A 144179-nucleotide genomic window follows, 5' to 3' on the forward strand; every position below is an offset into this window, starting at 1 on the left:
CCAGGGTATACTTTATACTCACTCTCTGCCATAAGCCTCATTTCCCTCTAGAGATGACCACATCGTATTAAATCCTTGTGCAAAACCCACCAAGATTTCTTGCAGCCCCACACTCCTTATCGATCTCCCTATCTTTGTCTTTAATTTTAGCTGTGTGTTTGTTTCTTCCCAGATTTCTTGTTTATAGTGCAGGCTGAAAACCAAAGGCTGCACTTTGCTGAGCCTCAGTGCTACAGAGACTCAGCCTGTCACAACACCTCAGTGTCAGGATCGCTGGCACCACTTTTACCCTGTCCACCTTTTAGGTCATGGTATCCCTGACTGGCAAAGCTAGGTAATCCTCTCATTTTTCAGTTCATGGCAGACAGTAGCTCCCACATCCTTCAGTTTAAGCCTGTAGCTCAACGTACAGAAATACTGTACTGTCACATCTGGGACTTACCCAAGTCAGTCTGTGCTACAGGGTGAGATGGCAGTCGTCAAAGTGGTACGGCCTTTTTCCAATACCTGATGCTCTGAAGTACATCTGTCACGTTACGTGCCCCTTCCTGGAGCAGGAGTTTCCTCTAAGGCTCTGGGAAGAGACCAGTTTGGGATTGTTTCTTTGTTTCTCCATGCCATCATTTATGGAAAGGCTGTAAATCAGTTTCTAGGTAGGTTGAACATGGTTACAATAAGTCTCTAGCTGTGTTGCTAATTCACTGGAGTGTTCTTTCCCTTAGGCGCTTCTCCCCTCTGGCTCACTGGCTTTACCCCGATGACCTTTTTTCTGCGGAAAAACTGGCCACTGATCCATCTCTCTATGATGATTCTCATCTGAGTTTAAGGGCCAGACCGGCCTCTGAATAGGCTGAGTAGAGATGTGAACTCTTTGCCTCCTGTAGCTGGTGGAGATGTGGGTGCTCCTCTTCCCACTCTTTGCCAACTCTTATGATCCGTCGCCGGATGGAGGAATCAAATGGCTTAAGTTCACTGAAGGGTGAAACCACAGTGTAGGAGGACTTTCTACAAGCTCCCTGCAGCTGGGGTGGAAGAGCTGGTGGGAGGCTTCAGTGCTGTACTTCACATCATCAGGGCACTGGGGAAAAGGTAAATGAGGGTTTGGACTCCTTAGCATCTTCCTCTTGCATTCCTCGGTTTTTTTCCCCCTAGGTCTACCCATAGCAGACTACACTCAAAACAGCAGAGCTCTCTGAGCGTCTGAGCTGTTCCCAAACTCAAGACAGTCTCAGAGCAAGGTCTGCTAACATGCTCCTCAGCAAACAAGCATGCTTGGTGTCATTGCCCTCTTCCCTCTGCTTGGTCTCATCTCAGATTTCCATACAACACCTGGATTTTAAGTCGTGTGGGGCAGGGATTTCTTCACTAAATGATATCTCAAAGTGTCTAATACCTGGATTTTTTTAAAACATCTTCCACTGCAATGTTGTTTCTCCGGTTCTTCCAGGGCAGGGCTTTGGCTTGTGTTAGGTGGCACCCTCCCACCCGGTAACCAGGCACAGCTTGGGTGTGGGATGCCCCAAGCATGGTCCAGAGACTGTTCTAAATGCACAGGGTGGACGAGGCAACCTTATTTTGGGATAGATGTGATTTTAGACACATGGATGCTCTCACAGGTGGGCTGTGCCACTTTTCCCATTTTATTTAGCAGTGTAGGTAGAGCCTAAGAGTTGGCTCTAGGAACAGGTAAAGCTGCCTCTGGTGGCAAAGTGCTGGAGACAGCAAAACCCCAGAAACTAAGAGAGGGTATGTACTCCTACTGCTGGGACAAATGATAGCTGCCATTTCTCTTCTCCTTTTCTTCTGGTGGTATCTGGAGCAACAAAGCCAGGTATTGAGGATATCGAGTGCTTTTCATTCCATCTCCTTGTCCAAACTGGGCTTATTCCTCTTGTGTAGCAGGAGCCAGAAGGCTTCTGGCTGGCTTCAGCCTCAAAGTAGTATAATAGAATTTTATCTCCTCTTCTCAGAAGCCCGGAGCTGGCTCAGAGGGATGTACCACCAGCTGAAGGAGGTTTTTCTTCTGATTTGTGCTTTCTTCTTTCTGATTGTGGAATGGAATTTTTTTGTATCTCCATCTTTGTGCTTCCAGGTCCCCTTGCCTGCAGGTGATTGTTATCTCTGCTGGCTGTAGAGTGAGGGTTACATTAAGATTATGCCATTGATGGAAGATAGATGCCATCTCTCATCTTAAGATCATATCACAGAATAACTGGCAACTCTGAGCCCTCTGATCTTGGATGCTGTGGTGAGACCTGGAGAAGTAGATGGCCCCAAACCCAAATGATTCAGCCATGAAAATCTGCAGTACTCGGAGCCTTTTAGAACCTCACGTTCCTGCCTCTGATGGAGAGGTCTAATGGTCATAGCTGGTATTGCTGAAAGAGTAAGGGCCTAATCTAGCTCGTATGATAAAAACACATATAACCATTAAATATGAGTGTCTAACTTTCTGCTTTTCAAAGAATATGCTGCTTTGGGGCATCTGTAACTGTGATGATACTGAAGGGTGGTGGTTCTGGACCATGTCATTTACACTAAGCTGCATTAGTTTCTTAGTTACATGGTTAAATATTTTACTGGACGTTCAAGTGATATTTATGGATGTAAGCTGGTACAGCCAGAAAACCCTGAAGTAAATTAAAGGGAGAGTTAAGAAATGTCATGTGAATAGCTATGAGATGCTCTTATGGGCAGTGCTAGCTGGCACTTTTCATTACTTATTTATACCTTTTATCCAAAGGATGTATAAGCATGTAATGTATTTATATATAAAATGAACTAATATACATACATGGCAATGAAGGCACTGGGCAGTGAAAGGTGCAACATGGTAACATGTGAGCTGAATGCTGCATTATTATATAGTAATTCATAGGATGAAAATCTCTATGTTCAATGAAAATTAAAGAAGGCATCCTGCATGTGATGAATGTCAATTACAGCAAATAAAAACTAATTTTTTAAAAATACATATTTTTAAATGACTGCTTGTTTATAGTCTCTTCAGAATGTGGCTTATTATATTAGAGAAATAAACAGCTCCTGCCAGGAATGTCTGTTATGTTTGCATGGGTAGTGCAGCAGCAGACAGATTGTCTGTTTGCAGCAGACAGATGCTATCAATAGTGACTAATATTAAGAGTTAATAAGTAATAATAACTATGTAGTAAATAGATTAAGACTTTTCTAAAAATCTCTCTTGTCTTGAAGGATTACATTTGGACGCTTCTCTGAACTCCACGGCTTCGTTCAAGCCAATACTCTAAGCTGTCCTGCCAAAACAGCATCAGCACATTGCTAATTTGTAAGAGTCAGAGAACTTCTGCCTCACAACAATTTTCTAATAATCTGAAAACCTGATAATCTTTCCCCACAATTCCACGCAGAAGTCAGTTCTGGTGGAGAAAAACCAGAGCAGTAAAAAAACAATGTGGAAATGATTGGGATGTTTGCATGGCAATGAAGAATTTGATTTACAGTTTTGTTTTCAGACTTTTTTTAGTACTCTCTTAGTTTTGCCTTTGAAAGGATTTCTTTCCAAAGAAACTAAAGAGCTCTGTACGTGCCATCATTGAATTCATATGAGAGGATTTACATAACATATTTTGATTTTAAATTAGGCTTTCAAAAGGTACTACTTGAGGATATAAAATAGCAAATGTCCTGAATTAGTTTTTGCTTTTAAACATATTTTATGGGAGAATTGTTGCTCCAGAGAGATTTTAACAAGTAGCAGTGTGGTTTCACTAGATATTCTAGAACTGATGTCTATTGGCAGCATCACACTGGGGACACTGGGCCAAAGTACTTGCAAGGGAAACACACTCCAACTTTTGCCACTAGATAATGGAAACGTGATAACGAAAACATGGCCCTTGTCCACAGCTTTTTTATAAAGGTAGACATTTGCTTCAAATGCATTACATCTCCATTTGTGATAGAATGCCTGCATAGCTTGTGTAAAACGTATGTATGAAGTTTCCTTCAGCTTCTCATGGCACAGAATGGTATGTGAATGTACCTGCATCTTTACACAACAAAGCAAGAGAGCCCATTGCTTTAGGAAGCAAAAAGAAAACAATTAATTAAATCAAACCATTTATTGTATAAGAAGTTTGAAGAGACCTACCCGACCACATTCAAAATTGATGTCGTCTGTATTATAAGAAAACATAATTCAATGCAATTACTTTTTGCTGACAGAGGTTTTACATATAATGAGATGCCAGATCCTTTGGGCCATGTTCATGTTGGAACTGATTGAGTTCAGTGGAGATGTATTAATTTATAACAACAGAGGTGTTCTGCTAGTTTACACTGACCTAAAAGGGGCTTATCCAAGTGCTAGAGAAGTCTTTGATAATATACTCTTTCATCTAAATGATACAGTTGGAAAAAACAGGCAAGCTCTCACAGATGAAGAGCTTTTTCAGGTCTGCAATGAAACTGGAACTTATAAACGCTTGAGATATAGATACCTCTTTTGCCTATCGATTTGCCTAACAAAGCAACGATCTCTCCCTGCAAACTTGGCCTTACTTATGCCCCTGGCTTATCAGAGCTATTCCAAACTTCTGTAGGGCTGTCTGCCTTGCAGGAAATGCTGGTGGATCCCTGTGTCCTCTTTGGTTTATACATGGCTAAAAACCCTACTGATAGTCTATCTCTACCTTTCAGATGCTCCCTGAGGCTATAAAGTTAGTGATCAAAAAGGCGGACATCTAGTTCAAGCTCATTGCCTAGACTTCTGCAGACATTGGTGAGAGATGGGCACCTCCAGTGGGTGAATCATCCTGTTGACCGATGTGATGTGGATCTTTGCCTGGCATTGAAAAAAGCATACTTTTTTTCTTAGAAACCTTTCTTCTGAACAGAAAGGAAATGAACCTCGGGTTACCTGTACCATAAGCTTCTTTAAAATAAAAGTTCACGTGTGTGTGTATAAACACACATACATACAGACACCTTACAGTATAACAAATGGGAAACTTATCCAGGTCGTTTTAAGAGGTCTTCATAACAAAGCAAAAGGAGTATGAATAGTTAGTTATAAGGGACTCTTTGAAATAACGTACAATATTAATCTAAAACAAGTTTGAAGTTATAAAAAATTACAAAAGATCAGCAACAAACTCAGCTCAGAATTCGGAGTCCTCACAGCTGCTGACTTGATTTATTTCCTTTAAAAAAAAAAAAAAAGCAACTTTCCTATTTGGTAACTGTATTGTTTGAAATGTCGATTCCGAATAATTGTCATGCTCCTAAAATCCCTGAAGCGTAAATAACAATTAGCAGAACACCCGTGTTTCAGGCAAAGCTGTTCTTAAGGAGATTCTCATCCTTTTTCAAGCTCTGATTGCCCAGAAAACATCACAAAAATAATTCACCTTAGATGAATCCCAGCATCCACGGTGCTGTTGTAGATTCCCAGCAAAGCGAATAGATGGAGAGATTTGTTTTAAGCACTGGATCTTGAGAAGGCAAAAGCCTCCCCTTGCTACCTGTCAACAGCATTGCTTTATGGCAGAGGCTTGTGGACCTGCTTCAAGAGCTACTTAAAACCCCCACAGGGGGTTTCCCAGCACATCATTAAAACTTTGACTCAGTAATAAACACAAAGGTTGTATGGGGTATTTCTGGTTTAGAAGAAGCAGTAATGAGCAGCTAGCTGTTAGGAGTTTGATGAAAGGCCACATAGAGGAAGGAAGCAGTCTCATCTGTGCCAGCCATTAGACCCGGCTCAAGGAGCGGGGAAGATAACCCACTGGTTGCAAGTGGAAGGTTGAGAAACGCTGTTGTGGATCCACAAGCAGCTGCGTTGGCAGCAAGGGATCTTACTCCTGTTTTGCTGCTTCTGTCACAGAAACAGCAGAAAAAGAAATGCAGGTGAGATGAGAAGCATAATTTAGGACCTCTCACAGAGATGATTTTCCTCCGTCCATAGTTAAAAGAAATGTACACGTGGCCAGTGTTTGCATTCAAAGCACCTTTGTAAAAGGAAGAACTTAATAATTCTAGGGCATAACATTGCAATAATGAAAGCTTGTTTAGTTTAATGCTTGGAAAAAAACCACCAACCCCAAAACATGGTGACACTAGAGTAAACGTCCCCCTGAAGAGGAGGCGTGTTATGATAGAAAGCTAGAAAAAGCCGGGGGAGAGGAGAGCGAGTGCAGAGCTGTGTCAGAGAAGAAATAGAGCAGAGGGTACGGAGCTAAATCAGGAAGGAGTGGGAGGCCACAGGCGGAATAAGGAGCATTCAGGGATACAAGCATGAGCCTCAAAGAGGGTATGATATAATGAGATGGTGAAGAAAAAGAAGCAAGAAGGCTGTGGCAAGAGAATAAGGGCTGACCAGCAGAAGGGGAGTGTGACAAGAGTCAAAGCAGCAAAATCTCCAGGCTGGCGTTTCCTTTACCACGTATGTGCCACAGCCTAAGGAAACTGCTCCTAAAGGGGACACATTTAAGACCTTTATGTGAAATTAAGAGAAATTTGCTTCAAAGACTTCGTCCCTTCCGCACCCTTCTTAGTAACAAAACAGCTGTGCAACTGTTGGGAACACCCTCCTCCATTAGAGGAAAACACAGAAAAGCAAAGTTCAGCCCAAGCCCTTGGTGAGATACAACATCACAGTGGCTATAATGCGAGGAGATCTGGTATGTCTACAGCAGTTGGTTTATGTTTGCTGTCTCTCTTGGGATTTGTGTATATTGAATAGGATTAATTGCTTCAGGAATCAGATTGTGCTTTTAAACATGCTAGGCAGCTGTGGGATACGCTGCAGCAATTGTCAAACACTTTGACCATGGTTAACATAATACTAGGGCCAATATTTCTGCACGCTTCCACCAAAATGAATGAAGCATGCTGGTAGGTTTTTCTCAGCCCATAATATATTTTCTTTTCTGCATGTTTCAACAGCAGTGTTAAGTTCTACAGCTCTGGAGGGATGGATGAGCAAAGAAGGTGCTTCTTATGCCTGTAATGGCTCTGGGACACATGTAAGAGGAAAGAGGTACTAATTATTGGCCCCTCTTAAGTACTACAAGATACCTGACACAATCCCAGGCCCATGGCAGCCATTTAATGTAGTGGGAACCAGGATCTCACTGAACTAGTTGGCACCAGTTGAACTAAATCAGGATTGCATCGTCATCAAAGATACACAGATAAACAAAGTTATGTGTACTTCATCTTCATACTGAGTGAGCCGGACAGCAATGAATCCAATTAGCTTTTCACTGAAGACAATGAAATTAAAACAAGAATGATTTTGGCCTTTTGGCTCTGAAATCTGTGTAACAACATGCACTTCCACTGTAAACATCTGCTTTATTTTTTTATTTTCTTTGTATGACAAAGTTCAACACAGGGAATTAATCCAGAAGAGAGCAAAAACTTTTCACAGCAGTAGACGGGGAAATCACAGAAGTACTTCCCCTCATAAAATGTTCAAGACTGAGGTTTTTTGTTTAGTTGTGTCGCACAGCTTTTATTTCCAATAGGTAAGATGGAAAAAAAAAAGATAAACCACTGTATCATTTTTACACTACTAGACTAAATGTAATCCCAATTTTAAGTCCTACAACTTCTCCAAAATTCATAGCATTTTTTTTTTGCCAAGTACTGTGCCTTCTGTTCTTTTCATCACACTAGAAATAGGCTTAAGTGCATCTCGTGTTCCTCCTAAATCTTACAACAACAGATAAATAAGAATCACATCGAACACTACCAGTGAAGCTGATGGCTCAAGCTCTGCCTTTGAAAGTGTCTGTGAAACTCCTTCTGGAGGTTTAGTGCCCATTGTGCAGTTGTCATGGCTCAGAATCTAGCTATCTGCATTAGTCAAGTGCAGGCAACCTTTTGAAAGCTGTATGATGTAAATATGTATCTAAATTCACGTAAATTCTTGAAGATACAGAAATAATTTGGAAATCATACCTTCTTGGACTAGATCTGATTTAGAGATATGCCAGAAATGCGTAAAGGAAAAGAAAGATTGTCCCAGGATAAAAAATAATGTGAAGGGCTAAAGACATACAAAACAATTAGCGGTTGGCTAATTACGTGCCATTTTAAGTAGAATATTTTAGTGGACATGTTTAAAAGATTGGCTAATATCAAGTTTATAAATTCAGATTATTTTTAATACAAAGTCTTAAGATACTGTACAAAACTCTTCTATAAGCCTATCAAAGCATGTATAATTATAGGATGATTTGCATCTTTGAAGAAACTCTGCAGAACGAATATGGTTTTAGGAACTGGCTTTACAGATAAGTCATCATTGCACTGAAAAATAGTACTGTGCCAACAGTCATGTGGAAAATAAAGTGAAGGACAGGAAGAACTTCCTTATTTCTAATGAAATTCCTTTCCCTCATTCACTGCTCCTCCACTACAACTTAAAGAGCAAAGTTTATGCTTTTGGAATGCAGCAGGTTGCCCCAAATGTTACGGGTTTGGATTTGGTTTTTTATTATTATTTTTTCTCCTCTGGGGACACAATACTTCTGGGGATGTCTCATTTCCTTGACAAACTGCACGATTTGATTGCCGGTTCCAGCATAGCATATGCAGGTTGTAAGAGCAGTGCATTCTTTTGCTTTCTATAAAAGAAAATAAAGTCACTAAAAAGTCTAAGGAAAATGCCAGATTCCCAGGAAATAAAAACTTCTGCCTTCTGTGTGTGTGAAGTTTAATAGCTTTTGATTGAAGTGACATTTTTATTGCTTTGAGGCATACATGTATTGCAATAGGTTTTATTATTTTGGAAGATGGAAGTGTGAAGAAAGACGCTCTAAAAAAGAAGATAAAAGTGATATTACATTGAATAGAAAATATTTGCATTTCATCTGTTTAAAAATAAGCTATTAAAATGCATCATGCAATTCTTCACATGTCAGCCCGGACAAATGAAGCAAAGATGCCGTCTTCTTGAGAAAGTAGGTTCTCAGGCGTATCATATTCTAAAATGTTCCCTCGCTTCATGACGATGACCACGTCTGCCGTTAGGATGGTGTGAACCCGATGCTGCCGTAAAGAAAAGCATACAGAAGTTTGCGTTATGATAATTCGCACTGCAGTTCATTAATAGGTCTAGTGAAAGGCATACCAAGTTGGTGAAAAGCTATCCTTGTTAACAGTGGTATTTGGAGTAGGTCCTTGTACTATATCTTTAATCTGAACGGATCTCCAATTACTTTACAGCCCCTGGCACCGAGCATGAAAATACTTAAGCACGCACTTCACTTTTGGTCCGCTAATTGCCATTATGGACAGCACAGCTGTTGGAATAAATCCTACGGCGTCACTGAAATACATCTTCCCCTTTAGGAGGTACGGGCGAGAAACATCCTGGGTATGCCTGCACTGTCAGGTGGCTTAGCGTCCTGCTCCGCTCCTTGGTCTCTGTAGCCTGACTGCTCTGCATCTATCGTAGGGCACTCCTGGGCTGTCTCCTTCTGTAAATCAATTAGCTCAGGCAATAGTTTCAACCCATAGGCAACAGGAATGAAACCAGCCTTAGTTTGATTTCAATGCCATATGAATACAGCCAGTCAGGTATAGACAGGATGAACTCTAAAAGTTCACACTGTAGTTTTCAACTATAAAGGCCGAAGGTCAGGGATTACTTTATGGAGTGGATTCCTCTAACATTATAGATTAAAAGTTAGCTGCCTGTCTAATCTTTAGTTAAGTATGATTAGCATAAATAGTCATGAAATTAAACAAACCCGGGAACCATACAATAAACACCTTCTTGCACTGTCATCTCAGAAGTTGTGCAGTAGAAAGGAAGCAGAGTGAAAGGAAACTGAAGAGGTAAAAATAACTACCAAAGAGCCAGAAGTCTCGTGAACAGTGTGGACTGAGAGAGTCTACTTGTGAGTCTTCACCAAAGTGGTGAACAGGCCGTCCTCTTTGAGGAGTAAGTTTGAGGCAGTGTCACATTCAACTAGAAAGCCCTCAGAAAGGACTAGGACAATATTGGCGTCCAAGATGTGAGATACACGATGCTGGAAAAAAGAAAAGAAAAACAGGTGGGTGAAGGAAGGATCAGCCGTGAATGAAGAGGGAGAGGAAACGAAGCCAACTCTGTGAGGAAAGCTAAACATTAACGTGTGCCATTTTGCTTGAGACACCACCTTTGGAAAGGCAAAGCAAAAGAAAAGCGAGATTTCAGTCAGAAGGACAATACTGAAAATTTGAATGGCATGTAACTGAAGAAGAATATGCTTACTGCTAATATCTTCAGCACTTACACATTCAAGAACCTTAGAGCCTATTGTAAAGGAGCTAGGTTAAGTGGCTTGCTTGACACAAACTAGTCCAGGAGGCATAACTCTAATCTCTAACCGCAGGACTGGATTCCAGACAAAGCAAATGAAACAGCTGTTGAAACATGTATTTATCTCGTGGATGAAACATCTGTTTATTGAGTAAGCCTGCCATCACAAGGTGGAACACTGTGTATGTGTGTACGTGCAGATGCATGTATATGTATGCACATGCACTTGCATACCTGCACAGATATATGGAACTTTTGGGCACTAGAAATGGCAGGAAAACAGGAAAAAATATCAAACCCTTAGTTGAACAGATATTAATTTTTGAGCAATTCCCATTGATTCCAGTTTTTAAAACCTTTATCATAAACCCAACTTTTTATTCTGAAAGAAAAGATAAACTTGAGAAACCACACCAACAAGCTTTTGAAATCTTGGCTCCTTTTATAAATTCATGCCATGGCTGTAGACACTATATGTGCATAGACTTCAGAGGCAAAATTCAAATCTAGGTTTTGACACAACTTTCAATAATGGTTTAACCCATGTGTTTGGTGTCAATATTTTAGTGAGAATGACTTCAAATTTTCTTGGAGACAGTGTAGATGCTGAAGTTCCCTGTAAAGTCCTTCTTCAGATCTAAATGTTTTAGTTTGGCCCACTTGCAAGATATCATTTACTGCAAAATTTCAGGTTGATAGTATGTGTCTTGACTTGTTCTAGTATCTGGGAATATTCTGACCTTGTGTTTTAGTTTTAATTTTTGATGTTTTTGTTTAATATGGTGATGTTTAACTGGTGAAAGGCAAGATTAACTGCCTGAGGAATGAGGAAAGAGAGCATTTGCTGGCATCAATACTTACTGCTATTGTTACAACTGTGCGGTCTGCAAAGGCAGTCATCACAACCTTCTGCAAAATGTTTTCCTATCAAAGGAAAAGGCTTACTTCAGTTACTTCATCCTTTCACATTTTAATTCATGGGTCTTCAAGCACATAAGAGAGAGGATCATATTCCGTACTATCTCTGATCTGTGCACCAGATTCTCAGTAATGAAATGCCACACAGGGGACTTTCTAAAACATTTCATTTTGTCTTTTTTCCCCTCACCATAGGCATCAATCCCCAAAACACATCAACAGCAACAGCTGAAACCAAACACAAGAGAAAGGCAAAAAAGCTGTCAGTTTTTTCTGCTAAAGAGATCTCATGGCTGACATTTAGGGAAGATGATGCCTCCACTCCTAGCAGATCCATGCATCGATGGTGCTAATTGCTATACTCACTGTGGCCATGTCAATAGATGCTGTGGCTTCATCCATGATGAGAATGCTACTCTTGCGGACAAAGGCTCGGGCCAGACAGAAGAGCTGCCTTTGCCCTACACTGAAGTTCTCTCCTCCTTCTGTTACCATTGCATCTGTAATAAAATCAGTTACTTTGAATGTCGCACCACTGAAATGCTGTACGTTCATATAGTCAGGACCCAGTGATTTTGAATAAGCACCGTGAAAGCTCTGGCTGTGCACTATTCCAGGCTCAAGCAAAATCCCTGTAAAAGCCAATAAGCATAATCTTGACTGAACACTGTAATACAGTGATACCAAGGAAAGTGACCACACCTTCTTGGGAAAGGAGCAATATATCATTAAGCAAATAGTTGGCACAAATAGTTAGCAAATCTGGTAGGCTGCGGGATAATATCTTAGTAATACAAAATACACTTAATATGGAAGGAAATATGTGAGTTTCCTTTGTGAACCAGATCTGAAATGATAAGGAAAATGCTCTGTCAGTGTTCTAGACAAGAGCTACAGCTCTGCTGGGAGACCCAGATTCTGCTGAAGGAGTGGAGGTAAACCAGTTCTTTTTTAACTCTTTGCTGACTAGTCACCCCACTATGATGTTGAGGTGCTGCAGGATTTTTCTGCAATGAGTGGAAAACCAGACTTCTCTTCAGCTTTTTAGTAAGAATGTTCTCTCTAGCGTAGAGACGGAATATTCATTAGGTGCCTGTCAACTTCTATATGATGGTTCAGAGTGTAAGATCCCATGTATCTGTTTATATGTGTGCATGCTCATGCATTCATAATTTCATTATTAGCCTATGCTCCCAGAGACTTGGTTCAGACATACCAAGGCCTCCTGGCAATGACTTGACCATGTTCTTCAGCTGAGCAATCTCCAAAGCTTCCCAGAGTCTATCATCGGTACACTTACATTCTGGATCCAAATTAAAGCTGCAAAGAAAACCATAACAGAAGTCTTGTCACTGCAATTACGGTTCATTCAGGTCTTCTGCAAAGGAACATTTTGTCATTGTTTATGTCACTTGACTTCACTTGGAGAGACTGTGTAGACAGATTGGACTGAGCTAGGAAGGTTCCTTCCCTTCTACATCTCTTCCCGTTCCACAGCACCCATCACAAACACACCATGCAATGCTGCTTGTCACCCCCTGATGGCATGCACCTACCGGATGGAGCCACTGAACAATATTGGATCCTGGAGAATAATGGAGAGTCGGGAGCGGAGAGTATGAAGAGGCAATTTGCTGATGTCTATTCCATCAATCACTATCCTCCCTGTTTAAAACAACATGCAGAAGACGTGTGAGGGAATTGCACAAAGCATGTGATCTGCAGGTAGCAACAGAAAGAGAAAACAGGGAGTTTGGACTGGACTCCAGACGACGAGGCAGTGTGCCTCTGCGTTCTCTCAGCACCGTTATATAAACATGGGGAAGGTAAATGTATGTAGTAACACAAGCCAGAGGGAACCAAGCTTATTAGTGACACTGTTGCCTTGCTCCCTTTCTTTTTTTTCCCCCCACCTTCCCTTAAAGGAAATATGTGGCTTCCATGCTATGTGATTAATGATAGCACCAGAAGGATAGTTTATTATGGGACAACCTGAGCTTTACAGCCAAACAGAGCTGGAACAAGAGCAACTCATGTAATTAGCCACGTCCTGTGCCTTTGCCCTTGACTTTAACAATTGCAGAAGATATTTAATTTGCGATTGTGCACAATTTCTTTTGTATAATATATGTATGTATCTGCAATCAATACATCAGGAGCCAAAACTATCCTTTGAACTCTAGAAGAAATGGGGTAGCATTAACTTTTTAACAAGAGGCAGATCAGAAAAACCAAAAGGATGTCCTACTCCAAGGCATTTTAATACCATTCATGCTAGTTCCTACAGCTCAGTTTTATATGAGTATTTGTTTGTGAGTTAGCCACATACTGTTCTGCTAGCGTAAGATTACTGGAAGCAGTCACATTAATCACTCCTTAACCTAGTAGTTCATTCCCCCACAACAAGGTGCTGCAATAGCTGGGATACTTGGTAAAGTAAGAGGATTTTTCCTTTCCTAGGCACTACTTCAGGTCAATGAGCATATGGATCTCATCTGAAAATCTGATTTATGATGTGCTGGATGTGGCAACTGCTGATAGTCAGGCGAGGGAGATGGGGGAAACAGACAAGAGAAACTGGTTGGCTGCTCTGTAAGTAGAAGAAGGTGAGAAGGGCAGAAGGAATCTCTTCCCTTGAATCCTCAAACCTCCACTGATTTTCCCTGAACACAGAAACTTCCTCTGGGTTATGGGGAAGGGATGGGCCAGGGCGAACTGAATGAGGATACGGTAAGGGGTATTTTCATCAGGCTCACTTCTGCAGTTTCCCTGTGGATTACCTCACCAGGCAGCTGCACTCAGCCCTGGAAAGTACCTAACATTAAGTTCATCAGTTCTCTCTCCCAACAGTGAGAACCTAAGTGTGAACTGGCATATACATGGATATTCAAAGTTGTGCACGTACGCCTCTTCTGTCATTCCCAATTGTCATGATACTGCATTTTGTAGGTTACTCTATGTGGCTCTAGTCCGATGAAAGACTTAGTCTCCACCTAGTTGGACTACCATTAGTCTTATGCTTTTATTAGAAGTTCAGAGGAACCAAGATTTCATCTGTAGGGTGCAAAGTCCGATTGTTTTCAGACTTTCAGAAAGTCTGAATCAGGTCATAAGACCTCAGCATGAGACATCAGTGGTTGCGTAAACTTATGCAATACCTTTTCTTCACAAGTGAGGACGTGAGAGAAGGTTAGCAGAAGATGACGTGGACTAATGAGAGAAAAATTAATATGGCATGCATTGGGAATAGGGGAATGCATTTTCAATAGAAGCCAGGGTGTTCAAGGAAAAGAGAAGAGCAGATGAGGAGGCCTAAGGGAAAAAGTGAATTAGAGAGGAGTTGGGAAACCAGAAAAGTAATGAGGCACAGCCAAGCAAGAGAGAAGAGAAATGAGAGGTGGTTTGAACAGAGGGCAAGAAAAGGGAAACACAAAAGAACAAAGAAGAAAGTGAGAGTAGGGGAATATCATGGAACACATATAAATTCAAAGAAATAACAGAGCCATAAGGATGGACAACATGAATGAAGACATCTGGAGGAAGGTGAATGTTACCCCTATCTACAAGAAGGGCTCAAGGGAGGATCTGGGTAATTATAGGCCCATCAGTCTTACTTCAGTCCCTGGGAAAGTTATGGAACAAATCCTCCTGGGGGCCATCACAAGTCAAATGGAGCACGTGATTGGGAAAAGCCAACACGGCTTCACTAAGGGCAGATTGTACCTGACAAATCTGGTGGCCTTCTACGATAAAGTGAGCTGCTCGGTTGACATGGGCGAGCGGTGGACGTTGTCTACCTGGACTTCTCCAAGGCTTTCGATACGGTTACCCACAGCATCCTCCTGGAGAAATTGATGCGTTACAGCCTAGACAAGTAGTCTGTGCAGTGGGTGGGGAACTGGCTGACAGGCCGCACCCAAAGGGTGGTGGTAAATAGCTCTTTTTCAAACTGGCAACCCATCACAAGTGGGGTCCCCCAGGGATTGATATTGGGCCCAACATTATTCAATATCTTCATAAGTGATCTGGATAACGGGATCAAGCGTAGCCTGATGAAGTTTGCAGATGATACCAAACTGAATGGGGAAGCAGACACTCTGGAAGGGAGAGCCACACTGCAGGAAGATCTGGATAGGCTGGAAGAGTGGGCTAACAAGAACCTTATGAAGTTTAACAAAGGGAAGTGTAAGGTCTTGCACCTGGGAAAACATAATCCAGGAGTTCAGCACAGACTGGGATCTACCTGGCTGGGAAGCAGCTCTGTGGAAAGGGACCTGGGGGTCCTGGTGGACAGGAAGCTCAATATGAGTGAACAGTGAGCTGCTGCAGCCAAGGAGGCCAATAGGATGCTGGGTTGCATCAAAAAGGGCATCACCAGCAGAGATACAGAGGTCATTATCCCACTCTACTCAGCGCTTGTCAGGCCACACCTGGAATATTGTGTTCAGTTCTGGTCCCCACTATACAAAAAAGATGTGGACAGGCTGGAGGGGGTCCAGAGAAGGGCCACCAAGATGATAAAGGTCTGGGAAGCCTGCCATATGAGGACAGGCTGAGAGAACTGGGTTTGTTCAGCCTTGAGAAAAGGAGGCTTAGGGGTGATCTCATCACCATGCACCAGTACTTAAAAGGTACAAACAAAGATGGAGACTCCCTTTTTACAAGGGGTCACGTGGTGAGGGGTAATGGGTACAAGTTACCCTTAGGGAGATTTGACTGGACATGAGAGGAAAATTTTTCACAATGAGAACAGTCAGTCATTGGAATAATCTGCCCAGGGAAGTGGTTGACTCCGCTACACTGGACGCTTTTAAGACTCAGCTGGACAGGGTGCTGGGCCATCTCGTCTAGATTGTGCTCTTGCCTAGAAAGGTTGGACCAGATGATCCTTGAGGTCCCTTCCAACCTGGTATTCTATGATTCTATGATTCTATGAATGAAATCTGACTCCAGTAAAGTTACTCGAAATCTTGTTATGTAACTTTTATTAGAGCCAGGACTCCACCCAGAAGTGGACCAGCATGGAGGCCAAATATGGGTCTAGCTGAGAGAGAGAGATGGATATGCCTAAAGGATAAACAGAGTTTGATTAGAAAAGACTTAGGCATTCCCACTGGGAAAAATCAGGGATACAGAAGGAACAGACAAAGAAAAGATACACGAAGAAGATTAAAGTAGAAGGAAACTTGGCCATAAATATAACTATTATTTGTTTGCACTATTTATATATCCAGGAACCCTGGTCATGAATCAGAAGCCTATTACCATAGATACATATAGGCACAGAACCACCACAAAAGCAAGTATTAGCTGCATTATATTTACTTATTCTCCCTTATCATACTGGGGTTTCCCTAGCAAACGTTCCACGTGCAATGGCTAAATTAGAAACATGGAAATCTTTGAAACAAGGTGACTTTCCAGTAGGTTTCCATATTCCTGCAACAGTACACATGTATATGTATTATAAATGCCAGGGTGCATATTGCTGCATACCAGTTCATTCTAATTAGCTGGGAGAGTGATATGCTGCAGGAGTGAAAACATAGCAAAATGTTTCCAAAACCTTTAGTCAGTTTCTGCTGTAGTTGTGGGAAACCACAATAAAATAAAAAATAAATATCAAGGGAAGGGACTTGTTAAGTTCCAGTTTCTATTCCTCTAAAATTTTGACAGCTATCATAAGTTAATGCAGTTATTCTTTAGGGAGAAATTTAGAGGCTCCAGAGAGTTGCATATTTTTTCCTCCTATCTCAAAAATGGCATATTGTTTTGTCAGAGAATACGCAAAAAAAATTAAAAAAAATAGAAGTATAATCTGTGCGTAACATTTCCTGGAAGAACCAAGCGCTAATCATGATAGGACACTTTGTACTTTGAAGGATCAGGCACAACAAGCCCCATTCTAATCAAGTATCTTCTGAGTCAGAGAGCCAGGATATAAACTACCAAAAAGTCTCCTTGCTTATTCTGAAGAAATAATGGGGGACCAGATCAGGAGTGACAACATACTCCAGTGAAAACTAACCATCAAATATGTCCACCATTCTGAAGAACGCCAAAGACAAGGATGACTTGCCGCTGCCAGTACGACCACAGATCCCAACCTGCAAAAGAAAGCAAGATGTTACTTATTTATAGAGGGAAGCTGTAAATCAGACTTGCAGTCCTTCTGGGAAAGCTGGACTGGACTGCCCTACTGGTGAGAAGAAAGATCCTTCCCAGTGGCCAGTGGCAGACACCAGGGAAAAAACAAAAGAGCATGGCAAGTCAAACTTCTCTTTTCTGTCTCTCAGCATCATGAGGACTTGTCCCAGGAAAATTTTTGAAACTTCAGCATTTTGACCTGGACTCCAGTGACACTATACGCTGAAATGTGAGATATTCTTGCATTTTTACTCAATTCCAGTCTGGTGTTCATCTAATCTCATCTGGCTACCTAGGCTCACTCTATGTGAGGGCGATGGACTTGGAAAGAACTGGGACTCTCAGAAGGAAACCTGATCCCAGCCAAAAATAAGATGTCATCAGTGTAAGTTTCTTGACCTGTGCTCAGGGACCTCAGAGCAGGCCATCAATGTATATAGCTGTCACTGCAAATTGTTGTTATTCTTGCTCTCCTGTCACCTTAGAAAAGAAAACACAATAAGGAAGGATCTGCTCCAGAATGAGGATGATTGATAGGTAATTGCTTGACATGGTACCTTTTGTCCTGGTTTGATATACGCCTTAACGTGCTTAAGAACAGGCTTCAGGTTGTTCTCATATCGAACGCACAAATTTTCAATCTTGATTTCCCCTTCTTGGGGCCAGTCTTTTGGGACTTGAGAGGGATCTGAAACAGTTAACAGTAAAACAAACCAAAACAAATGCTATCAGAGGCTCACCTTTTATGAAATTCCCCTTTGCGCCTCTCTCCCGCATGGGCACCTTCCTGAAGCCACTTGAGAAATGGAGGCCCACTTCCCTGCTGAGGGGAAGCTGGAAACTGCCTGGTGGGCATGTTAGCACTTAGCTCCAGATCTCAGCACACAAGATGAGAGGGCAGATGTTAAAGTGGCTCTTGGCAATGAAACGGGGAGAAGCCAAATAAGCAGAGAAGAATGTAGTGTCAGTGCAGTGTTAACATGTTCTTCGGTCAGTAACCGGCACAGGAAGGGCAGTGCAAGGAAGGATGCTGTTACTGCCGTACAACAAGAGCTTTTGACATTGTCACAGCCCATATTTCATCCTGATTTGCAAATAAACAGGCAGGTTTTGTCTCCAGACTAAGGGGCTTGACTTTCCAGGGAAGCTTGCTGACCTGCGAGCATTTTGGCCTTGCACTTCAAGAACTTCAAGCACTTCTAAAATACCAGTCAAAGCTAATTTGAAATATGTGGAGTACAAACAGCAAGGTGCAGTTCAGGGAAGAGTTGCTGAGGTCTGATTGCCAATGTGCCCCTGTCCTGTAGACCCCATTTGCTGCAAAGCATATGACTGTTACTGCATTTCTAATTTTTATCCATATTTTTGTTTTCTGAATAGCTACATGGATGTTTTGTTCATCCCATCTATAACTGTGCCCTTGTACTTTCTGATTGTACTACAGGGCCATGCTCTGTCTCCCTGGCATTTGATAGGGTTTTTTTTATGTTGAGTAGCATGGCCTACATATCTCATAGCTGCTTTTGGCTATCCTCGTCACTCAGATCAGTGGGAGTTCCTACATGTCAATGAGAACAGGTTTTGGCCAAAGAGGCATATGCATTTTGCATGTATGCAAAGTCTATCGTGCTTTCACATTGCCACATTAAAAACAAAAAAGATTGGAGTGCAATACCCAAGTAGCCATCATAGTTCTCCGACTCCATGTTCAGGAAGCTGTGCACTTTTTTTACTGCACCCATCTGCACCTCCAGATCAGCGAGATTCCTCACCACCCAGTTCAAATAGTTGGTTATCTGCATCACAAAATGAAAACAAGGACAGGGTTCAGACTTCTGTCTGTTCATCTACCTGTTTGCGAATAAAGGTTGGGTAAATTTGTAACAGTCTTTGGCCTGAATCAGCACAGTGGGTCTCTCATTGACATTACAACAGTTCTAGACTCAGTGCAACAGCATCAAATACATAATAAGCCAGTCATACTCCAACACAAACAACCCTGATATAGTAATTTAGTGCTCGGTATTCTCATCCTTGTTTTTTGAAGGAGAAATATGGAAAGGATGTACCTACAATCTGAAGATGTGACTGATTGGCAATCTCTATTTCTCAGCATCTAGTCAGTACTAAAAGGCATATTCTTTAAACACACACACGCAGAAAAAATCAAAATTGGAAGCACTGGAAATATTTAATTTTCTAATCTTTCAAAGACTGCAACTAAAGATTAAGAAATTTTACTATTTGCAAATATATTGAAGAGATTTGACAAGCATTTAATTTTTGTTTCCTTCTATGCATATTTAGACAATTCATTTCTCTCTGTGGAAAATGTGAGGGTTTTCAGCACAGAAATATATGAGAAAAAATGTATTATCAGCTCAATGGTATTTCCTTCTTGGTTTTTATTCCCATTTGTAATCAAAAGGATTTGATCAATAGTAAAGGTATTACTTGTAGTAGATAATAGTTGATAATTAGTTGTCTAACAATACTCAGTAGCTTAGATAAACTGATCTCTAGTCAGGACTGACTATTTAAGGCTGAAAATTGTAAAGCAATTTCCTAAACATTTCCTAAATGTTCCTAAGTCTGTATTTAGGTGCTCATATAAAAAAGAAAAACTGATCTTATTAGAAACAGCCAATTGCCAAGCACCTTTAAAAACTGAGATACTTTAAATACCTGAGTAAAGGTTTAGAAACTTAACTTAGACAGTGAAAACATCTTATAAATTGACATACTCCGAGAAAGATTTAGTCATTTATTTGTAGGACATTGCTGAATAAGACAAATAAGTTTATTCTGAATAAATCGCCTAGCTCCACTTCTTTTCCACTTGCCTAATACTGATGCAATAGGCATACAGTAAATAATTTTCACTGAGAATAAATTTCACTGTTTCAATAACATTTGTTGTCAATTTAGAGGATTTAGTTGCTTGCTTTATCCTTAAGATGGAGTTATTCTAGGGGGTAATGTGAAGTATTTTCTTTGTTATTCAGAAACCCACTCATTCTGTGTCCAGCTTTTGAGTCAGGAAGTTATGGAAATGGGTACCTTTGCAGGTAAGCTAAACATTCTGCAGGACTGCTGCTTGCAGAGTAGCAGGCTGCAATCATAGATCCGGCAGATTTGATAACAGAGCCTGCCATCTGAAAGGCTCTACCCATTATTTCAACCTTTATCACAGTTGTGCAAGGGGGTTGGCAGTGTTTATACAAGGGGAGAGAATAAGCTTATGGATGTCTACTGTAAACACAATGTTGGTACGGTTTGCTCTCATCCAGGTCCAAACATCAGCCCTCTCTTAGCTCCAAAGAGAAATGATACAATAACCTATGTCAAGGATCACAAGTAATGATCCAACTGCATTCAAAGTTTCATCAGTGTTATTGTGGGGCAGGAGAGAGACAGGTAATCAGTTGGTGACTACAGCATTTTTTCCTCCGCTATGCCAGACTTTAGCACATGGCTAATTTACACTAATGATCTGTTTGCAAATACAGACTAAATACAAAGAAGCCAAAGATGATGTAGACATCTTGGCGCTTCCAGATCTCTGCTAATGAAGAAGGATTACCAGGAATGTTTTCAGAGTGAAGCTGAAGCACTGGGACTGATTCTCAGTTGCTGGCAGATTCTCACACTGCTGCAACAGCGGCACGAAGGGGATCTAAGGTCACCCTAAGGCAGCTGCCGAGAACTTTCTGTTGTAACCATGGGCTCACCAGCATTTACATGCAAAGCCAAATCTCAGTGTTAGACCCATACTCATACCCCTCTCTCACACCAGTGCCATAAAGCAGCCAGCTTTTTGCCATGCCAGCCATGATTTCAAAAATTCTTCCTGCCATTATCCTCATCCTGCTTTTGTCCCCACTCTCATGGTTAATTCAGTGATACTTCTGCTGTCTACGGTGATCATACTCACTCTATGCTCATGATGCACTCTCTGCCTCCCTGACAGCCTACTACACTAAAAAACTGTTCCTTCTCCATGACTCAGCTCAAATAGCTCAGTGCTAATGATAGAGTTAAAATGAATCAGCTAGCATCCCACCAAGATCTCATTGTTCCTAACCGCATCTCCTCCATTTTCCTACCGTAACCTGTCATGATGAACCATGCCTACCAGCCCCAAAGGTCCCAATCCCCAAATTCATTCAGAATTTTGTGGACAATATTGGGCATCTGAGTAGTTTCCTTCCAAAGGCAGAACTGGCATTTCTGGTTCTTCAGCAATTATTTTATTTGGTCTTTGGTTAAACATTACCCAGGTTATGACAGTCTGTGGGACAGTATTTTCTGGCAGGTTTTGCCATATACAGGCAGAACCAACACTGTGTTGTGCAAAACAGAACGCACAGCAGGTCCTCTTACGCATTTTTAATTTTCCTGCTCTTCTTGGGAGCACACAGGGCCTGGGAATGGTTGTGTTTTTTTAATTGGCTCATAAAACCTGAAGCAAGTCCAAGTTGCCCTGAACTCTCAACTTTGGCTCACATCCATTATTTGCAAGATTGCTTTTTTCAAGATTAAGAAAGCTGGAAGATGATAACCATGTATATGTATTTTCAAAAATATCACAAAATTAATACGTTGGTCTGAAAATTCTTATGCTTTGCCTTAGTACATACCGTCAGAGCATACAGGAGACCTAGCCCCACAAACCCTGAGTGAGGCCCTTCAGTGATGGAAGTGACAGCCGCAGTCAGAACTATGCAAGCACCAAGGTAATCCTGGAATGAGAGAGAGGGAGAGAAAGATTCTAGATAACATTAAAATGCAGCAACAAGAAAATTTCTTCAGATACAGAGCACATTTGCTTTACTAAGGATTATTTCTATAATGACACCTAGTCCTTAATTTTGGGTTGTTTTTCCTGGAAAAGGTCAGGGATTTTTGTGCCCAACCTGACATACTCTAAAGGAACTTGCTGAACACAAGTGAAACAGGCCAGTATTTTCTGCAAATCCAGTTTGGGCTAGGGTATCTCGTTGTGGCCACACCAAAAGTAGCAGGTCTCAAAAAATCTAATAAGCACATAAAAAAAAAAAAATCATAAGAATGGCATAATACTGACACCCCTAATTGCTACCATTAAAACAAATCAATTCCACTCTCCTTCAGGTCTTCTCAAACATGGGTTTGCCTCCCCGAAAAAAGAGAAGTATCAGTGACTTCACAAAGTCCATGAAGAATTTTGGTAGAATTTATACAGGTAATGCACATATTTTATGGGCACAAGTGGGCAGAATGACATAAAGTGTCTACATCATGCAATGGGACACTGTGCATGGTGAAGGCATCCCCAAGCCTGCTATACACTCACAGCCTGCAGTGAAACACCATGTGGGTGTTGGTAGTATGGACTCTGAAAGCAGTATAGCTGTGGTGTAGTTGTGGTGCTGCAAACGAGCTACTAAGCCTTGCTTCTGCCACAGCACTTGAGTTTCAGAGTGACTTTGTGGTAGGTACCTGAAGGATCTCAGCTCTGTTGCATGGTGATGACTTGATTTACAGAAATTGTGTGTAGGCTCTATTAGAAAGATCTGACTTCTCACAAGCTTTGCAGGAGGTTGAACCCATCTTCTTGATGTGTACCTCAGTTTTGAAGTGAATGCCACATGTGATCTCATGTAGTTGTCAAGGTGCCTGATTCATGAGGCTGCTGATATTCCCACTCTCCCACTGCTCCCTGCATTATATTTACTTTGGATTACAGGGTTAGCATTTTCCATCCATTTTTTTCCTCCTGTCTGATAATATCCTGCCTGGAATCTTTCCCTCTGAGATTTGAAATGAGGGCTGCCTAGTTCGTCCATCTGTAAGAAGTGTTGATGAGCAGATGACAGATTCAAACTTAATATCTACAGGGAAGTAGAAACACAATGGTCTCGAGTCTCCATCAGCCGTTGGACTTCACAGTTGCTATTAAACCCTACAAAATTTTGAGCGATATTAGTACCACTGTGCCATTAGGCAGAGCTAAATAAACTATTCCTTGGCGTGACCACATTATTTCTAATGCTATGATGAAGTGATGCGTATTCTTGGATCAAATTCATTCCACATGTAAGCAAGTCTAAGACTGTGAAACATTAGCAGGCATTGCCACAGTTTATTCCAGGATTGGTTGTTGCTCTGTTACTTATCTGTCTTTGATTTGGAAGCAAGTTCAGCTTGATCTTGGATGCTGTAGGAAGCTGAAAGCTTCATGCACGAGGGAAAGCTGTGCCATCATGAGAAATGGAGCACAACTTTTGTTGCTCTGCCAGCATACCAGGAAATGAAGGTAAGGATACAGCCTTTGAAGTGAGGATTAATCACGCCTGTTACTATTGGTGTCTAGCAGAATCAGGTCACTGCTCTGTTTATTCACTGCTCTTTTAGTGTCAGATGAATAAGGAAATCACAGTGATTTTGCTTGTCTCTTCTTGCCTTGCAAATCAGGGAATCTCCTCATATGCTGTCCCTGGAAAGCCCCCATAAAAGCCAGGAGCCTGTCTCACTGGCACTGGCTGCACTGTGCCCTACTGTCATTTGTTTTTCAGTTGGAGTCCAGTTCTGCCATCTTTTGTGATATTAAACAGTACTGTAAATTGCACAGTCTGGGCTCACAGCTGCAGTAAGGACACTGCAAATGGGGGCTCTAAATTACAGCTGTGGAATAAAACCTGTTTCTGGAGAGATACCTCAGGACCTGGAAGCTCAATGGTGCCTAAAACAGCCCTGGCAGAATGACAGCACAGTTCACAAAACTACTTAAAAGCCATGCTCTGCTTTGAAAGTAGTTCCTGCTGCGGCAGGTCTGCAGATGCTGCACAGTAGTAGAGAAGCCTTATTTCAAGTTACGTAAATGTTTGTTCTTGCACTCTCTTCAGACACTAGACATCACAACAGCAAAAGATGAGGGAGACTTGTATTTTCTTACTCCTGGCCAATAAATCTGAAAAAACCCTATGGGTTTAACATAAACAATCCCGATCTATTTTAAGAAACAGTGTGTATAATCTCATTGCAAGATTAATTTTCGTTATTATCTTCTCTGCATCAGGGAAAGTCTCTGTTTGCTTCCAAGGTTTCAAAACCATGGCTGGGACTAAACTGAACGTACCGTCCTGACCTCCAGCCATCTGTTGGCAGCAGATAGAAATAAGTAGGCAATGTTGTTCGTGTCCGTTAGTTCCAGCATACGTTGTTTAAATCTGGCTTCGTGCCTGCCAAGAGCAAAGTTGTTATATTACAACACATTACACACTCATACACAAAAGGATGAAGCATTAAAATCTTTTCTCCCTCCTCTCCCCCCAAACCAAAACTTTTGGCCCTTCTGCCTTTGCCAAACTTTGGGTTAAAAACTCTTCCCTAAGGACCCGTACCTGCTGCCAGGGCTCTCCTTCACCAGGCAGAGTTACACATACAATGGGGAGCAATTTGTTCAACAGGCAATTACTTTGGACTAGATTTTGGATCAGAGCCTGTCCCCTCAAAGACACTGCAATGCCAGGGTACTAGGGACAGGTTTTACTTCCTAGAACATATCCGCTTCTATAGCTGTGGACTGTGGCTACTGCTGCCCTCCAGTTCTCTCACAGGTAGGTGCTGCCGTGGCCCATTTCTTCTTCTTCTTCACAAGCCACTAGCAAGAGCAGAGGGCTCACCTGTCAGCTTAAAATTTGATTTCAGAGGTTACCTGGCCAGCTGCAGGAGTCTTCAACAGGAGTGACATCTCTAAGGCTTCAACTAATGTAGACTGTAGATTGATCAGTAGATCAATACCTTTCAGCTACTCAGCTCAGCTGTTTTCTCAGCAGTCGCACATTGCCTAGGCAACTCAGACAGCTACAAGGGAGAGCTATCAATCATTTCTGAATTACAGAAACAAGCGGTGTTACCTCCACTGTCACTTGTTTCTCTCTCCCTCATGTAATTCCTGTCATTTAAAAAACAGTGCAAGGATGTCAGCACTTAAGAGCAGAGATACACTTTGGGGAGGGAGGGGGAAATCTCTGTTGGTGTAAGTGTATTAAATTCATGGCGCCTTGCAGTACTTTAGGTATGACCTGCAGTCAGATGGAAACCATTTTGTTGTTTCGTATTCTACTGTCTATTAAATACCCTCACTTGAATAAACTAGCCAAACTTCATTCAGCAGCTTATTGTCTGTTTTATCATGGCAAGCTCTTCCATTTCAAAGTCTCAGGGCCCTGCTGTGAAGCACCTGTAACCCCTGTTCTGCCAGAAATATCTTTTTTTTTTTTTTTTTGCCTTTTCCCACTGATACTTTATTTCCCTCTGCACAGCTTGTAAATATGGCAAACAACCTCCCCAAAACAACAACTGGTAACAGTAATGACGTGGGGAGGAGCAAAGATGCACTGAATATTCTGCTCGTCTGCCTTTCTGGCAGCAAAACTCCTGTTTTCCTAATGGAAAATCTGACACGCTCGATCTGTATCTTTTCATCCACGTCCAGCTCATCCTCTGGGCAGCTTTAGACTTTTATCCTATCAGATGACAAACAGCAAAGGTCACTGAAATTGCTTTCTGATCCAACTGTGCTACTTTGTGGTAAGTTACATGAGGGGCTGCTCTGTTTTATCCTGGAACATACTGAACTCAAACTGCAGAGAATGACTAACAGGACTATTAGTAAATACGAGCTTGCTGACAAAAAATGCTGGAGACTTCAGGTTTGGTTGACAGTGGAGCACCAACAGGGAAATGAAATGGCTTTGATTAGCACCAGAGATCCTGGAAAACTCAAGTGATGGTTACGATGCCTAGTCCTTCCCTAGGGTTGCCTTTTGCTCTCTGCCATCCAAGCCCACATTGCCATTTTGTGAGGTAAAGGAGAGTTGAACAACTCCCAAGAAGTGCTAACCTCCTTCATCTTTCTCAGGACATAACGTGATGAAAGGCCACTCTGAACCTCTCAAGAAGCACTCAGCATACATCAGCATTGGGTCTTAATTATGACTTACTGTTTCAATATATCATTCTGATTGATAAAGCTTGTTACAACATTTCTTGTTGACCGCTGGCTCACATCTCTTCAACACAGCAACATTTTTGCTTGTCCTGCCACAGTCCTTACCGCAGCACTCTGAACTAATAGCCTAGGACCTAAAGCTAGCTTGAAGTGATGAAGCAGTCGTAAGCTGATGACATACATGTGTAAATAGCAGTGCAGTGTGATCCACACCAGTTTGAAATTCTACAGTGTACAGAATGAGTGTAAGTTATGCTTACTGGGGGACAACATCAAGCTGGAGCTTTGACAGAGTCATGCCAGCTATAATGCAGTGAACATACAAGGAGAATTTGGCTTATATTTCATGTAGTAAGTAGAGAAAAAAAATATGTGCATGGAAAGTTGGAAAAATTCTCTGAATCTTCTGGAATTTATTTTTCAGTTTTGATTGACAAGGCTAAGTTTTACAATATTAAGAACAAGTTCTGTTCTGCCATAGTTTTCTTGTAAAGTCCCTCTAGTTGCATACTGACTTTCAGTTGGAGAGTACTGTAATGATGTTTCCCTGTCTGAGGAGTGGGTTAAATACAGAAATGATTCGGGGGCACTTGGGTAGCACAGCTTGTAGGATATAGCAGAGGGGTGTGAAGGAGTGATGCCTGTGCCTGCCTGGCAAAGAAGAGGTCCCTGCTGTCCAAGTAAGGCATGGCTAAACTAAGCACCTTAAAAGTTTAAATACTGTGTCCTAAAAAAGTCATCATATTTAATTCAGTGGAAACCCAATACAGATAAATTAGTGTGTTACTGAAAATATGCACAAGCGTTTAGAGATGTGGCAAAGCAACAGAAAACAAAATTTCTTCCCTATTTTGAGATAGCTTAATTAAAGTCTACCAAATCCAATACTTTGCCCTCAGACATGGTCCAACAAGCTGCACAGGCCAGAGCAGAACCCAAGCCTCTCTCTAATCATTTGTTTTATGAACCTGAATGCTCTGATGGTGGTAAGGCCTTCAGCTGTCTCAGAGAAGTGACAGAGTAAAGGCAACTGGGTGCTGTCATCAAGTTCCTGGAGGTCCCTGGGAGTACAAAAAACAACAGGGAGCCATTACAATCTAATCATCTCTGTCTGTAGAAGTTTTACTGTGTAACACACAAGAATAGACATTTTATGTATTGCACATATTCTTTTCAGGATCACAAAACATAGTATTTCTATAGTATAGAAAGACACTGACATGGGAATATCACATTTCTCTTTTGCCATAGGAGCCTTTGAATCACCTCCCAGCCACCTCCACAGATCTAGCTTTTGGTCACAGCTAAGCTTCTCTTTGTCCCACAGCAATAATGACATTATCACATCTCTCCTGGATAAAAACCTGCTGTCTATTTTAGCCAGATCCTAATTACCTTTTATTGTCAAACATTGTAATTTATTAATATAGTTAATATAATTAACTTAAATTCAGAACGGTTGATTTTCAACTTTATAGCATGTTATTTGTGGCTCTTAGATCAGGTATAAAATAGAGTTTGTGTATCTGCAAGTTTATCTATTTTATTGCAGCTGTATCAGCTGGCCTAACAAAAAGGGTGCCTTTCTATATAAACTTTGCCTCATTTTGAGTATCTGTAAGTACCACAACATGTTAAACATAAAATATAACAGACTATTGCAGACCTTCTATTTGTAGTGTTAACGTTATCACATATTGGTTGAAATAGAGACAGCACTGACAGAGAAATAATATGAACGAGAAATTTCCTCAATTATTCAGCAATGGTATTTTCAAGACCTGCATGGAGCAATGATATTTAAGTTTAAAAAGTTCCAGTCTCCTGAAACAGGAATGTTTTGCAAACCACAGAGATAAATACATCTTTCTGTAACACTCTGCCATTGGCATAAGCCAGTTGTATAAACAGAAGAGAGGCCAGTTCATTGGAGATTTAAACTCTTTATTAAAATCCTACTATGTTTGCATACTATATTAGATAGGCCAGGAGAAATAACTGCTCCATGATCCTGAATGTTACAGTATACAGAACTGAATTTGCTGCTTATGTTTTGATGATAAATATGCTCTCTTTCAAATTTATGATGGAAAAAACACAAAAGTTTTTGAGAGATGTAATGGAAAATACAACAAAGAGTCAAAGTGCTGCAAGAAATACTGTAAATATTTGCATTTCTAAAAATTAGTGAAGCTTATATGCCTGGAAAGTACTGCATGCAAGTAGCACTACTATGCAATAAATACTGGCTGAAGCTATTCCTTCACCCTACATTTCCCAAGACTATTTTTTCTAGAAATAAATTGGATTTATTAATTTCTATTGTGGATTGAAAGAACACAAGTCAACCCTGGATGCTTCACAAGTTATTTAAAAGAGTTTAATTTAAACAGATTTAAAAAAAAAGCACTTGCTGACACAGATTTTCCCAGAAGGAAATAGAATGAATGAGGTAGTTATGGGCTTGCAGAAGATCAGCAATTGCAGAGCCAATGGGTGCATATGTGTGTGTGTGCTGACCTACAGGGGTGATCAACTTCTCGCTAGCTTGCATAGTATGGCTATCGGTACAGCATGTGGGAAAACCAGGTTTGGAGATAGATGGAGATTCTACTCTCACATATAAAATCACAGAGAGAAACTGTAGTATTTCCCTGGGGTCTAATATATCAGGTTTTGCCTGCTCTTGTATATTTTAAGTAAGAAGCTTAAACAGTGTGCACTGCTATGTGTAGCAGGACAGGGTGACACTCAGAAGGCCATAATGCATTTAAGAATGAAAACTAGGTCTCCTGATTTCTTAGCCACATTGAGACCTGGTGTACTACCACGTACAGCATTAGTTTGGACACCTGGTGGGGAAAGAACAAGATGTCTGAAAAATCTCTGAGAATTTAAGCAAATTATTTCAGAATTAAACATTTTTGTTTTGTGAATTCTGATTATAGAGTTTTCTTATGAATAAAACTCCTTGGAAATTCTGAGGAAAGCTGATGAAAAGTAGGCTAAAATGAAGCCAAATCATAGATGTGTTGCTCTGTGCCCCTCCTGATCCATTGATTTAAGGGGAATAACTGACACAATTCTTTCTCAGGCTACCTAAATAAGAGTATTGTCCATGAAGCCAACTGTACTGGAATGTTCAGTTGAATATCACCGTGTCTCTTAACTAGATGCTACCAAGCAGCAGTTAATGTTTTACCATGTGCATACTGCAAAGACAGGGCCAGAAGTTACAGTTGCTAATGATGGTAGGTTATTTTGGCCTCCCTGCTGGTCAGCAGGCACCTTGACGGGTGCCTGTCAGTATCAGAAAGTGGCATAAGTCCAGTCAGAAATCTGGCTGATAAAAAAAAAGAAGCATGACTGATTGAATTTAAGAAAAAACTTTGAATGGCTTGTTTAAGATATTTTACTAAATTATATAATGGATTTAGCACTAGAAGCATGGCTCTAAGAAATCATGACACTCTTTCTGCTCAAAAAATGTACTCTTTACAGCCAGCAAACCATTCTGAATGTGAAACACTACTGTACAGTGGAAATGACTTTCTGTGGAGTTTTTTTCCCAATATGAAGAAGAAGCCATGACTGACGTTAATCCAGAAGTTATTTTCCATTCTCTACTAACCCTCAAAAGGTCAAAGAGGAGCTTTGACCAGATGCGAGCTGGCTCAGTTGATTAACAAACTTCATGCTCATCTGATTCTATAGCCAACACTCTACAAAAGTGCTCTAACTAGTGTTAATTCCCCAAATACTCCATTTGTAGGCAGGTCAGCTGGAAACATCCTCCAATGTATGTCTCAAACTCATACCTCAGGATCAAAAGCAGGATGCCGTGGCCATTTTCTATACTATAGCTCTATACTAACCCTCTATACTAGCTCCTATAACATCACATTCCATCACAATTCTTATGTACAAATTTTTTAAAAGACATTTTCAGGATAGTTTTTTAATACATACTTGGAAGCAACTCTGAAGTATTTCTGGATGAAATAAAACGCTATCCCGAGAGGCACAAGGGCGACAAGGAACCATGGAGTGGCATAGGAGATCATTCCGATGGCTGACAGGCAGAGTAAGGTGGACCGGGTTAGAGACTCCAGGGTAGGAGGAATGTGCTAGAGCAAAACAAAAAACAAACATAAGGCAAAAGTCACCGGTAGTACCATGATACGCCTTTTCCTATAGAGGACCATAGGGAAAGTGGAATGATATCACTGTGCACTCATTGATATTCTCCCTACATCAGGAGCCTTTATGTTTCTGTGGGTCTACTACTCAAATGTGCAGAGGTTAAAAAAATGAGTCAGTAGGGTTTTTCCTAAAGATCAGTGTTTCAAAGAAGCCATTTCCACTTTGTTTATATAAGAAGCAAGAAAGAGAAAATAGTTCTTGATGTCCCAAATATTTAGAGAAACAGCATGCTCTTTCTCAGAGCCTCTTAATTTTCCTTCCATGTTTCCATCACCCTTACATTCAGGATTATTACTCACCCAAACATTTTAATTCACAGCCATAGTGAAAGCATCCCTTCCTCTCCCTGAATGCTCTAAATTCACGTGCTACAGCCAGGATGGAACATGTATTTGTTACGTGTACTCCCACATAGTTAAAGTTATTATATTCTACCGTTTCCTGTTTTGAGTTCAAAATCTTATGTTTTGCTAATCCAGGTCTTCCAACAGAAGCAACCAGTCTGCATATGAAGACATTAAGAGCCACCATTTCCCACCATGTTTATTCTAACTGTTACCTGCCCTCACTACTACAAATGTGTGTGTACTTTCTATTTTGAATTTGTCTGTTATCATTCCCAGAGCCTGTTTTTGCTATGCATTTCTCTACTGAATATTTTAATACATCATCTTATTCAGTAGCTAAGTGAAAATTTACAAAGCCAAGATGTAATAAAACAGAATATATTGATACGTCTACCTGATCAATGATATTTGTATCAGCAGAGAAGCGATTAAGAATTAGCCCCAACGGAGTCGTATCAAAAAACCTGTTGAACAAATTAAAAACAAAAAAAAGTTACATGAAAAGGAATTCCAGTTTTGGATAAAAAGCCCGGTCAGACAGAACACAGAGCTGTGTCCAGACATTTTCTAAAACCAAACAGTAAATATGAATAACATAACACATCATTATGTCTGCGTCCTGACTATCCAAATGCTTCTCTTGGGATTCCCCCCGCCACCCCAAACTTTTAAGCCTCCTCTTCCAAAAATCTACTGTCTTGCCCCCTGCTCTTTCATCCACGCTCCCTCAAGATCTAAGATCCCTTCCAAAGATCACAGCCTGTCCCTGACTGCTACTCAACCTCCTGCATAGTACTGGGCACCAGGACTCAGTTGTTTCACAGAAGAACCGTGATAACTGTATTCATTATGCAGGCATCCTTTTTGCCATCCTACTGCCTGTGAGAGACTGTGGTTATCATGCACAGAACCTGTCCCTGGCCATCAGAAGAAACTTGGTGTCCACATTGCTTGACCCCATGCCCATTCCTCAGGGTTGGAGCTGGGTGCCCTGGAGCTAGAACTGCACTCAAAGCTTTCCTTGACACCCCAGCCTTGAAGGGGGTGCCAGCTATCCGACACATTTCAGCCAGATAAAAAAAGAGGGCAGAATGTCACATGTTCTGACATGGAATTTCCCCCCCCGCTCACTTTCACTGGTTATTTTCACTTTTTGAGGCCTTGAAGAAATCAGGGCAATTGCAAGAGATTTTCACAGGAGTATCCTCCTAGTTACAAAATCCAGACAGGTTTTGGCCATGTAGGTTTTCAGGAAGAACATTAGTTAGTTTTGCTGTACCTAATTGGTCCAAGGATGATCTTGTTGAGAAGATTATGGTGTAGGTTCTTGGCTGCTGTGAGGCCCATCCACTCCACAGTCAGAGATGTGATGAGGCAAAGGACAATCCCTGCTCCAGAGAGGATGCTGAAGACAGCTACATGATAAGTCTAATAAAATGACAAATACATCAATCCTAGAAATAAACACACATTTCTCTTTTCTACTAGGAAGTTCCCAAGGCGCCTGGTACCAAACAGCTAATATGTCACATCACTTATATTACATAATTATATTAATATAATCTTTAGGAAATAAAAGAACTATGATGGAACTGCAGTTCATGAAGTTCACATAATTAGAAGATCTGACAGTTCTAAGATCCCTCAACCTACTGTTGAGTACCCTTCAAGACCCTGAAGTGATAGTACTTAGAACTATGAAGACAGACTAACTGGACAAACACAAAAGTACTAAAATTGTTAGCCAAGAAACTCAGACAACAAAAGTAGAACCTCTGAAGAATTAAAGCATTTGAGAGATGTTGGAAAGTTCTACTTCATTAAGTTCAAGTACCACTAAGATTCCCAGAGCAAATCCTAAACTAATCTGCCAGGCCTATAACACATTTAAGCCTTCTGAAAGTTTACTGTGTGGATTCCAGGGAGATATTTGTATATGAGTCAAATTTATGGCTATAAGCAGATTGTATCTAAGTAGCACATTTGAAGACTTTTTTTTTCTGGCAGGATGTTACTGGACAGCCAGTACTTAGGAAAATGGGGTCATTGACTTAGGTGTTAAAAAAAACAGATTGAAAAGCTTAGTATGAGATTCCTTCCTTTGAAAAGTCAATCATTTTTCTAATCACAAACATGCTTCTGTTTCCTGTTTGAAAAGATAGATAAAATTTGAATTGTCTTATGTTTTATCATAAACAATTCATCCATCCTATGTAATAATCAACCTTACTATATATATATATCTGTCTTTCCAATCTAGCTGGCTTCTAGATGAGCAGCAAATAATTACTTTAGCACATTTTTTCTTTTTTTTTTTTTCTCTGTCAAGCTCCAAGATGTGGCCCACCTTATTTGTGCTCTTAACATCATCAACGTTCCTGAATTCGTTTGCATTGTCCATGGATGTCCACGTAGCAAGCCAATAGTCTATGGCCACTATAACTGAGTGTTTCAACAACTTTGAGAAAATCATCAGAAAGAGCAAGAAAAATCCTCCAGAGGTTAGATATCTCCAGCAGGTTCTCCACGGCATCTTTGTTCTGAGCCTCAAGACAGTTGACATATTATCATCTTCATCTTCTTCCTCTTCTTCCTCTGTGACTCAGACATTTGATCAAGTTAGCTTGGATTCAGTACTAAGAATTATACCTGGTTTTACTGGATTTGATTAACTTTTTTGTTTTGAATTTTAATTTTAATGGCAAAATTAAACTTGTCATTTAATACCAGCAAGCACTTCAGACATATTTTCAAAAGACTTCCCCTGTGCTCTTTGAGCAGCTCCATAGACCGTCAGTCTTTGACCAGTTACAGTTTTGGTAATAAATATTTTTGTAAGTCAGGTCTTCAGTACTGACTATTGATAGTAGAGACTATGCCTTTCCCAACCTGTTCAGTTGCTTTTATTATACAGTCAGCAGAGCACTTTGGGTCACACGGAAGATTCTAGGAAGCTCTCCAAAGCCTTCCATCCAGATGCTCTGTCATATGTTGCATGAAAGAACTCCATTTTTACTTTATTCCTGAGTACTAAAGTTTTGTCTATATAAAAGGGCACAGCTGTGGGATTTAACATTTCTTCTAGTCCTACCTTTGACTATACGATAATTGTTCACATTATACTGAAATACAATTGGTGGAAGACTTCTGCTATGGGAAATATATATTTCATAGATGCATAATATTACACTTAAAAATAATTTTTTTTCCAGGTAATAAAAATATACATGGCAGCCTTGCAGGCTGCACTTGGGGAAGAAAAATGTTGACCTGCTCTTCACAGCCTTGAACTGACAGCATTTCCACCCATTTCTGATTTTGAACATTAAAAGTGAATTAGTAAGTGATTTCTTGAAAGTTGAAATTCAACACTTTTTGGGACACAGAGACTTTGTGTATGTTCCCTAGTTCACATAATAAGTGTGGATGACCTGGAATGCAATGTCAGGTTATATTTCTGCCCTGAAGTTACTGATATGTGTTTTATGATCTTAATGATGCTTTTTTGCAGGCACTCTGTGGACTATATGGACATGTCTTTTTTTCCCTGTGTTTTCTATCTCACCTCACAAAGAAGATACAGGTTTTTGGCAAGGCTTTCTTGCACAGACCAAAAGGAGGAGCTTGGGAATTACCTCAATTTAAACTCCTCCAAGAATTTAACTGATAAAGTGGACTGATGACTGAACATAGTAAGAGGTGTTCTGCTCAGCTCTGCCAAAGAAATATGAAGCCAACATAATATTTCCATCTCAGGGTCTTTGGGGTCCAGCTCTGCCTATTGTGCAATGATTGGAAATCTCTTCAAAATGAAGCAATCCAGGACCTACAGACCTATGACTTAAGATGACAATCCCTCATGAGCACTGCCAGGTGAAACACAAGGCAGCAGTAAAGAGCCTGCTAACAGCCAGTGTGCATTTTGTGATTACTCCAGTCAACATCACTATGATAATCCCTGCAATTAGTGCTCCTGTTGAGTTAAGGTGAAGCCTACAGTTCACCTCTTCTCTTCCCTGGCACAAATTTACTGCTTGCCAAGACTGACTACTGCATTTAGGCATGGTCTAGCATCCCAGGGATATTCTTGATGGGTCTTGTTGCCAGCTGCCAATATCGAACCGTGTGTCCCCTCCACCCCCTACCCCACTTTAAAAGTGACGTGAATCTGAATCTGCAGCCTCTAAAACCACCAAGACTTGGAGGGGAACAAGAAGCTAATATTGAGAACAAAGCCTAAAACTTCTTCCATAAATACTCTCAGCTACAAAAATAGCAGATGATTAACTCGATATCCAAAAAGAAATTGAAAATAGCTACAAGTTTGATCACATGGTGATATATCAAGATCCCAGAACAGATATTTCATGAGGGACAGGGCTACAGATGATCTAACATTATTGTGCCAATGACTAGGCAGAGCTACCTCAATTTGCATTAATAACAATTCTTACCGTTGTTTTACTTCTATCTTACCCCTCGCTACCTCCAGGCAATATGAGTTAGCAAAGAAATTAACTTGTTTTGGTACACCTTATTCTTGCACAATGTTTAGATAAACCTACGGAGAATCCCTTAAACAAGCTGTATTCTAAACAGGTAGAAGTATTGGACTTCCCACTGTTATTACCAAGTGTCATCAACATCTTCATACTTCATTGCTAAGAACTGCCAGCTGTTCAAGTGGAAAGACAATGATACATGGCAATGGAATAAACAAAGAGAAATGATAAAACATACCTTCATCTTCATCTTCCAGTTGTGATTTGGATTCTCTGGGGTACATGGCCCTTCTAAGAGTTTTTCTCTCAAGAGTAGTCTGGTCAGCTTCCATATCCTGTAATAAGAAAACTTATTTATTAATTTGAGAGCTTAGCTGTCTGCCATTGTGATGGGACCAACAGTAACCTCAAAGAGACTATTTGAATGATTTAGCTCACAGAATGCAAAAGCATAGTATTTTAGGATTTATCTTTCGGAAAATCCCACCTTGTCCACTTTCTTCTCTCCCTCTTTCTTCCATTCTTTCATTCCCTCTCTTCTGGAGTGATAAAAACTTCAAAAATAGTCTTTAGAGAATCCTAAACGCTCACAGCAATAGCAGAATAAAAAGCTGAGAGATACTTTAGGAAGTGTCTTAGTCTGCCCCTTGCCTCAGCAAAGGATGAGTTGTGCACCACATTTCAAAAGGATGTTTGCCTAATGTATCCTTACAAACCACCCATGATGGGTAAACCACACACTTCCTAGACAATCTATTCCAGTTCTTAAAGTTCCTTACAGTTCATGCTTTTTTTCCCTAATGTCTAGTTTAAAACTTGCTTTCTGACATGGTTTGGTTTTTTTTAGAAATTAACTGAAAAATATCTCTTTTCAGAAAGGTCATCCTTGCCCAAATGCTCCTATTTACCTTTTCCAATTCTTGATCTTGGCGATTCATCAAAGTTTTCCAGTGTTCATATAGCTCAATATCCTTGTTTTGGATATCCTTTAGTGTCCCTTCTCTAAGCACCATTCCATCCTTCATTGCTATGATCTAGGGGAGAAAGCATACAATAGGCCTACTCAGCAACATAGATACCATAATCACTGACCTGGATCCTACAAGGCATGTCTCAGTATTGGTGAGATTACCATTATGCAAAGTCCTGTGTTCATTTTATTCAATATTTTATTAATAACTTCTTAAGTTTGTTGACACAGCTCATCATAAACTCAAACTTCTATAAGCCATGCTTACATGTACTTGTAAAAATCATGGACAAGACATAATAAGTAATAGTCATAGTTGCAATTAAGTCATAATTATCTGATGGCTTTCAATCGAAAAAAACCTACACAAATAATGTAAAAATAAAATTGCTCCTTCTACTATAAAAGCTGTATTATATAAAGTGGCAGTTAGCCACATGACATGGAATTAAGAAGGAGGGACTCTGTTACAGAGAAAAGTAGTGATCTCATCAAGCATTATGGTGCTAACTGCAAGTGTATGTTCATCATCAGATCTGCATCATAGCATCTCTTCTCTTACCCAGTCAGCATGTGGTAGATATTGTAACTTATGTGTCACCAGAACAAGAGTCCTCTTGTCTTCTTGCAGAAATTTCAAAATCCCTTCCTGCATTAAATGATCACTTAAGTGAATGTCCAGTGCAGAGAATGGGTCATCCTGCAATCAAATCAAATTTAAAAATATTAGAACAGAATACAAAAATTAGTCTTATTTCTTTCAAGAGTTTTTAAAAAATAGAAAGCATCTGGCATTACTAATGTTTCATCTCTCTCTAATGACTAAGACCTAGTCAGAGGGCTGCACTATGAAACAGTGAGCTAGAATACATTGCTCTTCAATTCATAGCAATGGACTCAGTTATTTCTTTTGTGTCTAGATGTGTGCAGTGCTGGTGCCACACTGACAGTGTGGAGTAATCCTCATCAGGAACACCAGAACTGAAATTTCCCATCCAAATTCAAAAATGCCAGGATCCAGAGCCAAGCTTGGACCTAATTTTGATGGGAAACTGGCACAGGAAATATAGAGTTAGAAACTCTTCTAATTTCCTCCAAACTAAACTGCAGATGTGCTTGGTCTTCACTTTGGGTGAGCGTGGCTAGCAACAAGACAACATTCAGATAAGGATATTAATATGCAAACATTTTTTCTCTAAGAACGGAAGTCCCTAGTTAATTTTGAAGATGCTCAAACAGCCCCTTCATGAGTAGTAGCCTCCTGAAATTCCTGATATGCCTTGAAATTAGTAACAGAGAAGGGAGTTTGTCCAAATCCACAGCACTCTGTAGGAGAGTGCTGAACTCTCAGTCTGTTCATTGCTCACAAGTAGTTGCATTATGGTGCTTTTCCTTGTCAGAAATCCTGCTGATTTCAGTGGGACTATGTTGATAGTAGGTCACTACTGAGAGTGAGCAGAAGTTAGACAATCTGTTCTACTCTTCCAGTGTTAATCTCTGTAGGAAATCCCACCTTCATCAGTCTCCCAGTATGTTTTGATGCTGCCTCTGGTGGATGTTTATTTCCTATCTCTATAATTTGGATTTGGAGTTGAATACAAGTCCCTACAGTTTTCTAAAACTAACATAAATTTTTCTAAAACTAAATATAAGGAATGACAGTTTTATTACTAACTTTCCATGCTCCATGTGAAAAAAAAAATTCTTACCAAGAAGACAATGTTGGTGTTCTGATAGAGTGCTCGAGCTACACAGATTCTCTGTCGTTGTCCGCCACTTAAATTAATCCCCTAATGAGTAAAATGGACCAGAAATATGCATCTTTGAATAAACATTATGATAGGACTTTGGAAATGCGATTTTTTACAATTACACAGAGTTCCAACAAAAATAAAAAGCTTCGTTAAAATACTAATCCTGTTGATAAACAAGCATAATCCTCAAATACTATCAGAAGAAAAATGATTATTCAGCAACTAATCATGGGTAAGTGTAAATTATGAAGAGCTGCTCTAAGCACAGTATGCTGCTTAGATTGAAAAATGCAACCAATACTAGCATCAAATTCTGCAAGCAAAATATAGGAGACTGATCAAAAAATCCCATCTGAGAAACAGCTGAAAAAGGAAAAAAGTTTTCAACTTTTTTTTGCAGTAACCCCTGGTGAATGACTATTATTTAGCAGGATGGCAGCCCAATATAGACTAGATCTGTCTGAGTAACATCAGAGAGCGCCTTCTTAATACATAGGCTAAGCAGACATAAAAGCATTCATATTATTTACCCTTTCTCCAATTTCTGTCTGATCACCAAATGGTAGTAAGTCAATGTCAGGCTGCAAAGAGCATGCATCTGTAACAGCTTTGTACCTGTAAAAACAATACAGTCATTGCAATTATTTAGCCAGCCACTTACTTTGCTAACACAAAACCCTGCAGCTCAAATTCACTGCTAAGCTATTATGGCTCTATGATGGCTGGATAATTGCAGAAATAAGTAGGGCAAAAAGATTATTCAGCAAGTAATCATGGAGCGTTGTAAACTAAGCATTGTAAAAAAATGACATATTTATTAGACATCTTTATTGGCAAGCCTACTTTGTAAAGATTCAATTACGTAAATTATTGAGTACGTTCCTCCCTATCACGGAGCTGTTTTGCTGGACTCTGGAGTATGTGAAGCCATTTCCCGATGAGTTATTATTCTTCCCCCTATAGGTGCCTCTTCATTTACTTCATTGTGACATTACAGGACAAAAGATCCTTACAGTGTTTCTGATCTTGCCAGAATCAGGAAACCACTTGCAAAAACTTGAAATTTGTTGTGAGATTTCTAGGTCTGTGGGGTATCGGAGATGATCTGCTAATAAGCAGCTGGGATCAGACTATTTGAGTGGTGTAAGCCTTGCTCTTTTGATATGAGTGAAGTTAGGCTGATGGATGCACTGGCTGAAGAATCTGGTCCCTGAAATTTTAGATGTTTATCTGGATTTTGAGATATTTGGTCATTGTGAAGTTTTATTAAGTGGGAATGGAGTCATACATCTTAACAAAGCAGACACTGAGAGGAATGGGATGTATTTTTAATAACTTAAAACAAAAAGAGTGTTGCCTTTGAAAACATCAGCAATTTGTTTTCCTTAAGTCAAGTCACTTTTTCCACTGCATTTGTTAGCTGACCTTTCAGAAGGACACATGAAACAAGTGCTGGATAGGCACAACAGAAGCTGTGCAACTCAGCTTTCACACTCCCTTCTCCTATATTTCTAAAGTAAGAATTCAGGTTAGTTTGTTGCGGCACCCCATCTTCATAGGTGCAGTGTTTTTGTAAAGTGGCTGCTCCAGTAACTTGATCACAGCAGGATTAGCACATAAACTCGGTGGAAACATGCCTAGTATCCCTATTTCCAGAGTCCTCTGGCAACCTCCAGCTCCATTAAACAAAACAAAAACAAAAACATGTCAGTAGTCTCCAAAGATGGGATTCATCTCACCTAACCTTAGCTGCTTGAAAAATACACATATGGCTTCCGCTATATTCCATGGAGACCGCCGTTGCTGCGTGATTTCTCACAAACTTCTTAGACATGCACTCTGGTTAGAGGGGGAGCCTTGAAAGACTAATTTAAAACAGAAACCTTCCTTTGAGAGGACTGAAGTCAGGTTAGCTAAATCCACCCCAGGGTTAATGTGCATTGATATTTTTCAGAATCTACAAACTTCGTCCAGAAGGAGAAGCCAAAAACCTCTTTAAAAGAAGCTGCCAGGTGTTTTTGCAAGGGAAAATAAATTGTTTGATCAGAAAACAATTATTTACCTCTGTTTATTAAATGGGCTCCCAAAGATAATGTTCTCCTCCACGGTTGCATTCAGCAGCCACGGCTTCTGAGCTGCGTAAGCTACTGAGTATCTGTTCCTACTGTAGACAGATAAAGAGCATTAGTAAAAAGCAAAGCACTCACATTATGAAATGTCTGAAAATCAGTTTTTTTAAAATTAATTTTATGAAGGTGCATTCATAAAAATACAGGGAAACACATAGGCAAAGCAACTGTTACAAAAGTGAAGGGAAGAATTTTAAATTAGATGCTTTTGTTAGAACAGCACCCACTCTCTCCCCGATGGCTAAATCTACACTCTCGGTTGTATTCTATTCTACTATAAATGATTGGTACCTACCTCAATTTAGTAACTGCAATTTCAATCCAAAGGCAAATTATAAATAATCAAAATTGTTAAATTCTCACAAGAATAGTTATTTGGTATTTTTTTTCTCGAATTTCAACACAGGCAGCGAAAAGACACTGTTCAAATGGCATCAGGACACTTGACTTGCTGCTTTCTGAAGTTTTAGGTTATTTTATGTGGCCATGCACATGAAATAAATACTTTTTTTCTCAGTGAATGTTTTTTTTCCTTTAATTCTATTAGATCCTCAGTGGACTGACATGATATTGGAAAAGAGTTCAATACAGATTGGGAAGGAATCACTACAGTCTCCCAAGTACTTATTAGATGTACTTTAAATGTGCCTAAACACCTAATGAAATGTGTACAATAGGGGTATGAATGTTCGTTACTTCTGGCTGTTTTGCCTATGTATGGCAAAAAAGGTCATGTAATTTCAGACATTTTTCTGAGATGCCCAAGATCTGTGAGGAAGGAGGTGTGAACTGGTACTGGCTTGTGGATCTGAACACTTATCTTCCTTCTCAATCTCTTTGATGTTATTGCTTCAAACCAAACGTTTGATATAGCTTTGTATGTAAGCATCTAGGATTTGCTATTAAGAGAGAGGGTGCTAGGTAGGGTATGGAAAAAGCTGGTTAGAAGCAGTCAGTAGTATCCCAAAAATTTTAGGAGTTTTAGCAGTTCAGTATGCACTAGTATGAAATATGTCCTCAGGATTATCAGGTAGCAAATCATGGTGTGGCTCCCAACCACAGCTATGTGTGCCACTACTTCTCTACCGTTTATGATGTGTTGTTAGTTTAGCTTGTCCTTCTTTTAAACCTGCAGGCCCTTTCATGGAAGCCAGGGGTGGAGCCACTGCTTGACTTCAGCTGGAGCACAGCTGGTTCCCTTCGCATGCTATGTACCCTGCTCCATCACACAGCCGTTGAGCTGGGTTACAAGCAACACAAAACCCAGTGCTGATCAGAAAACAAGCAAACACATGGGAGAGTATACGTAATGATGTCTTGCATCTAGAGGCCTTGTCTTGCAAGATAGGGAGCACACTAAACTCCCAGTGATGTCAAATGGGAGCTGGGAGCACTGAACATCGTTCAGGTAAGACTGAGGTAGTGGTACAATGGCTGGAGAAGATTGGGATCCACTGGATTTAACACAATCTGTCAGTTAATCCTATGGTAAATGATTAACGACATGGTAAGAAAATGCAGAGATGCCTAAAGGGTACAAAGATGAAGGTTTGAGGAAATTCTGAAGAAATGAAGGAGTGTATCATGATACACTGAAAACAGAAATAATACCTTCTGGATGCTTCAAAAGAAGGTTCAGTTTCATTTACACTGTAAGTTATGGTAAATGACATTTAATAAGCAGGAAATACAGAGAATAACATTTTGTGCAAGTTTTCTATACAGGGAAACTGGAGTTAAGTACATGTTTTAAGAACTCAACATCACTTTGGGTTTTTTCGTTCTTAAAGGGAAAATAAACAAGGTCTAATTAAAAGTATATAACTTTTCTAAACGCAACGGTTTCATATCTATAGTGCGTAGTGGCTAAATAGGCAAGTCATGTTGTTAGAAAATGTATTCAAAATGAAAAGTGTATTGTAAAACCTATTAAAAATTAAATTCTTAATATTGCCTGGGCATATAAAAGGTTGACAAGCAATAAGTTAGCTTCTCCACACAGTTCTGCCAATGACCTGCAAAAGTTGTTAACTAATGTCAAATTTCTCCTGGAGCAAAGATAAGCTTTGCAAGGTACAAATGCACTTTTGCATCAGAACAGATTTTGAACCTGTTTATAGCAGTAAGGCTGCATCAAGCCATGCACTACAACACCTAGGCTTTTCTTGTCAACCTCTACTTCATAAGGATCATATCCATGAAATACATTTTGAAGAACATGCAATGGCAGTAATGACATGAATGATTTTGTGGCTCCCTCTGTTTGTTAATTGACTTATTAACAGTGTTGAGGGCATGGAACAGCAGTCAAAGCAGTTCTGGACCAGCGATGGTGCTTGTGTCCAGGCATGGCGACACATCACTGCAAAGTGCAAAACCTAAAAGAGTAAGTTTATGCCAGGTAAATGGAAACAGACATTAGAAGGGATTAGAAAAATGATATTAATGTGCTATTTGACTGACTTAATAAAAAACCAAACAAACAAATCCTCCCCTCCCAAGCCTACGAATCCTCCAGATGTAATAAGTTACTGCTGAGACAGAAATGTCTGCTTGCCCGCTGGGATATCAGTAACTGCAGCTGCACTCATGACCGGAGAATCCAAGTCTGGCAAAGGGCATAAAAATTCTAATAGCAGAGCCTTCATAATGCCAGACTTATGTATTAAGCATCTTCCTGAAATGCCAGAACTGAAGAATGTTGCTTTCTGTGCTTCACATCAGCTCTCTAAGAACTTTGATAATTCATGCCTCCAAAAGTGCACAATCAGTATGTTTCCTTTGTGCACCAATCGCCAGAGAAGATATTACATCAGAGGTGAATAAGCCCTGTTGGTTATCTCAGAAGGATCAGAAAGCCATAAATTGAGGCTCAAAACAGACATTGCTTCACCAAAATTCATCCTTTATTCAGCAGAAGCTTCCAGTCTTCTCTACAATGGAAAAAAAAGTTACAAGAAAGCAAAAGATGGAGTCTAATGAGAGATTAAAAAGAGGTCAGAAATTAGGTCAAACCAAACAAAAAGGAAGAAAACCTAAATTTCCTCTCTTAAAAAAAACAAACTTCCATCAGCAGAGCATTGCAATGGTAGAAAAAGGGATAAAACGTTCATGTATATGTTTGGGAGTGCCCTCTGAAGTACAATTTAGCAAAAACTGGGCAGAAGCCTTGCAAGACCCCTTGCAATTCCATACCAGATTTAATATGCTTGCCATTATAATCAAATAGATTATCTGAATGAGCAAGGACCAATTTTAAGATCTGTTTCTTAGATATTTCACTCCATGTTTAGCTTGACAAATACACTTTAATTCTCGCAAATTATGAGTGAGATTTCTGTGAGAACCCACGTTCATTAATAATCTCATGAATAAATACATATAAGACCTTTGCTGAGCTGAGGCCTTCACAAATAAGGGGATTAAATATTTGGTCTTGTACTTTATTACCCTACCGAATCTGAAAGAGTGATGCGATTGCAGGGCATGGGAGTAGGCTGAAACTGAAGCTCCTGAGGTTTCTAAAAAGAGTATTTTATTTGCATGCTGGGATTAGTAATCTTTGCTCTAATTTCTTTATTTATTTAGATGTGGCTATTTATACTGATTTTTATTCTGCACCATAAAATATACATATTCCCCAAAATGGGGAGTGGTAGGTTCAAGTCTGAAATGGTAGGAAAGACCAAACTGATTAGATTGATTATTTATTCTTATAAGATTTTAAATACATAAGCTGAAATAATACAGAAATGAATTTAAATCAAGGTTTTAAGGAAAAGCCAAAAAGACACCTTGTTGAAGTCTGGACAACGTTTATGCTAGCTCTGGACGTTTTAAAATAGACTAATGCATCTCTAACCAGGCCCAGATTCCCTCTGCTTACAAAATGAAAATGGAGGAGAAAAAAGGCATACAAGATCTCTAGGATACCACTGTAACGACAGAATGAACCATTTCCTCTGCGAATATATGCAAGAGATTTGATGCAAGAGAAGGACTGATCATCTACACAAACACTGTCCTGCAGTTTGGAGGCATTTATTCCTGTCCCTGCAACCAGCCATAGCAGCAGAGCAGGCTAGCAGGTATGCTGACTTTGGCTACTGACATTTATCTGGCTGACCATTAATCCATCCGTGGTTAATGCCCTTTGGTGTTTTCTATGAGTTACTGTGGTTGCAACCTTTTGGTAAGTAGTTGTACTTGTAATCTTTCTGAGGGAAGCACTGACTTCTAATTTTTCTTGAAGCTTTCCACAGCTTGAGGGCAGAACAGGCCATTTAGGAGGACTGATTTTATAATTCTTGTGTTTCCCATGCCTTTCACTTAGTACACAACAACCTGTTGGCACAGACACCAGTTCAATATACAGAAAAGGTATACCAAGTGAAGGGCTTCCACTTAGGCACTCCTCTTTCCTTGGCAGTCTGAGAAGATGGTTCTGACTGTTTGGCTTGCTGTGGATGAGGGGAATACATGTGTCTGCATATTCCTCACATCTCTCCCTGTATAGACTTAATAATTAATAACTTGGATCTGAAACGGGCTCAGCTGAATCACTGCATCTGGCTAGCCTCATGCTTCAGTGTTTAATAAATCTCTCTAGCTGCTTGCTCACTGGGAAAACAAAAAGCCAGTTCCTTCTCCAAGGTTTTTAATGTAGCTGAGGCATGTCTCATGTAACTGGGAGAAACTGAGATCTGGCCCATAAGATTTGCCCTGGCCAAGATCTCTTACAGAAAGATACACTAACATGCTTTCTTTCCGTAAGATCCCAAACCAGTGACAACCCTGGCAGTAGGACAGACAGCTCTCATTGCAGTCAACCACAACAGCAACAAGATATTCAAGCCCCATGATGGGCTTTCACAATGATGCATTGCAGGATTACCCCAATATAACTGGGGCTGAAATTTGATCCATCATTACTATTACTGTGTTGTTATACCTGAATTTGTTGGGGAATTCACTTAGCCTGCATTTCATCCCTGGATCAGTAGCTGCATTAGTCATGCATGTGGAATCACATGGAAAGGGATTTAAGAGGGTAAATAGGACCTTTATTATGGTTTTGTAAAGTATAGGATCCACTTAGTTAAATACCTGAAGTATCCTTCTGTATTCATCTGTCTGTCAGGCAGTCTGAAATTATCAGCAAAACATAACCATGTTTGCATCAGCTATATCACAGTATGCAATGAAAAAAAGTCACTCGGTAAGGCCTGAGATGCTTGCTAAAACCTGAGTTACCTGTTTGGTTATGTACAGACTGCTAATAAACTGACAATATGATCTTAATTCCTCTTGAACGATGTGAAACTTAAATAGTATTTCATAATCTTTCTCTAGTATCTTTCTAAGATTTCTCTTTTTGTCTAATGTTCGTAAGATTCCATATCTTTCTCTAGGACAATTTGATTCTTTCTCAAATATATCTTTGAAAACAATTGTGAGAATAATTTCAAGGTAGACTCTGCTCACTCCTTGTATTTTCTTAAACTACTCAGAAAAAAAATGACTGATTGTGAAGTCAAAATCTCCATTATATGTCTCAAAGAAATTAACCATGCTAAGTCACACATTCTTCTTCCTTCAAAGTTTAAACTCACATATAATTAAACTAAAGTTAATCTTGCCTTGGCTTCAACTGTACCTGCTACTCCAGTGAGATCATATGTTTAGAATAGCAGACAGTGAAATATGTCTGGGGAACAAAAAAGGCCACACATACTAACACAGGAAAAGCAAAAATATCCAGCCTGCAACATTGCTGTAAGAAAAACATGACAAAGGAGGTTACTATTCAAGTGACAGAGTGACAAAGTATTGGTCACTGTGACAAAATTCACCCTTTCTCCTCAAAAAGCTAATTAAGAAGAGTTTGGCTTGGTAGTTTTAAGGAAATAGAACTGATCTTTAAAGTCAAAGAACAAGTCTTGGGGTTACAGCACATCCCTTCCACAGCCTCTGCCCTGCCTAGGCTGGAAGAGTGGTTGCTGCCCCACCTAGTCTCCATAGGAAGTTCTCATTCACTGGGTCTGAATCCATGTGGATCCCGAGGCCTGACCTCACTAGCAGTTCCCTCTTCAGCAACACCTTCTTCAGAGCCTTTAGTCTTTAGGTATTCGGTGTCTTCAGGCTGCTTTCTGAACGTATTACTGTGAAGAGTAACACTGACTTCCATAAGCAAGGCTTGGGCAGTTACCAGGGAAGGGGAAAAGCATTGCTCTCGTGTTATTATATCAACTTTTTTTTCTGCTAGCAGCAGCATCGTTGAATGGGAAAGATGATAGCCTTTTCTGCATGCTGGTACCCCACACATACCACTCGACTGAAGAAGCTCCAGCCTGTCATGCTTTCACAGGTATGTACAGTAGCAGCATAGCAGTGCTGACTTCAGTTATAGTAAGTACCATAAATCCAGAGCTGACTCCCACCACTGAAGACTACTGGATAACAGGAATAGTATATGCTTTCTATTCAAGTCATTTGCTAGGGCTAATATATTAGATATTAATCACCAGACTATCCTCTTTCCCATCCTGAGGCGGTCTGCTCTGAACCATGAACAGAACAGCAATGAAAATCTTTCATAAGTTTGCAGGTGATGTCTTTCAGAGATCTGGGTGATAATAATCATTTAACATGCAGTTCTGAGACATGAAGTTTACATTTCTCATAGCAAAACCCAACTACCTCCTTCTTAAATTAATACAGCAATTAATAGCTATATGAGACATACTTGCTCCAGTGAACTTTTCCTTCCAGCGTCTGCATCTCTCCCAATATAGCAAGGAGAAGTGATGACTTGCCACAGCCAACTTGACCAACAATCATTGTCATCTGACCTATGATAATAAAAATAACAAACACATTTTCAAAAAAGAAAAAAAAACAATTCTACTCAAGTCTACAAGGCCTAACTAGGTCCAGTTCTAGAGCACTTGAAATAGTTGGTTACATTTGTTAGCATCCACTACGTAAACAGGCAATATTGCATGTATTCATCTATGAAAAACTACATTAATGGACAGTACAAGTACACACTAATCTCCGAAGGAATGAGATTACTGCTTTGACAGGTATTATCATCCATTGTATGGGAGGGTGTTACTTTACGGAAGTTATTTAGGGTAAAATGATATAAAGTGGGAAGTGATTATTCCGTCTCTGGTTCTGTGACAATCAGTCAATCTAAAAAGTGACTACAACTGAAAGAAGATCCATTATTCTTTTCTGCTTTGCTGTACTCCTCCTTCCCCACTGCCACTTTACTACCTTCAGTCCTACTCTGCAGTGGCAACGGTGCTTCTCAGATCTTCCCATTAACTAATTGAACTCATTAACTGTGACAGCTGGTGCATTTGCCAGGTAAGCTTCTCACCAGCTGGGGAGTTAGTAGTGGTCTCATTCCTTCTAAAGGAGGTAAAATCTTAGACTGGCTCACTCAGCTTGTAAACCCATGGCCTTAGGTTGTAAACTCCTTGGAGCAAAGACCTTCTGCTGGTGTTGTATGTTGCACTGGGCTAGCACAAAGAAGTGTTGTTTCTCCATGTATAGGACACCTAATGCTACCGTGAAACAAATGATATAGACTTTGGGATTGTGTATAGTACTTTGGAATTACTTAATAACTATGTGATATTGAAGATGTGTCAACCTAATGTAATAAGCTATTTTAAAACTATGCACTTGATAGGATATAGAAATAAAATATAAGACTACTTAATAACATGAAATACCAACAGACAGTGCTAGGAATTTTACAGTGATACTATTACTACTGCTACTACTAATCTGCCACTTTTTGCACTTGCTGTGTAAGTCTTCCAAAACAAATCAATGTTTTGTAAACCTGTGAAACTCCTAGACAAAAGACACTGAGGATGCAAGAAATGACAGGAGCTCAGCTGGACAAAGAGAAAGTTATTGAAAGAGAAATTCATTGAGGATTTCTTGACAGACAAACTGTGTGAGGCTCAAGGAATCTGCTGAGATGACAATAGTTGTGAACTGGGAGACTGTAATGTTGAAGAATGGTAGGAGAAGTATAATATATTACTGCTGTGTCCCTGTGCACCCACTGGTAGCTACTGCTGGAAATAAAATACTGAATTAGATGGACTCTTGGTTTAAACGAGTCTGGAGTTCTCCCTCTTTCTTTTTTTAATTTGTCTATTAAAAATAATAATGAATTTTTTTGCAGCCATCTTTTTCATATTTATTCTTACCTTTGACGTTGTTCCTGCTATTATAAAAACTATATAAACTATATAGGTATATAAAAACAATGCAATTTTTTGTTTATTTATAGTATTTCAGGTTAATGATGTAGCTATATGACCAATATAGTTCATGACCTTGTATACATGTTTAACCTTAATTTTTTCTCATAAAAATCTAAATGTGTGGGTCTGTGCTTATCACAAAATCAAGAAATGGAATTAGTAGCAATCTCATATTACATATTTCATGTTTAAGGTGTGCATTTATCCTACCTGTTGGGATTCTGATGTTTATGTTGGACAATGTAGCTAAACCACTTCCCCATGAAAAGTATCCATTGGTCACCTACAAAACAATTACTGCATGTCAGATATATAAACACATGAGGGGAAAAAAAATAGAATGCCTAGTTCGGACTTATATGTTACTAAAATAAATCTGTGATTAATAGACATGGTGAGGTATGCTCATACACAAAAAAACAAGTTAGGTTAGTAAAGATTGCCAAACTCAGAAAAGTTTGTGAATAAGAAAAGCTATGTACACAAATATATATACTGTATGAAATGTGATAAAGGGATGATCTTGAGTTGAATGCTATTTACCAAATACTTTCATTCTGTCAAGTATAAGATTAAAGACTAAGAATAATGATCACAAAACCTCACAGGTGACAATCTAAATAGCATAGCTTATCAAGGAATGAATCATTCTGCATATTGTGATATATGGCCCCTTGTGAATGTGTTCCCAAAGTCCAAATTGAATATTCAGAAGGTTTATGCTGGACATAAGAAAAAAGTTCCCCAGTGGATCCTAGCCTTTTTGTGCATACTTCCTTTGCACAGAGCACACATGTGGGGAAAAGTTGGCCAACATGACTTAAAATAATGTCATAATAAATGACACGTTATAATAAATGTCAAAACATGACTCAAAAGTTTTTATCTTGGTTCTAAGAGTGAAAGAGAAGTGCATGAAGGGAAAGTCTAAAAAATTTATATTAATTTCTGTACATCAGATTATCTAGGTTTTGTTCCTTTAGACTCATGATGCCTCTGTTTCCTGAGAAGACAGGGAACCACTATAAAGAGCTGGTGTGAAGCAAATTTTTCTCACTTTATTTTTGGCTAAAGTGAGAATTTATTTAAGGGCTTGTTCTTGCAATGGACAATTTGCCTTTGGAAGAACAGCAGCCATTGGGCACTATCTGATGCTGTTGCAGGAAGACCTGCTCCTCGTAAAGAATGAGACAGTGTTTTCAAACCACCTTGATTGCGATATCATCTATCTCCACAGGACGTGTTTGCTTCCTTGTTGGCTGTTCATAGTTTTCAAGCTGATACCTCAAGGGCTGCCTCCTGTTGATGGCCTTGGTGTGCTACATAGTGAAATGAAGAAAGGAAAAAAGTTGGAATTCTCAAGAGAGGACAGCATTTGGTTCCCTATAAAATAGACAATCCATTCCCTTTCCTTCCACCATTGTAGGTCACAAGAAGAAACCAGAAATATGTATGATAATACAGACACACTACTGTGATGCACATATTGTAATATTTTAAACACCCTTAACTGAAGCACAGGAAATTTCTGATTTTTGTTTTCGCATAACCATCCCAAATTTCAGCTCTGTCATCCTCCATAAACCACTCGGTAAGTCTGCCCTGCCTGAGGTAGCTCCAAACAAAGCTGTGTCAGTAAAAGTGTAATGACATGCAGAGTTACCAGTTTGGTTCCTGGAAGCAGAACAGCTGCAGGAGCGAGAAGCATATCAGATTAGCTTGTGCAGAGTACTTCACTAATGCATAATAGCGACTCTGGAGCTAGGTCATTCAGAGCTACCTGTGGTATTTGTAAGCGCCACTGTATTGAGCTGAATCAGCATAATCTTAGTGATTCCTTAGAGCTGGGCTGTCTACAGTGAATGATTTAACTTTTACAGATACTACCTTTATTTTTCCCTCTCCCCATCATCTAGACTGTCTGTTTCTCTCTGCAGGGCTGGGCAAAAGGTGGACAAAAGAAGCAAAATAAATGCCGAAACAATTTCATTTTTGTTTCCTTTATTATAGCTGTTAAGCCAGAAAAACAAGAAAAATGTTGTTTCAGGTTGACAAACTAATTTAATTCAGCTCAAAATAAAGCTTATTTTGTGCTAATCCTTTCTTTCTGTTGCTGTCTTCAAGTTTCAGTCACATTTCAAATGATATATAATCAGTTTGAAACAGTTGAAAAACGTCAAAATGAAAAAAATGTCTTTTCCCAAATCATCTCCCTTGGGATTTTTGCCCTTAAATTTTTCTGAAATTCATTATATGTTTAGCACTCCAGAAACACCGCTTTGGAATTAATTCCTATTTCACAAAGTTTGGTGTTGTTTTTCCCACCTCCAATTCTGAATTTCCCAGAGCAGGAATTGGTCCTTCCTAAAGATGCCAAACGTACTATGGGTTGCACTGGAAATATACAGTACAAACCCCATAACGACCGGAAATGCACCTCAGCCTTTTATAAAAACTGAGAAGGATGAATTTGAACCATGTGTAAATGTGTTGGTGTGTTATGGGGCTTCTATTACTACTGGCACTCCAGCAATGCTTAAATGTGTTTGGGGACCCTTTGTGTCATAGAAACACAGAAATCCTGACATAGAAGAGGCAAAACTGGGCAATGTTAGGGTCAGGCTAGAAGTCAAAACTCCTGAGCCCTATCAGCTAGTCCATTTGCTTTGTACAGGGCTATATGGCCTCTCTGCTTTGAAACTCAGTGTCATAAACCAGAACTTACAAGTCCTGTGTGCTTCTTACAGGATTCGTAAGCTACAGAGCTGTCCCCACCTCTCCAGCTGTCATCTCCAATCTCATCACTCAGAAGAAACTCATTCAGCTTCTGTACACTTGAAAGAAAACAGGACAGTGAGTTAAATAAACCCAGGTTTCCATGAGTACGTTTCCATTTTTGTACAGTCCAGCCAGCAGGATGTATCAGAAGTGTTCCAAAAGAAGTTAATGGGATACTTTTGGTTTCCTATTGGACTGCCTGCTGCCCTGAAGGCCAGTGAAAAAATATTTATGTGGAAGAATGACAGATGAAAATAATTAAACATCATACTGGTAGCTGGGAATGAAGAAGAGAGCTAGTCATGTGAGTGCCACTAGAGCTCTGTGGGAATGGTTTCCATCTTGGCAGGCTTCTCTCTTCTGTGCCTTTCTCATGCCTACACACAGTCAGGATGCATAAATGAGTCTTTCACCCACCTACATCCTCTGAAAATGCCAATGCACTAGGTGCATCCTGAACACAGCTTTTGCATCCACTGCATGCAAACAGGACTGAATACTGCACAAATCAGCACAGCCATGGCCAGCCTTGGAGAAATACAGCAAGAGCTCTCTTTGCCTACTTCTTAAAACTGTCCCCTGGGAAATACAGTGCACAGGTTCAATTTATTCTTTGTCACAGAAGGATTTGATCCTCTTTCTGCCCTGCTTCCTTTCAGAGTGCTGTAAGCACCTGGCTCTTTATCGTTCTGGGGAAGGGATGAATAAAAGCACCACCTGGTCATGGTGAAGCTATATTACTTTGCAAAAACTAAAATCAAGGTGCATTGACCCAGAGCCTGAGAAAGCAGAAGGACATATGACTTCAGATCAGTGATTTGAACATTAACCTGCAAATGGGAAAGAAGTCCTGTTTCAAGGCCTGTCTGAGCATTTCGTATGAAATTATCAATACATGTTCAAGCCAGAGAGATACTGATTAGCAAGAAAACACTGCTGTTGTCATTGTTTCCTCCTGCCAGTATACCTGTTCCTACCTTCTCTTTTAAAAGGAAAATTTATGTCTGCAACTCCCATATCGGAATTTCAGTCTTACATTAGTGCATCAAGCAAGAATTTATCTTCTTGTAGAAGATAAGCGACCTCATTCTGATCATCTGCCTAAGAAGACATCAACCATTACTTTGCATTTGAATAAGGACAGGTATGCTCAAAAGCTTTCATGGTACTAGAACTACTTTTTACAATAAAATGGAGATTCTGACCAAAGTATAAGCACTTAATCATAAGACAAATGAGTGCATACTCATATATATGTATTTGATTGATGACAGAGCCCTGGAATGGCCAAGCACACATTCTTCATTCTTCACTTGGGGGACATGATGTTCATGGGAGAAAGATGTTAGGAAATAAGTTTGCCAAAGGGCAAAGCTTGTTTTGGCAAATACGGTCTTTAAATAATGTCCTAAGGGGTGGCCAACAGTGCTAAGGAAAATGTACACACCATTTTGATATTAGGGGTATGCTAAACATAGTGCAGAGATGTAGAGGCTGGGATGATTTATAAAGGAGACTTGAGATTTTCCACTAGTCAGAAATAATTTTCAACGTAGGGAAAATCTCTCATGTGGCCCTGCTGCTGCTTCGATAAAAATAAACCCTATTTAATTTTTTTTTTCTTAAAGCGAATGTGGCAAATGACAGCTGTGGAGCCTGAAGTCCCTTTGACTGCTATTTGTTATTATTGTTACCCACCAAAAAGAGACAGTGGCAGCAGCAATGCGATACCTTGCCAATGTGCCTCAGTCTTGGCAAGAAGGAACTATGTTTCTGGATGGAAAGGTTAGTTCGGTCTTCACATGCTGCTAGTGCTGGGCATCTGACATGTTACTGCCAGTCAGGTGTCAGTTTGTGCCTCTTGGGACATCTTGGCAGTGTGTATGTCTATGTAACTGCCCCATGACCATGACTCTTTCCATACAGACCACTGACGCAACAGCCAAAAGTCTGAAATTTAACTTACTACCGATCAGCTCCCTTGAGATTAAGTGCTCTATAGCCCAGCACGAAGGAAGTTGTTTTGTCGGGCTATTTGTAGAAATAAATGCCTGGAACATATAAGTTTCTGATGAAGCAACACATTTTATGAATACCTTCTCCTTTTTTTTTAAATCTTTTCCACTTCATGCCAACTTCCTCACTGTCCTGCCATGCAGATCCCTAACCTTCACACGTCTGCCTTGCTATGCTTCCTCTCCTGCATCTCTTTACTGCCATTCAGGGGAACAACATTTCCTCTATAAGAGAAGTCCTGTAGGGCTCAGTTTCCCTTAAGCAACTAATCCTTCAGTGTCCAAGGTTCCTCCATCCACTCTCTTTCCTAAGAGAGTCCCTGCTAGTGCTAGACAATGAGAGGCAGGACAATAATAAATTCTCACTTAAAGCACAATGCACCCTCTGTGGAGGCAGAGTGTAGCCAGTTGCTCTTCCTTGCATCAGCAGCGCCAGTCCGGCTAGATAGCTTCATACCAGTCTCTCATCTCCCTCTGTGTTGACAAGAGCCCAGAAAACTGCTAGGTGAGAGCGGTGGTGGGTGGTCACACTGTGAGAAGAGGCGCATATACCACGGAAGGACAGTCCGACTCTGAATCTGGACTGCCAAACTCGGTGAAATTATAAAACGAATGGAACATTTCTTTGTCACTGTATCATGCAGTAAAAAGACATGGTTACTCTGATTTCTCTCACATTTTTGAACATGAGAGTCCCACCTTTAAATCCTCTTCCACATGAGCAGGTAAAACCAACCTTTTTCTCCAGCACCTTCCCTGTTGTATTACTGAACATAGGTGTTCGGGAGTTGGAGAAACTAGAAAGGCCACTTACCTTATGATAGCCTTGACTGCAAAACGAACCACAGTGGAGAGCAGGAACAGTGGTGTGACCAGGATGTGAAACAATGACAGTGATGCAAAGGCCTGGGCGGGCTGCAGCGGCTTCTCGTTGGTATACGCATAAGTTACAAAGGTCTGTCACATCAGGAGAAGGGCATGTCAGGATAAAGACTCTTGAAAAAGATTGACAAGGACAGCAAGCAAAATATTTTGCTCAACTAAGGCCAATAACTATATACCTCAATTTACTGGAAATCCCAGTAAACTGAACAGAAAGGTGTCTTCTATTAAAGTGAAAAAAATTTTTTAAAAATTGCCAGTGATTTCAAGAGATTTACACATTTAAGAATGAAAAAAATTTCTTTGCAAAATCAAAGCACTTAGTTTTGTAAAGTTTTGTAATTGGCTTCAGGATTTAGAGGAAACACACAACCCAGAAAAATCAGTAAGAATCTAATAAATCCTATAGGTTTTTTTCACAGATGCAGAACTATGGTCATATTTCATCCAATTCTGGTACACACTGTCAGCATACTCTGAGTAATGCCCTCAGAATTTGGTCTATGAAGACTCCTTACTGACCGGCATGCTATCATTCCTCTAGTGCATTAGGCTGAGATTTAAACCCGGCCAGAGGACAAGCAAAATTTATCTCTCCTTAAACTGCAGAACAACCTTTCTTGAAAACTGAAGTGGTGGCTTATAATGCATTTTGAAACAGGAACGATTTTCGCTGCTAGACCACAGAAAAGCAAAGCCACCCAAAACCCCTTCAAAATGAGAGCTTCTCAGAATGGGTCTTCTTTCAAGTTGCAACGATTTTTTTCTTTCTTTCTTAGATTAAAAATTTATATTTCTTTTTGTTTTTACCAATCCAAACCACAGCTGGTGAAATACCAGCTCTGGGAATGGGCACTTCCAGTGTCATGCTATCCTACAGTTAGCAGGGGCACATTAACTCATCTGCCGGTTTTATGAGAAATACGTCCTACCATAACAATGGTGTCCTTTCTTTCTTTCTCCCCCTCTCTTTTTCTCTCCCTTTTTATAAGGAAAAGTGAAAAAAACATATCTTACTGCAAGAACAGCCGCTATTGGTATGGCCGCATTCATAAAAACTGTGAAAGAGAAATAAAACAGGCATCAGATTTTACGAAACTGAAGAGTTTTACAGTTAGTTGTATGGCACTAGAAGAATCCAGTTATTTCCAATTCAAGTAATTAAAACTCCCAAAGGAAAATTTCTCTGCAGGAAGAAATTTCCTTCCATGACAGAGAGAGATCTTAAACACACAAACAAATAAGCCAAGGAATTATCTCATTTATATACTATAGTGAATTGGGATAAAAAGTTTTATGTGCACAATTATTATGCAATACAACTAAAACATTACCCTCTCAGCTCTTCGACATTACAGAGAATACAATTTCTTTCAGACACTAATTTATCTTCGCTGTAATCAGAGCTGCTAATATTATCTGCAGCCTCCTTACTATGAAGCAATGCAGTGTCATAATGAAGGTGACAGAAAACTTACTACAAAAAAAAATCAACAAGACATGCTCTATATTTTTGACTTTCTGTGTTATATATTTGTCATGCCTTTTTATTTTAATCACATTCCACACACACAAAAAAAAAAGTGTCATAGGCACAGCTGTATCTCGCTTTAGCTGAAGTCAGGAGGAATGCTGACATAAACAGGATCCATTTCTGAGAGCTAAAAACATAGTTACTTACTGGAAAGAGATGTATGAAGTGCAAAGGTTTTGAGACTGGTGAGTTCCTTCATTCTTGTTTCTTCCACGCTAGTACAAAATATGTGCTCCCAGGCATACAGCTTTAATAACTTAATGCCTTTTAGTATCTCATTGGTTTTCTTTAATCTTTCAGTAGAATAGTCCTTCATTTCAAAAGAAAACAATGGTAAGAAATTGATAATTATTTGTAGTTTTAATGAGAATGTTCTTTTCCCTTCAATTCTGTTGTAAAATTCATTAAAGATTTATAATTTTTTTGTTCGGGATTTTGTACTGGCTTTCAGTGGTCATACTGAGTAAAACAATATACAATTTCATGGGTTTTGGAGATATTAAAGTGCTTACAATCATGAGGGGAAATTAAGCGACCCTGCTCTGAGAAGAAAAATAAAACAAAACATCCAAATCCTTCAAATAGAGGGTGAAAGTCAGGGAGGTGGATTACTAGGTCAATGGTGTCCGTAAGAATAGACAGATGACTATATGTGTGTAATTGCTGATACAAGATTAATTCTGGGATTCATACATAATGGTCATGAAAATAGGTGAGATGTTTATTGATATATTTAACTAATTGCCCCTCACCTGAAAACAGTAATAACAAGTTTTAGTAAAATCATACTCGAAAAGATGTTATAAGTCAAAAGAACTCAGAAAGGAGCAAAAAGAAAGATTCAGACAATTTCTGAAATTATGCAAGGCAATTCCTCTGTTGATGTAAACTGGCACAACTCAACAGGATTGAACTCTGCTGAAGATTAGATCCACGTATGTATAATTTGCTTCCTGAATATTAAGGTAACAAGGATCTTTAAATATTTGAAGACGCAAACATGAAAGATTGACTAAAAAAGTTCAAGAATCATGAGAATAAAGTTAAAAGTTAGACAAAGTATCAGAAAACATTTCTAATTGGTGAACTAAATTAGACATCAAAATAAACAGCACTGAAGAACGTAAAATAGATATTAATCCAGCAATGCCAGCTGACTTTTAGGGAATACCAAAGCTTTGGGTGAGAGCAAAGTCTCTAGCCATTTCAGAGGGGGGTTGTACACATTCTTTAATACTGTCCTCCTATAATTTATCAGTTGTTTGTACTGTTTGCTAACATCCCATGAAATACAATATCTGAATGTAGGAATAAGACCTTTTCATAGGACTGAACTCAGAGGAAACCGTGCTAGCTGGGTAAAAAATACTCTCTGCAGAGAAGGCAGGTCAAGGCCCACATACTTTTTTTCAGATTCTTGTCTGACAAATGTTAGGAAGGAAGAGATACTGAGACACAGAAAAACAGAAAGGGAGGGACAACGGAATTAAGGAACAGCTTGCCCAAACCTCTGCAATGAATGCTCACTAACATCAAGAACCCCTGGTTCCCTGTTCTCATTTCTGGATCACAAATGTCACTGAAATAATTTACTTACGAGAGTGCTCTTCTGAGCCTCAGCCAGCTTCGTAGCTATGAAGTACTGTATCGGAGCTAACAGTACAATGACAGCAGCACCGACCAAGGCACTCACTCCGAGTAAATTATAAAGTAGGATCACACCCATTATTATCTATGAAGAAAAAAGCAACATAGAAAAAGAAATAGATTTCAATATGCCAGAATGATAGCAAGAAAAAAATACTTGTTCTTATAATAAGCAGTTAAATGGTTTGTAGGAATCAGCTGAGCCTGTACTTTGAAGGTCATGTTTGGAAAGTGTGGGATATGAACCCAGAAGCCTTTATTTTTGACATTAACTGCATAGTTTGTGTTAGTGCCTGGTAGTCCTAATTCCAGATGAGGTTTCCAAAGAACTAAAGGGGCATTAAAATGATGGTGCTTATCCCAAGGCATTTTACAGAATCACTGGCCTCATGTTTTATTTACACTAGAGCTCCTTACCTCACTCTGGAATTATTCAAAGGTCTTAGCATGGTCATGAATCACAATTGTATTCTGTCATAGTGGTCCTCTTGCAACTGCAGACAGAGGCACGTCTGAGACAGGCACTGAAGCACGACGCACATGTGCTGGGAGTGACACAAACCTGAGCTTGTGCATCAATACTATGTAGCTCTGTAGAAAAGTACCAAGATGCTACCTTACCACCACAAAGAGTTTGGGAACACTTCCCACAAAAATTTACATGGGAATGGCTCTGATGCAACTACCGTGATTCTGTTTCCCGTGTTAATACAAGCTCTACTACATAAGTATTTTTATAAAAAGTTCCACTTTATAATACAGAGATGTCCTCAATAACAGGACATACAGAACTAGTTCCCTACTTTGTATTTTTGCTATCATCTCTTCAATGAGTCAGTTCTGTCTTTAAATCTGCCTTCTTATTATACAGTATCAGAAATAAGAATCAGTGGAGTTCAACATTTTGAAAGTGTTATTTAGCTTTTCAGGCTTCTATAATGTAAATTAGCATACCTACATGCCATTTTCTTAGCAGAATAATACAAGGTTACAGGTAGCAATTTGTACTTGGGGCAAACTGAAGCCCTTACTGGGTGCCTGATCCTGCAATGAGTTTTTGTTCTTGATAACAGGCCATAATTGGTGGATATACAATCTATTTTCTAAGATTCACTGCAATCTTCAGCAGGCTATGGCTATATTAGCTCACACTGGAAAGATATAAGTTCAGTATTTGCTACAAACTCTTCTGCTTGAGGAGGGGGCAGCCTTGACAATTGCTGTTTCCTGGGACATCCCTTGAAGCTCAAGTCCTTTGCATAAGGCAAGACAGGACAGTCCCATCACCTTTTCCAGAGTGGTATAGTTATAATCCAGCTCATAGTTACCAAGGGTTAGTTTCTTCTGAATAATATAATTATTCACTAGCCACAGGAATCAGACCACCTGTTCATTTAATAACATTCAAAGTATTAACAGCAACACTTCCGAATAAACCTGGATATGAAACAGTGATTTAAAATGAAACGCTCTGTACTATTTCTAACTTCAGTTACCATGCAAACTTTTTTGTCTTTTTCTCCATAAATTATTTTATGACTCTCTAAACCCTACCTGACCCTAAAATAGACACATAAAACCAATATTTGTTTCCATTAGTAGTAGTAGTATTGCTGACTATTATAATAGATTACTGATATAGTTCCAGGAATTTCAGCAAAACTGATCTACTCTAAGAGTGGCTTCTATCCTTTTTTAAACTTGTTTAATGTCGGCAGGATCACCTATAGGTAAGGAACATGACAATCCCACCCCAAGCTAAAATTTTGAAGGTGCTAGAGGAGTCCAAGCTTCATAGAAAATCAGTGTGGCTTAGGTCATTAAGTCGTTCAGCACTTTTAAAGATTTCTTTCAGGCTAATAATTTTTACCTTTCCTTCTTACAGATTTGCCTACAGATCTTTCCCAGCCTTGTTAAGAACCAGATGTTTACAGTAACTAAGCTTGTTTAGATGAAAGCTCCTCTGAGCATTTCCTGCAGTGCGCTGTTGGTGCTGCTGTCAGTCACTGAGCAGGATTCAATTCCTTTTTGCTCCTGCCACAAAGCGCAGTTACAAGTGGACACTGCAAATGCAATACTTGGCGCTGGTGCCTGTGCTGCTGCCATGTGGCAGAAGTAAAAGCAATGACTTGTGTCAGTAGTGGAAGAAATATGAGCTGGCAAAGGATGACAGGTCATCATTCTTAAAGTCACAGACCATATCCATGACATGGAAATCCTGCTCAAAAAAAAAACCCTTTCTCTTTACTGGCCCTCGGAGAGACAGCCTCCCAGCCCTTGGAGGAGATGATGGGCCACGTTTCTGCTTGTTAGTCCTCCTGGCAAATGAGTGTGAAGTCCAGGTTCCCCTCTGGATTTTGTAGTAGTCTCATAGACATATACTCTTTTCAACCAGGCTGGAGGATCTCTGAAATCAGGCCCTTACTTTGATGCTCTACCTGAACAGGCATTGCCCACAGATTGGGGCACAGGAACAAGAACCACATTAATTGATTTGTTTCTATGGCAACCAAGTTATTGATTTGTCCCAGCGTCATCTCTCCCATGGACAAGTTGGATGTGGAAAGCCTCAGGATCTTATTATATATCATTGCCTGTGAGAAAGGAATAAAATGAAAGATATGAAAATGATATCATTATAAATAACAACAGCAGCAGGACGTTTCGAACGGCAGTATCAGCCTTTACCTAAGACAGCCCTTCTCCCAGTCTCTCACCTGAGACAGAGAGAGAGATGGAGACAGAGTGAGAGAAAGCACAAGAGAGAGAACTGACTTTAAAAAACTCCAGTTCCTCTTAAAAGGTTTTTTGCTTGATGCAGATCTAAAATAGAATTAAATGACAAGAAAACATCAACATTTAGGAGATTGGGCAGAGACCTTTTTTAACAAACATTTAGTGAGCCTGCTTTTCTGTGACACTGTCTGTCAAAGAGATCCTTGTTTCTAAGAAGATTGTTAAACTCATGCTACGAAGTTTTGATCAGGGTGGGTATGTGTTTCTTTGGGTTTCTCTTCTTTACCTGGACATCTATTTCCATAAACTTTGTAGGAGCTTAACAGGGTTTAAAATTAATCAGGGCTTATATCTACCAGAATTTTAAAGACAAATATTGTAAGCCCAGTTCGCAGTTATGACCAAATATCAAGCACTGCAGCTTCAAGGAAGTTTTTAAAATAATTTGTGCTCTTTGCCCTGTTTTGTCCATGAGCAAGGTAGATCCTGTAGAATTAATCAGAAGTGCCTACAGACCATGATGAATTACATCAGCTGCATATGGTCCTAAGAGTCCCCATTTTCGCAGGTGGGAGTCACAAAAGCACAAGGAAATAATCAGGTACTCTTTCTTCACCAAGTCTGTACCATCTATCCTGGGAGAAGGCAGGAAATGTTTGAAACGGCTACATCAGTCACAGTGCGCGCAAAAACCAGAAGCTTCCACACTGAGATGACATTCCTATGGTTAGTTACACCTGGCAAAACATCAGTTACAGCTTCTGTTTTGCACACAGTGCTACTGCTGTCTGTGGAGTTTGGTCTGTGGAGATCCCTGCTCCAACCCACCCACATTCTGAGCTGGAGCTGTTGGCTCCAGTTCATAAGCACGACCTTCACAGAGGGTTAATGGATGCCGGTTTTAGAGGCACAGTTTTGGAGATGAATCACTCCTGTCCCATCCCACAGGGCTCTGCGCAAAAGGGCATAAATATTCAGGATCACCGCTCACGATACATGGACAATGTTCCCATAAAACATAGCTCTGCAGATGACTGTTCACAGTCAGCAGAAGTAACCTCATAAGCAAATGAACAAAGCAGATGCAGAGCCAAAACAACACTTCTTATCTTCCTATACCTAACATCATCTGCAAAGATATGTTCTTATATGCACAGAGTGAGTGTTAAACTTCTACATGTTAGCATGATGGTTTTAGTTTTCAGCAAAAGGAATTGCTGCCATCAGTTTGGCTGTGTCAGTGATATTACTTTTTCCAGTTTTCTGTACAAAAATACACTGCGTATCTTCTCGCAAACAATTGTTAACTGAGTCTTCAGATAGAGACCAAGACAAATGAAAGTATGAAGCTGGAGCTATTATTAGTGAATTTCTTGGCAGATCATGGGAACATCTTTGCTCACCAATAAAGCACCTCGTAGGTTGATGCCAGTTTCTGTAGTCACATAGTAGGATGCCTGCAGGAATGTCCTCTGCAAGATAAGGGCCAGGAAAAGAAGAACTGCCAAAACATAAACATTCCTGAGGAATTCCTCTGAGGAAAGATATGAATTTGATGGATCCTTCATCTGAAAAGAAAAGAAAAAATGATGAAAGTGGCATAGGAGGGATTGTATATTCTACAGATACTGGAAAAAAGGAAATTCAGTCATTGCGTTAGAATAAAAAATATTGATGTTAGTGTGGGAAAGTTATGGAAATCAGATTTCTCACTGTCCTATGTATCAAAATCATTTGGATACAAATTAAATACTCTGCTCATGTTCCAAAGACTAAGGATCTTAACTTCCAGCAGTTCTAAAATGGATTGGTTTTAGCAGGAAAGGGACAATGAGATCACCATGTTTGCCTTAGTTTTAGTTTCTCCATGAAATTCTGATGATTTGTAGGATAGAAATGCTACTCAGTAGAAAATAAAGCTCATTCCACCTGCACCACAAAGAAGCTGCAAGAAAATATTTTTTATTATATGGGATTAGTTACTGGTGTTGCATTTGTATATTATGGAAACAATTCCTTCCAGATGTATAGTCTGTGATACCTGTGAATTCTGAATAGAATAAGAGTATATATGCCAGTATCCCCCACAAAATGAGGTTTAAATGCCTCAACGGGGGGGGGGGGGGGGGGGGGGCGGGGGGAATAATCTTGTTTAAATCACTTCATTTGTTTTCATTTTCTAGTTTTTATGTTCACTGTGCTGCTCTATTTCAGGCAGAAATGGAAACAAATGTACCAAAATACTGCAAGGAAGGCTGTTCCTTTGGTATTTCCGATCCAGCTGGAAGCAGGATGTACCGAAATTCTTACAAAAAAACAAAAGAAGAAGGAAAAAGCCTGTTCTACTGAAATACCCATCCCAATTCTGAGATGAAAGGTTTGGGAAATATTGGAAAGTAAGCCACGTACCTACCCTCTTGAAGATTCTTTCATCACTCTGGATTACTGTCATCCATCGTGACACTGCACACAGGAGAGAGGTGCTCCAAGCCATCCAGGCTCACCTCAGTGCAGTGACCCCAGCCTCTCCATACCACATACTCATCCCTCTGCCACAGGCAGCTGACACCCAAAAGGTGTCTATAAGCACCTAACAGTGTTTTCAAAAGGTCCAATGTCTATAAGACACCTAAATCCCTCTTTGAAACGAGGGTTGCTTAAGTGCGCAATTGGTCAGATAAATGTATTTGAAAACTCTTCTCTTAACATTCTGCTGCATCTAACTTCCCCACGTTTACATAGTGGGGATATCAATAATAAAATAACAGCTGTAGATACCTTTATCAATCTACATAGAGTCCTCAGGAATTAAGGGGGGAATAAGCATAAAGTTCAATTAATTCACATTACTTGAAACTAGAGAGAATTTAAAGGAGAAACACATAATAACAAGAACAACCAAGAGAAAGTTTATCAAAACCCATAAATCAAAAGCAAATGTATTCTGAAATGTATCCAAGAGAAATAGTGACTGTCACCAAGCCAGGCTCTTGGAGTGGTTTCAAGTTCTCCAGTGATTTTAATCTTTTCTTCAGCCAGTGTTGATTAAAACTTAAAAAACGCAACAACTAAAACCACTACACTGAAGAGTACAAAAGATAAAGGGAGCGGACAAGGTACAGATTCCTAAATTTGCGATCCAGAAATGATCATTTTCAAGCTAAAATACTTTGTTTGTTCAACATGCAAAAAAACCCCATTTTTGCGGCAAAATATGCACTTTGCCTTTTAACTCTGTGGCTTGAATCCAACACACAGAGGTTCAAGGATGATGAAGAGCTTTATTTGATAAGCTGCACAATTAAACTCTCCTTCTTCAGTGCAATGGCTGAATGAGAGTCTAAAGCGAAATTCAGACCATCAGCCAAGAAAATGAATGTCATGAGCGAGCAGCCAAGGAGATGTTTGGATAGTGATGATAGTCAAATGCTTTATCTGGAGGGGAAAATGTTATTCCATTACATACCTATCTGCTCATTCAAATACAAAACACTCACTGCATGAAGTGTATGGAGATGTGTCTGTGTCAGAAGACAGATGTAGGAAAATTTCTTCATCATGTCTTCTGTGCTGTCAGCTAGTAAAATCATTTTACCTGTATCTTTTTACTAGTTACTAATAAATTCCTTTTCTTATGATAGAAAATGTTCTGTATCAGAGGCTTGCTCAGTGCTTAGAGGTGGTCTCTGAAAGTTTGGTCTCAGTGAAACTTGAAATAGGCTGTGAACTAGCATCTTTTGTGCATCTCTAGTAACAAGAATGCCTTTGAATAAAGTGGATGCTTTTCAACTTCTCACATGTGCCAATGCATTTCATCACAGCAACAAGCAGGATAATAACAGGGAGTGACTACTCTCAGCTTCCCAGTGGAAAACAGATTTCAGAGAGCTCAAATCTGTCAGCGAACTACAAATGGACAAATGAACTGTAATTAAGCAAAATTCCCAGACTCATCCTTGCTGGATGCATCACTGAGGCACCACCAGTGCATGTCCTGCCTGAAACGAGGAAGCACAGTTGAAGAGGAGCAGAAAAGCTGTTCGTTCTCCCCAGCACTGCAGGAATGACTCCACCAAGAGGCAGACAGCTGGGCAACTGGGGGAAGCCTGCGCTACCTGTGTTGCATTCATACCAAAGACTTCCACTACTCAGGTTTATAACTTGACCATCTCTCACAAAAAAAACCTCAATTTGCTTGAAAGAAACAAGGAAATAATACAATGGTGATCATAGACATATAAAAGCATGCAGCCAGATGTATTAAATACCTGATAGGAATCTAGAAATAACACCAAACAAAGTTTTTCAATCCATGTTGTCAGGTTACCTTTTCTGTTGTATTTGTATTATTGGTTGTATTCTGGAAGCCCTGGACAATGCCAGAAATGCATAATGGCCCAGCAAAACCCAGCAAGTCAGCCAAGTAACGGAATGTGCTGCTGAGAAGAATTGGTCGTCCAAAAGCACTGTACATGGCTAACCATATGGAGGGACTCCGATTGGGCTGGTCTGCTACCTTTTTCTGGAAAAAAGAGAAACAGGTATCAATGCACCAAGAAGAGGCCTCCCTGGCTGTATACAGCAACTTCCATTTCGTTCCTGTCTGGATGATCAAATGGTTCCTGAAGGGTGTTTTGGAGCAGATGAGGTAGCAAACATGCTGTAGATGTAAACAGAGTTCAGACATTCTTCACAGCAAATTCAAATTCTGCCTCCTCTTGGTAACTCTGGTTCCTTACCTCTAAATCCTAACACTTTTCTGAACCTGTGAACACAGGAACGCAAACACAGATTAATCGTGCTGGCATGTAGCCATTGCTCCTTGTCACATGTGTGCTCAGGAAAAGGTCTGACCTTTCAAGCCCTTGCTCGTATGCATTATCTTGACTTTCACAGTAGCTGTGAAACCACTTGATCCAGTAAAGGCTTTTGATGTGAGAAAGAGTTTGAAGGAAAACATATGGACAGACACCTACAAGAATATAGTTTAATTTAATTTATCTGGATTTTTTCTATCTCTTGGATGCCTTCCAGGAAGATACTTCAGCCAATCACTAATTAATGGGCTCAAAAAGGTGAAAATAACAGACTATGTTGAGAGGTAAGATTAAATCAGCTAAGCATCCTTTCTAGCCTTCAGTTCTGTGAATCTATGCAGTATCACAACTCTTGCCCTAAAACAGCAACCAGCGGACATCTCTGTATCTAGTCAGAGGAGTTCTGATATTTCTGAGGTCCTTTCAGTCTAAAGAAGAGAGAGTTTTACTTAACAGATCCATGGCCTGCAGAGTGCTTCCTTGCACTTCAGGGAGCAGCTTTTGACACTTTAAAAAAGCATCTGTCATTTTTCAAGCAGCACAGATGCCTGCAAGTTGTAACCCAAGCCAAGCCCTCTTGAGTGTTCTCAGAGACGTTTTAAGTATAGCCCAGTTATAACAACTCCCTGCCCCAGCAAATCAGCCAGAGAAAAGCAAGTATGCCCGTATCCTGCCTGGCTGCCTCATGTCTTTTCTCCTCTTTTCTCAGTTTTTCCTTTTATGCCACTTCAACAGTGAGATAGAATATGTGCATGGTGCCAAAAATGTACAAGTGTACATGAGGGCCAGATAGCTGCTTACTGGCTTCTAGAGATTAGGCCAGGCTGGTCATACCCAATGCCAAGAAGCTAAGTACAGAGAAATAAGCAGCACGGGAACAAATTAGAGCTAACATTTCAGAAAGTGGTAGGAATGAAACTGCTTCTTCTGATGAGGGAAAGAGCACAAGGGCCTCATGCGAGTTTCCCAGACAAAAGGTTCTGAATTTGTTGCCTAATGGGTTTTGAGCTAGACTGCACTACAGGCTACTGCCATCCTCCTCAAATAAATGATCTGCAATTTAACTGCTTGATAGGACCTAAGCTAACTTATTAGGAAAACACATCTGCTGCCTTTTGGAGAAAAATTGCACATACTATTCTGGGCATTCAGTTAATGGTAAATTTGGTAAATGGCAATGGTAAATCCTTATTTCTTTAATAAGATTTTACTATTTCAATAGCCATTTTCACTACTACTACAATTCACATAATTGTCATCGCTACATGAAATCTGTTTACTTTTCACTGGAAAAAATACTAATTAAAGTAAATTAAATTAAATTAAATTAAATTATCTAATAACCTCTATTCCTAAACACTGTTGTTTCTTCTTTTTTAATCAGGACTTCAAATTAGCTGAAGTATCTAATAGGGATGGGGGAGAAAGATGAGTGGATTTTTCTACTTGTCTTAAGCTCTTTTCCAGAATGGTTCTTGAGGCCCAGTGTTATGGGCTTGCAGTATAGTGTGTTGTATGTGCCAACCCTATCCTTTATTTAGGTGCTGAAGGATGATCTGTCAATCACCACTCATTATAGCTCTCTGACGACCACTGACATGTTTCAGTAAATCCACAATTGAAAGTTTGGCCAATGTCATAAGAATTAAATAAAAAGCTCTGTCTGGGCTTTCTGCATCAGAAAAATGTTATTACCATGATGATTATCTTCTGCAATTTCCCAGTCCCTTTAAGCCTCTGTGGCTTGGGAAGCCATCTGAAACCAAGAGCTTCTCCTCCTAAGCACAGGAGGCTGGAAGGACATACTTTCCTTTTAGAAGGTGAGAAAAAGAATCTTAAAACATAATGTTAAAAATGATCCAGTTACAGAAAAGGAGGGGAGCTGTACTAAAGACGGGGAAGAGTTGCAGCAACAAAAATGTGAGCTTAATCAGTTTACAAAACTATGCATCTCAGTGCCTTGTTTAAATTTGCAAGGATTATTTTTGTTGGTAAGGTTGGTAACATTTGTTGTTGTGTGAATTAACAGGCTGGACCGCTGTTCTCACCTGTGGCGCTTGCCTAGTTTTTTCCTGTCTTTGTCACCTGCCTTTTAAATCACTGTAATTTCTTTACCTTGGGCACTCAACAGTTGAAGTAAGGGCAGTGAGACAGCACTTGCTGATAAATCAAGCCACCTGTAAGCTATGCCTCCATCAATATGGAAATCTGACTGTTCCCTTAGTGCTGCAGCTGACAGTGTCAGCCTGATGCTGAAGGGCAATGCTCTGTCCCCGTGGTTTCTAGCTAACACAGCTTCCTTCATCCTCTTTTTGCCGTAACAGGTAAGACCCGCAGTGGCACATCAATAGCAGGTATAGGAAATTCTCCTGGTCCTTGACTTTAAAAATTGCATTTTCTATTATACCATCCCAAAAGTAAAACTTTCTATTGACTGTCAGAGCAAATTACATGGGATTTTGGTTGATGGGGTAAACCAAATGTAATATCAATGTGCTAAATCCATTTTGGGAGGTATGATGCATTAGTATGTGGTTTGAAATATCTAGACCACTTGTATAGAAACCAAAACAAAAATGTATGATAAAAATACTGTAAGATGAGGTATTTCTGTTTCTATAGGAGACTGTCTAGAAAAGCAAGAAAATACAGCATGTCCATCTTTTAGAATATTTACTGATGGCAGGAAATAATGAGATAAGGAAAGCCAACTGCAATGTGTTTTTTTGGCAACACTTGTTTAGGAAAAAACTCAAACAGCATATTCAAGTAAGCTTAATTATCAAAAGAGCTTGTTTTACCTGTGGTTTTATAGTATCTTCTAATTGAAAGAACATATGCTATTTTTTTTGCTTATGATATGCTGTGTTATGCTAACTATCTACAAAACCAGTAACAAATGACCTGTATCTTATTGTAAGAGTTGGAATGCCTTTTGCAGTAGCAACTACCAGACTAATAGCCAATTAGAATGTTGATCACCAGTTTTTTAGCCTTGTATTGTGTTGGTTTACATTACTTAAGATTATAATAAAATTACTGATAACTGACTTTATAATTCTATAAAATACCATGTAGCATGAAAGTGATATTAAAATTAAATTACTTGATGCTTTGAAAAAAATACTTATAACTAAAGAATTTTGAGTAGTGAATGTATTCATAATGCTAAGAACTGCTTGATGAAAATTTGAAAATGTAAAGAAATACAGAACAGAATAATGAATTCAGATTTGTCACTGAGAAGTGTTAGCTTAGGTCTCATGTGCCAGTGGGCAAACCTTCATATGAAGACAGAAGAATTCTGTATAAATATTTGAATATGGATTTCAGGAGTTCTCCACCGATATCAAACAAAACAAGAAAACGTTCCACCCAGTGTTCACAGACTTCATGGTTATTCAAGTAGCAATATGTTGTTTTAGCAGAATATAGCAGCCATAAAAAGTTAATCTCAGACCCTCTAGTTTACTCTCCTGTATGCTTGGACAGGTTTGGAAAACAGTGAATTTGAGAAAACAGTCATAAAAATTTAACCTGACTCGTTTCCTTTGTGATATTATTTGGTAGAGAAGCTCAGCTGGTTTCAATTTTCATAGCATGCAGAAGGGAATAGCAAGACAAGGTCATGTGAGCTATCTCAAAGGAATTTTACAATACAGAATATATTCATGGTCATGTTCAGCATCTTTCATCAAGGTGTGATAAGAAGGGTTTGGAAAGGAACAGAAGCCTTCTTTCTGCAGGGCCACAGAGCACAGCTGAGATCAGCTATCTCCAGGCACAAGCAGGGGTAATCCCTTTTAATCCAGAGGATGCTGGGGGGTTCCCCTCGCCAGCTGTGGAAGATTAGTGTAAAATACACCCTGGCAACAGAGACAGTGACATATCATCTCTACCAGATTGCAGACCATGCTTCAACCTGAAGAATTTTCCTAACTCTGTGGCTGTTTTCTGGCCCAACCATGCACAAACCAACACATTTTTCCATGAGAGTGAACTGCAGCGAGTTCCACTGCCTGGCTTTTTGGATTGGTTTTAGCCCTTTGGTTTACTTTAACTTTATCTATGAAGTATCAGTTTACTTTAGGGTTACGGTTTGTTTTCAAATATTAGCACAAATGTGCCGGAGGCTGTAGTCATCTCAAGACTTTAAACAATTATGGCAACAAAAAATCTGATGTAAGCCAGCTTTATAAATGTAGGTACACGTACATTTATGCAAAGTCTTCATACATGCATGATGCACACCGAGGGAAGCTACACACTGAATGTTTGTGTTCATGCACATGAGCAATAGCACACTTAAATTGCCTTTTGGCATCTGAACCGCATATTTTTGCAGGCACACACAGTATCTGCAGATGTAAATGAGCTAAAGACAAATGCTTGCACCCAGTCATCACACCTGTCATTAAAAATGGCACAAAGACTCAGATCCTCGGGGCATGTAGGTGCCTAAGACTCTTTGGTCTCTTTAAGTAAGATTTAGGCACCAAATGCTTCTTTAAGGAGCTGGCCTAAGGAATGCATTTCTCCTTTGCTATGAAAAGCTCAGTTCGAATGACTCAGTAGTTTTCTGCTTAAAGCAGAAGGGTCTTGGTCTCTAGTATTGTAAGCATAGACTACAAAAGGAAAGAGAAGCAATGTAAATCTATTAAAATAGAAACAATTGCACTGATTATGGTTTCATTTCAGAGGGCACAGAAAGGAGTCTGTGGCTCCATCAGTTGCTGGGAGCAGAGAGCTGCTCCTCCCGGCTTCCCCACGCATTGCAGTTCTAAATCATGCACTGCTTGGAAACAAGTTTATCTGGTGTGTGCAGGAATGGGATTTACATGCTTTTGTCCTACATGCCACATTTTTGAAAGTGGCCTCTGAATGACTGTATTCTCTGTTTATGCTTGAGAATTGATATGTCTGTACAAATCAGGGAGGCAGGCTCTCAAATCCTCCCTCCTTTCTGCAAAACAAAATATTTCTTTTTTTGGCAGAAATCATCAGCTTTAAGCACAAATGAAATGCCACAGTTTTGCCTAAATGCATCCAGAAGTTTCTCTGGAAACTCCTGCCCTACCCAGTGAGTTCGCCCAACCATGGGCTTTGTACTGGGCCTGGCTGGGATGGAGTTAATTTTCTTCATAGCAGCCTGTATGGTTCTGTGTTTTGCATTGGTGGCTAAAACACTGTTGACAAGACACCAGTGTTTTGGCTATTCTTGATACATGTTTTTGGCTAGTTCTCTTTCCGGAGAAAAAAGTGAAGATGAGTGTTTCCAGCTGAAACTATGGACAGAATGTCTTCTGATTTAAGATGCTGTCATAAATAGCTACAATTTAAACAAAGCTTTCACTTTTAAAATGAAATCTAGCAAGTGATCAGTCTGTTATGGTTTTAGTTTCCAGTTGCTCTCAATCTGGCAACTCTCCCCTGCTGTAAATTCACTTAAAACCAAACAGTAACCATTGGATTGGAACTTCGTAAGCCAAGTTTCACCTTGGAACAAACAATCCTAAATTAAAAATTCCTAAAACTAGGGCTTCATAGAATCACAAAAATCCAAAGTGACACTATAGTTTCTAAGGCCAAACACTGACATGAACATCTTTGGTTACCTTTTGTTCCTCATACGCTTCTTTGAGACAAACGTAATTTGTCAGTGCTCTCATTGCAATTGGAAGCTTTCCGATTGCCTTCAGGTCCACCGGTTTCTTGTGAGCAGATATAATAAGAGTATTCATCCACCAATAAGTCGCCTTTGAGAGCAAATTGACAAATGGTTGCAGAAACCTCACCCCCAGGTCCTGTAGATCCTCTGGTGGCTTTACTTTCTGAGGGTTCATGAAAAATACATACCTCTGGAGAGGAGAAAATAGACAGCATGTGCTCAGGAATTATCTTAACAGCAATTTTTAGTAAAAAATATGTGTAATATATCTACAGTGTCAAATTCACATTTAAAGGTAATTACACATTGAATTTAAATGTAAATTTGCATGTAAATAGGAGCATTTCCATTTTGACAGCATAACTGGCAAGAAATTGAGCAATATGGGATATGGACACAGCTCTGTAGCCTACCAGTACTACCTATCTCTATTTGAAAAACAACAAAAAAGAATTCTTGGGATATAATTATATTTTAAATTATCATGGGTGAGAATGTATGCTAACTTATACATTCACTACATATATAGTTTATCTGCATTAACATAGCATATACTGTGTAGATTACATACACACACACATATACGCTTACATGCACAAATATGCATGCATATCTATCTATACAAATACGTATGAACTCTCTGTGTGTATACATATACACAGGCACACATACACACCAAGGCCAGGGGACACATCAAGGACATACATTTTAAAGAGATGCCAGGTCCCACTGATTTCTATAGAATTAACCAGACATTTACGGCTAAGCTAAACTTGGGCCTAAACTTGACACAAGCCAGAGTTACTGGGACTGAAGACTCATCTTCATCCCGAGGTATTATTGATATATTTTCAGATCCTGATAAAGAAACCACATACCCTAACTCGAATGACATTGATCTCCACAGCCATCAGCAGCCCGTAGAGAATGACCATAATTCCAGTGATGCAGAAACGCAGCTGAGAAAAAGGCACACCATCCTGGCAGTATCTGACAAGCTTGATCGTTTTGGTGACAAAGGCCATTATCCAGTAAAGAAAGAGAGCTGTAAAACAGGTGCACATGTATAATTAAAAAAAAAAAAAAAAGCTATACCAGTGCTGCAGAAGTTTTAGCTCTCTCAAACATAAATATTCCATGGCTTAGTGCAATGCAAGCATGGTGATCCTCTATATCACCAGCCTGCAGGCTGGCACAGTGTGATGTCAGCCCAAGCCAGGAACTCAGGTTTGAGAGATTTGCTTTGCACTTTCTTTTCCCAGGTCACTATTTTCTTTCCTGGGTCACCACCTTTCAAAGAGATCCACAATGGTGGGTCTTCACACAATTACAAAAGTCCATTGAAGATAATCTGAAGGGTAACTTTGTTATTGAAATTAAGTAAAAGTCACTTAACTTGGCAAATATCGTATTGCCTCTTTGAAAAAGCAGAGTGCAGTGCAGGTAACCTCATTTTGAAAAAGACTTCATATAATTTAATTATATCCTGCATCTTGGTTTGTATCTGTCAATGGCTAGTTCGGATTGTTGAGATATAGGTAATTTGGACTGTATACTTCCATAAAACATTATCCTGCAATGTCTAGTTAAATTCTTCTGACCATCTCCTGGCTGAGACAGATATCGTGAATACTGGGTAGCAGTTTCTCAAAGTTAAACTTTCTTTCCGCACCCCATTTTGGAAAAAGTGAGAGGTGGCATTCATCATTAGACTGGGTAATCTCAGAATCAACTGCAATGGATGCTGAGAAACAACAGCCATCTGCACAGGATGGTTTGTAATCAGATTACTATTAAAAGTGGCCTTTTAAAATAGCCCTTTTGAATGAGGACAAGTTTTTGCCTCAAAATAATGAGCAGTGTTAAAAAAATACCTACAAGCTCATGCTATAAATACAATAGGCATACTATGCTTTTCCTTTCGTGATCATTTTTAAAAATAGTTTTCAGTGTGTACCTTATAAAAGGTGCCATAACTCCTACAATAATACTAGTTCAAGGAGCAGAGAATTATGCCTCTCTCTTTTAATAGTCTCATGCATTTCACCATCCTCTTCAATCTAAGCAAACTGACTTTAGCTAAACTACTGGGGTTTGTAAGAGTACATAAAGATCAGACTTAGACTTACCCAACAGTAACTTTGGAAAGTTAGATGTTTCAATATTATGGTAATAGACTATGGAGACAGTGGCAGCCACAAATCCCATTATAGCTGGTAGAAAGAGATGCAGATGGCGAGATTTCATTTGTCTGAAAATAAATAACGTGTGAATTAGTGAATGCAGTGTCTTTTTTCACCATTGTTATATTTCTAGGTGTTCTGCTAATCTATTTAAGAGGACAAATATGACTTTCCTAGAGACAAAAAGATTTTTTCCATGTGAATGCTTTAACTTGTGTCGATATTTACTTGCCATTATAGTTTGAGAGGAGAATAACAATGTGCTAAGAACAATCCTTTCACCTTCATCCCATTAAAATCCAGACAGTTCATGAAATGATGCCTCATCTTGTTGGGGGAAAAACTCTTTATGCCTTACTAGCTAGCCCGTCACACATTATCAGCATACATTAACAAATGCAATTAGCTTGGCTATCCACCAAACACTGTCACTTACGTATCAGAAACTATGCCCTCTGCTATTTCACACACATGTACGAACAGGAGGGTGAATGTCAGGATCCACCGCAGGTTGTGTCCAGGGAAGTGCAGCCAGGTATTGTGGTGAATCTGGACTTTGGAACTTTGGCTTCCCCAGCCTGGGAAATAATAGCAATGAAAGAAGGTTATCTCACAGCCAGCTAGTGAGTGATCTGGTTAACAATTCCCTGTTCTAATCCATAGGTCACACTTAATAGTATATAATCAACACAAACCCCCTCTAAGACTATGGGGGCTCTTGTTACTAATAACATGACCCAGGAGTGTTTGAGTTGCCATGTAGCCCCCCATAATTTAGATCTGACCCTCTAGACAACATGGTAACAGACTTCCCACAATTGCAATCAAAGAGAATTCTTGGCCTTCCTGGCCAAGAACAAAGATGAAAAAACTAAAAGAAACATCTCAGAGTCTCACCCTCATACAACAGGGACTGACAGATCTTAAGTGATGGCGTCTTCGTGTCTTTGCCAGTCCCAGACAACAGCGGGCAAAGTTTCCAACTGATATAAAAGTTGCATCCTCCAATGAGGCTTCAAAGAAATATACTTACTTCAAATAAACAATATTTATTATCTCTGTCTCAGGCCTGGTTGGGAGCACTGTCTCAGGGGATGCTGAACAGCGATTTCCCAGTCTCTATGCCTCAGGCACAGCCCAGCCTCCTTGCCCTTTGCATTTCTGGCACATTAAAGCTTTCAGCACAGCACAAGGACTCAGCTGATTTAATCAACAAATTAATCTTGAAGCCCATTTTCATGTCATAACCTTAGATGGCACCTATCCTTTTCAGGCAAGATCCTCTCTGAAGCCAGCAACCTGGCAAGAAGCGGGACGCCAAGGACCTGATGGATGTGACAGCGCTGGGGGGAGCTGAGGACTGATCAGAGGTTAGCATCTCATGATGGCGAGTCTTGTCTTGCATGTTGCTTTGTCCTCTGTCCCTTCCCACCCTGGTACAGGGCTGTCCTGAGTCAGTCAGCCCAAATGGCTGTATATGTCCCTCTTACTGTAAGGCAACTCCTGGAAGTCCCTGACAGACTTCCCAAAGCCCATAGAAAATCCCAAGAACAGCACATTTCAGGGAAGCAAAGAAACAAAACAAAAGCAAACAAAACCAAAACTGAAGTTGTTTAACTAGGGCAGTGAGCATTATATCTGTTTCTTTCAGTAACCGCAGAACTGAATTTAAAATCCATGATATGCTTTTGACAAACAAGGATGCAGCATCTCATCGTGCCTAGAGGCTTATCAGGTGACTCAGAAACACATAAACCAGAGCCCACATTTATTCATTCTTGGAAACTGTCAGGATTTCACCATTTCATCCTTGTTTAATATGTAAAGTACTGAGGAACAAAATATTCTCTCTTCTTCATATCTCTCTCAAGCATTTTCTATAGTTTCCTGAGATTTTCCTAATATAATGTGGCTTGCTTTGACCTTGCTCCTATCTTTGTCTCTCCCAAGCTGCTTTTCATTTTTATTTCCTCTTTGCCCATACATCTGCACAAACACGGTTCATCATCAGTTTTCGGTTTTGGAGTCAGTCAATACTGTGGACTCCAGCTGGCTTTTAATGCTCTGTTCAACAACTACTTGTCCTGATAATCAAGGTACAAAATAGAAAACAAAGAATTACATACATACATACATACATTCATAACATACAATTTAAGCTATTATGGTTTTTTCCCAACATTGTTAGAAAATGTGGCTGCAATATTATTCCAAAATTAATTGGCTAATACCTGTAAAAATATTAAAGCAGCCTGCTACTACTTGATGTATAACACAGAATATTGTAAAAGATTATCTCTGCCCTTAGACCTTGCATTGAGTTTCCATCAAACACTTCTGCAGGAAGCCCTGTAATTCAAGGATGAGTTGCATCTCGTCTCAAAGAAAGAGCCAGCACTGATGTAAAGATCCAGCACTGTTGGAGAGAGTTCTCCATAACTCTTGGTGTTTTTTCCAGTCTTCAGTTATTTTTTGTTACAACTTGTTTCTTATTCTCTTGCTTAATTATTTAATTAGTTTTTAGTCACTGGATCTTGTTATACCTTTGATTGCTAGGTACTGAGTGTCATAGACCACAGGTTCCTGTAGCCTATTATTCAATCACTTCAGAGTCTTTTTGCATAATGGAAGTCCTTAAATCTCTATTTCGAATATAGTCCCAAATTCAAATCTTCCTCATGGAAGAAATGTGTTACTATGTATATACATGACACCAGGAAGGTAACATGGAAGAACTGACATGCCATTTCTCATGCAGTTGTCAGGAGAATATTTCTTTTTATTAATACTTATTGCCTTTTGACGGTTATTCAAGTCTCTCTATCTTCTACGATCAGTTAGAATGCCACTGTTTGACAGCTTTGAAAAAGTATTAAATTGTACTTATTTCATCACTGCAAATAACTGGGATAAAGAGACAACTATAGAGAAAAAGTATCATTAGAGTACTAGTTCAGATGGGGCTTTTTACAGGAATATGTAAGTTAGAGCCACTACGCTGTCCTAAATTCTTCAAGAGAGATTTATCACTTCTTATTTTCATTCCTGTGGAAAAAGATTATCTCTTTTGCTCTACTTCTGTTTACAAATGTTGGCAAAAGAAGTAATTATTCTGTTTTAAAAGTTTCCTACACTTCTCCTAGCCTTAGATCCAAGTTGCATAGTTTGGATATTCTCTGAAATTCACATAACTTGAAGGGAATTCAGACCCACTGTCCTAAGTGTTTTAATGTCTAATAATAGCAAAGGTTGCAAGTTGCCAATTTCATATCTGAAGAAAATTTCTCCGGAGAGAAGTTTCAAAGCATTTGGATATGATTTCTCTTGTTCTCATCCGTCTTTTCATGCTGCTTAATTCAGATTTATATCTAAAATTCCCAACATTTTAAGCGGGTTGGCTTCACATCCTCTGGGTCAAGCCATTCTGTCTCTTCTCTTTTAAAATTAATAAATACAAAGCATCCAACAGTTTGCACCACAGGCCTCCAAGCGCATTTAAACATGACTGAGTATAAATACATGCTCAAGTGTTTGTAGTATTGCACAGCTCCATTGAATAACTCACCAATGAACAAAATTGGGAAGGTGATAAATAGCAAGAAGACATGGGGAACCAAGTTGAGGGCATCCACAAAGCAGACATTTCTTAGGACACCAGCACTGATGTTATAGGCTGAAGCATCGTCGTTACCACAAAATGCGAGCCTCATCGCTTCCAGAAGGTCTGACTACTATAAAAAAGAGAGAATAGTTGACTACCAAGACTGCTAGCATTCCTTTTAGCTAAACACAAAATAAAAAAAATAAAGAGATACAGAAGGAGCACAATGAAAAAACCCATAGAGAGTAATTCAGTTGTATTTTGAAAATTCTTTTGGGTTCCGTCAAGTATAAGCACATTAGAATGAAGGCTGTGTTTATATTAAATATACTATTTATTAGAGGTACTATTTATTAAATACACTATGCTATGTCTTCTATTGTTCATTATATGCACAAATGTTATGCTGCAAATGCTCTATGAGAATACAGCGAAAGAACAAGAAAGTTTTGGAAAAAAATTATTTACCTTTCTCATAAGAAAACTCAAATGCACATAAGCTGACTCCTGTGTGTTACTGCTGCTTTGACGAGCCAGCATTCTCTGTGCAACATCTCTGTTCATATGATTTGTTGCACTACATTTTCAGTGCAAGCTCTAAACCTTTGATATTTGTGATTTGGCAGCCTTGCATTCACTGATATTTTGTATTTCTTCATTGTCCCATAGAACAACAATGGTCACATACACTAGTCATTACAGATAACTGCCAAACTCTTAATCAAAGCAGGTTGTATTGAAGATTGCATAGGCAGTAACTCAGCATTTATGCTTGATCCTGCAAATCCTTATGCATGTGCTTAGCCTCATCTAAGCAGTTCTTTGACTTCCATGATTTCTTATGAGATTATCTTTGTACACCAAGATAAGCTCATGCGTTCGTGCTTGCAAAGTATGGGCCATAGTATGACCTGGAGTTATGGCCAGCTTCTGGCTTTTATCAACCTGTGCATTGTTTATTTATTCATTCTTCTTTATAAGAAGATGAAACAAGATTGCAACCAAAATGTTTCCTTGCTGGTTTCTTTGCCCTAGACTTATACACAGCAACATAGTGCTGTTAAATAAGTTGTGTAAACTCATTTGCTTGCATCTTTTTTTCCAAATTTTACATACTAAGATGTAAAGAAAATCTTTAATTCAGCAAAGTATATGTATACTTTGGTGAATGCATCTTTCTGCACCAACATTGGCATTAATGAGTTTTGCAGAATCAGAACAATATAGACATGCAAAAAATGCATGAACATAGTTTTAAAAAAGTTACTTGAATGCAGAAGAAAACCCTTTTCTTCTTTCTTCAAATAGTTCAGATTAGTTTTATGAGCGTAGTTGTTTAAACAAGGTAAGCATAACAAGGTAAGCATAAACTACTGAAGTACTCCCCTAGAGAGAACAGAAACGTATAGCTCTTCAAAAGAATACAGAGTTCAAGGAGGCACTTTGAACCTCTGCTAAACCTCCTTTTCGCTTTTAACTAACTTTTTGCTGGATCTGAAAAGCATAATCCATATATGAAATACATCAGTGAAATTTGTAAAGGAGTTTCATTGAAAAGAATGTGATAAATGCAGTCCCTTTTCCAAACATATCAGCACTTTATGGTCTGAGATTTGCCAGAAGTTAAGCATAACTCAGAGTTATATGGTGGGCCGCATCCTGCAAAAATGCATGCATGTACTTACTCTGGTGCAAAAGCTGACAGGCAACCCACTCAATCTTCAGTAGAACACAATTTGATGGAGAGTTTGGCCCATTCTCTATAATGAATAGAGCAATATGACCACTATCATTCTATCATTTTATTTTTACATAAAAATATATTCATAATTGCATATGACTAACAAGACAAAAGAAATAGTATGTTAATATGAATTCTGTCTGAATAGACTGAGGAGTTATTAGCAAAACAAATACAGAACTTTTCAAAAAACTACACAAAGATTGCTTGGTTTTAATCTGTAAAAGCTTGACATGTCTCCTTTAAGAGAAACATAATGGTAATGATAATCTCTTAAAAATCAGAAGTGTTGTTTCCTCATTTTTATCGAAGGTCAGAAGTCCAAGGGAGTTCTACTGGGAATTTTCCTCCCTTTCCCACAAAGAGGACTCTTTTCTGAGACAGCGTAAGATGCTATTGTGGTCTAGTGGTTGGATTGGTACCGAAAGGCAGGAGGATCCTGGGTTCAAACGAGCACTGAATCACTGACTTCCAGTGTAGCTTTTGGCTTCTAGTCAAAAATAAATCTGGGAGAAAGGATTAAAACCATGTCCAAGAGAAGCTAAAGGAACTGTTGTTTTTTAACATTTTTCTGGAAGGGAAATGGAATATAGGCAGTAGATGTTCCTGTGGAAGAAAGGATTATTAACTGCATGGAGAGTGTTATCTGCTAGCTAGGACCTATTATCAGTCTGTAAAGGTTTCATATTGCACCTCAAACAACAGTCCCTAAAAGCTCTCAAGAAAGATGCATCTTTTAAGAATCACATCTGCATCTTCACAAGAATCTGTGCTGTGCCTTGTTTTGTGATGGTGTATGTCCAATAACATACTCTTAAAACCAACCGTCTTTTTGCATGTTGGCAGGGCTGAGGAAAGAATCTGGTCCTGTTGTTACTACCAATGTATAGAGACAGTGCCCATCATACTGATGATAATTTTCAAGAGCAGGTATAAGCAGTCTATTCACAACACTTAGGTCACAGGTTCATTTCAAAAAAGAGGTAGAATTTTGTTGTCTTCTCTTAAAATGAGAGAGAAAATCAAAGAGCCTAAGTTGGCTAGTTTGTAAAAGAAACCAGAAAATCAAAAAGATTGCATTGCCAATGAAATGAGATAGGGTAACGGACAATAAATTCCCCAGTTTTAAAATCAGAAAACACTCAGTCATTGATCAGCACATCCAGTGACCATGTTTCATTAAACCTCCACAGGCTTAAAATCTATCAAAACATTCTGATCAGTGTCATGACGCTGTGTTGACCCAGCAGCTTATGATTTGACCTCATAAAACGCTCACCAGGTACAACTTGCCTTTTCAGCAGCACCCGCTTCAGGACACACATCTAGTACAGTATGGCACTGATAGGGAATAGAAGAGATAAGAACTGCAGAAGCATTAATAGTCCAGTGACCCTTCCTCCCTCCCTTCCTTCCTCCCTTCCTCCCTTCCTTCCTCCCTTCCTCCCTTCCTTCCTTCCTTCCTTCCTCCCTTCCTTCCTTCCTCCCTTCCTTCCTTCCTTCCTTCCTTCCTTCCTTCCTTCCTTCCTTCCTTCCTCTCTTCCTTCCTTCTTTCCTCTCTTCCTTCCTTCTTTCCTCTCTTCCTTCCTCCCTCCCTTCCTTCCTTCCTTCTTTCCTCTCTTCCTTCCTCCCTCCCTTCCGTACTTTCTTTCATCCATTTGTCCATTATCACTGGGCTAGAAATGAACTGACTGGAAGCGGAGGACTCATGTTCTGCTCTGTTGATGTATGCCAACTTTCAGACACTTTCTGGTGTTTACACAGACAGGCTGCTGGTAGTTCTCTGTATCTTCAAGAGTGGCATATGAAAATACTCTGCAGTACATCAGAGCTCTACGAAATAATTTTATCTCCAGTGTGCTTCACAAGGAGCAAGAAACCACTCCATCATTCCCTTCCCATGCATTTCTGGTGCAGAAGGCAGATCCGATATACCCTCCACACTTTTGCCCATGTGACTCAAACCACTGGACCTTGCTCTGTTTTTTGGAAAACTTACATACACAGGAGGCTCTGGAGATGCACTGGTGCACAGGCTCATCACCCCAGGCATAAAGCACGTCATGTAGTTCCTACTTCTTTGCTCAAGTTTCACAGATAGGGGAAATACATTGGATGAAATTTTACTGACATGTAAGGGAGGATGCTTTGCATTTACAGTCAATGCGAGTGAGACTCCCATTTGGTTCGAGGCTGAAATTAGCCATTACTTTCTGCTGCATCAGGGCATGCCTCCAGAAGCTCATTTTCATTGGCCTCAAGGTTTAACAAGCTGTGTTCATTTCCAAAGAAGGACAGAAAGAAAAGCCCCTAAGGCAGAAGAACAAGTCCTTGATTTCTTTAGACAGTATGGGGCATTTTACAGTGCTTATGCATCTCCACCAAAGTTAACAGGAGTTAGACCATGACAGGTTTCCAGATGCGATTGCTCATCCAAGTGTAACCTTCAGTCGTCTTCAAAGGAAAATTTGATAATATAATGGCAAAATTGCTCATCCCCACACTCGGATCCCATGCTTGCAAAGTTCAGCGTAGCTACAGATGAACACATTCTTAGAGTTGCAAACAGTGCAAGTGGCATGTTCAAAAGCTTCAGACTAATTTGAGAGACTAAGTTGCATTTTCAAACAGTATTTCAGTATTGGGAGTTAAGGCTAAAGAGATCTTTAATAATTCTGAAAATTTTAGAGAGTTTTAAAAGGCCTCAGCTATAGCAACTTTTAATGAGGCCCAGTTTTGAAAATTTTCACTCAAAAAACTAAGCGTGAAAATGAAGACAGTTTGGAAGATCTTGACTGCAGGTAACCAATGAAGGGCAGAGTGAAAAGGCACTATTCACTCTTCTTCTGTAAAACCATAAGATTTCATTTCATTAAATGAAAATGTGAAATGGAAGAACAACAAATTTAGAAAAAACATGAAGAATTCCAGATGCGCTTACTATTGTAACTCATCAAAAACTGCAGCTGGGTTTAGAAAGGAAGATGGAATACTTCTATGACTGATCACTGACCAAATCTGGTTCCCTTAATAATAATTAAACTATTCTTCCATTGGCTTTAACTCTTCCAGTAAGCCAATGCTGGGCTTCAGTCAGAACTAGGTCTGTAGAGAGGTGAATAGAGGTATCTTGCCTATGCGAGGAAGCCCTGTTTGTTTCACTCAGTGCTAAGCACTGTGCAAGTACAAAATTAAATAGACTGGAGACTTGTTATATTTTTCCTAAGCACCAGTTGCTGATCATTGCCAAAGACAGAATGCTGACCGCACCAAACAACAGCCTAACCCTTTAATGAATAGCCATGCTGAAGATCTTTGAATTAGCCCCAAGCAAGTCAGAATACAGAGCTGACTCAAGGTTTCCAACAGTGTAGCCAAAGGAGATTTTCTCCTTACCAAAGATGAGGAGACAGACTTTTTAGGCCACAGTAAGTATGCAGGGAGAGACTGAAGAGGAAAAACTGGGCTGCAGAGCCACACGAGGAGAAATTTGAAGAGACTTCTGTTGTCAAGGGATGGAAGAGAGAAAAGCAGCTACTGCTGCAACTCAGAGAGGTTATCACATTCCATAGCGGCAGTTGCCCTCCTCCACCTGCCGAGACCCCTTCCTTGGTAACACTGGCGGCAGCACAAAGCTGGGCTACCTGGAACTGTACATAGGTGAATTAAGCAGCAAAGCCAGATGGTTTTATTATCCTTAGCTGTCTGCTGCTGTAGGCAGCTGCCTGCTTCACTGTAGGCTACACAGTCTAGTAGAGGGCCACGCAAATATTAGTTCAGGCTCAGAATTAATAGTCTTAATCACCATGGTGCTGTTCCCAAGCTAAGAAGCCCTGCTCACAGCAAGCTTGACATTGGTGCTGAGTTGTTGCAGTTGCCATACCTCAATTATAAAGTTGGCTCGTGCAGAACTATCTCAAGGACCCATGAGCCATAGGGCATAACAGCAGAGATGCGTTCACTAGTTTCTTAGCAAATCTTTATCTATGGGTCCCAAAGGAAGGGACAGTCACTGGAAAGCAAAGGCCTCTTCTTCTTATACGGATTGCCAAGACCTTTTCTCTAAGCTCATGTTCAGGTTGGAATCTTTGGAGCTGAAGTCTTCTTTACAGGCAGATGGCTTTGTCTAGCGAACAGCAATGTCTGCAAAAAATGGGAGCAGTCCTACTGCCCCATTAAAACAATAAAATGCAGAACCCAAACATGAATATTCAGGAGAGGACAGATGAAAGGGTAGCAAGTTGTTTTGAAATTTGTTGGTCGTCTGAAGTTATTGACCACTATTTCTCATCAGGTAATAGCAGCCTTTCAGAATAACTGTTGAGATCCTCATATACTCATTTAAGAAGACAACGTTATTCATAGTTGTTACAAAAAATGGCTTTCTGAGAGATAATTTCCCTTTCTGTTGAATATAGTAGCCCACCAAATTATGGTGGGGTAATTACATCAAAGTGAGTACATCACAACGTATTTGCTTCACTACTAATTACAGCAGGAATGTTACACTTCACGACAATGTTGCCAAGCATACTAGGTTTAACCAGGCATTTCAGTCAGGGGAAATGCAATGATGTGATAAAGATCATCTGATAACAAGCACGTGCTTTCTGAGGGTACCAGCTACATTCAGCACCCAATAGGGGTGCCAAGTACCAGGTAATTTTTTGTTTTAACACCTGTAGGCTGGAAGGCCTTTGTCCTTCAAAGTTATTGACAAATTGCTTACTTTAACTTCAGTCTTTACAAACTCTAGAACTGGTCAGAAATTTTCAGACATGGTTTTTCTTTCTCCTTTTGAAAATGGCCTTTGCTGAGCAGCCAGCTACAAGCTAAAGCTTGTAGGGGATGAAAAGAACAACCAGGAGGATGGGCTCATGATGGTGATAGTGGAAGGCAAGTTTCAGCTCTCCTTTACATCATTTGGGAATCTGATTCCCTGTTGGTTTACTTTAATGAGGATGTGAACTATCTGAACAGCAGTTCTCCCTGCAATGAAATAGCTAAAAAAATTTATGTCCTTTAAGCATTTAAATTTTCATGCTAAAATCCCCATCACTGGCAAGTAGAGACTTTCCGGTTTTGGGCTAAGTTGTACAGACATAGTCATAATATAATAAACAGAAAACAGTACAAAAGACATCCAGGAATAAATATTCACTGTGAAGAAGAAAAAGGTTTTGAGAAGAAAAAAAATAGGACAAAATTGTAAATGTGAATATGATATAGCATTGAACCTAAACACTTAGAAATCTCACTTTAACAAGCATAAATAAGGATTCACAAGGGCACTAGGCCAGTTCCTGAGATGTTTTTTCCATAAGCAACTGTGAAGAAGACAATGGGAAAATGCTAGATAATTTAAATTTCCATAAAAATTACGAGAACATCCTCACCAAGTGCAAAACTGTAAGAATTCTAGTTAAAGACATTTTAATTACCTTAGGGTCTTTTAAAGTGGACTTAAAAGTCTTCATATTCAAGAGTTTAATCTTACCTGGATTATCACTCTGTTTGGCATGCTCTGCAAGATACTTATGACTATAAAGAAAAGAGTATAAATACACTCCTCAGGTGGACCTTGTTTGGGGGAAATAAGAATATTTTGAAAAACATTTACTTCAGTAGTTCTGTTGCCTATATTTAAAAAAAAATACATAAATTAATAGCTGCCCTTCCTAATTAAAATATATCAGCTTACAGAGAATACTTGGGTCTTGGTTCAGATTCATTTTTTTTTGGTCTTGCATACAATGTGCATTATATGCCCATACATGCATATATATGTGTGTATATATATATATACATATATATACATATATATATATAGATTTGTGTATGCATACAGATGCAGGATGGAGAAAGTACTCAGAGTTTTACAAAAGTAGTTAGTTCTTATCTTCTGAATAATTAAGTCATTACAAAAGCAAGAATTTCTTTCCTTATTGAATTTCACAGAGAAAATTTTAACAAAGGACAAATTATGAAATTATAGGTTTAGATAAGCACAATGGAAGGCCTAACTCTGAGTTTTGCCACAGATTTTAGGTTAGTGCTCTGAATCTTTTTCCTTTCTAGGTATAAACCTACTAGTTTGTTCTTCTTACCTTCCTAAAAGCACTGGACCTAACACAATCTATGTGATCTATAGTCTATGCCTTATTTGCAAAGAGTTCTGCTAAGGTAATGGCAAAAAGTACTGCCCCTTTAAAATCTATTTTATCAAAAACGATCCTGTACAAAACATAATTTTCCTTTTAATTTCTATTTAAGCTGTGACTATCTATTCTAGATAGACCCTGCTTCCTTGCTAAGCACTGTCCCAGTTACCTTGGGCCTTAAGGTGATGAATTACCTCTGATACTTGTCAGCATTCACATCGCTAACTGCTATATACCAGCAGCCTGATCCAAACGTTATTGAAGTCAGTGCAAAGAATCTCATTGACTTCGGTAGGTTTTTGGCTCAGGTTCCAAACACAGAGAAAATCACAACAGCAGTGGTGCTAAACAGGCTATTGGCACTGAAAAGCATTTCACACAAACATCTGCAGTGGTCTCACACATCTAATCCATTGCTTTTTTCTTTTTTGGTAAGCTTCTTAACACAATGCGATTTCAAACATCAGCGTGCTACACTGCCTGCTGTAAAACCTTCGACTTCACATGCCAAGACAGGACAGTTTAAAAAAAGAAACATAACCCTGTGAACAGCAGCAAAGAAAACATCAGCAGGAGGGGAAGGTAAAGGCTGAGAATGCCTGCGAATGGAAAAGGAAAAGGAAAAAGAGATTGGAGTTGTAATCCCAGGAAAGAACAAGGAGCAGCCCTGTCCCACAGATATGAAGAGAAGGAGGAGGAGGTGGTTAGTGGGAGATAATGGGGGAGGGTCATTGCATGCCCCGTTTGGTTGCTGAATGTTAGATCAAACTCTGTAGCTTACCTTTGTAAACACAAAACAAAAATACCAACCCAAATTGTCACTCGGTGTTGCTATGTGATCAATATCATCCCGATGGCAGGATTTTCCTCCACTTAGTGAAGCTGCTCCAAGCCCTGGAGTGGATTATTTTTAGGCTGGTGATGGGAAGATCAGCTGCTGCCTCCTATCGAGTTTCCAAAGTGCACAAACTCTTCTTGTCTTTCTCATACGCTGAAGGGGGCAGGAAACTGGGAAGAGACAGGCAAGCAAAAAGACCAATTTTTCACCTCCTGAAGCTACAGTCCCCTGGGATTTCTTCTGCTTGCTTTTATATATTTTCATTTTTCCCTCACTGGAGTAGTAAGATTCCAAGAGGCTGCGTTACAGCACGTGGACTATTAGCAGCCGGTTATTCTGAAGTAATTGATTTAGACAAGGTAGTCTAACTTTTGGCAGGCTTGGGGAGCTTCAGCTTTTGAATTCTTTTGAATTAATCTTGGATAATTTGAATTTGACAACATAATTTTGTACATCATCTTGAGCAGAAGAGAAAATAGAAGTCTACTCAGATATTTCATTTTACCCTAGATCCCTCCAGACTCTTCTGCTTAAAATACAGACCAAATCCCACTTTTTGATCACACAGATCTGTTTCTTTTGAATCAGATTTTTTAAAACTTGAAATAAAATTCAAAACTAATTTGATGCTCATACCAGGAATATCATTTTCAATACCATAACCCTTATTTACAAGGGATAATATTTTTTGGCTGCAAAATACATTGTATATGCTTATTTAGAGAGAAAGAAATCCCGAGAGAGCCTACAGGCAGTTGGTTGGTCTGTTTGCTCATTTTCTTTCAGTGCCATTGAACCAAGACATACCAAGGTTCAGATTTTCCATCATGATAGTTTCACTTGAGCCCTACAACTCAAGGCCACAAATAGCAAAGATCTGGGACTTGGTGGTGCATCACAGGACACATGGCAGCGCAGGGTGGTTTTGAGCACAGCTGTTCAGTCGTTAGGTACCAGAGCTGGAGGCCCTTGGGACAGAATTTGCTTAGACTTTGCAGAATCCAGGGGTTGCATCTAGATCACTAGAGAGCAAATGGTTTCCAATAGATTGCGATCAAAGGTGTTTTCATGCCATGAAAGGGATTACAGTGAGCTCTGAGCTGAGAATACAGTTGGATGGCTGAGGCCAGACACTGTCAGGACTCATCAAAATCTTGGCAAACCCAGCTTGCTCCTTTTTCTCTAATGTTTCTTACCTTATGATTGTAGGGATACGAAAGTGGAAGCCTCAGATCTAGAGAAAATTAGTGCCTTTTGTTATCTCCCATTGACTTGAAACATCAACACAGCATTACACTGAGCAGCTGAGACAGTCCTCAACGGTCCTCCATGGCAACTGAAATCTTTTACTTCCATTTACTTTTTTTTTTTTTTTTCTTTTTTCCCTTCCCTTTCATGCATTAAAGTTCAATGCTTTAGAAAAAAGATTGTGGATTGAAAGCTTCTGAGTTCTGCTGTATATCTATGCTTCATTAAAGAAGATAAAAAATAAAATCTTTAACCCATCTAATCATCATCTAAAATAGCATTGTCATGTGATATTTCTGAAAATACATATCATTTCAGACAGAAGTGAGTAGCATTTATGGTCACAATTTTCTTTACCAAAACATGAAAATTTAGTTCATTGTCATTCAGCTATGTCATTTCTACCTGTTTAAAGAGGAAGGAAAAAAAGAAGGTAAAATGAACGTGGAAGCAACCAGTGTGTTTTATTTTGTTGTTTCTAAATGAAGTGCTTTCAGTCCTCTACATGACAAGCTAAAATGTTTTGAAATGCATTTTTAAAAGAATTAAGAAAAATGAAAAGCTCTTAAACATCAGAACATATTCTACTCTGATCTGAAATGATTTTTTGTATCGGGGTTTTTCAATTTGCCAGGGGGGAAAGGAAAAAAAAGAAAAAGCAATAACGGGAATTCAAGATGTTTCAGGGTAAGTTTGGACCTGTAAGTGAATGTAAAAAAACACAGACCAATTCTCAGGTATCCCCATGTACAATGTTTCACCAAATTTCCCACGTTAGCCTCCAGAAGATGAGCACTCTGTTACTGACATTTCCCGAAGCTGGAGCTACTTCAGGCGTTGGCTGAGGTGCCAGCCATGCAGAACCAAACCAGGCACCAGCACCACCACCAACGGGGTGGTGGCCCCACGCCGGAGGCAGCTGCTCAGAGGCGATGCTCGGCAGCCGGTGCGGCGACAGGGCCCTGGCCGGCCTTGACGCTCCCCGCCTGCCCCTGGGGATGACCGTGGCAGATGGGCAGCTTAAAGACAGAAGCTGCTTTACCTGATGGTCTTGGGAAGGGAAAGTGCAAAAATTTCTAAGCGGATCTTAATGAAACTGCTGAGTTTTGGCTCCTCGCTCCACGGCAGGCAAAATCCATGGCCTAGCTGGCAACCATTTCCATGCTGTTGGGGGCTTCCCTCAGCTTGACTGGCTAAACCCAAAGAAACCTAAATGGTGGAGGAATAGCAGGAGTGGAAAAAGGTTTTAATAAATTAGGGCTCATCAATGTGAGGAAAATGACCCAACAGCAACTGCAGGTATAGATTAATTTGCTATAGTTCTCAGCTGAGCACTCTCCACTTGAATTGTCTTGGTTTATTTAACTCACTAAACAGGAAAAGAAGGGTGTCTGTACTCTGGGCAGTGTTCACATACAAACTGTTCTGGTTTCAGCTGACAACAGCTCGCTCTGCCATTTTCCATATTGCAGACCAGTCCATAGGTCTCCCTCTACGTGTGCTTTATGGCACACCAATACTAGCAATCAAGTCACCGGACTGTAATGAGCTACCACGCATTAGCCAAACTCAGGTAGCTGCGTGAGGGCTCCCAGTCTCTCCCATTTCTTAGGTGAATAGCTGAAATCACCATCATTTCACCCATGTGTGCAGATTATTTTGTTTGAACTGTTGACACTAAAGTAGCTGTTTTGGAGAAAACCTCTCATAGATATTTTGCTGAGCAAGTGGGGATAAATTTCTTGACTTATTTTAAACTGACGTATATAATTTATATCAGGGCTTTATGCTAATATAGCAATATATATCAAATGTTTGGAGTAAATTATATGTTATGGTCTATCAAGTCTTTACTTTACTTCTAAATTTATCACAGTGACAGAATCCCCTTAGTGCTGTGTCAGAACTCGTGTCATCATATAAAAAGATCAGACTGACACAGCTTCAAGATTAATTTTATTTACGCTTACAACCCCATTTTAAAAAAGGTCTGCTGTATTTGTTTTAATTACACATTGCTCATTTTATCTAAAAAAAATGGATCTACCAAGAAAATGTTAATGAAGTAGCAAAGACTCCATTTTCTATTTTAATTTTTTTAATGTAATGGAAAATGCAGCCTGGTCTTTGAATAACTTCTCTGTCCCTTTTAAATATTTATTGTGATTAAGCTTGGAGGGGGGAAGCAGTAGAAGCTTAGTATTATTTGAAATATTTTCCACAGCTTTTTCTAAAGTTATTATTCCTGGTTTCTATGGGGAAAACTGTTGTGGAAAATATATACAGCAAAAGTTCAACAGAGCAACCTAAGTGGAGAAGAACTCTATATGGAGAACTACAAGAAAACCCCAGACCTCAGAGTTCATCACTATAAAAGGTGTATAAAGCCACAGGACTTGAACAGGGATTTACAAACCTTCTGATCTTTGATGGACAACTGCACATAAGTGGTGCAATGGTGGAGTCAGAGGCACCAAACACAATGCTATTTGTCTTGGTAGCTCTTAATCTTGGCTGAATCTGTGTGCAAAGTTGCAGCTTAGATGTTACACACAATATAACTTTTCAGATCCCCAGTTTTATTTGATCTGTTTGGTAAAGGTATTTTTTAAAAATCAGTCACATCATTGGCAACAAAATACATATGGTTTAGATTTACACTCTTTTTTGCTTCAAAAAACCCACAAAACCTGAGAGCTGTTTTTAATATTGCAGGGCTTTACAAGGCAGTCGAGAACAATGTAAGATTCGCATACCCTGTAAGCACAGAGGAGTTTGATCCTAAATATCATAAAGTAGACTTTTTGTACTACAATTTAAATTCTACCAAACCCTTAGACCCACTTGTAGTATACATGACAACGATATTGTGGGTTTTGTGTGTGTATGTGTGTGGAGCTGGAAGAAAGGGTTGTCTTTTTGTTTTCATCTGTACTGTATTCAATTTGTGTTCTCTAGGCTGACATTGGACAATTCAGACTATTCTTGTGTGTTGCCAGCAAATCTTCAACTTATTTCTAAACCAGGAAACCCACCAGTTGGATTTTATCTTCTCTGCAAACAAGACAGGACTAAACTAGGAACAGGTTCATTTTCTCCCATTGAACTCAACAAGGCACCTACTTTGTTTCGTCCCATTTATGAATTTTGGCTTTTAGATACACAGTAGTCAGAAACAAAAAGGTGTTTAGGTGTCTAATTTCAGTGTGAATGCCTGAAAGGGGAGTTAGATACTAAACACAGAACTCACCTCACCCAGGACTAGATGGCAGATATTTGATTGCTTATGTCTCTGCTCGTTGCCTAGACTCCCTGTACAGCATTTGGGGAGAAAAATACATTTTCAGATTATAATTCTTTTCATCCTAAAACAGGTATATAAGATAGTGAGAACTCATTCCCCTCTGGCTATGATTATCTCATCCCATGGAGAAGGAGAGAGTCTATATGGTTGTTATAGGCTTAAGTAATTCTCACACAGGTAGAATTAGGAAGTGGACTCCCACTGCTATGCATGCTATGCTACATTTGGAAATGAACCTAAATCACTGGAGCATTTTTGAAAATTTTACCTTATATCTTTTTCTTTTCTTTTTCTTTGAGGTATCGAAATAAATTTTCGGCCTGAGATATTTTTGCATGCATCTACTTTATGTTATTTTTTACAGCAAGAGAATATGATAAAAGGGCAATAATCATGACAAGTATCTTGTAGAAGTCATCCCCACCATTTTTGCTAGACCTTGTAGCACCCACACAATCCTTCTCCCACATCCCTTATCGTCTCTGACTGTAATTCCAGAAGTTGTCATACTTGAGCACTGTGATGTTCTATGCTGGGATAAATGTATATCATAAGGAAAGATGAATCATCAAAACTATAAGAAATCTTTTTTTCAGGAAAAGATGAAATTCATTTGCTTGTACTAACCCTGAAATCCAACATCCACTGTATACAAAATACAGCATTTTTTTTGTTGTTATTTGCACCACATATAATACATTCTCAAAAAAGCTACTACCATAAGGGGATGCATTCAATCCTTAAGAAGATCCATATCTTCTTTTTCAGGCAAGATATGTAGTGCAGTCGCCTTACTTTTCAAAGAAATATTCAACCATCAAGGGTCCCACGTCTGCCTTTTATCTAAATTCTCATACTCCAGTCTCTGAAATTTCCTTATCTCAAAGCTGGAAGCTTTTTAAAAGAGTCTGTCTTCAGGTTTTTGGGAACAAAAAAAAGACCTTCTATTAAAATTCACTTTCATAAAAAAGGCAAACCCCAAATATATTTAAAATCATTGTGGCCACGCTTTATGTTGTATTTCAGTTAATAGTATATGTCATTTGGGTAATTTAACTGCTGAAGTATAAGTGTAGTAATTGAGGCTGTAATATGCACTGCCCTGTTCTTTGTGTTATTAACTACCCCTGTATTTAGTGGGTACTAAATGTCCTGGATCTCTGATCTTTTCTTATTCTCTTCTTGCTGATGTCATCTGCGACCCTTGCTGGAAATGAGGAAATGGTAAGGTAAGTCTCAAGTCCATCTTACATCACACAGAACTTTGTTAAATCCCATGCTTACATGGATTAAAATCTGGAATAGAAGTTAGTCAAAAGGATTAAGATTAATTTAAAATAACTCTACTTTTTTACAGCAGGACATGTCAATGGCACAGCAGTGGAAGGCAATGTCTTAGCAAAAGACACAAAACCCATTAATGGAAACAAATAAAAACTTCCTAAATTGTCCAGCAACCGGCACGCTGCAGAATCATTATGTTACAAGGAATGGTGCCCCCACAGACTCTCCCAAAACACTTTCTGAAGCTCCTTGGTAGAATATATCTAAGGTACTTCTGTAATACTTCATCATGAGCCTGTGACAGCAGTCTGATAGCACGGTCAAAGGATTCATATAAGTAAAGAAAGAAGTGGGATAAATTGTTACAACACAACTTGGTCCAGTTCCAAGACAGCAACAGGATAATATCATATGGTACAAAATGACAGAAAATAAAACAGTCTTTGGGGCGAAAATAGCAGTTCCTGTAAAACAGTAGCAGAAAAACACCACCCTGTGGTGTATAATGCTTCAAGGCAGACTCTTGGCAGACAATATCAGATTCATTAGTATGACTTCAGGGAGATTTACATCATATTTGCTGTAATAAAGCAAATGGTCTGAGAAATGTAAAAGGGAATTAAACAGACTTTCATCAGTGTTCATTCTCTGTTTTACATCTTGTCCCTGTAGCAGTCATGGGCTTGATAGGGAGCACCATCTCATTTCAAGTGGACCAACGGATTCTTTTGTAACTTTGCATACGAAATGCTGACATGCTGAGGCAGTCTGGAGTTCATTGAACAACTACAACCAGAATCACTCTAGCCAAATTTTCAGTTTGTGAATTGGTATGTAAATTGACTGCACATGATCCTGCATTCAGCTATTCTGATGAACTAATTTATCCCTCCTCCCAGTCACCTCAGGGATAGGAAGACCAAGCTAGTATATGTGCATGAGCGTGCGTTACGCGTTAAGTAATGTATTGCTTATCACTCCAGCTGCAATTAAAAATGAACCCCATCTGTACAACTTGGATCCAAATCTGGTCTGTAGATGTATCATCATCCAGCAGATGTTTCAAACTAAAGGGTATTTTTTTATCTACAGTGAGACAGATTCCGTGAGCCAACTTCCAGCAACTAACTGCTAGATGTGGCTGAGGGATGCCTGAGAGCAGTCAAATGTAATTGGTTTTAGATTTCAAACATAAGGCAACAGCCACTAGTGATAAGAATCATATACATATGACACATTATGTCTGAACAGATGAAATGGTATCTTCAGGAGGTCAAATTCCCGTTTCCCTCTTCAGAAAATCCTAGATGGAAATATGAGTTCATGAAACCAGAATGCAACATGTCCAATACGCATTTCATACATTGTATTGTGTCCTGAGCAGCTGATGTGTATGTGAACTCTTTTATTTAGACTAAAAAAACCCAAACTCACTTTATCTGTTGCTGTGGCAATATTATGTTGTTGGAAAAAGTAACTAATGATATTCTGATTCCTGTTGTTCCACAGAACAGAGGAAGAAACTGTGAGAAAAAGCGAGGGGAAGAGAAAGGAGAGACACTTCAGAAGATGTCTCCAGGAACATTTGTGTCTTTGAGGAAAAATACAGCTGCACATCCTTCTTATCTTCATTCAGCAGACCCTCTTGTAGAAAAAGGTAGCTTAATTTGAACTGGGTATTTGGCTAAAGTAATTCAAAAGGTGAGATCCAAGGAAAAAAGAGAGGAATCTCGTCACTTTTAGGAATGATGAAGACGAGCAGGTCCACTGTGGAGCAGCCGTGTTCTGAAGTTTCTCAGATTCGTATGCTGCCTAATCCTTACCACTCAGTCCAAGTAACTAGTGTTTAATTAAGCTGATTCAATACCAGCTGACAGGAAATCCGTGACTAGTACCGTTGGTTGGAATTTTGCTTTGAGAAACTTCTGTCTTACTCATTTAAAAAAAAAAAGTTTGAAGTATTTTTGTAATATTTTTACTTTTTACTAATGAAAAATACAGCCTTTTTTCCTTATTTCTATCTTTTTCTCCCTCTTTTATTTCCTCCCTCTTTTTAGTAGCAAAACACAGAGGAAGATGTTGAAAAACCTTTTTTCCTGGCATTTTGAGAATCCTTAGTATCTCATATTTGTTGAGGTGAAAATGATGATAAAATTGTGAGAAGTCTTATGCATGAAAAATTTATCTTTCTGATTCCTATGACATACATTTCATCATTTTCAAAATGAAAACTGCTAACTTTAGGCCCCATATTTTGAAAATCATAACTTACCTTCTTAAGAACCAGCGTTAACACTGTTAAGTACATTCCCACTGAAGCTGGGAGGATATGCAGATTCCTGATACCCTTGAGAATCAAATTTTCTGAGGAAATTTCCAGAGCTAAAAAGAGAGAGAGATATTAATTGAAGTAAAAGAAGATGGGGAATGTATGGGATGATGTAGTTACTTAATGTACTAACACATTTTATTATGTCTGGGGGAACCCAATAAGATGAGATCCTAATAAATAAAACAAACTGAAATACTATTTTATAATAGATAATATTCCCACTATATTTACTACAGTTTCTGGTCACACTTTGAACAGTAGAAAACAAGATTCTTGTTCAGAAAGCTTTCTCTCCTGCAAATATGCATTTCGGCTTTCACCATGAAAATTTACAAAGCTTGTAGAATGGCAGAATAGTTCCCTTATCAAAACATTCTGTGTTTCGTTATCAGGTATCACCAATAAAAGTGTTCAATAGAGCATCCATCATATTATGTAGATATCTACAACAACATTTTCCTGTAGTCTTTTTGAAACAAGTTGCTGGAAACCTCAGAAGCTAAAACATAATATTTGTTCAACAAATACAGTCCAAAAGCATTAACAGTCTCAAATTATAAACTTTATCTTCCACAGACAGAAGCTGATGAAGTCTCCCAAGGAAGGTGAGTTTGCCTACTGCTGCTGTATCTTTCTGCAAGTTCTGGGCATGTAACTGTTAATAATGACCCCACTATAATTTCATAATACATAGTTTGAAGCATTCAACACTGGTACCGAAACAAAGTGTACCACTATTGAAGCATCTTCCATCTATGTATGGAGCTATGGAAGAAAGGAGAGTGATACAGGGGTAAGTTCCTCCTCCCTATCAACAGTGCTTGCTATCAGACCAGTAGGTGTCATTCCCTCTGAGCTCTAAGAAACACATGAAGGAAGACAAGAAGTTCTTGGCTTAAGCTAATAGAGTACTTGATTAGGGAACATGGGAAGACAGACAGGAGGAAAATTAGCCTGCAATGATATTTACACGACAAATTTAGTCTGAAGAAAAAAAATGGTCGACAGAAGAGTTGGATGCTTGTGGTCAGCGTGGCCGTGGTCAGCACCAGGAGGAGCTCTGGCTCCAGGATGGTATCCCCTTGCAGCTATCTCTGCATTTTCTGCCTGAGCACAATTAATCCAGTCTAAGAAAAATGCTTATTTCCATGACAAAGATATATTTTCAGGTAGTTTTCACAGTTAGTGACAGCTAAAGGAGATGTAATGCATTTCAAACACTGTAACAGGTAAGAGATTTAATTGGCACCATTCACTGGGCAGGTCCTTGCAAACGCTGTGTTGTCAATAGTTACTCATCTTTTCCAGGAGTCCTTTCCTTAGAGACAAGGCACAGGAGTGATGTCTGATTTGCCTTAGACTTCCCAGGAAAGCTCATTCCTGCACTTGAACAGAGATGTTTGTTTCAGGTCACTTAGAAGAAACAATTGTGAATCTCCTAAATTGTTTTAAGACATGGTATATAACACATGCCATATAATACATGCAAGTTGTAGCCCAAATAGTTGCAAGCAGACCACTATGTAGTACTGAAGGGTAGAACATTTAGAAGACCAGCTCTGGACCAGGCTTGGACTGTGGTTTGGAATATGATTTGAGGTTACATGGTAGGACAGACTGAGGCTTTAGTCCCACGTTACCAAAACCTCTTGAATTGTTTTCAGAGATTTTATTGAAAAATGACAAAAAAACCTGCAAAGGCAAGGGTGGAAGACAGTAAGATGACTAGATAATGTCTGTCTGTATAAGTAGAGGTTTCTGTGTCCAAGTCTTTTCCAAGACAAGGAAAAGACAGCAAGGAAAAAGTCCAGAGTACATGAGTCACCTAATGTCCCTTTAGCCACCTCTTGGCCATAATGGCCACCTCAGCTACCTGTTTCCCCTCGGGAGGCACTTCAATCAAAATTGCACGATTGAAGCTGATCACCACAAATCAGGGTTAAATCAATGAAAATTGCATGACTGAAGCTGTTAAAAAAAAAAAAAAATCATTTTATATTACAGATATTTTGAATGTTCTATGGCTTCATTAAAAAAATAATTCTTTACTCCACAATCAGCATAGTACTACTGTCGGAGAGGGTTAATGAAAAATCAGTATGTCTCTACATCAGTGTATGTCTCTACAAATACATATTCAATGACTTGCCTTCCCAGCAGCAGCTATGAGTGAAATGTGGTTCATGTGCTTGTATGAGTAGTCCAAAATGACCATTCGCTAACTCATTAGATGAGAGTGTGAGAACCATCTTTCAAAAATTTCCATTGTAGTGAAACAGGAAGATTGTACGTGCAGACCTGAGCTCTGTAACACTCTCAGCAGCTGCCTTGAGGCAAGTGACCCTACAGAAACATGACACAAAATATCTCTGGGTCTGAGAAGATGGTTAGCTAAACACGGGGGCACGAGAGCAACGAGAACTTTCTGTCTCTACTGGCTGTTGCGCAAGCAATGGGGAGTGGGAAGTAGATTTCCTAATAGCATGAATTACAAAGGTAGTATCAGGAGACCCTGATCTCTGCCTGATCTTTTGTACAGTCTTCTGTGATTCACATGCTCATAGAGAAATTATTAAGGGGACTATCTATCTGACCCAGCAAAATTATGTTCAGGCTGTGCATGTGCTTTCTGGCTTGCTCCACGGGTCATCAGCCAGCAATGAGACTGGAAATAGGAACTGGTCCAAACAACAACACTTTACTGTACTTGTTTCTCATCCAGCTTGAGGCCTAGGCAGAGGGAGGGTGTTTACGTTGAAAGGAAGATGAGCAGCATGCATGCGCAAGGGATTCATTTCACTTAAGGGGAAAGTATCATCTGCTCTATACCCGTAAGTCTTGCTCTGTAAGGAATAGGAATTCCAATTCAGCATAACCGTAAAAGAAGCAAAAAATACAGTAATTAGAAACTGCAAGCAGTAATAGTGTAATGACATCTGCAGAAGCTATTTCATGTGCAATAATAATAGATAACTGTCTGGAAATCTGTCTACAGTAAAAATAGCTGCTGATTTTACTGAGTTCTCCATGGACGCATTTTGACATCATTGTTAGAATAAGAAGGGTAATTTAAGCAGAGTTCTTACTGCATCTCTGACGATGATTTTCTCAGTTGATCATTACTTGCTTCTGTACCGCATCGTGTTAACACTGCTGTAATAATGGCACTAGATGGCACTGTTCCTACCAGCTGCCAAAATGGCATGCCAATACTACTTTGAGTTGATAATTCTGAGCCACGTAGGGTTATACCGGGCTATGTTACAGGAGCAGTTTCAGAAGACATAGCAGACTATGAGCTGTAAGAATCTATAATTAAATCTGCTACTTTAGATAGAGGAAGGTATAAATTGCTTTAGACTAGGTACAAATAAAGCAAGCTCTGTTCTGTCCGGCCTGGCTGAACAGAGAGGTTTGGCTGGAACTCAGGAAAAAAAGGAGAGTTTATGACCTTTGGAAAAAGAGGCAGGCAACTCAGGAGGACTACAAGGATGTCGTGATGTTATGCAGGGAGAAGATTAGAAAGGCCAAAGCTGAAATAGAAGTTAATCTGGCTACTGCTGTAAAAGACAATAAAAAATATTTCTATACATTAGCAAGAAAAGGAGGGCTAAGGAGAATCTCCATCCTTCATTGGATGCAGGGGAAAACATAATGACAAAGGATGAGGAAAAGGCTGAGGTACTTAATGTCTTCTTTGCCTCAGTCTTTAATAGCCAGACCAGTTGTTCTTGGGGTACCCAGCCCCCTGAGCTGGAAGACAGGGACGGGGAGCAGAATGAAGCCGCCACAATCCAAGGGGAAATGGTTAGTGACCTGCTACACCTCTTAGACACACACAAATCTATGGGGCCGGATGGGATCCACCCAAGGGTGCTGAGGGAGCTGGCGGAAGTGCTCACCAAGCCACTTTCCATCATCTATCAGCAGCAGTCCTGGCTAACCGGGGAGGTCCCAGTTGGCTGGAGGTTAGTAAATGTGATGCCCATCTACAAGAAGGGCTGGAAGGAGGATCCGGGGAACTACAGGCCTGTCAGCCTGACCTCGGTGCTGGGAAGGTTATGGAGCAGATCATCCTGCGTGCCATCACACAGCACGTACAGGACAACCAGGTGGTCAGCCCCAGTCAGCGTGGGTTTATGAAGGGCAGGTCCTGCTTGACTAACCTGATCTCTTTCTATGACAGGGTGACCAGCTTAGTGGATGAGGGAAAGGTCATGGATGTTGTCTACCTGGACTTTAGTAAAGCTTTTGACACTGTTTCCCACAGCATTCTCCTGGAGAAACTGGTTGCCTATGGCTTGGATGGGCGTAATCTTTGCTGGGTAAAAAACTGGCTGGATGGCCGGGCCCGAAGAGTTGTCGTGAATGGGGTTAAATCCAGCTGTCGGCTGGTCACAAGCGGTGTTCCCCAGGACTCAGTACTGGGACCAGTTCTGTTTAATATCTTTATCAATGATCTGGATGAGAGGATTGAGTGAACCCTCAGTAAGTTTGCAGACACCACCAAGCTGGGAGAGAGTGTTGATCTGCTGGAGGGTAGGAAGGCCCTACAGAGGGATCTGGACAGGATGTTCAGTGTCAGCCAAAAAGGAGGCACTATATACAGATTCCTGTGCTTCAAGTGAAATGATTTGTTAATATGTAAAATAAACATGCATTTCATAAATAGTTTTGATGTATTTTGTGGGCAAACAGTGGCAGCAGATTGAGGATGTTTATGGAGTGAGGCAGATGAGCTGTTTAATGACCCAGTGCGCAAATGAGTGAGCTGGCTGCGAAAGTTGTAGAGATTTGTAACAAAAATATATTAAGAGTGTTATGAACACAATATGAATGGAAACATATGTGTGTGAAAGCATCAGATGAGACAGCAGAACAAGGGGTAAAAGAATAGCCTGGACTGATAATGAAGAACACTGTTCCCTTGACACTGTTCTCAGCAGTAAAATTGAGTAGTGTGATGTTTAGGTCAAGCCCAAAAGGCCTCCACTCTGCTAAGACCACAGGACAAGATAAGTTGCCAGCAGAATGGGCAAAAGCAGCAACTTTGCCTAAAATTTATGGAGGCTGAAGCAAGCAAGACCCCGAAACAGAGGACAAGCATTGATTCCTAAAGGGTATCAAAGATCTCTCAAAACCCAAGTTCATCGTTGTCAATCAAGAAGAACCCCAGAAAAATAATGAACACTTGACGGGCAGTGTCCTTTGCTACCTGTGTTGCACACAAGAGATCCTTGCCAGGGAGACACAGGTAGGTGCTTGTAACTATGCGATATGGGACTGTGAGTGAGTGAAATATTTGAGGGAATGTTACTGCATAGCATTGACTTACACAGAGATTTTGTAAATAAATAAAAAGTTCCCTTTCTCTAAGATCTAGCACTAGGTTTTGTTATGGTGAATTTTCTTTTTTTTTTTTAAACTTATATTCCCATGTCCCTTGACTCCCTCACCTCTTTTAATTCCTCCCTATTGTAATCTTCTCTGAGACTTGTGTATGATAGTGGGATTGGGGTTCTTCTCTCTCTGTTTTCTTGGTTAGATTGTCTTCCCTGCAAGTCATAATTTTAATAAAATAAAAAGAAAGGGGGCTGGAATGGACCTAAAGAGATTATTTAGGTCACCCAATGGTACCTAGAACAAATCCTAACACCGTCTCAGTGTCAGCTGCCAAAGAAGATGTCACATCCTCCCTAAGCAATGCATATAGTGTAAAGGCCGTTCCAATTACCATTTCTAATAGCTAGCCTGAATATCCCGTGACGTAACTCAAGCTTGTAACTTCTTGTTCTAAGCACACTGACATGACAAAGATTTTTTTCTTTTTTCTTGCAGCAATCTTTTACTTGTGTGAGGATTACTATCATGTTCCCCCTCAGTTTCTCGTTCTCTTGATTAAAGATCTCCATTTCCCTCAATGTTTCTTCAGTTTCAACCTAAGAAAGAAAACCAGGCAGGATTTTCCATCCTTTGCTTTACCAGCTGGCAATAACTATCTCACATTTTTGGGGCTCAGCTAGCCTCACATAGACTAGTTGATGGAGGGAAGATGTAAGAACAATAGGCTAGAAAAAAATCACCTGGCCATGAGTGTGATAGAGGGTTAGTAAAAAAAAAATGGCAAAATGCCAAACCATTAAATTTCCTGACACTGTAACAAGACATAGGAATTGGAATAAAAACAGTGAAAACCACCAACAACAAGAAGAAAAGATCATTCATGTACTAAGTCCTTTAAGTAGGAGGGAACTTTTGAGGAAGGTTTTAGGGAGGATGACAACTAAATCGCGCTACAGAAGAAAATTTAAAAAACAACAATCAAGGTAACAAAGGTCTTTGCAAGTCTGACCTAGGGGAAAATTTCTTTCGGCTTGCACATCTGGCTATAAGCTTAACCTTGCCCATGTGATCAGAACACACTAACCTGGCATCTGAAAAAGCTGAGTATCATGGAATAACTAGCACTGCTAAAACTCGTTTTCCAGATGAAGAAAGCTGCTGATGTACCTTCTCTAGAGGGCAAGTCAAAGTTTGGGTGCCTTCAACTGTTCTCTAAAGGTACCTTCTCTAGAGGGCAAGTCAAAGTTTGGGTGCCTTCAACTGTTCTCTAAAGGTACCTTCTGAAGGATACATGAATGTATGCTTCCCTTTTGGCTATACAAAGAACCTGAGGTTTCCAGGCTTCCAGCTTATTGCCTCATTTAGATGCCTGGATTTAGGTAGGATGAATGTAAGTCATGGTATAAAAAATGATGTGTAAGTGTAAATGTTTGCAACATTGATTTGATTTACGAAGTTATTTGGATTCAAAAGTGAAATATAAATCAATGTTGTTATTACAAGAATTAATAATTATTTTATAGCCAGACAGGTAATGTAAGCACCATTTGTCAAATAATGTAATAGTCTTAGTAATAATAATAAAGACTTCACTGCAGCAGTTTGAAATAACTCTTAAATATACATATTTCAGTTCTCTCTGATTTCTTCTGTGTACATGAGATGGCCAAAGGGAAAACAATCCATCCAGCAGGCATTGAATTAAACACAGTGTATTTCAGTACGCTGCAGCAAAGTAGTTTGCTCCATTTCATTTCTGCAGAAAGTCCAAGTAATGCATCAAATCAACTGTAAGCTCTAAGTAATCATATTCTTTCCTGTCTGCTTTTAAGAAATCTCAGACCCTTGAACACTTCCTTGGCCTTTTTTATAAACATATATTAACCTTTATTCATCTAACCCTCATGTATGGACAGACTATATTAGCCCAAGACTTGCATGAAGCTTCCAAAATACAAGAACAGGTGATTTGCTTGACTTTCTCAGGCCCATTCCTTATTTCCTTTACACTAGTTTGACTCCAGCACAACTGCATGGATTTCACTGGAGCTATCTACGGTTCAGGGCCAGGAAAGGAGATCTGGATCTCTGAACTTTCCTGTTGCTGCAGAGAGGCCTAGAAAGAGTAACTTCCAGTTTACCCAGATGCCGTGCATCCCTGAATCTCTACCAGAGGTTTCCATTACATGCTTCCACTGAGTCTTTCTTGTCTGTTTCTATAGTACTCATGGAGTTAGATATGTCCTAGAAAGAGACAGGACCCTGCAAGTGGACCCACCTGCACAGTTACTTATGGAGCCCTACTGACATAAACTGAATTAGACTTCATACACACAAAGTTAAATCCTGGCCCCAGTTCGGTCAACAGCAGTTTTACCATTGTGTTTTAAGGTGTCGGGCTTTCATCAACACAGCACAAGGCTCTGCTTATGAAGTCCAACGTGAGTTTCAAAGAATTACTATTATATACTTTTCCTGTCTTAAAGCCTAAGCACAGTCTTGTGACCAGTGTGAATGTCAGAAAGGGCAGAGCAGATCTCAAGACGGGCAATTCAGAAGATGAAAAGGCAGGGTAGATCTCATGACTGGCAATTTAGAGGGTGTTAGTTTGAAAGCAGACCCCAGCTGTCATTACTAGTGAGGTTTCTTGTTCAGCTATGCCTGATACACACTGCATAACATTTCTCTCATCAACAGCCTAAGTTCCACAATGTGCTGCTCCCTGTTAGTAGATTATAACCTTTGAAGAGTGATCACAGTAACACCTCAGCACAGACCTACTGCATGCCTCCAGTTTTGTTCATTTACTCCTTCTTACACACAGACTTGAATGAATGGACTTCCTTCTTGAGAGAAACTACAATGCGATACTTTATAGCAACTGAACGGTGGCCAGAAAGGAAATTCACAGATTTTATTATTCCCAATGGAATCATATGGCATGGAACATGTTTTTAAAATAGATTTATTCCCAGTAATTTTACTAGTATACCAGTATTTCCTTGAAGTGAGCCAGTTTGGCCCTACGTGTTCAGGGACAGTCGGGCATGACAGGACTGGGCAAGCAGGCTGTACAGTCACAAGACTTTGCCCACGTTATGTGATGTGGGAATGTGCCCTGCACTAGCTAGTGGTGACCAGAGAGCTGAAACCCTTTCCTCCATGCTGGGAAACCTGTGCCTGCAGGCCACTTCATGATTACATAAAACAGGGTACATGTTCCAAAGAAGCGGAAAGCGTTATATTCTTTGTTTTCTTCTCCGCTGCTCTATTATTAGAATAGCAAATGTTCTTATCTCACTGAGTGCTGTTACCCACACAGTCCCTTCAGGAGCAAGATGTCAGTACAAATACGGAAGAAACGAGTCAGAATGTATGTAGGTGAGTAATATGTACTCAAACTAGCTCAGAGCTGAGGTTCATCCTTGGATACTGAAGCAACTGGCTGATGAAATCTCAGAACCAGGTAGATTTACCAAGACTAGAAAGCATAAAATGCCCCCTATGTTAAAAATGGGGGGAAAGGAAAAGCTGGGAACTGTCCGCTATATCTGCTTTAGCAAGTAGTGTGACACAATAACAGTTTACATGCTTTGAGACTCAGTTCAGAAGTGCACTCTTGATCTGAACTAAAATTTTGATACCAATGCATTTGAATCATTAGTCAAACACTTGATCCTGGGAAAAAATGCCGGAATAAATAATCAACAAGTTTTGGTAAGCACGTAAAAGAAATCAAAGCAATTAATAGTAGTCAATAATAACTTACCTAGAACAAGTCAAATCAGCATAATTTCAATCTCCAAAACCAGGCCTGTGGATAGAGGCAGATGGAGTAGATACCATGTATCTTAAACTCAGTAAAACTCTTGACAAGGTCTCACATAGCTTTCACGTAAATAAACTAGACGAATGTGGTTTACATGAAAATATTTTAAGGTGGGGACAGATCTGGTTGCTGTAGGAATAAATGCAAGATACTGCATTTGGGCAGATATAGCCAGATGCAAAGACAGAGGTTGGAAGTATCTGGCTATGTAACAGCTCTTGCAGAAACAAATCTTATGTCATAGTGAACCACTGGCTGTATTATGTCAGTATTGTGCAAGAAAAGGTAAATTATACAGAGATGTATAAATGAAAGTACAGCCTTCAAGGTATGTGAAGTAGTAATCCTTCTGTTTCGCTCACTTGCAACATTCTGCTTAATTTTGAGTACTACATTATAAGCAGTCCAGAGGAGAATAATGGCGATGATCGGAAGTCTGGAAGATTTGAACTAGGAGGAAGACTGAACTAATGGGTATGATCCTGAAAAGGAAAAGTCTAAGAGTTGAGATGGTGCCTATTTTCAATTACGCATATGCCTGCTGAAGAAAGATAGGAAATAATCTATTCTCTAGATCCATTTTGGATAAGACAGGAATTAATGGACTTACATTGCAGAAAAACAGATTCAGTAAAGATTAGGAAAAGCTTTGCTATCACATGGATCTCTAGATTGCCTGGACAGGTTATGCAGTCAACATTACTGATAGTCTTTAGGACTGAGTTAGATACATGTCTATGAGGAAGGACAAAGGTGTTTGAGATACTTGCTTGAGGACCATTTCAGCCCCATGAGGAAAAGATTTGCTTTTGACGTGAAGAGGAAAAAAAAGATTAAACAGGCTTTAATTATGCACAGACTTGTAAAAAAATTCTTACTAGATGAACCCCATCTAGAAGATCTATGATGTATGCCAGATCTTCTAATGTCATTTCTTTTCTCTGTAAATGAAAGTTGAATCCAGAACCAGCTCCCTGCTTGGGATATTCCTGGACTCTGAGAAAGTAGTGAACTATGTAGCTGAAATATTATTATTGATAAACCATCCAATTGTCACAATATGTTGAAGCAAAATACAGATGTTTTTAACCCATTGCTACTTAACATGCAGGTATTTTGAATATTGTAATAATTATCTAAGAAACTCTGAAAGAGATTTAATACAGCATATGATTTCTCATTCTTCAGTTGTTAAAGCCTTCTATATTTTCTTTGTGACATAATACGCTATACAGGTGCCATCTCTGGCTACGTTAAAGGAATTTCTCAGAACTGCGCAAAATCATATGATTGAGAGTAAATGTCAGTCCATAAAACTGACCTTAGAAGGATTTGTACTTTTCTTCTCAACAAAAAGGATGTTTGTTTGCAGCAGAAGTGCACCCTGTAGCTGTTGTGTTTGTTCAGAAGTTTGGCAGGCATTTGATATTCCTTTTTGTTCTATCTATGTCTAAAAGGGTTGACAGGTAGGATCTAGTAAACTAGTTGTGCCAGGTTACAAAGTTAGCACTGACAGCACTTTTCTTTAGATCCTCCTGGAGATTCTTGCCTGTACAGTGGAGTTGGCAGCTCTCAGCAACACCACCAGACCTTGCACTGAAGTCGATCTTGTTCAGGCACATGTTTTGTTGAACTCGGTCTGAACTCAGTGGGCACAGCAACCTCTGACAGAAGCGTAGCGCTAAACAGGTAGGAACTTATATATCACAAAGGCTTGAAACTCTAGAGTTAAAAAAATTTCAAAATTAAGTGCATGGAAAGTGGCCTGAAGGAAATACAGTACTTAGCAGTTTCAGTCTCATCTAAAAAAAAGAGGCCTGAAAGGTGCTGCCTTGATCTGCATAGTAGAAGAGCAAGCTGTCTATCTCTGCTGGGTTTCTTTGAACAGATGTCCCCTTCAGAAAGAAAAAACAAAACCCCCAATGATTATTCTTCTTAAATGCCTGCCTACAGCTGAATATAACTGGGAGCGTTTTCCTTTGGCAGCGGTAGATGAGGTCCTTCTGCGCCGCAACACATCATAAATAACCGGAGGACGACTTCAGTGAGCTGCATGTGATACGTTTCCATTACGGACTGAGACCCCGAGTCTCCGGGAGTGACTGTATGATGCTCTTCAATGGCCTTTACTTTCCATTTTCCAAATTACATTAAAAAAACAAATTCCTGTGCAGCCTTTTTATCCATCATTTTATCCATCGGTCCGTCATTTTATCCATCCGGTTTCCACAGGTAAGTTCGTATAACTTAACCTCGGGTGTTTTTATGCTTGAATACACTTTTTAGGAGGTGGAAGACAGGAGCGGGGAGTGAGGGAAGGCTTCACCTCCCACGTCAAAAGGCGCCGGTGGGACTGCTCTGCCCTCTGCCGGCACCCCTCACGCGTGACGCAGGAGAAAGCAGCGACGCCTGACGATTTACGCTGGCGGATGCCGAAAAGCCGCGCGCCGCGGCGGCTCCGCGCTCGTGCCGCCCCCCAGCGGCAGGCCGCCGCGCGCGCCGCGCTCCCAGCTGCGCGGCTCTCAGCCCCCGAGCCCGCCGCCACGCCGCCCTACGACTGGCTGCCTTTTCTTACGCGCCTAAGGCATCCAGCAGAGATGCCCGGCCACGTTGGCGCCGCGGGGCGCTAGGCACCCTGCACCCCGCCCCGAAGGCGTTACCTGGGGGGACGCTGGGCGCCTCCCCGCCGCGGCCCAGCACAGGGCTTTGCGGGGCACCCCGTGCCCAACAGGGGTACCGCGCCCTCTCTTCACAGGCAGGAGGACGGGCGCCTCACCCCAGCTCCCCCGCGCTGAGGTGCACCGGGCCCCTCCGCCCAGCCGGCCGCCTTTCCCCTCCCCCTCCGCCCTCCGCCATGCCGCCGCGCCCCCCGCCAGGCGGCCCGCCCCGCCCCGCCCCGCCGGAGGACTACACTTCCCAGCATGCACGTTCGGCGCGGGGAAGGGCGCCTGGCAGGGAGGGGAGGGGCGGGGGCGAGGAGCGGAGCGGAGCGGAGCGCGGCATGGAGGCGGGCGAGGGGCGGCCGCACGCCCACCTGGCCGCCCTGGTGCTGGCCCGCGGCGGCAGCAAGGGGATCCCGCTGAAGAACATCAAGCTGCTGGCGGGGGTGCCGCTCATCGGCTGGGTGCTGCGCGCCGCCACCGACGCCGGCGTCTTCCACAGGTGCGCATGCGCCTTGCGGCCCGGCAGGGAGGGTGGGCGGGAGGGCTGCGCGGCCCGGGCCTGGGGCAGGGGGGCGGGAGGGGGGCCCCAGCCCGGGCCGGGGGTGCCCAGGGGCCTCGGCGCGGGGAGCGGTCCCTGCCCGCAGCGGGCTCCCCGGGTAGCCCTCCCTTCCCAGCTGGCTTCTCCCTGACGGGCTTGGCGCCGGCGTCCCGGCTGAGCTGCCGGCGGCAGCCGTTACGGTGCGGGCCGGTCTCCTGCGGGGCGCCCCTAGCCTCGCCGAAACGGCTCCTTCGGGCTGGTGGGCGAGGCGGGTGCGCGGCGGGGAGCCGGTAAGGCGGGGGGGGGGCCGGTAACGTGGCAGCGGGTTAAGGATCAGGCGGGGCAGGGCGTGGGGCAGGGCAAGCGGGCTGCGCCCCGCCATGAGCTCCGCCCTCCCTTCCTGGTGAGGGTGCGAAGGAATGGAGGGACCAAAGTCTTACCACGCGGCAGTTTGAAATTAAAGTTGTTCTCATTCGCGGTTGGGAGCCACTAGTTGACGATGTAAGCGTTGACGTTTATACTTTATTAAGGTGGCTGCATTAAATGAAACTGCCAGGCTGTAGCTCATCACCTGTGAATTGCTGAAGCACAGGATAACTTCGGTTGGTGGCCGTCCGGTCCCACTCGCTGCGCAAAGCTGGGCTGGTTAGGGATGCTCAGGGTCGCGTGCAGCTGAGCTTGGGTATCTCCAAGGATGGAGGCTCCATAGCCTTTCCAGGCACTGGTTCCAGGGTTTGACAGCCCTCATGGTGAAAAATTGTTTTGCAATATCTAATTGGTCCTTCTTGCGGTATGTGTCTGTATTCTCTTACTGCCCTTGTCCAGGAAAAGTGTCTCTGTTCTCCCTCTGCCTGCCCACTAGGTACTTGAAGACAGCAATAAAGTTGCCCCCGCACCTTCTCTTCATAAGACTGAATCAAGACGGCTCTTTCAGGCTCTCCTGGCATGCATGTGCTCCCAGGCCCCAGTTGTCGTGCTGGCTCTCTGCTGGGCTTGCTTCAGTTTTTCTTTCTTGTATCGGGGATCCCACAGCTGGATGCAGCACATCAGAGGCAGTCTCATAAATGTCGAGTGGAAGGAAATAATCGTGTGTGCCCACATGACACAAGTTCAGTTTGGGCCAAAGTGCATGAAACTTTGGTAGCAATAATTAAAGCTAGATAGAATCAAGTATGTTGTTAGCGTTAAGAATATGGGCATTACAAACTTCTTTTTTCTGCCAGAACATAACTGAGAATTTCCTACATGCATACTGATAATTAAAACCAGTGCGTGGTTATGATGCACTTGGTATGTAGCATACCTAGGTGCAAGTTCCCAGTGCAAACCTACTGCATTATGTTCAGAGCAGTGACTTGATGTAGTCAAGTAGAAATGTAGCCCAGCTAGATTCAGACCTGGAAGTACGCACGAGCCTTGTGTATCCCATAGCTGCTGTACCATTATCTATTCTGGAAAATCTTTTTTACTGTCTCTAAAAAGTAGAGGAAGTGTCACTGACTTGGTTTTATTTTTAATAAAGAAGCAGTCAGAAACATTTCTGACCTAGATTACCGATAATTATTTAATGCGTGTGCATCCATATTGCTTAATGACCCGTGGTGGATATGGTTGTTTGAGTGACCTCCTCATTTTCTTATTTGGCATCTGAATTTGCCCAGCAGGAAGCCAGCTAGGGTTATATATGCCAACTTTGAGGCATAACAGGTGCATTAGACGGAAGCGCACTAGGTTTTCTAGTCGCCTTTGAAACAGCTGTGCTGACAGGATACATGTTACACAACAAAACTCTGTTAGTTGAATGGGGAGTGTATATTTAACAGGTATGTCTATTAAACAGCCTGAAGCAGTTTGAGGAAAACATCTCTGCTGCATTTGTTCACATGGGTGTGACTTGACGCTGCCGCTGTCATACATATTTTTATTCTGATGATCCCATGATGTCTTTGGATGGGAAATCTTAACTAAAGCACCATTTGCTATGTACAGTGCATTGAGAATGCCAGTGTTGCTGAGAGAAGAAGGGTTATTTTTCGTAATTTTTGTTTTTATATCTCACACACTTCTTTGTCACTATGATGGCAGCAGTGGCCTCACAGTGCTCTGCCAGTGTTTATCATCACATAATACTCAGACTTAGCCCTTCCTTTTGTAAATGTTTATTATCCTTGAACAATCACAATCTTGCTTTACCAGAATTGAAGGTTTTCTGTGCCAGAACATATGTGATTGTAACTTGAACAGCTCTTTCTCTGGGATTGTATGGAGCCTAATTAACACATTTTAAAACACTTGCAGAATAAGCTAATCTTCTAACTGCGTGGCAGTTTTACGTGTTGTCAGCCTTGTTGCTGAACTCTTAAATGATTTTGAATGCCTCATTCAACCCATTCACAATGCATTGATCTGTTAGCATGCCTAACAAATTGTGGCGTGCTGACACTGGATTTTTCTGGTAACACTTCTGAATTTTATGTTGCTTAAGCTTCCTACATATGTGGTAGATCAAGCACTCTACAGAATTAAATTGAAGTGCAACCCAGGCTTGAGACTTTACAGTCTAGTGAATGTGTGTGTTTTATCCCTGTTGTTGAAAGTTGCTTCTTGGACTGACAGGGATAGCTTTACTAACGCAAATATAAGAACTAGTTCCTTTCATTGCAAGGTGTAATACATATATAAGCCAGGGTGTTGTTCAGGTTAGGTTATGGCAGGCAAGTCAACAATGCTGGATTTATTCTTTATATTCATTTCTGTCACTGTCTGCCAACAGCATATGGGTTTCCACGGACCATGATGAAATTGAGAAGGTTGCAAAGCAGTTTGGCGCTCAAGTTCATCGCAGAAGCCCCGAAGTATCTCAAGACTCCTCAACTTCTCTAGAAGCTATCAGAGAGTTTCTTAATCATCATCATGGTAAATCAGTAATGAGATACGCTGAGCTTTTTTGTTGTAGCCCCAGAGGGAGGATGCACTTATTATTTCAAAAAATAAGTAAAGCCACTTATTATTTCGAAAAATAAGTAAAGCCTTTAGTAAATAAAAGCTAGAAAGATTCTCCTTTTTTTGTGGCATCTGCTCATACCACACTTTGCAGTTGTGTGTATTAAAAATATTCATTATTTCATAAATGTTTGTTTTTCTTTAGAGGTTGATATTGTAGGAAATATACAAGCAACATCTCCCTGTTTACATCCCAGTGATCTTATAAAAGTGGCAGATCTGATCCAGAAGGAGGGGTTTGATTCTGTCTTCTCCGTTGTGAGACGGCATCAATTTAGATGGAGCGAGGTAAAAAAAGGAGGTAATATTTAGCTGTTTCTGGTTACAGTTATACTTAAAAAAAATTTTTTTCAGATGGTTTATTTTCATACCCATGGTATTTTACATTAGCAAGTGGTATCAGAGGGAGGGGCTGAGTTCTTGGAGGGGTGTGAGATGGCTTAGAAATTCCTTTTAAGTAGTGCTGTTGTGATATTACTGATCATTTTTTAGCCTTTCTGTAATTGTTTTGTAGAAGTGATAAGGTATTGAAAATTAAAATGTTATTAACTTGTCTAGGCTCAAAATACAGCTCCCAAAAACTTTACGTGTTAACTTCTGCTGGGCGGGTATTCATGTGTATGTAGACAGGACACTGAGGTCCTGCCTTAACTAGGGAAGTGTTTGTTCTTTCTATGCAGTAGCTAACAAATGACAAATAATGTGAGGTAAAGTCTTAGTGAAGGTGAGATGGCAACCTCTTAGCCTGGAGACTTAGGGTTTGTTTCAGCCTGCTAATTTGGCTGCTGACTTATGTCAAATTGCAAACTGCCTTTGAGTCATGAGGGCTGAACTCATGTTAATTAGCTCATATAGAAGAATATTTTTCCCTGAGAAAATACGCCTCTCGGCTACAGTTGCAAAGATGACTAAAGACTGAACTCTTTACTTAAAGATTGTATCTTGTTGTAGCTATAGAGGTACCTTTTGTCCTTGTACAAAGAACTATTCAACACATTATCTATGGGGGTTTTTTTGTTTCTGTGATTAAAGCAGAAATGGTTGCTTCTTTTTCTTAAAATGGTTAGTGCAGATACTGCCACATCGTTATTTTTATTTTTAAAAAATGTGTTACTCAGACATTGCCATTATTCTGTTGAGACGAAAAAAATTTTCACCCGAAGCATTTTTTATGAGTTTACAAAGCATCATGCTGTGAAAGAGCATGCAAAATAAATGAAGCTTGCTATTAGAAATAAGTTTGAATAAAAGTTAGGCCTTTGTTTAGAATAAACACATAACTTGAACATTCTCATTGTTCCTCATAAGAGGAGAAATAACATGGCACAGTTTATTCATAAAGTATAAGAGGAGTATCAAAATTGTGGATGGCAGTTTAGGGTTCTGTGGATTGCACTTTAGGCAACCCAGTGAAAGTCCACTTCACATCTTGAGATGCTACAATGGACATCTGTGAAAGACTAAATCTCATGTGGATGTTAGCGTGGGGCTTTCTGAAGTGATTATGTGCCACCTAGTCTCTACAGGTAGATTATTAAAATAAAAAAGCCTCAAGGCCTACCTAAAAGAGCAAATAATTCTTTAGTATAAAGTGATATCTAAAGTCTTTTAATGTGGCGAGAGATAAAGAATCATTCAGTTGCAAGGAGTATATGCAAGGAGAACAGGGAACACATTGTGCAAACATTAGCAGCTTAAGGGTAAAAGCAGATGGCCTTTCAGGTGTGGTGTTTCCGCTGACAGTGATTCTCAGGAGCATTATACAGTTTAGTATTGTACTCTTTTTTTTTTTTTTTTTTTTTCTTTTCAGATGGCTTTAAAGTACTGATTATGTTAAAAGAATTTTATATCTTTTCCTGTGTATTTATGTTCCTTCTGCATTAAGGTTTATTATTGATGTACCCTGAAAGAGAAAGGTGTCTCCCTCTGACAGGAAATGTTTACTTCATTGAGCACAAAGCTCTAATGTATTTATGAAATACAAGGTGTGTGTGTGTATATATATACTAAAGCCTCAGGATGTTTTGGATGTTTGAGAATGCCCTCTAACTTTTTCATGCTTACTAGATCATGACACCTGGTGAATGTTAGCTGCTTTGTGCATGTGGATTTGGGTGGTATAAGGACAGAAGTCTCTGGTCCCTGGTTCGGTTTCTGCTGCGTGCACTACTGGCATTGATAACAATATGGGATCTTATGGGATCATGTTTGTTCAAAGACACTTGTTTATTTGTGGACGCTGATTAAACCACTTATGAAAAGTTAATATAATGTGTATCCTTAAATAGGAAGTATTTTGGGGAAGTGCCAAGATGTTTTCACAGGCAAAATTTCTTCTCGTATGCTCTTTATTCACCTTCCAGATTACAGGTCGGTCCTCTCAGCTCTCGGGAGTTCATTCAGGGCATTCCTGGTTTTAGGTGTAGGTAGCTGAATGGTTTTTTGTGTTTACCCTCACTGCGAGTTAAATCCCTTCCTATCGTGTACTAGGAGACAGAGTACGGAAGAAGTGTAGTATTTCTTTTGCATTGGCAAGGACAGTCTAGAAGAATGTCCCCCCTCCTCCTTTGAGTAACCAGTTTTGGAGCTGATGACTTCTCAGGTTTTTTTGGTTGGTTGGTTGGTTTTTTAAGTTGAATGAAAAATTTCCTTTTCCTCTGCTAGAAATTCAGGGCCGTCCTCCAGTCTGTTATTCACAGTTCCAAGAAAGAGCAAGCAATTCAGTGATTCTTTATAAAGCTAAGCAATGAGAGGCAATAATGAAAGAAGTTGGTGACTGAATTGTGTCCTTAATTTTTCATCAGAAAGCTATTTAAAGAAAGTTAAATGACTCTGAACAGGGATTCTGGAAAACTTCTTTTGTCATTTTTCTTTTAACAGAAAACAAAATGACAGAGCCCCAAAATCTGAATCCAGCAAAACGGTACCGGCGGCAAGATTGGCCTGGGGAGCTGTATGAAAATGGCTCATTTTATTTTGCCAGGAGACATTTGATTGAGAAAGGCTACTTGCAGGTTAGTCCTTCTGTTTTTCATGCTCTTTAGAATAATACATCTTTTGCTATAGAGGGTTCTGAATTCAATAATGTATTTGTCTTTCTGATGCAGTCAGTATGAAGTAACAGCACTTTGACCGCAGGAACGTTTGCTTATTACGTGTAACTTAACAGGGCTAGCTGTAGCTAGGGCAGTTCCAGTAACAGCATCCTCCACAGCAAGCAAATTTATACCAATAATATTGAGCAGTATAGAGCTATAAGCCTAAAACAATACAATACTGAGTTTCACATCAGTTCGCCAGGATGCAAGTGTGTATCTTATAATTCGTTTTAGTGTTACTAAGGGTGTGAAACTGACCTTCATGCAGTGTTGTAGGCTTCTCTTTTATAATCTATAAACTTGTATTCTTGGCCAGTTTAGTCTTATGCCAATTTTGTACTGCAACTTGAACAGTCTTTTTCCCTTTCCTGAGGTTTACGTCCCATTGTAGTAATGCAGAACAAATGTATTTACTTCAGCTTTCATTTTGTTTGTCTGCAAGTATAGTCTCTTAGTTTTCTCATGCAAGACAAGTTTTCCATCTTACAGATCATTTCCAATATTTGTCAGCAGAACTGAAAAAAAGCCCAATGTAGATATTTCCATATTTCTAACGGGAATACCTTACTAGGTATGTCAAGAATACCAGGTTCTTATTTCTCTTTTTTCCAGATACCTCACTAATGCAGAGATACTAGCTTTAGGTCTCTATAGTTTGCACAGACCCATGCAGTGCCAGCTAGTGCTGTGGGGACTTGCAGGCATTGGTCTGGATAGTACAATTGTGCTGAATTCTACATTTTATGAAGGTTGGGCTCTCAGAGGGATCAGGGCTTTTAGTTTTTTTTAATTACATTGGGGTATGGCAGATATTTTTCCAATTGAAATTAAGTCTTTGTGTAGATAGCAAACAAAAAATAAGCATACTATTACTAAGTGAATGCTACAGGTATTACTATTTTACTGTATTAAAAGACCTAGTGAGATCAGTGTGACATAATGACTATAACGCATAACATCTTTCTTGCACGCTTTCTCTAGTTGTAAAATGAAAATACTTATTAACCGTTGCCTACAAAAAGTCATTTCAAATGCTTGGTTCTGTGTCACTGGCAAAACATCATTACTGATGGTTCACTTATATTTAAGCTACTGTGACCACTGTGTAACCGCATACTTAGCTTTCATTACATGGTACTAAATTGTACAGTTTTGTATTTGTATTAACGCAAGCAGAAAATTTTAATGGGTTCTATTTTATTTAGGGTGGTAAAATGGCCTACTATGAAATGCGTGCAGAGCACAGTGTGGATATTGATATAGACATTGATTGGCCTATTGCAGAGCAGAGAGTATTGAGGTAAAAACACTTTTTTTTCCTTTATTTCTTTGATATTGTTCATTGTTTCAAAATATGGTCATGTGAATTCATAATGTATGTAATGTAAGTAATCAAGATCAAAGATAATTGGACAACTTTATTTTTGCCTATCATTTTTTCCTATCTCCGTTGAAATCATCTGAATTACCTTTGCTATGTGTGGTTGGTTTGTTTGTTTGTTTTTTAAGGTTCAGCTTGGGGAAAAGCGTAAGCCCCACTATACCATAGCGATGTGTTAGCGTCATCTCTGGCTTTTCCAGCTGAGTTGTCCTCTGCTTTCATGGCCTGGACCACATTTACTGATGCACATGGCTGAGAGTGTTCATGTAGAAGGCATGAGCTGATTATATCTTGCCAGCTGCCTTTTCTTTGCAGCTACTCTGCACCTCTCTAGGGAAATAATGGGTGGAAATGGAATATGTTTTCTGTGCGTTTTTCGTCCTTTATTCCATTTTGGTTTTGCCCCAAATAAATGCTACAGAACATAACCTCTTATGCTAAGGAAATAAATCTCATCCTAATTTTTAAATGGAGAGCATAACTGAGCTGTCTTTTTGGATCATTCTATTTTTTTTCTTTGAAGAGGGAGAATATAGTTGGAGAGTGAAGATGATGAAAAAAGACATTAGAGAAAAAGAATTTCAAAGCTGATTCTTCTGTCTGAATATCACAATTGTATTTGAAATATTTGGGTTTGGAGCATGCAAAAACTTCCGTCCTAAAAAGATAACTTCTTTGTCTAGCTTTGGATATTTTGGTAAAGAGCCATTAAAAGAGGTGAAGCTATTGGTCTGCAGTATTGATGGATGCCTGACAAATGGTCGCATTTATGTGACAGAAGATCAGAAGGAAATGGTCTCCTATGATTATAGAGATATTGTTGGTATCGATCTGTTAAAGAAAAGAGGAATCCAGGTAAGTGTTGATCTGAAGTGTGAGGCTTTATTTCTGACTTATTTCTGAACATTAAAAGATTCTAAAACTCTGCAGCATATAAATTGAAGTTTCTTCAGAGTACTTGTGATCAAGCAGCAAGATACATTGGTTTGGGGTTGGCACAAATGTTGTTTTAGGATCCCTTAGGGGAAAATAAGTGTTTTGAGAAAGTTCTCAATCTCATTCATAGTAGCTATAGCATCCTTGTCTTTTTGTCCTGGAAAAATGTGGGAAGAAATTTTTATGGTATTTTGCTAGCACCAATCATAGTGTTCTGTGTAGTCTAGAGACTCCTTAATTAGAAATTAGAAGTCAGCTTTACCAAGCAGGGATATGTTGTTACCTCTTGGCTATAGAAGAGGAAGAAATACCCAGGCAAATTACTTCGTTCATCCTAGATCACCCATGATTGTTGCAAAGAGGGGAAATCAACCCCCAGACACTTTTGTCTGCGGATTTGTTTTAACCATAACTTTGGTGCTTTGAAATGGTAAGAATTCAGTGTAAATGCAAAGCTGAAACAACACAGACTGTAACACGGCTACAGTTATTATTATTGATTATTATTACTGCTACTAAATTCTGCTGATCTGAATATTTGATTGCATTTATGTAAAATTAGCCTCCTGGCTATTTTCTGGCTGTGCTGCTGGCTTTCATAAAGCTAGAAGAATTTTTGGGGGTAAGAACTAAGTACAGGTTTAGGCTGCCTTCAGAGAGCCTTAACTCAGTCCTGTTGCAGATAGAGATAGGCATGGATAAGACAAAGATAGCTATACCCCAAGTAGACTTCTCCCGATACATTTTTGGAGTCTCTATTGTAGGATTTTTTTACAACAGGTTAGACAAGACATTCATGACATACTTTGATGCAGCTGTTGCTGTCTTGGGGCAGTGAAATGGAGTAGATGGCTTTTCAAAACTCCTTCAGCTTCATTTTCTGTGAGGCAAAAGCGGAAGGAACCTTGTAATCATTGTTTTGTTGCCTGTGGGGGCCCATTTCCATGCTTGCTGTGACTTGGAATCTTTCATTAAAAACCTCCTGGTCTTTGTGCTGCATTTTATGTATTTCTAGTATATGTTGCTAATACACTCTTGCTTTGTGCACCACTCATGTTCATTCTGTACTTAAAATCAGTGCTAAGTATTTGTTAGTATTTAAAGGCAATTAAGGAAGATGAGCTTGTCCACAGCTTGGACAGAAAACTCAGAGGGGTTGTGTCTGAGATTTTTAAAAATCCTGCTGCAATAATCCTCTGGTTTTAGCCTACCTTGCACATTGTTTCTGGGATTTCAAATTGGGAATGAACTTTTGGAGATTAATGTGCTGTGATCCTTCAGTCTGTTTAGCGTTCTGTTGGTGCTCTGAAGTCCTACTGTAAATAAAATGATGTTATGTAGACAAGTCATGGAAAATACTTCATAATATTCTACTTCTACAAATATTACAGAAATCTTCCTTGGGAATTCTCTTGTTCCCTGCTGTGGCTTAATTAGATGATATTGCACTAGATAGCATGCCATTGTACTGTGATATCCAGTATTTTATTTAGTACATGTTGCATTTAAAAAGACAAATGTAAATTTCTTTTTTTGAACCTCAGGGAAGCCTACAGAATGGTGTTTCACTTTCCCAAAGCAACTTCAAGACTGTAATGTGGTTTTTGGATGTTAATCACTTCTGCTTTGAGTTTTGATTGAAGAAATCAGTTATTCAATGCTTTTCTGGTATCTGAGAGAGCAAAACTTCTCCTGTTTTGTTTTTTGGGTTTTTTTGTTTGGTTGGTTGGTTGGTTGTTTTTTTTTTTTAGTAAATCAACTTACATGTCTTATTTCTTTGTATGTAGAATTTAATCTAACTTGACTTTATTTTAATAGGTTCGACTCATCTCTGAAAGAGATTGTTCAAAAACACTGTCAGCCATGCAGCTGGGATGTGTAGCAAAAGTTAGTGCAACAAATAAATTACAAGTCCTGGAGGACTGGCAAAAAGACATGGGTTTGAGCTGGAAAGAAGTCGCTTACTTAGGTCAGTTCGCTTTTTTTTTTTTTTTTGGTAGCAAAATTTCATATAACATACACAAATACAAACTTCATAGTGCTGCTCAGCTTCAAAACATTTTGCCCTTTGTTAATACACTAGACTTAATGGGATTGACATGCAAATTACAGCACACAATCACCAAAAGCAGGTATGTATTTTAAGGCTTGTTAGGGTACAATCTAAATATTAAAGGCATTGATGAATCAGTGTCTAACTTGGTAATGGAACTCTTAGCTCTTTTTATAGTGAGATTTAGGAAAGCTTTTGAGATTACACAAGCATACAGTTACAGCTCACAATTTTGAACCAATTCTAGTTCATTTCAGATGGATATTGGTCAGATTATATTCTGAAATGGAAACAAGAAATGGACAGAACTAAAACTGAAAGCCATATGATTCCATACAAAGCTATATTTCAGTGACACCTTAAGTGTATAGTCCTGCAAATGCTTATTCAGCTGCTCAAATAATTTTACTACTCTTAAAAGTACTATTCTCTTATCTGAAGATTGTGTAAAGTGTGATCCGCGTTTACATGTATCACTAAGATTTTTCGAGAACTGACTCACCTGTGCAAAGTGCTGTTGAGCTGCTGAGATGAAAATTGTGGCAAGATACAAATTTTAAACAATAGATTAATATGTACACAGAAAATTTGAGTTTGCTCAGTTTTTCCCCTCTGTGATATTTTGCCTTGTCTGTCATCTTTCTCAATAGGAAATGAAGAGTCTGATGTGGAGTGCCTGAAGCAAGCTGGCATGAGCGGTGTGCCTGCTGATGCTTGTGCAGTTGCTCAGAAGGCTGCTGGTTATATTTGTAAAAGCAATGGTGGCTGTGGAGCTGTCCGGGAGTTTGCAGAACACATATTCCTGTTGTTAGAAAAAGTGAACTCTGCAAGAAAGCAAATGGAAGAAGTGAGTGCAACAGGAAAGGAAACGGGGGGGAAATGAGAACAGCAGGAGAGGAAATAAGGAACTAATGAAAAAAGACTAACACAGTTGGTCAGTCCTGCTTTTCTTCTTCTCCCCTTGCTCTCTCAGTAAGTCTGTATCCCAAAGGATGGCTTATCTTTCAAGTTTTACATTGCAGTAGAGTTAAAAAGATGTTTCCCTCTAGTTAAAGGTCCCACTTTGATTAAGTGCTGATATTCATGATTGTATGCTGATAATCATGATCATATTCATGATTATTTTAAAAGCCATTTAAGTGCAATGGAAGGAATGCTACAGAAGGTAGTGTCCTGCAAATCTACTTTTAATCATTACACCTGTCCTACAGGAATGATGTGTCTTTATTTTATAACCCAAATATTTTCAGGTATCAGTGATTTTGCATGACTTGAGGCTTTGTAATTCAGACTTTCAAAACAAAATTTTGTGTCAGTTTTATTCATTTTGTTTACACTTCCTCTATCAAATGTCAATATGATGTTGTAGTTGTATGCTTGCTTTTTACAGGATTCGTCCCTAGTAAGGAAGAGTTTGTTATTTTACACCTGACCTTTCCAGCATATGCTATCAATCGTCTTCCTACATTTTTAAAAGACAGCTCAGTTTACTGTAAAACCAGTTAATATTAGTATTAGTTAAGAAAAGCACTTAAGCATGTGTTCAATTCTAAGCTCATAAATAATTAAATGGCATTTGGAATTGTGCCTCTTATCTTTGAATCTGTTTATATTGGGTTTTACTGAAGTGCTTAAATTAACATACCCAAATGTTTTGCCAAATTTGTAGTTAAATTTCCCATTAACTTTGAGATCTTTCTGTTGCAGAAACGCGGTCTCTTTCTATGAAGGCATTATTACAACCACTAATGATTACAAAACTAAAAAAAAAAAAATATTGTATGGAAAAGTAACTGCTGTTTGAAAAAAACAAAATGTAGTTGTTGATTGTGGGTTTATACAAAATATATATTGAGATGATTTTTAGCATGTTAACTTAAAGCTGGTGTATATGTATGTTTGTATTTATGTACAATACAATTTTTACTGTGTCTTGATTTAAAGAACACTGTTATCTGTAAAAAGTTGTAGAACTGACACTAAAAATATGCATCGGTTTTCAATCCTAGTATTTATCAGTGGGTCAAGTTCTGCCTTGGGTTATGCTAAAAAATAAAAAATACCTGTGGTACACAGGCAATTACTACCGAGGTGAATAATAATGTCTTGTTATTTTATTTTGTTTCTCTGCTAAATAGACACTCCCAATATAATATCACCCGATATATTGCTTTCTGTTGATTAACTTTGTGTTTTACAGAGCAAAATTATTTTACTGCCTATCTACAGTAGCAAGGTTAACAGGTGAATAGTTTACTGTACTAATCAGCTCTAAGTTATCATTTAAGTATTTCCTTTCAGTGAGGTTTTAGGGTTCTGCGCTGGATAAATCCCATGGACTTTGATAACAGGAGAGCCGCATTTTGGACAGAACTATGGACTTTGGTATAGGTAGATGAATTATTTTAGTTGTATGTGGTAAAGCTTCAGAAGTCCGATTGGATGAATAATTCAGGTTTGATAATGTCATATAGTATTGGCCCAGTTTTTAGTTACTTCACCTTGTCATCATCAAGTAACTTGCTGACTTTGATTTCAAGAACAGTTTCCTGTGAATAGATAGCTTTAAACAAGGTGACTGTGATGAACTTGATTCCCATTCCTGTTATGTTAGCGAAAGCAAAAATATGAGTAAGTGCAATTATAACAGAAATATGAGTTGGCAGTTTGTAAGCTTACTGTTTGAATCAAGAACTCTCTAACGTTCCAGCTGGTTGCTGAATGTGCTGCATATATGTTGGGTCTCTGCTACACATACAAATTTTGTTGTATGAGTGTTGGTAATGGGCAGAAGGAAATGGTACCTGATATATAAGTGTTTTCACTTTGACAAATTCTTGTTTAGAAAAAGGTGCTATAATCTTACATTGGACATATAGGAAGAATATGAAGAATAAAAGAGCTCTAGAGACTATTTATGTACGCAATCCGCTGCCTGAAAGGTTCAGATTTATATTGCCCACACTGCAAGGGGAAGCCTAACTATAAATGAGAGTAGCATGAGGGATGTCTTAATTACTCCTCTTGTTTTTTACAGAAGATCCTCAATCTTATGAAGGATTTCGGGGTCACAGAGGGACAGAGATAGTGAGAAGAACTCTTAACAGTCACCTTCAAGGGGAAATCCCAGGTCCCAGGCAAACTTCAAAAGTGTAGTGTCTTTTGCCAATGACTGTTGTTTCAGTATGTGTCCTGGCACCATAATTGCCTTTCATTACAGCTGTGTAGTTCACTCAGACTAGGTTTGTCTGGTCATTTTTGTTATAGTGGGCTGATTTTGGAATAATCTCTTTTGGTCATGTGAGCACTTGTTTTTTACTTTAAATTGCCTAGTATATTCCAGAAATGATCTTAGATAACGTGGGCTGTTTTATCATAATTTTGCGAAACTGAAAAAAGTAAACTATGTAATAATTTATAATAAGCTATTATGAAAAAATAGAAATGAAAAACATTCCGTATTTTCAAATAGCTGGTTTCACAGTGCTGTGTGCTCTGTGCCTGTGTTTGTGAAAAGTAGGATTCATCTCTCTCGGTCTTCTGAGCTGTCAAAGCCAGTCCAGTATTTCTATAGAAGGATAATCTTGTAAGTTGAGCAGAACATACTGAGAATTACTTGGCAGGATATTCTCGGAGAGAATTCCCATTTTGGTTAGGCCTTGAGATCTCTGCTGGTTTTGGCTGTTTGGTGGCTCTTGCCAGGGGAGTTGAGAGAGGAGGAGGATTGACAGTAGCATAATGTCATTACATTTGCTAACTTTGGCACAAGGGATGGGGGTTAGCCCTTCACCTACTTCTGGCTCTATTATGTGATCTTTGTCCTCTTCAATATATGTTTCTCTCCAGTTCTGTGCTATTTTCTGTAGGGTGATCCAACATGTTCTGACCTTAGTTCATTTCAAATCAATGTGAATCATATAAAACTCAGCCTTTTGAGGTCAGAGAAGTTTTATAATACTTGATGATTTCAAGTTCTTAATAGTTTTAAATCTTGAGCACACATTAGTTAACTAGCTTTTCCAGAGCCCATGTGGGAAGGGTTTTTTTTAAATTATATTTTCTATTAGTATTCTTTTAAAACACTATTTCCTGTTTCCAGAAATAACTCCAAATGAGTCTAATTACACCCAGCAGGACTAATTATTCTAAATGTCAGCATTGTAAGAGCAATAATAAGGTATGTCCAGTGGAAGAAAAACACTATTATGCATGAACCTGTTGCATAAATGATTTAGAAAAACTTGTCATTAATGCACTTGTCTGAAAAATCCTTGGATGGTGGGTTTGTTTCTCTCTCTTGTTCTTGGACAGGTTTGTCTGTCCTCATTTCTGATCCTAGATATGTTTATGTATGTGGCTCTGGTTTAATAGAACTTTCCCAGTGCTATAGATACTGGAGGAAAAAGAAATATTGGGGAGCAGTCACATGCTATAGCTGTCTCCCACAGCACTGTAGTATTATAGACCACTTCCCTTAAAAATGTTGCCATTATTTTCTTTTTGCAGATGGAAGAATTTTTTAATCATTTATAAAAAAACGTGCTAAAGGGAATGAGCAGTGAGCAATGCGGAGGCAATGATACCAAATTATTCAGGTTAGTAAAGAGCAGGGTTGATGAAACTGAATGGAGAGAGAGATAATGAGATGTGCTTAATAGAAAAACAATCCTAATGTCATGTATAAAAATATCTATTTCTACTGAGAGGTTATAATCCAGCAAAATATCTATTGATTCGAAGTGTGTGCTAGCAGTTAAAAAAGCAAACTGAATTTTAGGAATTATTAGGAAAAGGGTATAGAATAAAAAGGATAAAAGGGGTAAAAGTCATTATTCCACTGTATAAATCAGTGATTTGCATGTATCTCGAATACTGGGCGTTTCGCTTCTTATGTGTTTAAAAAAGTTGTAGGACTCAGAAGGTTTGTGGGATGATAAAGTGGATGATGCAAGGAAGGAATCAGGTTCAGTGTGAGCAATAGCCAGGTAAGAAATCTTCACTTTGGAAGAAGGATGACTGAAGGGAGTTGCGTTAGGTAACTGTAAAACTAAGAGGGTGTTGTGGGCTCATCCATGGCCACATGCTTTGAGGTGCTCCGGCATGACCTCGTGCACAGCCACAGATGCTTCGAGGTGTACCTGCTGCAGCACGGACTTGTCTTTGGGCCACAATCCCTTCAGAGGTACACCTGCTGCGGTAACCATGGCCACAGACGCTTCAAGACATACCTGCTCTGGCATGGGCTTATCCACGGCCACAGACACTTCGGGGTGTCCTGCTCCTGCATGGACTCATCCACAGGTCACAGTCCCTCCAACTCGAGTTCACGCTGGAGTTCCAGCCTGTCCAGTACAGCAGCACAAACAGCAGGGACGCCCTGGCCATCTGCCAGCCCAGGCACATGGCCGTTGTTGTTATCAAACCGTTCCCAGGCACAGCAGTGCAAGATGATAAGCAGTACAGCAAGCGGCAAAAGCAGCCACTAACGAGCGCTAGACTCCAATATACAGTAAGGCAAGCAAGCCCTGTAGCAAGCACAGAAGCCTGCCCACTAATAGCTAAACAGCAATAACAGCTATAAATTTAATCTAGCACATTCCCATCAAATCTGCCGTTATCTCGAACCCTTCGAGCCCCATGTTGGGTGCCAAAAAGGACTTCTGTGGTTTAACCCCAGCTGGCAGCTAAGCCCCACACAGCCGCTCGCTCACTCCCCCCCTGGTGGGATGGGGGAAGAGAATCAGAAGAGTAAAAGTGAGAAAATTCGTGAGTTGAGACAAAGACAGTTTAATAGGTAAAGCAAAAGCCACGCACGCAGGCAAAGCAAAACAAGGAATTCATTCACTACTTCCCATCAGCAGGCAGGTGTTCAGCCACCTCCAGGAAAGCAGGGCTCCATCACGTGTAACAGTTACTCGGGAAGACAAACGCCATCACTCCGAACGTCCCCCCTTTTTCCCCCACCTTTATACACTGAGCATGACGTCACATGGTACGGCACAGCCCTGTGGCCAGCCTGGGTCAGCTGTCCCGGCTGTGCCCCCTCCCAGCTTCTGGTGCACCGGGCAGAGCATGGGAAGCTGAAAAGTCCTTGACTGGTGTAAGCCCTACTTAGCAACAACTAAAACATGAGTGTGTTATCAACATTATTCTCATCCTAAATCCAAAACACAGCGCTACACCAGCTACTAAGAAGAAAATTAACTATCCCAGCTGAAACCAGGACAGAGGGACAGGGAACTAGGGAAAGACCACCGAAGAAACTAGCAGTAACCAAAAGCAGGTGCCTGAGGAATATAAATTTGCCGTGTTGTATTTGGCAGCTCTTTCCAGCTTTCCTGCAGCTCCCCAACAGTTGCAGCTCATGGATTTCCAAAGCTGGACATGGCTTACAGACGTTTAGTAACCCTCAGCACACTTAAAATAGCCTTTGGCCATGTGTTCCATGAGTCTGATGTCTGACATGGTTCCTCTGGTTCTGAACCTTGGTTTCTTCCTCCTGTTTCTTGTATGGGAAAGACCTACGTGCATTTTTATACATATTTCACAATATATATCAGTGGTTCATTCTAAAGTGTCAATGTGTAGCTCTGACACAGTGAAGAGGAGGACGTGGCATTACTATTATCGACAGGAATTAATCATCTGATCTTAAAAACTCATTGAAAATAGGGCAAAAGTGCACACGAAACTGTAAGAGTATGATGACAGCTGAATTGGCATCCATTGGTCATAGATAGTAATAGTAAATTGCTTAGCAAGTTCTTGGACAAAATGTAATTGGAGGTTGGGGGAATATTCAGGAAAAGATCATGTGCTTGTCCTGTTTGTTCACATACTCTTGCAGATAAGTTTCTGGGTTAAATTGACATATATCTGAGCTAGTATGGCCACTCTTGTATTAAAGTTAAATGTGGAGACAGTCTCTCCAGGGATGTGACTTTTAACTAAGGCTGTAGTTGCACAGCTTTTTATTGCCTGTACAGCCCATTTAAGAGTTTGACAACTTTTATTCTCCCACCTTTTTTTCCTGGTTACATCTTGTCCACAGCAACACAGTCTTAAGTTCGAAGGGGATGTGTCACCTGTGGATCCTTCTGACCAGCGATGCCCCACCGACGTGTTGTGATTGATTAGGTGAAGCCTAGTCTAAAAAGCTTGAGAATGGGATGAACTAATCTGATGTAGGTGAATAAAAAACACATCCATTAATTTGACTTAATGAACTTAACGATTTCCTCAGACTGGAGTATGAATGGGGTTTTTGGGCAGTAGTTCTGGTGACTTGCAAACAAGCCCTAGTCCTGAGTTACCACATCAGTATATCAACATCTTTGTGTCTTTGTGCATTCTCACTTTAAAAAACTGTGGGCTGTCTGCAAGCCATGCTGCTTTTTACTTCTTGCTCTTGTATGCTTAATGCACTGCCAGGTTTTTACTATCATGTCATTGAGCACCTTGCAGCTCCTAAGAGTGAGGCTCCCCAGGTTTCTTCTTTGTTTAAAGAGAGCACACATTTCATTTATAGTGAAAGCTAAGAGATTTCAGGGGGTTTCAGGTTAAAGTTGCAGGTAGTGCATGGCCATGTAGAGACCAACGAGCTAACTGGATCTGTGCCTTGCAGTGGATCTGTGCTGTGGGTTACTGATGCCCCTGCCGAGAAGCGGGGGAAGTCAAATCTGGACTGCTTCAATTAAGCTGCTGGCATTGGTGTCTGAGCTTGGATAGCAGAGAGATATATGAGCTGGCTTTATATTGCGCTTCATTCACCCGCCTATGAAGTCCTGCTGTACTTTTTTTTTTTTATTATTTTTTATTGTAATGTAGGTAAATCCTTAATTTAGCCAGTAGGCAATGCTGTAGACTGATCAATTCCTCATCCCTCTTAAGCAGCTGGGCAACTAATTGCAGTTTGAGCAGCACAGTGATACCTACCTGGCTGTTGGATTTGTAACATAGATAAAAATCTATGTAAAATCCTACACAGTTTACCAAGATCTACCTATCTAAATCCCACGTAGTTTACTAAGGCCACAAATGACAGAGAACATCCTTTGTTTTAGTGCAAGGCCTTGCAGGCAGAAAAGGAAAATCTGCTTTTATGACTCCAAAGCATTAATATTTGCTTACACATGAATGCCATCATCTGTCCCATCATCCTGTCTCTACTGTGGCTGCTAGTAGATTCTCAGTGGTGCAGGCTCATCGTTCCCAGGTACATTCTTGCAGATGCTGGTAGTCAGTAATGAAGGACTTCTGAAGCAGGCTACGCATCAGGACTGTCCCAGAGGCAGACCTGCTCCCCTCAAACCTGTGTCTGATTCCCTTCAGAGTCAGCTTCTGCTTTTGAGCCCCACAGCATCCTGCGAAAATGAATGCCTAATTCTTGTGCAGAGCTTTGCAGTTAAAACGCTGCAGTCAATAGATGTCAGTGAAGAACAAACATTTTTGTTCTTTTCAGAGGCAGCGCTGCTTCCCTTTTTGTTGGCAGAAAGCTTGCTAGATGGCTGCAGAACCCGCGCCAGAGCGGGCATATCTCTGGTGCCATGGGGTTGCGGTCATTTCCAAGACGGCTGTTTCTCCACTTAGCATTGGCCTGCGGGACCAGTTTGGAAAGAGGCTGAAAGGAGGCATGGCAATGTAATTTGTGACTTCATGTTTTTCTGTTGCTAGATTTTTCACTCGAGCAGCTGCTGGGTGCTCCTGCTCATTTGCTGTTGGGGCTGCAAGGTGCTGCCACTCCTCTCTGCTTGGCCAAGGAGAAGCGTCTTCCTCAGGAGCCCAGGAAGGGCAGTGTCTCACCATGCACACCCACCATCTTTCACTGTCCTTTCCTACAGTTTGTCCTCTGTGGTATGCAGGACAGGTAAACAGATTCAGGGAAAGGGGAGGACTGTCTCCTATCAAAGTTAATAAAGAAGTTGCTGCAGAATTGTGTCTCATGGTTGCTGGTCCATGGAAGGATGGTGAAGGAAGGTGGATTGTGGTCACCTGTGAGGCTAGAACTGATGAAAGTGATACGGCCACTCGGTCTTTTTCCCCCTCTCTGAACGTGGTCTTTCCACGATCGCCTTCGCTCCCACACTCAGCCCTTTCTGTCGGGCTTGATTCCTCCCATCCCATCCTCACTGGGTCTTTGCAGCAGGTGTGCCCTTTTGCTCTTCGTCTGTGATCTGTGACTGTCTTTCCTGTCTCATCGGCTGGTCATGAAGCAAGCCCCATGGAAATTCCTCCTGGTCCTCCACGTTTACTTTTCCAGCTGACTGATGGTTACAAGTAAACCCTTGTCTAGATCCCCTGAGCATCTCTGCTCTACTTAGACCAAGTGCAGAAACCCACCGATTGATCTTCCCTCAGTCTTCTATGTTTTCCTATGACTTCTGGCTTCAAAGATTACCAGAACTGGCTCAGATCCCTTCCCCCACCTGCTCTTCCCACCCTCACTTCTCCAGACTCACTTGCCTCTTCTACAAGACATTCCTGAAGCTATTCTGAGAGATTTTTTTCACCAGTCGTCATTTTCCTCCAAGAAACTGCTTTAGGCATCAAACTTCTTGGATCGGAATGTGACTTAAAGTCAGGTTGCCAGGATGTTTACCTGAGCACCTTTTCTTCTCTGAGAGCTACTTTAGAAGACAGTCATATGATGTTTTCAGGGAAAAAGTCCTTGAAGCAAGGCCTGGAATTCACATATTCCTCTCACAAGAGTTCTAGCTCTTCAGATGCTCTTGCTCTCTTTTTCATCTGACTCAAAGGCCAGGTAAGCCTGGGTAGCAAGGAAAGCAGGCTGACTTTAACAAGAGCGGGTAGAAGCCTCTTGTCTCAGCTGTGATAGCATAAATGTTTAATGCTCTCCTCCCTAATTAAAGGTCCCATAGACCTCCCTAAATCTTGAGAAGAACCTTTACTCAGGAAGGTGGAATATATTACCCAAACAGGAAAGCAGTATTGTAACCATTTACATGTAATAGATATTGTGCAGGGCTTTGTTTCTTCCAAACCTAGTATTGCTGTGGTTTATGTACATTTTGGACCAGTATTTTTATATCTTGTAGGGCTGAAATTTCTTTCTCTCCAAAAGTTTAAACCATCACAGAAAAAAAGAAATAAAAACAGAGAGAGGAAGAGACATTTTTACAATGTCTTACTGTGGAAGTTTTGAAATTTTTTTAACATCTCCATGACCTGCCAAAATGACTTGTGCAGCCAGATTGACAATTCTTTGAAAAAATTCAGTTTTAATCCCTCTTGGTGGTGGGGGATGCTACAGCCATAGAAAGGGGAGGGGGACTGGCAGCACGGTGGGGAGAGCAAGAGAAAAGAGGATGAAAGAAATGGTAGGTGTGGCAACTGCTGGGAGACCCTGGTTGCCAGTAGCTACCATCACATACCCCTGTCCTGTAGGAACAGTGCCCAGCCTAGCTTTCTGGACGTCTGACATAGCCCAGTTTTGCTACACTGTCCGCAGCTGCACTGGGCTGTGCCAGTGCCTAGGATGGACCTGCTACCCTGTAGTTTTACTAGCAGAGGCTGCTTTCTTTCTCAGGGTGTTGCTCACTGCCAACCAGTCGCTGCACTCTACCTCAGGTGTGGCTGCGTTGCATAAACCTTAAGTAAAGCTATATTTGGAGGTTAATGTGAGTACAAAGAGTCACTGAGAGGAACTTTATTTTGAAGGTCCATTTAACTCTGCAATGCAGTGCTAGAGGTCAGACAGCTGGCAAAACACTTGCTGCCTTATATTCTAATGCTATCCCTTCAGCCAGTTCAGGACTGTATGCTTTAACGCCCTCATTGATCCACATGGCATGTCCTCACCCAGTCCCTTCACACACAGCTTCATATTGCGAATATACGTATAAATGCTGCTTGCAGCATTCTTCTTAATGCAGTTAACAAAGTCACTTGCAAACTTTGTTTGCCCAAGGACCCTTTGGCTTTTTTCCATACTCAAAGGGCTAGAAAAAATAAGTCTTTAAGTAAAATGTTCAAGCATCATCATGAGCTGATCTCTTGCCATTTATTGATAGTGGAAGAATGACACCGGAAAGGAGGGCAACTGTGGTTCATGGCATTTTAGAGGGAGAGAGAGTGAGTTTCATGTCAGAAGAGCAAAGCAACACAAACAAACTTCTGGTTTCCAAACGGGTCGTTTGCATAAAACAACGCTCAGGGCAGCATCTCCCTTAAATTCTGTTGAATTGGGAAATGGCAAGGGACTGCTATTGAACAGGCTTTTCTCTCACTGATCTCTTCAGCATGTAACTTCTCTATCATTTGTGCAGATGCAAAATCAGTAGGTATTGACGTCAGCTTGCACAAGCGAGGTATGAAATGAAAGGGCTGTGTGGCAAGTGTGAAATGTGTGGCTAGAGAGCATTAATGTCCACTGTAAATAAGGCCATACCTCAGCTCTTCAGAAACAACATACCCGGAGGATAAGCTTGCCTTATAGACGTGTACCTTCAGAGCACACAGGAGTCAAAGCAGAGTAATCGTGCTTGTCTGCATGAGTTTCTTTTTGATCAGCTTTTCCTATGTTTTATTCTGCCTGCTGATGCCTTGGAATTATATGGTTAGGGAGAACTAGTTTGGGGAGGAGAGTCCTTAAACCCAAATTGAAGGTGAGGACAGAAAACACATCGTGGAATAAATCAGAAGAAAAATCTTCACTGGGTTCCTAGAACAGTCCCTCGGATGCGAACACAGACAGCTGATTCTTGGAAATCTGTCTTATCAGGGCAGGGTAAATAAATAAGTCGTGTTAAACTGTCTCTGAGTAGCGTTTTGTTTGCCACAGTGGAACTGTTGAATTCTATTGCACAAGGACCGTGAAGTAAAATGATTCTCATCAAAACACTTGAAACAAGAACTTTGCAGGAAGAAAGTCAAATGGAAAAAAAACACATTTATAGTTCCTCAGCATATGGTGCAGAAATTTACATGGATTTATATCAGTTGCATTTAAAACACAAACAGTGTACAGTACCTAATCCAGAAACATTACATCAAAGAACTACATATTGTAAAAAAAAAAGATATTTTATAAACAAACTTCACTCCAGATCTTCAAATGTACAGCTGCAGTTTTGAACTTCAGTATCAATAACAAAGTCTGATAAGATAGACACTTTCCAAATCATGGTAGATCAGGGAGGGAGGGAGTCTGGGGTCAAATCTTTGGTCATTTTCTTATGATGTGTTTTTAGACTTTTTATATTTTCAGATCTAAGAAGTCCATTTGTATCCCTCTAGAGCAAAAAATAAATAAATTATAAAGTAGATTTAGTTGCAGGAAAATGGGTCTGACACCTGATTCTGTAAAACCATATACATGTGCCCGCTGAAAACTGAGTTCAGCTCTGGCATTGTGTCAGAATTTTCCTGTCCTCAAAATTTCATATTTACAATCCTTTCTATTAGGAGGATTACAAACTGAATGGGAGCCCCCGCTGAGAATTTCTCACCACTTGCTCTATCAGTGTTTGTTGATAACTGGGTATTGTTCTTCACACGGAGTCAAAATTCGTAGATGAGACTTTTTGCCATTTTGCTGAGTTTCATTTTTGCATTAAACATCTCCTCAAACCTTTGATTCTGTTTTGGAGTGAAATGGTTCTTCCAATCACCAACAGCACCTAGGAGAGCAGGAGCAGAAAAAGAACAGTGAGGCTAGCAATATATAGTGCAGAAAATGATTTAAAGGCAGCCCAGTTTTGTTAATCTTGCAGTTGGCACAAATTCTTGATATATTATTAACCATAGTCTCTGCGGTAGGTCATGATCATGAGATTGTGTTATTGGTCTGGTGAGACTCTGATGGAAGCAGCTGGATCGCTGTCCATAAAGGGTGTTAAACCCTCAGCCTCAGGCTAGGTTCCTGGCTGAAAACCCATCTCATCCTAGTCAACACCCAAAACTCATCAAATGAGTGGTGCCCCAAAAGCAGCCATATTGCTCCATTGACTAAAGACAACTCCTAAAAAAGGAGCCCAGAGTGACCTGATAGATGAATCCCACCCTCACACCCACTCCTAATCTCTAGGGCTTTCTATGGATGAGATGTCCCACTACTTAACTGGGCAGTTAACTACTTCTGGGTGACCATGCAGACTCGTGTTCAGTAAAGTGTTTCCACTGTTACCCAGTTTGAGCGAGCAGGACATTGTTTTTTAAACGGACATATTTTAATGAGACGACGCTTACAGTTTTCCCTCATGTGCATCCTTTAAAGACCCTGCATCCCAAAACTGCTGACTAGAACAGCATTCCAGACAGCAAGGACAAGAGAGCCTGAAGAGTCATATATATATATATATATATATGTATTATATATATATGTGTATATATATATAAAAAAATATCTTCTGTAAACTGGCTGAAACTGGCTAATACCCTGGGATTTGCATAGGAGCTGCTTGGAATTGAAACTGTTGGGATTTTTCAAATTTTTCAATGTAGCTTTGCTAAAGTTCACTGGCTTAGAAAAGTGTATCTGAGCTTTTTGTTTGTTTGCTTGCTTTTTACTGACAAATTGTATTTTGGCATTTGCTTCAGCTCATTGGTAAAAATATTCCAGATTAGCAAAATGTACCATTTCCCTATTTATAAATGAAAACAAGTTTTTCTTAATTGAAACAACTCATAGTTTTAAACTGTCCATTATTGTTAGAAAATTAACTAAGTAACAATAATCGAAATCCATCTAAACACATGATGGTTTTGATTGATGACTTCTCCAAATCCGAGCAAGCTTCTGAAGCGTCAATAGCAAGAAAACAGCTTCTGCAGGTATTTTTAAGTCACATCTGAGCTAAGCACTGTGGAAGATTTTACCACCTATTCCAGCTTGGCCAAGGTCTGAAGGCTACCTGTGAGGCCATCAGTTGATCGAGTCATCCATTCTTTCATTGTTGTCATTGTCAGCATATTCCTTTTTCAGGAACATTTCAATAAGATAAGAGGTGGTACGGAGGATAAAGGCTATGAGCAGTCTCCTTTGCAAGGAATGTGTCTCGCTCTTTCTCATTCTACTAAACTAAGCGACCTTCGCACGTGATATCAGAGGGGACATGTTGTAAAAGAGCGAGGTGGTCAACTTTTAGATAAAAAAAGACAGATAAAGAGTAATGCTTCGTGAACCTTTCCTTTTAGCTGAAAAGCTCACATGGAGCAAGGGTGGTCAGACTGTTGTTCAGACTCCTCCGTGCTTCTCTAGTTTAAGCCTGCATTTGCAACCAGAGAACTTAGAAAGAAAGTGATTTTTAAGGCGGCTTCGAATTGAAGAATCCTGTCCCTGCTTCCCGGGGCTGACCCAAAACGTCGCTACAGTCTGGGAAAGACCTGGACTGCAGCCTCTGGCTGGATTCCCACTCCTTCTGCTGTGTTCAGCCCAGCCCAGGGAACTTACCTTTTCGGAAAATGAGCTTCCTGTTGGATGTCAGTGCACAAACGGTGTGACTGGAATCGCTGTTTTCCTTTTCTGTGTCGTTTTTCATCTCTGAGAACGACGACTTCTTGCAGATGTCTTCGATATCAGTATTACTGACTTTTAAATCCAGGAACAGACTAATTTCCTTTACAATCTTAGGGAGATCCTGACGTACAAGAAAAATAAAGCTTTTATATTTCTGAGCTGATTATCAGCCTTGTAGTTGATATGAAAACGATCCTTTTTGTTACACACCAAGTTTATCACACATTTATTGCTTTCAAGCAAAGCTAAACATGTCATTGGCCTGTGTAGATGACAGGTACGGTAAACCTGATTCCCCTCTTACCCATACTCACAGAAATGAGTAAATGCTGAGTATGTGATACCAAATACAGTTACATTGCAATTTTACTCCCAGTTCAGGCAAAGTGTTCCCCGTCTCTCAGAATTATTTCACTGGGAATAGAGAAATAATCAAAGCTCTGCTTCTGTGTAAGTAGCTTATTTCATTGGAGGTGCTGTATCTAGAGAACCAACAAGTGACTCAGGATCCAAAATGGTTTGTTTATATTCCTCGTAGTGTTTTGGTTTGGTTTTGGTTTTGTTTTTTTTCAAAAAAAATAAACAAAACTATTTTAATGGAAACACTAGAAAGTGTTTTCTCTTCACCCAAAAATTAATTCTCTGAAAGATAAGGTATGTTGGTATTTGACTTTTTTTTTAAGAATAGCAAAGCAGTTTCTGCATAATAATTTCCTTTCATCAAAACTTTTTTCCTACCCCCTCCAGCCTCTAATTTTCTTGTTTATTGGGAGCACAAGTCCCACTGACCATGAGTAGTTCTGTTGTCTTACATCACTTTTTGAAAATTTCAGCTGAAATGTCAGGCATAGCAGGTTAATGTGTCGCCCTCGACAGATGTCCTTGGTTGGTCTTTCCATAGGACCAAAAATGAGGAACTTACTTAAAATTCTTCCTGTAGGCTGGGGAAAATAACGTAATATGTGTCCCACTCCTACCTCTATGAAATGCAACTCTCACAGGATTTGATATTTATATAACTCGTGCAATCAGAATTAGTTCACTAATATAAAGTTCTATGCAAATATAAAATATGCCCAAAGACATGCATTCACATTTTTCTCCTTTCCCCTTTTCCATGATAATTTGCTCTTTGATATTTTAATGATGTTAATTTACAAGTAATGCATTCTGAAATAAGAGCTGAGAGCATATTTACCTTCTTCATGTCTTCATAGAACAAAAACAGGATGTTTTTGTCATTTTCATGTTCTTCCCAACTTAGGAAATGATCAAACCAGGATCCACAGACAACTGAAAAAGAAACCCATATAAAAGAGATTCATATAAACTTCATTCATAAATAACTCTGCACCTTGCACATTTAGGGGAATGATCCCTTCCTTCTTAGCATGTACCCTCTATTCCTCTAAAACGGATTCAATTCTTTTTGTGAAGTGACTTAATCTTACGATCCAGAGAGGTTACCATTCTCATTGGTATTTGGTTTTGTATCAGAGATGCAGATGCTATTCTGAGATATAATTCTGTAGTGGAAACAGGCTCTAAATCTCAAGAAAGGCCAGTAGTGAAGGAAAATGTACTGGCCTAACAAGATCTGAGCATCTCAGCAAATGTCTGCATGTCGGTGGTCACAGCTAGAAATAGGATCACTTTACTAGGAAATGAAATAAGGAGTCTGTTAAATGGAGCACACTATTGTTAGCTGTATTTTGTCCCAGCAGAGAGAAATCTGTATTATTTTTAAAAGTCAAAGAAGAATTATGTAAACAAGTTATTATGCAAATACATCATTCAGCCAATGACATAGATAACTTATGGTTTTATAGTTGACTCACAGTACTTGTTTTGTCTGAATGCTCCTTTTGCTGAACCATGAGAGGAGAGCTACATTTCAGCTTTCTTTTAAAAAAGAAAATTCTGGCCCTTCTGGTTGAAGGACAAGATGGACTGAATTGAAAAATGTGTTGAAAGACTCCTGTAGGGCGATGAGAAGAGGCTTGGACAGAGCAATCACAGCCCGCATTCTCCAGAACTGCGACTTTTCACTATAACTGCTACCAGAAAACTATAATATTGCAATCGGCATAATTTTGGTTGCAAACCTTGAGATGTAATTAAGTATTTTGCTGAATGCTCCAGTCTATAGCCACCTCCTGCACGTAAAGCACTGTGTAACTGCAAGGCATGTGTGCTCCACAGTGTGCAATTAAACCCTGCACTCCTGGTCAACCACACTGGAGACACGGCCAACGATAGCATAGAATAGCCGTGTTGGCTTCAGGGGTACAGCATACAGTCTTGGAGACTCCAGGGACAGCTTCACAGTTGTCTCTGTGTGTCCTCACCCTTGTTCTGAACTGAGATTAACTCTGCAAGAGTACTACAGGATCTGAATCAAGCAGCACAGCCTTCATATGTTTCTAGTAGGAGCAAAAATGACAAACTCTCTCTCAGGATCACTTCTTACATAAATTTCTATTGTAACCAACATAGTTATCTTTTTATGCCATGCATAAGCACACAGAAAATAGAAGGTGGCTACTAATTTATAGAAAAATGGGAGATGCTTTTAAAATTTAATATAATCCTATTTTCTTTTTTTCACTATTGTATGTTCAGAGTTGATACTAAACAAGCCGGTATCCTGCAAATCACCGAAGCACATGCTTTAGGGCTGCTCTGAACTAGGAACACAAGATCTGAGCCAAAGCCCACACAAGCCAGTAGACAAATTGACTTCTGGATCTTTGATATAAGCCCATGATGATTGCAATGGCACTTTTCTTTCAAAGTTTTCAAGCTGATCTATCATTGTTGCTGTTATTGTCACTTATGGTTGTATAGCAGGAACACATGTCCTCAAAGGAGCAATAAAACACTAAAAATGGAAGCGGATAACTGGAACATGATCCTATTGTCAGCTTCTATGCCACCACTGCCACTCATAAAAATCTCCCTCTTGTCCTTGGTCTTTGGACCCCGCTACTAAGACAACACATCAGGCAGAGTGTGTGCAGGAGGGCTTTATGAAAGCATCTAGACTCCCTTTGAAGGGCCACCCAAGGCTGTCTTTAAGACAGGAGAAGACATTACGCCTGCAAGCATAGCTCGCTGCAGCCTGGGGATGGTGTCCCCATGTGCACCATTGCCTGCACTTCAGCATGGCAGTGAGCCACACAGAGCTGGCTGAGCACCTTCAAAGAGAGCGCCTGCCCCACTGGCCTGCTTGCCGAGGACAGGAGCTGGCTGCGGTGCGCCCAGCTGCCCTTACGCCTGCTTAGACATGCCTCCTCTATCAAAGTTTAAACATGAATTCTTGGTGGGAAGCAGTCTGTAGTTGTGGTTCGCAAGACAAGGATGGAAATGTTCTAACACAGGCAAATCCACATCAGAATCAACAAATTGTCAGGGGTTTCAAAGTGTTTGTGGGAAGAAATTAAATCAGTAACTTGTCTGTGAGAATATGTTTTTTAACAGCTATGTCAAAGAACAGCAAGAACCTGCAAAGAGCAGTTGTGCTGAAATAATGCAGCCGCTTATCAAAATGTCTCCTTGCAGGGCTGAAGATAGCATCCTGTTATTTGCTCTTGTTTAGTTTGGCATTAGAATTTATCCTGAAAAAAAACCCCAACCAAAGCCATATGAATAAGGAGTGCAATAAGGAGTTTTCACACAGCTCACATTTCTTAACTGTTTCTGTGCATAATAAGCTAATGTAAACTGCAAGGAGAAAACATCATAACATTTATCCTTACCATCTCCTTTTAAGAACAAGTCAAAGAAAGCAGTCCAGGTGTCAACAGTGGGAAGGTTTGGATTATCTCTGTAGTAATGATACATGGAAACTGCGGTATCTTTTGGATTTCTGCTGATGTAGATCATCTGTAAATGAAGATGATATGGTTATTAATGATTATATTCTTCCTTTATTTTACAGGAGCTCTGTGCGTAAAGGTAGCCTTTTCACAGGCAGTTTGCAGTGTCAAAACTCTTTCCTTTAGGATTCCTCCATTGGTGACCATGCCATTAAGATAGAAATGTATTTGTCCCTGCTTAGGCAGAAGTCAGTAGTGGTTAGTACACAATTCCATGTGGACAGAGGTGTGTTTCCTGCAGCTGAGTAATGTTTATGTTTTATGAAAGAGGCTGTGTTCATTTTAAATCATAAGTCAGTATACCATCTCATAAATCTAACGTATGAAACCATTTACTAATTGACATTCACAGGACAGCTGCAAAGCATAAATTTTGGCCTTTCATTCAAATTAGCTTTGTCCCAAAAGTCTGGATCTGAGTAATCCTGAAATTTTGGACTTCTAACCTAAAATCTGAGGCCCAGAGCTGATTTTTTAAAGACCTCCTGCATTAGCATGGGAGGAACCCAAAACTGTGATCTGAATCCACCTCCCACATTTCAATTCGTCTCTGTTTGCCCAATAATTCTTTGGGTCTTTGCAAAACTTCAGTAGGACGGACAGAGTCCCTTCACCCCCAGAACAGCCTATACATACCCAAGATAACTAGTTTCTAAGCTAGTGCTCCAGCCACTAGGAAATGGGGCCATGAGAACAGCCCCCCCATCCCTAATAATATATTTCTGATTGAAAGATGTTGATGTTGTATTTCGTGTGGTGCCTTGTATACAAATCACCCAGTGGGAGCAGTGGGGCAGGAGCAGAATCCAGTCCCTAGCCCAAGTCTCTGCTCATGCTGCCTTCGACTGCTGGTCAGCTGTCTCCCCAAAATTCACAGCAAACCACCTCTGGAAACTGTAAATCATTTAAAAATTATTAAGGATCAACAAGGCAAAATAGATTCCTAGTAGACACTTAACATATCTTACAGCTTTTATATCTTTTGGCCTTACCTTGCATTTTTTGTTCTTAAAATTTGGAGGTAACATGTTGTAGTCTAAGTGTGTTGGGATGATTCTCTTTGATGAGAGTTTATTCAGTTCCTCCAGTCTGGATACGTCTCCGTATTCAATGGGAGATGTTAGTGTAATCTGAGTATCGTAAAGCTTTGTTATAACCCCTGCAAGCCAGTGAGTACCTGCAGAAAAGTAATTTTAAGGGAAAAAAAAAGAAAAAAAAGAAGATTTGTTACTGAGAAAATATGTGAAACGTGTTTTTCATACAGAAACAACTTGCTAGTGCACAAGTGATACTTCTGATCCCCCAGATTCAAGAAACTTTACATAACTGAATAATCCCATTGGCTCCAAATGTGTAAATACTGGAAAAATTAGGGCTGTAGCTGAAGTACAAAGTAACTCTGTGAGAAGTGTTAATATTGGCACCAAAACAATCTCATGAGACAAACTGCTTGTCAGTCGAGAGGCGGTTATATTATTTTTATCATTAATTTTAAAGTAACCTGTGTTTTTTTTTTTCCTTATAGTAACCTGAGTCTGTATCTTTGGGTAGTACTGATTGAGCTGCTTCTTTAGTGTGTGCTTCTGTGTGCGAGTGAGGCAGCAGGAGAGGGAATAAGAAATTAATAAATCTACAGCCAAGAACCATACAAATAACTTAATACAACTCTTGACTTGCTCATAAATGAATGTAGAAAGTCCTCAGAAAAATCCTTCAAGTACAGTTTTTGCTCACAAGAAATAAATATTTATTTGCTTTCCATTATGAAAACACCTGAGATTATTTTCAATTAAATAATCAAAATTTAGACAAATGACCCATATTTACTGACAGAATAATATATTCACATACTGAAACATCCTTCCCTGTTTCTTGTACACACACATTTCCCAAGTAGTTTAAGCAGAGAACATGAAACAAACAATTGAGACTTCTTGCAATTAACATCTGAAAGTAGACCTTACCAGATTTGGGATAGGAAACCAAAAGGACATCATCTTCTCTAGCATCAAAAGTATCCAAGGATTTTAAAAGTTCTGGAGAAGACCTGGTGGTAAAGGGAATCCCCTTAAAAATGTGAATGAGTTCCGTCTCACCAGGGCTGGACATGTTTGCCTAAGTCTTGGATTCCTGCAAATCAGATAACGGTGAAATGACAAGAGGATTTAAGAGTCACTTCTAAGTCAGATGGTTTGAAGTGACAAATTGAGACCAAGCAATACAAACTTCATGCTTATATACTCTGCTACACACCATGGAGTCCTGTCAGATATTGATTTTTCCAGGTAGTTGATAAAGGCAACTGAAATATTAGAGGTAACTTGATAAATAACTGAAACGCACAGTCATGAAAAATGCATGTCATTTGTCATTTATTAGCTCTCCAGATAAAGTAATGAGGTGATAGCCAAAATGTATTAATTAAGGAAAATTACAAGAATGAACATTACATCTTGCCTTAAAATATGCTTACTATGATTATTCTATAAGTTATACTTTGTTGGAAGCTCTTTTAGCTTCCAAGGAAAAAGCTACATCTTAAAGTACTTTTTATGAATACAAAAACAATGTCTTATTTTATGTGAATGAAATATTTTTGGCTCTGTTTTACCAAATATACCACAGGCTGAATTTTCAACAGTGCAAATTGATTCCAAAAGTTTGAATTTTGTGATGTTAAGGAATTAGTTTTTTGAACATTTTAGAATTTCAGCCTGAGGGATCTTAAAAACAGAGGCACTTAGAGACACGATCATTTTTTAAACTGTCATATGTCTCCATAAGAGGAGTACAGACAACAAAAATAAAAAGATTTAAAACAGAGATTTAACATTGGCTTGAATCCTGCATGTTTCATGACTAGAAGTGGTTGAAGATTTTTAAATCTTTCCACAGAATATGTGGATTCATCAAAATAAAACTCACTTGCAGGAAAGAGGCAGTTATCAATTAATTACCTGTTTTGAAATGTATTTTTTGAAAAATTTTGAATCTGTAGAAATCGTCATTAATGTTTTTCAAACTGAAAACTCCACTTTTGTTTAAAGTGAGCTTAAGAAATATGAAAGCATCAGAGTGAAATAAATAGCTCAAGTTTGAATGAAAACATTTTGGCGTGCTTAATATTTTCAATTTTCCCTTCAGTGGCCACAAATTATTTTACTCATTTTTACATTCTTTTCCTCAAACATCCAGTGGCTTCACTATTCCTATTGAAAACCTCCTACAATATATTCAGCTGAGGCCCTTCAATGTCTTCAACTCAACTGGAGAACCTGCATGCAAATCTTGTTTTGAAATAAAGCAGTCCTTCAGGAATTTCCCTAGTTTACCAAGGTCCCAGTTCTTGTTTTATTATTTACAATAACTTAAGTTTGGTCATGGGAGCTGACTACCAAATATACCTCCCATGACCCATGGTAAGAAGTTAATGATTAGAGATGCCCCTCCAAGAAACACCTGAGCAGTTAAGATTACTCACAAGGAGTAATGACAGTTACCAGCTTCTGTACTTGCTTCTTTCTAATTCAATCTCCAGAAAAGCCAGCATAATAAGATTGATTTGCCCCCTCCTTTCTTTTCTTTGCAGTATTGCCAGTCTACCAGCCAAAAAGAAGTAAATTCAGCAAGCCTAGATCTTCTCACCTGTGTTGCCTGTAAGCTGCCCTTAAAGAGCTACTGCCTGTGCCATCAGTAAACTCCAAGTTCCAGTTACGCAGGGCCAGGTGGGGATCAAAATCATGGCAAATATGCTCTGGAGATGTGTACCCTATCACTACGTACAAGTGGCGATGGGGGAGTCTTTCCAGGCGGTGATCAAGTGAGTCAGTGAGGGTACGAGAAACACAGGGATACTGATGCCCAGGTAGGATTTAGGGGATCTCTCAGTGGTGAGATGCTCAACATTTTTCTCTTGCTCGCAGTCAGAAGACCTAAGCCATCGCTTCATATCTTAGGGTCGAAATCCTTAAAAATCTATCCTCTCTCAACAGATTTCACTTTGATTACTTCAGGTATACAAAGTATGTTTGGAGGCATAGTGACTCCTGTTTCTATGTTATTCTGAACATCTGTATTAGTCTGAACACAGAGATTTCTAAGATTTATTTCACAGTTCCAGCCATATGCATTTAGTGCAAGCTAACAAAAGTCTATTACCTTGACCTTGCAGAAATAAGCGTATCACAAAATGCGTTGCTTGTTTACTATGCCTTTTCCCTTTCATTTCTTCTTGACTTCCTATTATGTTTTGAGTCAGCACATTTGCCTAATCGAATCACTTGGACCTTAATTAATCATTTACAAATGAAATGGCCAAGGTGTAAAACAGAAGCAATACAGTAGCAAAGAAAAGTCCAATCCTCTTAACTCATCTCAATTGCATTTTATACTAGCTTCTCTTTTCAGCATGCATAATGTTAATCCAGGGGAATCAAACTGAAACTGGCCCTCCTCAAATGCTGCCTGTACTTGGAAAATAGGGCCCACCCCTGCAAGGGTACGGTATCCTCAATTGCAATGACTTAAGGAAAAACAGACTATTCAGCACCTTGCAGGAAAAAAAACCCCTTCTTATTAAGTTATTAGAAAAACTACACTAGCTACATTAGCATAAATTATAACTACATTATACAAAGTGAGCACAGGTTTAAAGAATGCCATGCCAAATCCTCCAACCAACTTTAATGTTTTCCCTTATCGGTGTTACAACACAGAACATAGACTACAGCTGATGCATTTTGAACTGGATGAACACAGGCATGGAAAGCTAATACCGAAAGATTCCTGTAGCTATTGCCTAGATCTCTGCCACAGGCTCTGAGAAGATTTTCCTAGCAGCAGGTTGTCCTTGTCCTGATCTCTGGCCCTGCTATCGGTGCAGATGGAGTGCACATTTTACCAGCAGGTTTCATGGATAGTTGCTATCAGGAAAGCAATGTTAAATTTGGAGTTTGGGGTCTCTCTCTGGTTTGAGGAAAATGCAGCTTGGTAGCTGGACACCACACTCCTGGGCTGCTTCAGTCCAGCTCCTTCTGCCTCTGTGTCCAACTTAGCTTCTCCCATCTTTATTCTTGTCTAGGTGAGTGACTTCTTTCTGTTGCTTTAAATGACTCAAAAAAATTTGACAGTTTTGTACCTGCCCTGCCACGTCCACTTCAGGCTCACCATTCTCTTCTCAGCTTGGTAAAAGATGGTAGCATGTACATCTCCTTCAACTGAAGATTTCTCAACTGGAGCCAATCACAACACTGTTCCCCTTCAAATGCATCTCAGGCAGCATGTACTAAAAGAAATAGTGACATTTTGGAATATATGCTGATGAGGTCATATGTGTTGGTTAAATGCATCAGAACTGGGACGTACATCCACAGGGTTCTGAATGTTTTTAGCTAGCACTGTCAACCATCAGGTTTCTCCTTTTTTGAAATTCCCTAAAGCCATAAAATATTTCAATCTTGTCATATTGACTGATGAGCAGAGAGGTAAAACTGACACCGCCAGTCATAAGGTTTTGTTTCTCTGATTTTCCACCAGATACATGAGTCACCTGAAATTAGTAGAAGTTATGTCCATAAAGATTGTCCCTGTGCATCTATGTAAAATTTGTACATGGACTCTGCAACAGTGATGAAGGAGTGAAATCTTCCAAGACTATTTCAGTGCAGAATATCAAACACAGCTGCTGTTACAAAGTGTGCGAGACTGATCTCCATGCAGCGTTTCAGCCAGGAAATCCACTGTTAGGAGTAAACCGTGTGGTCTCTTCCACAGCTCCAACTTCTCTCCACAGTGATCCTCAGAGCCATTTCTATAGGGATCACTCAGTGCAGCCTTTGCTTTCCCATATTGCAGAATGACATCCCTACTTATTTTAATGTTACAGCTGAAGCATCCCTTTTAAGTTTATGGTCAATAATTATTTAATAGAGACAGCCTGCAAAATGTTAAATACAGAGTGAGTGCTTAGACTGATTGGGAAATTAGAGCACCTGAGTGCCTAGATGTTGACAGTTTAGGAACCTCACCCTGGGCTTCTATGTGGTTCTAAAAAACCCCTTAGTTGCAGGGTGGATGGAGGGCTGTCCACAACACATCAAGACTCAGCTGAGCTGTACTAACTGTCCATCGGGGCACTCTGAGCTGGTCCCAGCTGTCAGGGAGCGTGACTTAGCCAAAACTGCTTCATTGAGATGGGTATTGCATTGCTTTACACTTCCAACAGCAGTCCCTCTACTTGGTAGGCTTCCTTGCAGCACCTGTACTCGTGCAGAGAAGCCTCCCTTCATTGTCCCATACTTCAACACTAATCAAGTATTATGATTTAACAACTCTGATTTCAGAAGTCTCTGATTTCATAGGCATTGCTATCTGTAGCAGCTACGCCTGCATTTAGGTATGCTATGAAAGACGTCAACCTCATGTGCAGAGTCATGTTTTTATGGCATGTCAGATTATAAAGTTCCTTGACCTTTTATCCCTCTCACAACAAATCATTGCCTGAGGATATTTCGTGCCAGCTCCACAACTGATACAGGTAATCATAACAATCCCATTGCTGCCAACAGAGCTGTGCCCTTTGGAGACCTGGCAGGCAAATGCAACAGCTGCGAGGTTACACTACGGCCCCAGCTCCTGCCCTGCAATGACACATGATGGTACCTTCAAGGCCTGAACACATACGTAACAAAGACATGGGCGGGGAGGGGGCAGAAAAGAAAAGCAACTGAGGATTTGAACCTTCACTGGAGTAACAAAGATGATGCTGTGTACATGCAGGAGGGCTCAGCCAGGTGTGATCTCTCCCTGACAAGTGCTTGTCTGTCAGGGTGGGGTTACCTGGGGACATTCACAGGTTCCCGGGATGAGAGGAGAGGCCTTGGAGGCCTGGTGTGTTTTCTGCTTATCTTTATTGTCATATCTAATGTGGAGTCTTACTGGGAGAGGCTTAATTGACAGAAACTAATGAGTCACTCTGTTATTGCTAGTGCACTAGCACTTCAAGTGATCTAGTGACTTCACTAGTGACTTCAGATGGTTCCATCTTGTTTTGATCTGTTAGCATAACTACTTAGAAATTGCCTGATATTTTGAAGCACACGTACAATAGTAGGTTATAGTATTCTATAGGGATCCAGATGAATTCCAGCAAAAAAACCTTTTGATATGTATGACCTTCAGAGATCTACACCCTGTGGAGCATCACTGCACGCAGAAAAATCAGAGCAAGCAAGTCTGATGGCGAATGCTATTCTGTCAGTTTGCTCACTGTCTTTAAATCCAGCAGCTGGGAAAAACAGCAGTCCAGCTAACCACAACTACCCCTGGGAAAGCTTGTGGGCCACGACCAGTGGAAGTGTACAAAGGGGAAGAGGAGCCCTTGTGTCCATAAGCACAGCGAGACAGTGCCCAGCATGCAGGCTGTTGCACTCTGTGCCAGCTCTCTGGTGGGTCCAGCCCAAATCAGCAGGGTGACCCTGAGGTAAGAGACAATGCAGTTTGCATTTGAGGAAACTGACTGGAAACCTTGGGCTCATGCAAATGCCAGAGGGGAGCCAGCCTTGGCCATGAGGGACCAGAGGCCTCCAGGTCCCCAAGCTGCACACAGAGCTTGCAGAGAGCCTCACACAGGACAGCTGACAGCCCCATTGCACTGTGTCTCGTTTGCCCATGTCCTCATGACAGCCAAGGGCCAGCTAAGATGTTGCGGCATAAGTCTGGTGGCCAGGAGCATGCACCTCCAGTTTTGCTATCCCTCCAGCCAGCCCACTATGACAACTCTGCAAGCACCTCTCTTCTCCCAAGAGGAAGTAAAGGAGTGATCAACCAGTGCCAACCTTGGCGTTACCTCTCCCTGGCCTAATGAGGCCGACCTGTGGCTCCAGGTCTGCACCCTATCAGTTGGGTGGTACCATTCAGGACATCAACATGGAGACCTGATAGTGGCTCGGCTGCAGGACCCGTATCAGCAGTATGGACCTCACGTTGCAGCATGGTTCCTGTCTGCAGTGGTAAGGTCAGAGGAAACATCTTGTTCTTAAGAAGAGGCACCTCCACAGTAGCTGAGAGGAGTCTGTGATAAACACAAACGTGGCATGTCAGGTTATCAAGGATTTGTTATCTTTTGATGTGGTGGAGGGGTGGGGTTGTTTCCTCATGCCCAAGAGAGATTTGGTCGGCAGCACCCACCACCCTGAGTTACAAACACTCTTCAGTCCCACCCACACCTTCAGACTCCTCCCCATAGCAGTGAGCTGAGCCCCACAGCCCCCATCGGGATGGCCCCTCCACCTCTGCCTTCCTACGCAGCAGAGCTGCACTACCTTGGTCCTGGCTTATTTGAAGGTCCCTTAAGGTCTCTCAGTCACAAGTTATTAGACATGAGCTCTAAAATGCTACAAGAAAACCAGAAGGTGGTAGAGAGGAAACACAGCACCAGGAAGAAAATTAACTTCTTCCCAGTCAGAGCCAGGACAGCCCCGTAGTCCCCAGAACTGCTAGTCACTCCTGGACAGACAAATTAATTCCAAAGTCCAAGCAGAAGTTCCTCAGCTGCTATTTATAGCAGCTTTCTGTCATTTGTAACAGGAACGGGAATTGAAACACAGGCCAGACCCAGACTGGTTAAGTGAAATACGTGTTTAATGATGATTCTCTGCTTTTGTGTCCTGCAGGGGCTGCATAATATTCTGCAAACTTTGATGTTTATTCTCTGTTCTTATGAGTTTTTTTTAATATGTGTTATATGAACTATTTAAGCATAGATGTTTCATACAGGAAAGATTTTTTACTTTTTTCTGTAAGAGAATTCCTACAGCACGCTCATCCTCTCTGGCAAAGTCAGGACGTGGTTCAGAACAAGGGAGGAACAAATCATTCATTCGCTGCCATACCGTATTTTAGTCTTCTTAGACAGAGGGAAAAAAACCCTAACCTTTTTGTGGTTGTAAAGGAAGCTTTCCAAACAGATGTTTTACAGCTGCCCAGACCTTTTCCTGACACGCAGCACAACTCATAACTCTTTCCTTCCATCATGTGAGATATCATTTTGTTTTACAGACTTAACGGTACAAATAGCTCCATAGATCCTGTAGTCTAACCGTAAGTCTAACACACCATACAGTTTCATCCAGTTGTACCTCATCAGTTCTCAACGGGTGTATTTTCCATCTAGTCTTGTTTGAAGTCTTCATTCAAAACAGAGAAGTCATCTCAGCTGTTCCTTTTCTGGTAGATAATCACTGTTGCTGTCATACCTGTGTCTTACTGCTAACTTAGAAAAGAAATTTTTCCAAATGTGAATAACCATGAATCACTCTAAATTGTTTTTTCTACCACCTTTCTGGGAGGTGCTGAATTATAAATGGCTTAAAAAGCTTCAACTTACCTGAATTTTCCATACGCACCATCACCCTAAGAGGAGCTATTACAATCAAGACTTGCAACATACAGTGCAGAAGACTGAATGCGTTCCAGTCTCTTTGGGTTTTCATTTCTATTATAACACTTGCACAAAGCAGGGACAAAGCAGGGAAATATCTGCAGACGTGGGCAGCAGAACGCTATGGGGAGTGGGTGCCAATTGCCCGGGTCCAGGGGCTAAATCCCTTTTGCGCTCAGATATCCCAGATGTGATCAGGATCCTGCTGGGCTAATAC

The 144179-nt window shown here is 40.1% G+C and overlaps 3 protein-coding genes across 3 annotated transcripts; 1 reads left to right on the top strand and 2 right to left on the bottom strand.

Moving 5' to 3' along the window:
• Nucleotides 1–8703: 8703 nt before the first annotated feature.
• Nucleotides 8704–85216, bottom strand: ABCC9 (ATP binding cassette subfamily C member 9). The gene is made up of 39 exons (XM_082308434.1): nt 85101–85216; nt 76382–76547; nt 73253–73394; nt 72763–72884; nt 71512–71678; nt 70581–70823; nt 64476–64670; nt 61552–61716; nt 59851–60006; nt 57363–57497; nt 55913–56075; nt 55249–55289; nt 54164–54306; nt 51282–51390; nt 49765–49875; nt 48767–48839; nt 47011–47116; nt 41877–41915; nt 40199–40300; nt 38667–38751; nt 38092–38172; nt 36945–37082; nt 36321–36446; nt 35651–35747; nt 33276–33505; nt 32190–32338; nt 31305–31374; nt 30330–30487; nt 27329–27421; nt 24483–24585; nt 22003–22104; nt 19038–19158; nt 17920–18050; nt 17244–17322; nt 12772–12880; nt 12432–12535; nt 11582–11715; nt 11159–11221; nt 8704–9039 (listed from the first exon to the last, which is right to left on the bottom strand). Exons 2-39 carry the CDS (start codon nt 76524–76526, stop codon nt 8902–8904), a joined length of 4668 nt encoding a protein of 1555 aa, XP_082164560.1. The 5' UTR covers nt 76527–76547; nt 85101–85216; the 3' UTR covers nt 8704–8901.
• A 20214-nt stretch (nt 85217–105430) lies between these two features.
• On the top strand, nt 105431–118229 carry CMAS (cytidine monophosphate N-acetylneuraminic acid synthetase). Its single transcript, XM_082309548.1, is given in 9 exon segments — nt 105431–105659; nt 108472–108614; nt 108847–109002; nt 111582–111715; nt 113005–113099; nt 113864–114035; nt 115935–116085; nt 116820–117040; nt 117042–118229. Coding segments are annotated over 9 exon segments (1287 nt in total). The 5' UTR covers nt 105431–105498; the 3' UTR covers nt 117096–118229.
• A 10459-nt stretch (nt 118230–128688) lies between these two features.
• Nucleotides 128689–136632, bottom strand: LOC309588820 (sulfotransferase 6B1-like; the record flags this gene model as incomplete). The annotated part of the gene is made up of 6 exons (XM_082308504.1): nt 128689–128807; nt 130580–130766; nt 131844–131938; nt 134404–134530; nt 135516–135700; nt 136488–136632. 6 exons carry the CDS (start codon nt 136630–136632, stop codon nt 128689–128691), a joined length of 858 nt encoding a protein of 285 aa, XP_082164630.1.
• Nucleotides 136633–144179: the final 7547 nt, after the last annotated feature.

This window comes from Platalea leucorodia (assembly GCF_965183815.1).
Source record: "Platalea leucorodia genome assembly, chromosome: 4".
Classification (NCBI taxonomy): domain Eukaryota; kingdom Metazoa; phylum Chordata; class Aves; order Pelecaniformes; family Threskiornithidae; genus Platalea; species Platalea leucorodia.

Excerpts from the sequence above, each read along its gene's own strand:
- ABCC9 (XM_082308434.1), bottom strand. The coding sequence starts at position 76,526 with ATGAGGCTCGCATTTTGTGGTAACGACGATGCTTCAGCCTATAACATC. Across the intron at positions 17,323-17,919 it reads ATATCAAACCAGGACAAAAG|GTTGGGATCTGTGGTCGTAC; the intron begins GTACCATGTCAA and ends TTTCTTTTGCAG. Across the intron at positions 12,536-12,771 it reads TTGTTCAGTGGCTCCATCCG|CTTTAATTTGGATCCAGAAT; the intron begins GTAGGTGCATGC and ends TTTTCTTTGCAG.